Raw genomic sequence first — 126,029 nt, 5'->3', positions numbered from 1 at the left:
CAATTGGGGTAACAGGAAAAATACAACATTACCCACTGACGAAACCAGCGGAGGTTACAATTGGGCCTCTGCATACCAAACACTCTTTTCTGTTGGCTGCAGCGGCCCCGACTAACCTCCTGGGTAGAGATTTACTTTGCAAAATGGGATGTGTCATCTATTGCACCCCCGATGGAGTATTTCTGGACACTCCTAGAAATCTTACACAAGAAGTGCAAGACATGCTGGATAGTCCTCAGAGGCTAATGTTGTGTTCCACTGTTGTAGAATCAAATCCATCTAGGGTAGCTGAAATTACAGCACAAATACCGAGTTCCCTTTGGACTAAAGATGGACAGGATGCTGGGCTGATGGCAAATGTAGCTCCAGTAGAAATCCGCTTAAAAGAAGGCAGGATAGCCCCAAAAATACCGCAATACCCTTTAAAACCTGAAGTTGAGCTGGGAATATTTCCAGTGATCCAACGATTGCTCCAGCAGGAAATCCTAGTTAGAACTTCCAGCACGGCCAATAGTCCCATTTTTCCTGTGAAAAAGAGCGGGGGGAGGGGCTACAGACTAGTGCAGGATTTGAGAGGGGTAAACAAGGTAGTTGAGAGCCAATTCCCCGTAGTGCCAAACCCAGCTGTCATCCTCATGCAAATCCCACCTCACTGTACCCATTTCACAGTCATTGACTTGTGTTCAGCATTTTTCTCCGTCCCTTTGCATCCTGACAGCCAGTATCTGTTCGCCTTTACTTACAGAGGAGTACAGTATACCTGGACACGACTCCCCCAAGGGTTCATAGACAGCCCCAGCATCTTCTCCCAGGCCTTGCATGATTGTCTGCAATCCTTTCAACCCATGAGCGGTTCGATACTGATACAATATGTCGACGACTTATTGTTGTGTTCTGAGTCACTGGAGTCATCAGTGGATGACACTAGACAGCTACTGATGCATCTCTCAGAGACAGGACATAAAGTATCAAAGGATAAGCTGCAATTATGCCAGACCAGGGTTAAGTATCTGGGTCACTGCCTTACCCAAGGGCTGAGACACCTCACCGACGACAGAATCCAAGCGATTCAGAACATGGTACTGCCACAGACCCAACATCAGATCCGTACGTTCTTAGGCATGTGTGGATACTGTCGCAATTGGATCCCAGGATTCTCTATTCTGGCATTACCACTGCAAGAGATGGTTTCCTCAACTAAGCCTGAGCGGGTCTCTCATACTGAGGAATCTGAGCTGGCTTTCGAGGAACTAAAGGTGAGCCTAACAAAGGCCCCAGCACTGGGAATGCCAGATTATGGGAAACCCTTTGAACTGTACGGAACTGAATCAGGTGGGTGTGCGGCAGGAGTGCTTGTACAAAAACATGGTGATGCCAACCGACCAATAGCGTACTACAGTGGCCAGCTGGACACAGTAGCACGCTCACTCCCAACTTGCTTACGAAGTGTGGCTGCAATAGCACAACTAGTAAGTAAGAGTGAGGACGTAGTGCTGGGACACGATTTAACTGTTCATGCTCCCCATGCTGTCTCTGCTCTCCTAAATTCTGCCCAAACACGTCATGTGTCCTCAGCACGGTTCACTAAGTGGGAACTGGCGCTGATGGCCCCAGTAAATATTACCATCAAAAGATGCAACACATTAAACCCAGCCACATTTCTTCCTCATGTGCCCTCCAAGGCACAAAGGGTGGAGGGTGATGGAAATGTTGCTGAATATGGTAAAGCAGAGTTTAGTGAGAGTGAGGACAAACATGATTGCATGACCTACCTGAATCAGACCTTCACAGCACGTCCTGACATAAGCGACAGCCCATTAAGTGAGGTAGACATAACCTTATTCACAGATGGTAGCTGTCATAGACAGACGGAGACGGGAGAGCTTTGCACAGGCTACGCGGTAGTAGATGGAGAAGGTATTGTGGAAGCTGAACCCTTAGGACCACCTCACTCAGCGCAAGTAGCGGAACTGGTGGCACTGACCAGAGCATGTGAACTGGCTAAAGGGAAATCAGTGAACATATATACCGACTCCAGATATGCTTTCGGAGTAGTCCATGATTTTGGAGCCCTATGGCGCCTCCGAAATTTCATGACGGCGGCTGGCACACCAGTGGCGCATGCGACGTACATTAGGAGACTTCTGGGAGCTATCCAGCTTCCAGACAGAGTGGCTGTTATCAAGTGCAAAGCTCACACATCAGAGAAAGACCCGGTGTCACTTGGTAACAGCCGCGCTGATGAGGCAGCGAAAAGGGCCGCATGCCCTGTAAATATTTTTACCCATCCCACCAACCTTTGTACACTGAACATGGTATCCACATCCAAACTGATAGACATGCAGAATTTGTGTTCCCCACAGGAAAGAGCAGTATGGAAGTCGAAGGGATGTGGCCAAGAGTCCACCGGACTTTGGAGAGATGGACACGGGAAACCAGTGGCCCCCAGAGCATACCTTCCTAGTCTAGCCGAGGCGGCCCATGGGCTGACACATCTTGGGAAGGAAGGTATGTGCAAGCTGGTAAAGGCCTACTGGTGTGCACCAGGGTTCGCTTCTCAAGCAGGTAGAGTGGCAATGTCATGCCTCACCTGTTTGAGGAAGAACGTTGGAAAAGCCATCCCAACAGAGCCATCCCACATCCCTCCTACAGAAGGCCCTTTCCAGGTAATACAAATCGACTTCATACAGTTACCACCCTGTAGAAATTTGAAATATGTATTGGTTTGTGTTGACATGTTTTCCAGCTGGGTGGAGGCTTTCCCCGCTGCCTCCAACACCGCTACCTTTACAGCAAAGAAAATATGTCAGGAGTTTGTCTGTAGATATGGTATCCCAAAGGTCATTGAGAGTGACAGAGGCACTCATTTCACAGGAGAGGTCTTCCAAATCATGTGTAAACTCCTGGGGATTAATAGTAAACTTCATACTCCATATCGTCCCCAGGCGAGCGCCAAAGTTGAGAGAATGAATGGTACTATTAAGAACAAATTGGGTAAAGTTATGGCTGAAACAGGGTTGTTATGGCCAGAGGCACTGCCTATTGTGTTGTATAGCATTAGGACCACTCCCAGGACTCCGCTCAACCTGTCCCCCTTCGAGATACTGTTTGGTCGGCAGCCACACATCATGATAGACCCACAGGATGATCTAAAATGTAATAATGAGCTAACTGTACAGTATATCCTAAAGCTAAACAAACAGCTAAGGGAGCAACAAAAGCAGCTGAATTTTCTGAACCCTGATATGCCTACCGAGAATTGTCATAATCTTAAACCAGGAGACTTTGTTATGATCCGAAATTTCTTACGCTCAGGTTGTTTGATAGACCGTTGGGAAGGACCGTACCAAGTTTTGTTGACCAGCACTACATCGATTAAAGTCGCAGAGAGAGAGACTTGGATACATTCGTCCCACTGCAAGAAAGCCAGTAACCCAGAATCCCAGTGTGCAGAGAGCGAGAGAGAAGAAGTGTCGCTAGAAGCATTGTTTCGGGAACACTGAGAAGCAGCCAAGGTCGAGCAACCTGAGCGAACAAAGGTCTAAGAGCAGAGCAAAATAAAAGTCTCCTGGGTAGAGATGATGGAAGGACTCCAAGCAAAAGGTTCACAGTTATGCATATATGTCTTTGTTTTCTTTCTGTGTTCTTTCTTTCATCCAAAAATACTTGGTGGCTGCCACATTCTAGAGCGATCGGAGCGGAGTCCTGACAGTGTAATAATGGACCCAGATATGGGTGAGGTAGAATCCCTAAACCAGCTTGACACTTTGCCCATGACAGGAGAAGGTAAAAGGTATGAGGAAAACGTAGTTCAAGGACTATGTGATGATTTATTGTCTGGTGAGTACTGTGTCTGTAGGTATTGTCAACCTAAAATGGAAGAAGGATGCATCCAGCGATGTCAGTCGACCAGTAAGGCAACTACCGGCCAACATCCTTTGAGTGATTACCACTCATTAGTGGGTAAGGTTTTAAACCAAACAGAATGCTGGGTGTGTTCTCAAGTATTACATAAAAGGAGTAGTGTAGGCCTAGTCCCATACCCGCTTAATATTTCAGAGATAAGCGTATTAAATAAGGGGAGGCCATTGGATAAGAGATACCTGTATACCAGGTCCCCTAGTCTTAGATTACACCCATACCAAGTGGATAAATCCCTGGTATGTATGAACTTCTCAAGTTCCAGAACAAATTGGTACTTGGGAAGTGACATGGCAAAACCAGACAATAACTTACTCCCAGCGTCCAGATGGAGAGCCCATAGATAAAGAATTATTATTAAAAATCCGAACCAGTGGAAGACACTATAAATATGTTTACACGGTGAAGAAAAGTAAAATGATGGCCGGCAGAGTATCAGCCGGCTACTGTAATATGACCCTACAGCCAGAAACATGTGAGGAACGAGTCAGGGAGCAGGGGACGGGGATGTTCTTATGGATAATGTGTGACAAGATAATGAAATACTCTGTCCCTTATTTTCTCCCTGACGATGTTTATTATATTTGTGGTAGAAGGGCGTACAAATGGCTCTCCATGAACTACGTTGGTATTTGTTATCTAGGCAGAGTGTTACCGGAAGTGATGACCCTCACACACGATGAGATGATGAACGTACACAGAGGTATTTCTCCTCCTTACACTCATACCCATTATGACCAAATCCATAAAAGGGATTTAACAATAAGAAAAGAACCCCTAGCTTCTGAAATGATACACGAGTCGTTCGGTATCCAATTCCTCATTGCATTAGATATCACCCATACCGCCAGAGGAGTTATCAATTTTAAGTATATACAAGCATTAGCAAGCTTGGTAGATAACATCACTGAGATTTATGATGACACCTTTAGATACACTGGGAAGGAGTTACAAGCGTATAAAAGAGAGCTAGTTCAACATCGAATGGTGTTGAACTATCTGACAGCTATGACAGGAGGATATTGTGTCACCCTCTCTACACAGTTTGGGGTGAAATGTTGTACATATATCACCAACAATACTGAAGACCCAGAAGAAATCATCGATCACCGGATGGATGAGATTCTTCAGCTTAAATGGGAATTTAGAAGGGAACATAATATCAGCCTGGCAGAAATAGGTAACAAAGTTAGCGAATGGACCTCCTGGTTGAATCCAATGCACTGGTTCTCTGGTCTAGGAGAATGGGCGCAGGGGATCATAGCTAGCATAGGAAAACTCCTTCTCTGTATCGGTGGTGCCATCATAGTCTTTGTGCTATTGTTCAAATGTTTAAAGGTGGTGACCCGGGGAAAGGCAAAACGTACCGAAATCATGAGTGTAAGAACGAGAGATACAGAGGAAGACCAGGGTTTGGTATATGACCCTAAAATCGAAACCACCTCCCTTTAAAGAAACCATATTTGTGAACGTGTATATGTTGTAACCGCCCCTGTTTTTATTTTTATCCCAAAATTGTACATTATCCTTCGTGACCCTGAGTAGATTGTTCGATAAATGCGGCCCATCGTTTATCCATGATCCTGGATCGGCCGAGAGCAGATGGTTTACTCCCCTTATATGTTTATTTCATGTATCCCAATTTCTCTGTTTGGATTATGAATTTCTGTATTGTCGTGTGAAATGTTTTGTAATGTAACAGTTTTATATTTACTGTTAAAGGGTGGACTGTGGAAGTCTAGGTACACACACGCCATTTTGTGATAGTATGGCCGCCATTTTGGTTCGCAGAGTTGCGCAAATAAAGTTTCCATACCCGAGTATGTGTGACAATGTGGACCAGAAGGGTAGACATACTATCACATATAAATTCATAATAACACACTTACACGAAATGAAATATAGTTAAAAGGTTTAGAACGCCACACATAGCTTAGTTAGCCCTGCACACACCTGTCTATATCGTGTTTAGTACCGTTCCGTTCAGCTCATTATGCGGAGTATTCCAATCATTGCGAATATTTCGCAATGTACACTGTCCGATAGTTATGGATTAAATCCATATCCCAGAGACAGTTTCTGTTGTAAGTAGTTAACAAAGGAAACTAGATAAAACCGGTTCTTATCCTTGCTGACGCCGAAACCACCGAACAAAGGACTCTTAAAGTTCACTCCCCTGCACCTGGTCAGACCAGGTACAGCGTCTAACCTCCAATCACAGTGGACCGGACATATGATCTCTGACCAATGAGAATGGCCTTTGACCTCCCCTTTCTGACCCTATAAGATAGGCGACCCGGAGCAGGCTCGGTCACTTCGGCACAACTACCTTCCCTGGACCTTCCTACCGGACTATCGCTCATTCCTGAACGATAGTGAGCTCTGACCGGACTGCGCTTCGCATACTAGAGTGAGACGGGTAACGGTTGCATTTTTCACGGTATTTATCCTTGTAGTATTGTTGGCTGATTGTGTCTTGTATTATTGTATTCTTTCCCCTTAGCAGAGTTTGTTAGTATTCATTGTTAGTATATTGTATCACTTGTTATACCTGTTTATTTCTTATTTCTGTAACCCCCCTTTTGTCCATTAGGGACTTTAATACAACCTTTTTATGGAGTTCTAACCTCCTTACTTCTATTCAGTGGTCGTGTCTGGTTATTCGCATAATAGCGATACGGTATATTGCGGACTCTGTCCTTTAAAGTATATTCGCAGAATTAGAGACAAAGTCCTGCGAAGAGATCTCTTATCAAGGTATTGGTTCTTAACTGTATAACATACAATTAATAGGTACGCTACGCTGCGCTACGTTTTGTTCGCACGTAGTTAGGTATAAAGGGTAAGCCAGTTGCGGACACATTACGTAACCTGCGCTTTTCACATATTGTATCTCTGGTCATAGTTTAATCACCATTAACACTATGTATTTAATAAACGGCACACTGAGAATCAGCAGAGATCAGCCTAATCTCCAAGAAAATGGCCGCAAGCAAAAAAAGAATTCAGAGACTCGCTCACAAGAGCTGCATACTGAAGCCCCGTCTGACCATCTCCGGCCGACGCATGCGCAGTAACATAGAAGGTCGCCTCCTCTCCTCTCTGAAGCTCCTGCAGCCGGGCATGCGCAGTAGCGCGAAACGGATGCCGGAAACGTGGCGGAAGTGCCGCGTTTTGTATATATAAATGTTTTTAAAGCATTTTGAGAACTCTATTTTTGTTTTAAATATAGCGTTTATGCTCTCAGTCCCTATATGTGTTTAAGTAAACTCTAGATGTATCCCCAGGTTAGGTTAAAACAGTAATAGCCTGTTTAGATTAGTTAATTACAGGAAGTGATGTCACCAAGTATCTGAGCAGGTACATAGGTATAAATATCAGCCCGGTCTCACTTGTCTCCTACCCCTTGAAGAAATCACATAAGACGAAACGCGTTGGGCAATCCTTCCTACTCCAAAGATAAGCACCTTTCTCTATTTTATTTTAGAATCCTGTCTTTTTACTAAAAAAAATTTTTATACCAAAAAGTTTTTTTTTTTTTTATTGTTTTTTCTTTTAGCGATCATTGTTTACTTGTTTCTCTTTTATATCGAATTTGTCAACTATTAAAAAAATTTTTATATCTATAAACCCGCCTTTTTATATATATATATATCCTAGCTCTTTTACAATAATTAGTCGCCGATATCTTTATACATTACTTTTAATTTCATTTTTGAGTAACATACCCTTACTTTTATTTAAAGAGTGGCAGACACCCTATATAACCAAAGGGAATATTATTGTTTTTTATACGCAAATAGCACAAGTGGCGCCTTTTATCCATAGCATATATATATATATATATATATGTGTGTGGTGCACCTGCAGCGCTATCACTTGCTAAGTGTTTTACCAGTAATTTTCAGTATTCACAATGCACACCGTACAATGGTGGTTGTAATAAAAAAACTTAAATATAAAGTGAAAAAACACTCCAGAACATGTGACTGTGTCGTCGGAGGCCATCAGGTTGTCCTAATTTCCGTAGGACCAAGAAAGTACGTATGGAAAAGTGGAATGACCTCTGCGCCTTCAGTGTTTTAAACAATACGTGATACAACAATCCTTCTTAGATATTTGTATATGCGTACCAGCAAGTAAGTGAATGCTCACATATAGTGATGTCTTTCAATCAGACGATGTCCCTCCTTCACTTTCTCTCCTGTCGGCACGTCTCGAAGGAACATTCCGGACATGGGGAAAGTGGCAGGAAGGGTGTATTATTACAGGTGATTATTTCGTGACAGAAAATAATCACCTGTAATAATACACCCTTCCTGCCACTTTCCCCATGTCCGGAATGTTCCATTGAGATGTGCCGACAGGAGAGAAAGTGAAGGATGGACATCGTCTGATTGAAAGACATCACTATATGTGAGCATTCACTTACTTGCTGGTACGCATATACAAATATCTAAGAAGGATTGTTGTATCACGTATTGTTTAAAACACTGAAGGCGCAGAGGTCATACCACTATATATATATATATATATATATATATATATATATATATATATATATATATATATATACACACATACATACATATATATATATATATACACATATATACACATATATATATAATTTTTTTTTTATTTTTTTTATTGCCCCTGGAATATATAAATAGTGCCCCTTAATACGAGCATGTAACCCCATGGAAATGGGCATCTAACCCACTGGTAAAAAAGCAAAAAAAAACCACTGGCTATGAATAAGAAATACCTGAAAATGAGCAGGAAACCCCTGGCTATGAGCATGTAACCTCTGGCAATGAGCACAAAACCCCTAGCAACAAACATGTAACCCCTGGCAACAAGAAAGTAACTTCTCTCAATGAGCATGAAACCCCTGGCAACAAGCAAGTAACTCCTGTCAATGAGAATGAAACCCCTTGCAACAAACAGGTAACTCCTGTCTATAGGTAAAAAAAAAAAATGTATGCCACAGGGCAGTAATCATCCATACCAAGTGGGCTAGAATTCTTTGGTATCGGAATAATGGCCATATGTTTAAAACATTCCGGCAGAACCGCCTCGGACAGAAATAAGTTGAAAATACCTGGAAAAAAAACAAACTGCTAACTGTTTAGCACATGATCTAAGTCAGTGGTTCCCAACCCTGGTCCTCAAGTACCCCCAACAGTGTACGTTTTCCAAGCCACCCAGCAGGTGCACTCATTATTCAGACACATTTTAAAAGATCCACAGGTGGAGCTAATTATGTCACTTGTGATTCTGTGTGGAGACCTGGAAAACATGCACTGCTGGGGGTAATTGAGGACCAGGGACTGGAACCACTGCTCTAAGTACATGCCCCGAGATACCATCGGGTCCAGCAGCTTTACTTGCATCAATTTGACGCAATACCTCACACACCTCTACAGATGTAAGAGACAAGGGTTGACTATACAAAGGCAATCTAGTAACATTCGTATAATTCCCTCTATAAAAACATGCATAGAAATGATTTAAAAAATAAATAAATTTAAGGCTAACAAGTTTTTTTTGTTTAATTTATAGTCACTGATGACCTGAATGCCCTGCCACATGCGCTGGGTTTCAGATCTTAAAAAATGCTCCTCGATCTTTAATTTATAACAACACTTTGCTCTCATAATACCCCTTCTCAGATTTGCCCTGGACTCCCTATATGCCTGGGCATCCCCTTTCCTGAAGGCGATCTTACCGCCCTCAGAAGGAGCCGAACCTCCTGATTCATCCACGACTTCTGACTAAGGTACACCCAGTGCCAGATTAAGGTCTAAATGGACCTGGAGCTGAAAATTATCAAGGATTATGCGCAATAATAGGGGTTGTGGCCAACACATAAAATGTGGGGGTGTGACCAGTGTTCTGGTTGGGTGGTCTGCTCATGGGTGTGTCTATTTGTGTAAATACTTTCAACTAATTATATATGCCTGGAAAAGGCAGGGGGCTGGTATAGGAAAAATGCAGGGAGATATATTGGCGGGTGCCCTCCAAAGTTGCACCCGCAGGATGCTGATGTCCTAAGATACTTGCGGGGTGAGGCAGCATTCCAGTCATAAAAAAATACTGAAAGCTGAAACTTGGTAGACAACATTTCAGCACCGAAAAACACGTGGTGCAGATGCACACTCTATATTATTAATCAATCAATCAATAACATAGGTTCTTGGTATATCAATTGGCCAAGAAATATTTGCCCACCAACCAGCTTCACGGTAACCTCATTTCTGGTGGGTCCCTAATACTAAGTTTGGATCTGGGGCACGGAACCCCAAAAAGGCCAGCATAAGCAAGTCGCCCCAGGGCAGCACACAAGTAAAAAAAACTAAGCTAGAAGTGTGTTAAGAAAGTAGCAGAAGCTAGAGGTTAAAATGTGTAGTGCTAGAGAAAGTATAATATTATTGAAAAATAAATAGTGCTAAATAAATGTTATGGTGTACCACCCCGAAAGCAACTCGGTTACACCAACCCAAGGGGAGCCGCGCTCCAAATCCATCCCCAAGACTAGCAATAAGTGTCAATTTTTAGGTCTTACCTTCATTGTGCCTACAGTTTGCAGTCTGTGGCTACCAGGGACCAAGCTGGTGAAATAATATTCAGATCAGGTGGGCGGGGTGCTACTCTAAGTTGAAGGAGTCCCAACCTTCAGGTGTACAGAATTTTAACTTATGGGGGGGGGGGGGGGGATCTAAAGGTGCGTACACACAGGGGCGATTTTGTGCAAAATCGCAGGAAATATGGTCGCTGAGCTCAGCAATATATGGCCTGCAATATATCTCCCCCGTGTGTACACAGCATTAGAATGCACACCCAATATACATGAGGTGCTATCATGCTGGGACTTGTAGTTCTGCAAAGAAAGACACGTGGTGCAGATGCACACTCCATATTATTAATCAATCAATCAATAACAGAGGTTCTTGGTATATGCTTCCAGTGTCGGACTGGGGCACGAAGGGCCCACCAGGGAAATACACTCACAGGGGCGTGGTCTTTTTGAAGGGGTGTGGCCATCTGACCAGAGAGGAGTGGCTATACACTATAGAATTTTGGGCCAATTTCATCCGATTTCTGCACTTTGGGCCGATAATCGGGCAAAATTGGCCCAAAATCACAGGTGCCTGACATTTGATCCATAAATCCCCCACGTTGATAATAAAGCACATAGGTCCCATAGATAATACAGCAAATACCACCCCCCCAGATATTACAACACATAGGTCCTCCACACACAGATAATAGTACAGCACGTATGTCCCCCCACATATAATACAGCACATAGGTCCCCCACTCAGATAATAGTACAGCACATAGGGGCGCACGCCCCCCCCCCCCCAATAGGTGAATGTAAAAATATGGTAATGGCTGTTCCCAAATCCAAACTGACAAGCAAGGGGGACCTTTGCGCGGGGTAGCCGCGCGGCCTCATGGGACGGAGGCGTGGCATCACAAAATTGTGCGTGGTATTACACTTTAGACCACAACGTAATGCCCATTGGGGGAGGGAATTGCTCATTGCCAAGGTGGGGAGGAAATTGCTAATTGCCAAGGAGGATGTCATACTACTGGATGCACCTAAAGAAATGACAGCCGGGCAGAGAGCCGGCTGTTTAGTCTAAGGAATTGCTTGTTGCCAAGGGGGATGTCTCACACCGCTGGACTCACCTAATTGAAATAAATGACAGCCGGGCAGAGAGCGCTGTGCGCTGCCCGGCTGTAGTCTAAGCAGTAACATCGATATTTTCAGTTCTCGCACTGAGGTCCGGCAGCCAATCAGGAGCAGCTACCAATACCACCAATGCTGCTCCTGATTGGCTGCTGGCAGTCCAGAGGGAAAACTGAAGATATCGATGCCACTGCTTAGACTACAGCCGGACAGTGCACAGCGCTCTCTGCCCGGCTGTCATTTATTTCAATTAGGTGCGTTCAGCGGCGTGAGACATCCTCCTTGGCAACAAGCAATTCCTTATGGTGTGTACACACGGGGGCGATATGGATTCTGATGTTCCCGATTTAGTGAACATCGGAAGCCATATCGCATGTTGATTGGTGGCTTTTTAGGGCTAATGAGCCCAAAGCGCTGCCGATGCGCGCTACCAAGGGAGCACAAATCTGCAGCGATATAGCGAGGGCAGGCAGATCTGCACTATATAGTCTAAATTGTGCCCCTGCCGCATGCCGTGTGATGCGAGTCCGGATACCAGCTGATCGTATCGGGACTCGCATAGCACGGCATATCTGCCGTCTGTACACACCTTAAGACTAGGTGGTCTGGTGCACCCCTTAGATTCGCCTTTGCCCTCCCATATAATACATTACATAGGTCCCCCACTCAGATAATAGTACAGCACATAGGCCCCCAATAAAAACACATTACATAGGTCCCACCAACTCAAATAATACAGCACATAGGCCCCCCCATATAATACATTACATAGGCCCCCAATAACATACATTACATAGGTCCCCCCAACTCAAATAGTGCAGCACATAGGCCCCCAATAACATACATTACATAGGTCCCCCCAACTCAAATAGTGCAGCACATAGGCCCCCAATAACATACATAGGTCCCCCCACTCAAATAGTACAGCACATAGGCCCCCCAATAACATACATTACATAGGTCCCCCCACTCAAATAGTGCAGCACATAGGCCCCCAATATAGTACTTTACATAGATCCTCCCTACACAGATAATATGGCGCACACACACATACACACACACACACACACACACACACACACTACAGCGCATACCCCTAAAAAAAAAAACACAGAATATAAAAAAGTTAATACTGCAAATGGTTAGGCTAGTTACCTACCAGTTTGCAGACGGGGAACAAAAGCAGTTTTCTCTCTACCCCCGCAGCTCTTATCGTGCTGGGGGGGGGGGGGATCTGTGCTGCTGTTTGGGGCCCCGGCGGTGGCTGCTCCCATCCTGTGCAGACCCGCCTGAATTAGGTGGCCTGATGTGCTGCGCCGGCGGGAGTTGGGACAACTGTCACTGTGGCGTCTGACGTCATGACGCAGCGCGACAGGGTTCCAGTTTCTCAGCCCTGCTTGCAGCCGCCGTGCCTTTGCTATTGCGGCGAGGGGGGATAAAGAGTGATAGCCCCGCCCCCCTAAACAAGTGGGCGGGGTCCAAAATCACCGGGCCCCACCGGGGGATTCCCCGGTTCCCCCCCCAGGCCAGTCCGAGCCTGTATGCTACTATATACTATACTATATAGCGTCTGCTACATTCTTATTAACACACTTCTAGCTTAGTTTTTTTGCTTGTGTGCTGCCCTGGGGTGACTTGCTTATGCTGGCCTTTTTGGGGTTCCGCGCCCCAGATCCAAACTTAGTATTAGGGACCCACCAGAAATGAGGTTACCGTGAAGCTGGTTGGTGGGCAAATATTTCTTGGCCAAATGATATACCAAGAACCTCTGTTATTGAATAATAATATGGAGTGTGCATCTGCACCACGTGTTTTTCTTTGCAGAACTACAAGTCCCAGCATGATAGCACCTCATGTATATTGGGTGTGCATTCTAAGATTCCCCCCCCCACCCCCATAAACATTTTAGCACCTTTTATGTGGTCATCTAAGTTTACCACACCATATATCCCTTATACAAATCATGCAACACAATAGTAACCCCCTTATACTGTACTTGCCTCTTACACATTATGCCACATGGAATGAGCCAAAATTCACACCGACTAAGCCAAAATTCACACTATGGCACACTAATCGAGTAAAAATTCACATTATGCCACACAGATTAAGACAAAATTCACATTTTGCCACATTGGTTTAGCCAAAATACACACTGTACCAAACAGATTGAGCAATAATGCACAATATGCTTCATAAACAGGGGCATTGTGCACCAAAGGAGCGCATTAAACATTTACACCATAATGTCCATTACATGTTAAGCCACACACCATAATGTCCATTACGTATTATGCCAAACACCATAATGCCTATTAAAAATTATGCTACATAAGTGCTGCTTAGCTACATGCTCATTGCCAGGGGTTCCATGCTTATTGCCATGTGAGATTACATGCTCATTGCCAGGGGGAATACATGCTCCCAGTAACTTGGGGACAGCCGCCGCCGGGCAGCAATGACAGCCATTGACACCCGGGCATAGAGCATACTCAGATCCTATACGCCGCACTACAGTATATCGTTACACTTCACCCCCCTATATGCTGCCCTACAACAATACACTACACACCCCCTGATATGCTGGAAGGAGGTGTAGAGGTGTCTTGGTGTAACAGCTGGAGGGAGATAAGCAGGCAAATAGCTAGGGGTGAAGAGATCTGTGGGGAAGGGGGAGTGCAGCTGCCAGATTGTACCCCCGGCTGTATGTACATAGCCAGTGAGTACAGTGCTGGCTCTAATGGAGGTGGAGGGGGGATATGCGATGTCAGCCCGGCACTTCATCACTAACCCATGAATCGGCAACTGCACAGGCAGGGAGACGATGACAGGGCACCCTGCGATGCCAGCGCTGATGGCAGGACACCCTCAGGACCCGATGCTGCCTGCAGGACATTCTGGGACCCGGCACTGCCTGCAGGACACCCTCAAGACCCAGCACACCCCGGGAACCGGCGCTGATGGCAGGATACCCTGGGACCAGCGCTGCCTGCAGGAAACCTTCAGAACCCAGCGCTGCCTGCAGGACACCCTCAGGACCTGTCACTGCCTGCAGGACACCCTGGGACCAGCGCTGATGACAGGGGACCCCGGGACCGGGGGCTGATTACTGGTAACTACCACTGCACATGTTGGTTATTACTCTCTACCAGTGCAGATGTCAACTATGCTACAGTCAGCACTAAAAGGTGACTGCGAGTGACAAGAGCAGGGGGACACTGCTGGTCAGCGTCCACATACTTATTGGGCAGTTGGGAGACAGTTTCCCATACATCAGGACGATCAGCTGGGAATAATCAAACAGGTTTGATTTTTCCCAGCTAGTTGGAACGACCATTTTGCGCTGTTTATTAGCGTTTTTGCCCGTGTGGCTGATAATCATTTGCTCCAACACACTAGAAAGATTATCATTCCAACCAGCCAAAAGTTGGCAGGTTGGAACGATATCTTTCTGATATGTGGCCGGCATAAGGGATGCCAGGATGGTGACCTTCTTAGCCTCTCCCTTAGCCCTCCTCGTCTCCCTCTTCTCTGCTTTCCATCTTGATGCAGCCTGTGTCATCTGTGCAGCCCTTGCTGATTTCCGCCTGTCCAGGCTGAATTCCTGTCCCCCGGAAAAACGGCCAGCTCCGGAGTGTCCCACCACAGCCCAGCAGTCACAGCCGCCTTGACTCTCCAGGCTTTGCCTGGCTTCCAGGAGCTCCCCCTGGAAGTACACAATTTGTCCGCGGCAGCTCTCCGCAATTATCCCACCAGATAAATAGCTGCCATCTTGCAGCCGCTATCTTCTACTTGGCACACAAAGTGCCTAATTGCATGTGACACCTCCCGGGGAGCTACCGGGACAATCAGGTCTGACGTCCTTAGGACAAGTCGGACTAATGTATGGGGGCCTTTACTGTCACATGTTGCTGTGTAAAGCAGAGATGGGGCTGAAACTGTCACACAGTGCTTTGTATAGGAAAAGGGTCTGTTAATGTCACACAGCGTGGCGTACAGCAGAGAAGGGACTGTAATGCTGCCTATACATGTGTGAGATATTGCATGCAATCATTCAATTTCGGCCACATCTGGCTGATAAATCTAATGATTGCATGCATTTTGAAGGGGACATTCAACGCGATGCGCAGGCACGCCGTGGAATGTCGCATCAATAGATATTATGTGCTGCACATAATATTTATCGAATTGCATGAGCAATCGCATGTGGTTTTTAACCACATGCAATTGCAATCAGCGTGGGGACTGGAGCGGGGACCAGAGCTGGCAGCGGCGGCGGAGCGGGACAGGAGCGCTGGCGGGGAGCGGGGTACATACCTGGCTGAGGACCGGAGCTGTCAGGCGGCGGGACTCAGCAGTGGCAGCATATGACTTTGAAACACTGGATGGCCCTCTAATTGGCTGAGGCCGCTGAGAAAGAGCTCTCTCAGCCAATCAGTGGCCGCTTGAATGTGAGGCAGCTGATTGGCTGAGAAAGCTCTCAGTCTCAGCGGCCTTGGCCAATTAGAGGGCCGTCCAGTGTTTCAAAGTCCTGCTGAGTCCCGCCGCCTGACAGCTCCACCACTCTGGTCCCCAGCCAGGTACGCACCCCGCCAGCGCTCCACACAGCCACTTCCAGTACCCGATGTCTGGCATGTGTCATCGGGTGCTGCACTGGACACCACTTGATGCGGTCAGATGCGATGGGACATCGCATCTGATCGCATAAGTGTATGGGCAGCATTTATTTTACACAGTGATGTGTATAGGAGGAACTTTTATTGTAACACAGTGATGTGTACAGTAATGGCTGTTACTGTCATAGAGTGCTGTTCACTGTGAAGAAGGGGCTGTTACTGTGACACGGAGCTGTTTGCAATGGAGGAGGTGCTGTTATTGTCAATCGGGTACCACTTTCCCCTATCTTCACTGCCTCTGGTTGCTCACCTTCAACCAACCCCCTCAGAAGAGAAGCCTCTGGGGGAATCAGTCACGATGGTCATGATGTTCTGATAATTGGTGTTCTGATATTTCTCTCACTGATGTTTGGAAAACAATGTTAATAAATAATTGTAGATAAGTTTTAAATAGATGTTCTTGACCGAATTCAATCATAAAAAGTGTCAATTTCTGAGAGGTTTTTGGAAAACTATTTGCCAGTTAAGTTGTTTATAATTATTTGTGACTCAGTAGGAACAGAAAAAATCTCAAATGGAATTTTTCTTCTTTTTATTATTTGAAAATTAATCTTTACATAAGTTTTGAAGTTTAACATTCCTTGTGGTACTTGTTTCCTAGCATGGCGCCCACGATATTCAGTCATACGGCATCGCATGCCATATGCGATTTTAAATTGTATAAGCACCCTAATGGGTGCTTACAATGTTAAATGCACCCCCACTATCAGCGTGGCGAGCGCAGTGAGCCCGCGAGGGGCGGCGGTACGCGTCCTCCAACCTTTTCATACCCCCAATATCCACGTCAGCGTGGAGTTGGTTTTATATAGTGTGGCGAGTGCAGCGAGCCACCGAGCCCGAAGCGTGACGAGCGCACGCGTATTAGTTTACATGTATTCCGCGTGTGCTCGCCACGCTTCGGGCTCAGTGGCTCGCCACACTATATAAAATCAACTCCACGCCGACGTGGATAGTGGGGGTATGAAAAGGTCGGAGGACGCGTACCGCCGCCCCTTGCGGGCTCATTACGCTCGCCATGCTTCGGGTTGATAGTACGGGTGGCGTGGGGGTGCTCTTTACATTGTAAGCACCCATTACGGTGCTTATACAATTATTAATCTTATAGGGGGCACATTTAACATTGAAAACACCCATTAGGGTGCTTATACAATTTGAAATCGTATACCATTGTATATGGCATACAATGCGATGGTATACATTTTAAAATTGTATAACATCATGTTACGGATGCTGCCTAGGCACTGGACGTAACTACCAGAGGCTGGAAGCTGGAGATCAGGCGTGAGCCCGTAGCCGGGACCGCTGGTTAGAACGGCCACAGTGAAACCTACACTGACCCCGGGCAGATGTCAAACCCCTGCAGGAACTAGGCTTCACCTGTGGCCGCCGCGTTCGAAGGAGCGAGTTAGGCCCGCTCCAACCCCGATGCAGCTAGGTCTTATGTAAGGACAAAGAGTCAGTTATCGTCAAGGTGTACTCAAGAGGATACTCTACTTAACAGGCCTAACTGAAAGATGCCCCTATCTGCCGGCACCAGGCCAATGACGGGAATGCGACCCAGTCACAAGCACAAGAGACGGAGCACGGGGAATCTCCACACAAAAAGGAGACAAGGCTAAGAGGTGAATCCCCAAAACAAAATCAGGACTGAACAGGGAAGGCCCTGCCTATTAAATGCATAGAAAGGGCAAGCAAAAAGGAAACTAAGGTAAATAACTGGTAACTACCAGAGGGAGGAAATGGGCTTGGCCCACGGCGGGGCGCAATCCTGAACCCTAACAAACTAGACAACGGGCTGAACGGCCCAATAACTAAAAGAGCTTGGCAGCTCTCCAAAAGAACAAATGAAAAATAACCAGGCTCCACAGGAGCACTTACGTGAACAGAGATGGGAATAACCAGTGAGACTGGACCGGGCACAGGAACTGAAAACTGTGACGGCACACCAACCAAAGGCCAGACACTGATGCCAGGACTGAGACAGGATGAGTCCGGGGACTGGGTACAGACATGCAAGCAGGGACCGGGATTAGCTTGCAGGAAGCTATCACTGGCAGAGTATTGCAGGAGAGCCTGCCCTATAAAGGGCTCAGGTGATTAATTACACCTGAAGATCCAGGGAGCTTCCAGGCTTGTGCTTAACAAGCTAATAACCTCACAGATTTGTGAATAATTGCTCACAGAATATTGAGCTGATGTGGCACAGACCTGCCACTGGAGGCCACCAGTGAGTCAAATGCTGAACACAAAACCAAAGCAGATGGAATCATAAATCCAGATTTCCAACACATCGGCTGCCATCGTGTAACATCGCATCGCATACCATCGTATGCCTTATGGTATGCGATGTGATGGGCGCCGTGCTAGGAAACAAGTTCCTTCCTTGTTTATAATATATGGTAAAGTAGCCATTTGAATGCTGGTATCCTATTTAATTTATGTCAAGATGAAAGAAAATGCTTATAGACTTTTTTTTAATTGATTGTACTTTGTACCAATTGAAATACATAGAAACTTCCCAACTACTCCTGACATCTGTCCAGTGGTGTGATTTTTATGAGGGTGCTTTAATACGTAATACACGCCTCTCACATGTAATCTTCTCTATTTCATTCTAATCTTCCCCAAGGCTAGAACAGTTGTAGACCACTGCTTCCCCTCACAGTCATCAGGCTGCACCTTGGGCCTAATTCTGGTTGGCTCCATAAGCAGCAAAATTTGCTGCTTACCTAGCCATGAAACGCCACTCATGCCGCCGAATCCCCTCGGTACCATGCGAGGGGATGTGTTCGCTAACAAGTCCCCTTGCATGCGCCCGCTAGCAGGAGAAATCATACGATGGTTGCCGACCATTGAATGATTTTCTTGGACGGCCTTCAAATTAAAAGTCAGTCAGTAATTAATTTTATTTCCTTCGGTGTCTCCTAAAGTAAGGTCAACAAAAAAATTTGAGTATTGTGACTGAGCTGATGAAAGTCCATACGGTACCGTATTTTTGGTGAAACAGCTGGATTTTTCAAGCTCTAATTGTGCAGATCTAGTGTCCTTATTCTTGGTTATCCTCACTGGTATTGTCGTGACTGGGACATAAGCAATAGAGCCCCGCTGGCAGTTCCGTGTTGGAGATCCAAGTCCCTCCTAAGTTTATCCGCCAGGAGAATATTGGGGGTTGCCTCTGGGTGATGGTATCGGCCCAGGATGGTTTCCACAATGATGGAAATCTTCAGAGGTTCAAGATAGGAGCAATCTGCTGTGTTTCAGGACTTTCTTTAGGTTCAGTCAGTTAAACCACCTACAGCTGCAGCATCAGGTAATCACTGGAGAGACTGAGGAATATGTGCTGTGATCTGCACACAACCCATCCTGAGGATATCCAGACTTAGAGCACAGTGACAGTCTGGAGAGCCTGGATCGTGACAGATGTCGAAATGAGGAAACATATATAAGCTGACCGTAATGGACTAGCTTCATTTGGCTTAAGTAGCTGGTAGCTATACCAGCAAATATATTATTCAGAAACAATATGGCACATGTATTATGCCTTGAAAAGTGATAAACTCCCAACCATCCGTCTGTGGTCTTTGGGTAGTGACAGATCTTACTTTAGGAACTTGAAATACCGCTGGCATTATATATATATATATATATATATATATATATATATATATATATATATGTATAGAAAAGAGAATAGGGGTGCGCTAAATATACCACTTTGTGGCTAAACATACAATAAATAAACAATAGTTGTCATAAAAACAGATAAACGTTTATTGGTGGTTCATCCAGCAGTAAAAAGATTTCATGTGTTCAGGTTTTTTTCAGAAATATGCCACATAAATTGTAGATCCGCGGCCCAGCGCGGCCCAGCGCGGCCCAGCAATTTATGTGGCATATTTCTGAAAAAAAACCTGAACACATGAAATCTTTTTACTGCTGGATAATCCACCAATAAACGTTTATCTGTTTTTATGACAACTATTGTTTATTTATTGTATGTTTAGCCACAAAGTGGTATATTTAGCACACCCCTATTCTCTTTTCTATCTCTTTTTTCACTGTACCTTCACTAACAGCAGGGTACTATAGAGGTGCTGCTCCTTTCAGCGCATTATTGGGGCCACTATCCTTTCCTTTATATATATATGTGTATATATATATATATATATATATATATATATATGGATCCAATCCTGCCGGCACTCTGGAAATAAACAGCTTGCCCCGGTGCCATAAACAAATCTTCATACAGCAAATCCAATGAAAGAAGGCACTCAGGAAACAACAAAGTAGGTAAATACAAAGAACGTGTATTGATTGAGCTTTCGGGGTTTGACCCCCTTCCTCAGAACACGACTACAGCACAGAAGCACAGTACAACACTGACATAAATACCTTAGAGTAGCAGATCTCCCTCCCCGTGGCGTCCATTCACCAGGTGCACGCTGCAGATGCCGGGACACAGGCTGATGACGTCATGTATCCAGCCGCTTGCGTTTCACTCCGGACTCCACAGCTCACAGCCTGCTTCTCAGGACACTGTTGCCGCCCTGATAGCCGCCCATCTTGGAGGAGACAAAATCAATGACAGTTAATACAAAAATGCATAATACTGGCAATAGTCAAATACATATAAAATACAACAAATTACAATCACAGAATAGGGACAAACAAGACAAACATACGAATAACACACAGCAGAAAGATTAAGTAAGCGCATTCCAGCTAATCTTATCATTCAGCCCTTTGGGGGCAATGGTATTTAATCTGAAGATCCAGCGAGCCTCGGTGGTCAACAGGCGTTTTGCCCTATCACCGCCACGCATGGAATCCTTAATGTGATCAATCATGTAATACTTGAGTGAGGAGAGCGGGTGCCCCAAAGATTTAAAATGGCGTGCCACAGGCTGATCCACCGACCTGCCAGCCAGGGCAAGATCGATGGCCGATCTGTGTAACGCCATTCTAGTGCGGAAGGACTGAGTGGTCTGGCCCACATAATACAGGCCACATGGGCACACTAAAATATACACAACGTACTCTGTTCTACAGGTCAGCACATGACGGATCTCGAACTGTTTGTCCATATGGGGATGCTTAAAGTTTTTACATGGCATCAAATATTTGCAAGTAACGCAATTATAGCAACTATAACAGCCTGGTGGCTTGGTGTAGACATTTGGGGGCCTGGGTATATTCAGACCCGTAATGTCAGTACGCACCAGCCTATCGCGTAAATTGCGACCTCGTTTAAAGGCTGCCAGTGGACGTGTAGTTTTAAACCCAGGCAGGTCGGGGTCATGCTTGACCATAGGCCACAGGGCCTTAGACGCATATTGCAGTATCGGACTTGCCACTGAATACGTACTTGTCCATGGCAGTACATTACTAGAATCAGGTTTCCTGGGCTTCAACAATTCGGAACGCGGGATTGACATCACCTGCAATTTTTGCTGGTTCAATATAACAGGATCATAACCCCTGGCAATAAATTTACCAATGAGGTTATCCAATCTATTAGACAACAGAGATGGATCACTGATGAGCCTCGCTAACCTCATCATCTGGGAGCGGGGCAATCCCTTTTTAAGGGCAGGGGGATGATGGCTAGATGCCAATAAGAAGGTATTTCTACCCACATCCTTATAGTAAACATCAGTGGTGATTTTGTTGTCAATCAATGAAACAGATACATCTAAGAATTGAGCACAGCTATCATTACAAGAAAATGTGAACTTGATTGCTGAATCACTGTTGTTAACCTCAGCAATCAGAGACTCAAACAACTCCTGTCCACCCGTCCATAGGACAAAAATGTCATCTATGTAACGGGTGTACAGGAGCAGATGTTTGTTCACATCAGGTCTAAGCAAGAACAAACGGTCCTCTTCACAGTATACAAAACAGGGGGGTATGAGATAATCTGCGCCCACAGACCGCGGCACTGTAAAACGCCAGGGATTACCAATCCCAAAGAACAATCCAAAAAGTACACAGAGGCGAATACACTTGCGCTGTCTGAAATCAATACTCTGCTGCTTGCCAAATAAGTAGTTCTTCACCAAAAATTGGAAAAGCAGAAGCGGGGCATGGGCAAAGGGTCAAGATGATAATATCTGGGGGTATCGCCCCCTGCAACTGACCTCTCTGCTGTGCCCTATGGGCATGTAAAGGTATCTTTAATCCACACGGTATTCAATCCCTTTTTTTCAATTGGATCAGAGCTCACCTTGTACTGGTGCCCTATGGGCATGGAAAGGTTTCTTTTCCCGTCCCTTCAGTTCGGAATGGTCCAAATCATCACCAGTCTCAGGTCAATGAAAAAAAGTGCTTTTATTCCAATCACGAACACACAATAATAAAAATGAATATTTAAAAAAGGAGTGTAAAATAGGCACTGGATGGGATCCAACGGAACTAGGTCCGATCACCTCCACCTCACCCGGGTTTGGAGAAGAAGGTAAGTGTCAGCAGATGGAAAAAATGACACTAGGATTCCAAACAAGTGCCTAGGCTCTGTTCCTCCAGCCAACGCGTTTCGGGCCTCACCTAGGGCCCTTTTTCAAGGTCCTCTTCACAGAACAGAACATATAGATGTTAGCATACGAGGGTGCCACCGCCGATCCCATGGCGCACCCTCGCAGCTGCAGGTAGTAACTACCATCAAATAAGAAGAAGTTCATCTCCAGAGTAAGTTGCAATAGCCTGAGAAACAACTGGTGGTCAAAGATCGCAGTATCCAAATGTTGATTCAGGAATAATTGTACTGCTTCCAAACCCCCGGCATGGGGTATGGATGTATACAGGGAAGATACATCTAAACAACACATCAGGGTGCCAGGCGGAACTTCAGGAATGTCCAGTAACAGATTTAAAAAGCTTGTAGTATCCTTTAGGAACGATGGTTTAGAGCATAATAGTGGCTGGAGAATATAATCAAGCAGCTGTGATACTGGCTGATAGAGGGAATTTCGAGCAGCAATGATAGGACGGCCCGGTGGATTCCTGACGTCCTTATGTAATTTTGGCAATGTATACAATACAGGAACCACCGGAACCGCCCGCAGAATCCGATCACGGACTTTGGCAGGCAATAAGCCCTCAGATACTGCAGTAGAGAGAATCATAGAGAGTTCTTTCTGGTATTTCTGGGTGGGATTACCAGGGAGCTTCTGGTATACAGCAGAATCTGATAATTGAGAGTAGACTTCTTTACGGTAGTCTTCGATGTTTTGTACCACGATGGCCCCGCCTTTGTCGGCGGGCCTAATGGTGATATCCTCATAACTACATAATTGTTTGAGGGCCGAAGACTCCTCTACAGACAGATTCTTAGTCACCTTACCCGGAGCTGCCACAAAACGATGGATGGAATCGTCCAATAATCTCCCAAACGTTTTGATTGATGAATTGGTCGATATCGGATCAAATTTAGATCCAGAGTTACTTCGTAGAAACTCATCAAAAACACCAGTAGAATTTTGTGGGGGTTTAGACTGAAAGAACTCTTTTAGACGTAATTTCCTCATCAGCTTATGATGATCACAGCGCCAGTCGAATTCATCCAAGAAATTAGTTGGTACAAAAGAGAGTCCCATAGAGAGAACAGATATTTCAGTTGTTGTTAAGGTGCGGTCTGAAAGGTTAAAAATCAGGGTTTCTTGTTCAATACCTGGCGAGGCGGATTTCTTCTTACCTCGCCGGTTTTGGCCGCCCCTGCGGGTGGCCTGCCTCTTGGACGTCGGCTTGAAGATGTCTCTTGGCCTAAAGGGCCACCTTGCTGATCAGAGGCATCATCGGATTCCGATATGGCGAATTCACTATCGCTGGCTGTATTCACCTTAGCCTGTCGGTTCCGATATTCTTGCTGCCAAGGCTTGCGTCGACGGTAGCCACCATCGGAGCGGCTGGGTTGTTGCTCCCCTGTTAACCATCCATACACTTTGTTTTCATCGTAATCGGCATCAACTGTGTGCCGCTTGTTTCTCTTAAATTTAAGTAACTCTCTTCTGTAATTTTCACACTGCTCCTCTAATTTGCTCAAGCTCGCTGCATTATTCGGATTGGTCAGAATGTCCTGATGACTTGTCTGAAAAGCAGCAATTTTAGTTTTGGAGATCTGGAGCTCTCGGCCTGACTCCTCGATGACTAAGACCATAAGGTCCAAGGAGGCCCTATTCAGAATCCCGACCCATTTGCGGACGAAATCCGGGTTGTGCCGGCCAATAGTGGGGATATTCCGAATCCGGAATCCCCTAGGGATTTTGTGTGCACGGAAATAATCGGACAGGGATGCCCCATGAAGATGAAAGTCAATTTCCCTTCTCCGTAGCTTAAACAGATGATGTTGTAATTCATCAATGTTTTCCTCCGCATGAATAAGGGCAGGGTCCTCCTCAAAAAGTATCTCATTAATCTCTGCCGGTGTGTAGGAGAATAACACTCCTGGAGGGATAGACAGGTTTTGGCATCCTGTCATATCCTGGGATGACGATGTCCCTGCTGAATCCATGATGAAATAAGATGCCAGACTAGGGAATAAATGCAGTGGTGGCTGAGGGTTTAAGAAATAGCAGCTTCAACAATGTCCAGAGATAGGTGCCCTGCAACACACGCTGCGGTGACACAGATCACCACAACAGAAATACATGGATCCAATCCTGCCGGCACTCTGGAAATAAACAGCTTGCCCCGGTGCCATAAACAAATCTTCATACAGCAAGGGCTGAATGATAAGATTAGCTGGAATGCGCTTACTTAATCTTTCTGCTGTGTGTTATTCGTATGTTTGTCTTGTTTGTCCCTATTCTGTGATTGTAATTTGTTGTATTTTATATGTATTTGACTATTGCCAGTATTATGCATTTTTGTATTAACTGTCATTGATTTTGTCTCCTCCAAGATGGGCGGCTATCAGGGCGGCAACAGTGTCCTGAGAAGCAGGCTGTGAGCTGTGGAGTCCGGAGTGAAACGCAAGCGGCTGGCGTTGCTAGGCAGCGGCACCGCTTCCTGTACCTGGATACATGACGTCATCAGCCTGTGTCCCGGCATCTGCAGCGTGCACCTGGTGAATGGACGCCACGGGGAGGGAGATCTGCTACTCTAAGGTATTTATGTCAGTGTTGTACTGTGCTTCTGTGCTGTAGTCGTGTTCTGAGGAAGGGGGTCAAACCCCGAAAGCTCAATCAATACACGTTCTTTGTATTTACCTACTTTGTTGTTTCCTGAGTGCCTTCTTTCATTGGATTTGCTGTATGAAGATTTGTTTATGGCACCGGGGCAAGCTGTTTATTTCCAGAGTGCCGGCAGGATTGGATCCATGTATTTCTGTTGTGGTGATCTGTGTCACCGCAGCGTGTGTTGCAGGGCACCTATCTCTGGACATTGTTGAAGCTGCTATTTCTTAAACCCTCAGCCACCACTGCATTTATTCCCTAGTCTGGCATCTTATTTCATCATGGATTCAGCAGGGACATCGTCATCCCAGGATATGACAGGATGCCAAAACCTGTCTATCCCTCCAGGAGTGTTATTCTCCTACACACCGGCAGAGATTAATGAGATACTTTTTGAGGAGGACCCTGCCCTTATTCATGCGGAGGAAAACATTGATGAATTACAACATCATCTGTTTAAGCTACGGAGAAGGGAAATTGACTTTCATCTTCATGGGGCATCCCTGTCCGATTATTTCCGTGCACACAAAATCCCTAGGGGATTCCGGATTCGGAATATCCCCACTATTGGCCGGCACAACCCGGATTTCGTCCGCAAATGGGTCGGGATTCTGAATAGGGCCTCCTTGGACCTTATGGTCTTAGTCATCGAGGAGTCAGGCCGAGAGCTCCAGATCTCCAAAGCTAAAATTGCTGCTTTTCAGACAAGTCATCAGGACATTCTGACCAATCCGAATAATGCAGCGAGCTTGAGCAAATTAGAGGAGCAGTGTGAAAATTACAGAAGAGAGTTACTTAAATTTAAGAGAAACAAGCGGCACACAGTTGATGCCGATTACGATGAAAACAAAGTGTATGGATGGTTAACAGGGGAGCAACAACCCAGCCGCTCCGATGGTGGCTACCGTCGACGCAAGCCTTGGCAGCAAAAATATCGGAACCGACAGGCTAAGGTGAATACAGCCAGCGATAGTGAATTCGCCATATCGGAATCCGATGATGCCTCTGATCAGCAAGGTGGCCCTTTAGGCCAAGAGACATCTTCAAGCCGACGTCCAAGAGGCAGGCCACCCGCAGGGGCGGCCAAAACCGGCGAGGTAAGAAGAAATCCGCCTCGCCAGGTATTGAACAAGAAACCCTGATTTTTAACCTTTCAGACCGCACCTTAACAACAACTGAAATATCTGTTCTCTCTATGGGACTCTCTTTTGTACCAACTAATTTCTTGGATGAATTCGACTGGCGCTGTGATCATCATAAGCTGATGAGGAAATTACGTCTAAAAGAGTTCTTTCAGTCTAAACCCCCACAAAATTCTACTGGTGTTTTTGATGAGTTTCTACGAAGTAACTCTGGATCTAAATTTGATCCGATATCGACCAATTCATCAATCAAAACGTTTGGGAGATTATTGGACGATTCCATCCATCGTTTTGTGGCAGCTCCGGGTAAGGTGACTAAGAATCTGTCTGTAGAGGAGTCTTCGGCCCTCAAACAATTATGTAGTTATGAGGATATCACCATTAGGCCCGCCGACAAAGGCGGGGCCATCGTGGTACAAAACATCGAAGACTACCGTAAAGAAGTCTACTCTCAATTATCAGATTCTGCTGTATACCAGAAGCTCCCTGGTAATCCCACCCAGAAATACCAGAAAGAACTCTCTATGATTCTCTCTACTGCAGTATCTGAGGGCTTATTGCCTGCCAAAGTCCGTGATCGGATTCTGCGGGCGGTTCCGGTGGTTCCTGTATTGTATACATTGCCAAAATTACATAAGGACGTCAGGAATCCACCGGGCCGTCCTATCATTGCTGCTCGAAATTCCCTCTATCAGCCAGTATCACAGCTGCTTGATTATATTCTCCAGCCACTATTATGCTCTAAACCATCGTTCCTAAAGGATACTACAAGCTTTTTAAATCTGTTACTGGACATTCCTGAAGTTCCGCCTGGCACCCTGATGTGTTGTTTAGATGTATCTTCCCTGTATACATCCATACCCCATGCCGGGGGTTTGGAAGCAGTACAATTATTCCTGAATCAACATTTGGATACTGCGATCTTTGACCACCAGTTGTTTCTCAGGCTATTGCAACTTACTCTGGAGAGGAACTTCTTCTTATTTGATGGTAGTTACTACCTGCAGCTGCGAGGGTGCGCCATGGGATCGGCGGTGGCACCCTCGTATGCTAACATCTATATGTTCTGTGAAGAGGACCGTTTGTTCTTGCTTAGACCTGATGTGAACAAACATCTGCTCCTGTACACCCGTTACATAGATGACATTTTTGTCCTATGGACGGGTGGACAGGAGTTGTTTGAGTCTCTGATTGCTGAGGTTAACAACAGTGATTCAGCAATCAAGTTCACATTTTCTTGTAATGATAGCTGTGCTCAATTCTTAGATGTATCTGTTTCATTGATTGACAACAAAATCACCACTGATGTTTACTATAAGGATGTGGGTAGAAATACCTTCTTATTGGCATCTAGCCATCATCCCCCTGCCCTTAAAAAGGGATTGCCCCGCTCCCAGATGATGAGGTTAGCGAGGCTCATCAGTGATCCATCTCTGTTGTCTAATAGATTGGATAACCTCATTGGTAAATTTATTGCCAGGGGTTATGATCCTGTTATATTGAACCAGCAAAAATTGCAGGTGATGTCAATCCCGCGTTCCGAATTGTTGAAGCCCAGGAAACCTGATTCTAGTAATGTACTGCCATGGACAAGTACGTATTCAGTGGCAAGTCCGATACTGCAATATGCGTCTAAGGCCCTGTGGCCTATGGTCAAGCATGACCCCGACCTGCCTGGGTTTAAAACTACACGTCCACTGGCAGCCTTTAAACGAGGTCGCAATTTACGCGATAGGCTGGTGCGTACTGACATTACGGGTCTGAATATACCTAGGCCCCCAAATGTCTACACCAAGCCACCAGGCTGTTATAGTTGCTATAATTGCGTTACTTGCAAATATTTGATGCCATGTAAAAACTTTAAGCATCCCCATATGGACAAACAGTTCGAGATCCGTCATGTGCTGACCTGTAGAACAGAGTACGTTGTGTATATTTTAGTGTGCCCATGTGGCCTGTATTATGTGGGCCAGACCACTCAGTCCTTCCGCACTAGAATGGCGTTACACAGATCGGCCATCGATCTTGCCCTGGCTGGCAGGTCGGTGGATCAGCCTGTGGCACGCCATTTTAAATCTTTGGGGCACCCGCTCTCCTCACTCAAGTATTACATGATTGATCACATTAAGGATTCCATGCGTGGCGGTGATAGGGCAAAACGCCTGTTGACCACCGAGGCTCGCTGGATCTTCAGATTAAATACCATTGCCCCCAAAGGGCTGAATGATAAGATTAGCTGGAATGCGCTTACTTAATCTTTCTGCTGTGTGTTATTCGTATGTTTGTCTTGTTTGTCCCTATTCTGTGATTGTAATTTGTTGTATTTTATATGTATTTGACTATTGCCAGTATTATGCATTTTTGTATTAACTGTCATTGATTTTGTCTCCTCCAAGATGGGCGGCTATCAGGGCGGCAACAGTGTCCTGAGAAGCAGGCTGTGAGCTGTGGAGTCCGGAGTGAAACGCAAGCGGCTGGCGTTGCTAGGCAGCGGCACCGCTTCCTGTACCTGGATACATGACGTCATCAGCCTGTGTCCCGGCATCTGCAGCGTGCACCTGGTGAATGGACGCCACGGGGAGGGAGATCTGCTACTCTAAGGTATTTATGTCAGTGTTGTACTGTGCTTCTGTGCTGTAGTCGTGTTCTGAGGAAGGGGGTCAAACCCCGAAAGCTCAATCAATACACGTTCTTTGTATTTACCTACTTTGTTGTTTCCTGAGTGCCTTCTTTCATTGGATTTGCTATATATATATATATATATATATATATATATGTACAAAAAGAAACACAGGAGGAGCGCTCCATAGTGTAAAACCAGATATGATTTAATAGATATAAAATATCCACGGTACAGTCAATAAGTACTCGTACCGTTTTAAAAACAGCAGTGGGCTGGTTACCACATGATGTATATATAACAAGCCAGGCAAGCCTCCTACCACCATCCGGGGCAACTGCAGCACGACACGGAACCTCACCGAACACTCTGTGAGGGAAGCGGTGTACCGACAGGCTGGAGAGGATCAGATGCGGCAGGGGATTCCCGACAGACACAGAGCTCGCCGTCACCACGCCTTGGTGACGGCGAGCTCTGTGTCTGTCGGGAATCCCCTGTCGGGAAAACCAATGAGACTACCAGTTGGACTAGACCTGAAGAAAACGGACCAGGCTAGGCTGTGAAGACTGCGATGGGATCAGAGGCCAGCAAAGGATAACTGACAGGTTGAGCTGGAAGCAGCAGGCGCTAGAAAAGCCAGGAGTCTTCCCAAACGATCTGAACGGCTTAGAAGACTTTTTGCACTGACCCAGATGAGCCTAGGCATTTAAAATGGTTTTGGTTACAAACTACACATCCCAAAATTGGGAAATAAAGAAAATCCTTATAAAACACTGGAACCTTATAAAAAAGGATTCAGTGATAGGAAAAAATATCCAAGCTACACCCAATGTTATATTTAGAAAAAGACTGAATTTAAAAAATAAACTGGTTCACAGTTTTTCCCCAATTTCGCTGAGGAAATTGATAAATACATTGGTCGGTTTCTTTACGTGTGGCCAATGCACAGGGTGCAAAAATGTTCCCAATTAGTAATAGATCTGACCATTAATGGAAAACCATATAAAATAAGGGATTTTGTCACCTGCCACCCTTCTAATGTTATTTACACTATCGAATGTGACTGTGGGAAAATCTATATAGGAAAACAATATTGTATACAATATCGCATCTCATCGCATCTCGGTTTTGCGATGAGATAAGATGAGGAGATCTAGTACAAAAAGTATGTGCAGCATACGACTAGATCTCATCTCATCACAAAACCGAGATGTGATGAGATGCGATATTGTATACAATATTGTATGCAATAATTGTAACGTGTATGGGCACCTTTATAAACACACGCCCTATTGTCTCATTTTAAAGCACATCATAAGTGCAATACTAATGGTATTAACATTTTTTATATTTTATATAAGGTTGTTCCGCACCTAAGAGGCAGTGATTTAGCAAAAAAATTGTCTAAGGGGGGTATTCAATCTGGGCCACTATTTACAACGGGGGAAATAGTGGTGAACACCTATTCAATGCTGTCTTTCCCGACAGCATTGAAGAGGCAGATCGACAGAATGAGCCCGACTTTAAAAGCAGTCCCTGAATCGGTCTCCAATGCGGACCTCGAGCAATATGCTACGGACTTATTCATGAAACTGTTACCAGAGGTCACTATAACAGACTTCCTGCTGGACCGGATTCACCGTTTACCCAAAGCTGAATAGTTGCTATGGGCAACTTCTCCCTTTTCACTGATTCATACCAAGGGTCCATGTAATAGGATGTGAGTATCAGTGAGTGAGAGATTTTGGGAGAGTTTTCCATTTTTTTTAAAGCGACTATCAATTACATGCCAAAATCAATCTGGTTTTGCAGTGTAAAATGATTGCCGCTTTAAAAAATTGGGTAAACTCTCTCGAAACCGCTCACCGACTCACACACCCTATTACATTTGGCCCTCAGTGTGCTAGGGAAGAACAAAATGTAGGGAAACCTTGCCTTTAAGAGCATTAACCCTTTGAGTGCTAACATCTGTGTAAAAGATATTCAAAATATCCACTAAAAATGCCAGCGTCCCTCACAAATTTTACATAAATTCAGTTAAAATATTTTGTGTATATAAAAAATTATATTTTTTATACAGTATAAGGTAAATATTACAGGTCATTATGATAAATGTACATGTTTGCATGGCAATTTTCACACCTATTTTGACAAATTCACTTAGCCCTCATAGGGTTAATGGAAACCTACAGTATATGGGGCCCATTTACAATAATATATTTACGGCTAAATGGGTGTTTATGGGGATTAGCCGCAAATATTAAGTATTCCCCGGAATGTATGTAGGAGGGACCTCAGCAGTGATTAGAGATCCCTCCTGTTCTGCTCACAGCTACATCTCCCATAGGTTTCTAAACCAGTGGGGCAGTGTGGTCAGCAGGGTAGGTGAGGGGTCAGCACTAACTGTGCATGTGCAGACCCCCGGCCACCCTGCGAAGCAGAGTGCAGGGACAGGCTCGCAGAGGTATGAGTAAAAACCGGAATGGACAGGACCCCAGAACGGTGTGTCCTGTCCGGGCGAGGGTCTGTCTGTGATACCTGTTACCAGTGAAAGAATAAAGCAGTGGTAGCCAACTACGGTCCTCGACAGCTACCAACAGTTCACATTTTCGAGACAACCTAGCTGCTGCAAAGGTGCACACTCATTACTAGCTGAAACATTTTCAAAGATCCACAGGTGGAGCTAATTACTTCACTTGTGATTCTGTGAGGAGATCTGGAAAACATTAACTGTTGGTAGATCTCGAGGACTGGAGTTGGCTACCCCAGGAATAAAGCCTACCTGTAATGGTCCGGGCATGTAGCAAAAACCGGAACAGTCTGGACCACACGGTGAGGCTGTAATCTCCCCTGGTAAAACAGCGATTGATCACAGGCACTGCCCCAGACAAGACAACCCCAGGAAAGGACACCGGTCGTAGGGTGACCAACTCATCCCTTTAATCCGGGACACATATTAATTACACAGGTTCTGTGGCTGGCTTTCACCTGGTTTTAAACTGCCACCCCTCAAGACTCCATTTCACCTGGTTTTAAACTGCCACAGAACCTGTGTATTTAATATGTGTCCCGGGTTAAAGGGATAAATTGGTCACCCGGTCCAGACTAAGTGAAAACTGGAACATGACAAGACCCCGGTCTTGTCCTGTCTGTTTTTACTTAGTCCTGGCTCGCAGGGACATAACATCCTGCTGAAAGGAAGGCATATTGCAATGCGCTCCTCTGCTGTAAATAAATTGCATTGCATATGTGATCCATTATATGGGTCCCTCCTTATATGTATAAAATAATGTGTATACCCAGCAGCACCTTCTACAATCACTAGCAACGTGGTTTGGTGCCCTCTAACCAGACTTGACGGTCAACACTCACAGATAGCCAACATTTTAGTTTATGAAATAACTCTTGTCAAGGTTATAAAACTCCTACAAGAGAACTTTGTATCACGTCTCTACAGTATGTGTCCGTGTATGTGGCAGCGCTGCTCCGCCTATACAGTACATTGAGCCACCGCAGAGAGATCATCCGATATCACACACTCTCCACCCCACCGGGGTGACAGGGTTCAGTTACAGTGCACTGCACACACGCACAGCTCGTCGCAGCAGCACGGTTATAAACATCGGTGACGTCACCGGCCTGACAACAGGGACGCGCCCTTCGTAACGTAACTTCCGTCGGGACCGGCCGAGGTGGCCCCGCCAGCGCCAACAGAACAACGCCGGGATGGTGAACAACTGGAGCTCCGAGCACGGCGATGAGGGGGAGACGGAGAGCCCTCCTCGGTGAGCGGGGGACGCAGTGAGGGCTGGCCTTGTAGGTCAGGGAAGGGGATGTCGGCCATGGGGGTGTGCGCTCTCCCCAGCAGCTGTCACAGTGTGTGGGAGGCGTATTAGACTGTCAGGGCTGCTGTTGTGCTGTGCCAGGGACATGTTGCTGCCAGTGCCCCTGTGCCCACCCCGCTTACGCTGGTTTCGTGATTATTATGCTTTATCGCCTACATGTAATGCCTTTGCTTCAGTAATTTATGTAACGTGCTATTGTGTTGCCCAGGTGTGGTATTGGATATCTGTGATCGCTCAGAGGTGGAACTACCATTCGGGCCCCATGAGGACAAAAGGGCCCACTGCTGCCTTGTTGCTCTCTTTCTGTCACCCACAGTTTTTCCCTGTAACACACTGCCGTGTTGCATATTGTGAACTTGGGTTGGGTGAAATTTTTGCACCTGGGCCCACAATCCTCAAATTCCGTTACTGTAATCGCTGTACAGCCTGCTGTTGTGTACGTGACTGTCACTTGTGTATAGTATATGTAATTAGTCATAGGATTAGTGTACTGCTGTTACAGAATGAGACTGTACAGATTAGTGGGGCAGGTGCTCACCTACACTGGCCTAGTCCAAAAATGTGTCACATTAGAATGTGTACACAATTAGCAGCACTGCTTCATTCCCTGCCGACAGAGAGGCTTTGGGCTTCATCAGATTTGAGTGCTATTTATTGCTCCTATTATTTGGTGGGGATACTTGGGCCTGAGTTCTCTAACTCTTCTCTTCTATAGCTGTGCTTTGCAACAGGTAAAATTACCCCGGATCAGCAGCTTTTCTTATTCAGTTATACCCCTTTCAGACATAACATCATAACATTACTGGTTGAAGCAGTACTACCCGGTATTTTGTGTAGTGTAAAAGGGTCTGCCGACCTTGGTTTTTTCCAGGGTTGTCGACCTGTGAATTGTGACCCAGGGAGACCCTTTTATACTACACAAATAACTAATGTTTTCAGTAAAAATTACCAGGTTCACAGTGTTTAAACCGGTAATTTGTTGCTATGTGTGAAAGAGGGTCAGACTGCACCTGGCAAAATGACCCGGCACTCAAAAAGCTGGGTAATTGCCAGATTGCATGTCTGAAAGGGGAAGACAATACGTGTAATTGACGTGGGCAACAGTCTTTTAGTAGCCAATTTAGTAAAAGTTTTATCATATGCCATGAGTTATAAATCTTGTTGCGTTCGATTAGACATTTTGATAAATCGGCCTCATTATTTTCTGTCCCTGTGTAAAACGTTATTGTAGTAAAAAAGTCATGACATGGTGCAGATATTCTGGCACACCCCCACCCATTGAATAATTATGTGGCTCAATAGATTGTAAGCTTGCAAGCAGGGCCCTCATATCTTTGACTGTCTGTAAATACCCAGTTTGTTTCATCTCTGTCATTTTGTAAAGCGCAACGGAATATGCTGCGCTATATAAGAAACTGTAAATAAATAAAATAAACTTCAGAACATGGGACCCCTTGGTTTTCAGTTCCCATCTAAAGAGAATAGCAACTTTTGTCAAGCAGAGCAGCGCTAAGCATCCCAACTCTCTTTGGCATACTTCCGTTCTGGATTCTGACAGTCGGAATTCCGGTACTAGCATTGCAGGAAATGTAGGGAACCCAGCGCCGGTCTTATGACTAGTGTCAGGATTCTGGCACCTGTAGTCGGACTGTAGTCGCCATTATGCTAACGAGATCCTGTGTAAACTGTGGTCCATTTCTGCCAAATGTTCTCTTTAACGCTTGTGTGCAATAGTTACAAATGAAGACATTGGCCAGTTCTGACACTCATGACCATTGTAGGGTATTGTGACTTTGGATGGATCAGCACAGACGTGTCAGCTGGCTGCAAAGCACTGTATGTTCCGGCTCCCTTATATCATAGCATGCATTCACTTTTTTTTTTTTTTACATACATAACAATAAAAATTACTATTTTCCTATAATTCTTTTCTATATTTAGGGACCTACTCAGTCCCTCCAAGTAGCAGCTTCACTTGACCTACATCCCACGGCAGCGCCCTCTGACCACCCTAGGGTAGTCTTTTTTTTCTAGATCATGATGTTTTCTGCTTCCAACACATCAACTTTTTTTTTTTATAAACGTTTTATTGTAGTTTTTTTGAAAATAGAGAAAACAAAACAAATAATAATAAAATACAAATACAGGTAAACTGTTACATCAGAAGAGGTCTCCGGCATGCATTGTACACAGTCTCCGGTCTGCTTATCTCGCAAACTATGAATATAAATTACTAAAGCATAACTTGTCGGTAGTAGACAAAGCCACCGTATAAAGTTTTGAGACTAATACAGGTCCAGCTAGGAGGGAGAGATGGAGAAGTAACTCAGGGGTGACCACATATGTGGCACCCTACCGTGTAACGGTGGTTCATTTCCCGCCATTATTTCAAATTGGACTTTTCCTCCAACATAACATAACGTTGGCCATAAACCGCCAACTGAACATTTAAACACATACGAACAAAGAGGGGAGGAAGGGGAAAAAGGGGGGTGGGAGGACAAGGAAGGGAAGATGACAAATAAATGAGACAATACAGCATTCACTATGAGATAAAGAAAAAGGGGGGGTGGGGGTTCAGAGTACGATCAATACTATGTAATCTGGCGTAGCATGATCCAAGTGGTATTTTCAAAAATCTTCTGAATAGAAGACTGTATTTCTGGGTCTAATGATTGAATAAAGAAGTCCCACTTAGCATAGAAACGAATCACACCTTTCTCAATGTCATGTAGGGATGCCTGACGTTCATAATACATGATTTTCAGTAATGAGTGTTTCAACTCCGTAAGCGACGGGGTAACCCTGTGGATCCAGTGGGTCAGGATCAGTTTTTTAGACTGGACCAGTATCAAGCTAAGAAGTGGTATTATCCTTTTTTTATGCGGTCCAAGTGTCCAATTTTTAAAGTTAAGGAAAAGGATGGGGATGGGATCATATGTGAGTTGCAGGTTAAATAAGGTATTCAGGAAACCCAGGACTTTCCTCCAGAAAATTCTAATCTTGCCGCATTCCCAAAAATTATGGAAAAGGGTGGCACCTACTATCTTGCATTTATGACAGAGACCCAGATCTCCCGGAACAAAGTGACTCCTTTGCCGCTGTGATACATAGGCCCTGTTAAGGAATTTCAAGTGGGTTTCCTGAAGAGAAGCAGACTGCAAGTGTTTGAGAGTGGTGGGGAGATTTTTTAGTAATGATTGGGTCAGTGGGAGTGAGGGGATATCAGTTTTCCACTTAATTTCCAACACTTGGAGGAGCTTGTCTCTTGGGAGTATAATGAGTGACTGGTATAGATTTCTTATTCTATAGCCCAGGACGTTGTGTGGGGCTAGTAGACTAAGGATAGGATCTGTGGTGACTGGGGATGTAAAAGGTGGGGGTAAAGACTGGGCATAGTGACGGGCTTGCAGATACATAAAGAATTGGGATCGCGGGAGATGGAATTTGTCGGCCAGTTCTGTGAAAGAGAGAATCTTTCCACCTGGGTCAAAAACGTTGCAGATAGCTGCGATGCCCTTCTGACGCCACTCCAGAAATAAGTGATTATTTAGACCTGGGGCAAAGGACGGGTTGCCCCAGAACGTAGCGTGGGGGCTACTAGTTGGGTTCCTAGCAAATCTTTTATGGATGGTGATCCACATTGTGTATGTTTCTTTGAAAAGGAGGTTGTCTTTTATAACGCTTGGAAGCTTGGTGCGTGGGGTATGGAGCAAGGCTGCTGGAGCAAAAGGGTGGAAGAGGGCACGTTCCAGGTTTTCATTGGTGTATGACGACTTGTTCAGAAGCCAATCTGTGGCGTATCTGAAGTGGGCGGCTTGGGAGAAGTTTTGCGCTTGGGGTAAGGCAAATCCCCCCTCAGCTTTAGGAAGGAACAGCCTGGTAAGGGGCATTCTTGGTTTTTTCCCCATCCAAATAAATTTATTGGCCATAGTATTATAACGGGAAAGATCTGCTTTAGTGAGGGCGAGGGGGAGCATTTGCAGCAGGTAAGACAATTTAGGGAAAATTACACTTTTGATCACCGTGATTCGGCCATAGAGGGATAAAGGGAGAGTGTGCCATCTTTCTAATAGTTTTGCAATGGCCTGCAATACAGGTTTAAAATTGGAAGTGTATAGTGCATTAAGGTGCAATGGTATCATAATGCCTAAATATTTCATAGGGGCCGTGCAAATGCTAAACTGACTCAATGCTGGGAAGGAATCGGGGTATGATGGGGGCCAGGCTAGGGGTAGAATACGGGATTTCTCATAGTTAACCTTGAGTCCCGAGAAGGATCCAAAATGGTCTATGATTGCCATGGCTTCCGGGATGGATTTGGGGGGGTTCGATAGGAAAAGAAGCATGTCGTCTGCGAACAGACTTAGCTTCACCTCTCTGGCTCCAACCTTAATTCCTGTTACCGCGGAGGAGGCTCTTAGTTTAATAGCCAGGGGCTCTAGGGCCAGAGCGAAAAGGAGTGGGGAGAGAGGGCAGCCCTGTCGAGTGCCTCGCTTCAGATTAAACGGGGGAGACAAGTAATTATTGGTCAGAATCTGGGATGTAGATTGGGAGTAGAGATTCATAATTGCGGTTATAAATGGTTCTGGGAACTGAAAGTTTTGCAGTGTGGTGATAAGATGGTCCCAGGAGACCATGTCAAAGGCCTTTTCGGCGTCTAGGGAGAGGATGGCCTGAGGTGATGGGGATTTCAATGACTGGTGGTATTGCATGACTGTGAGGAGCTTCCTAATGTTTAAGACCGAATGTCTGCCCCATATGAAGCCCGTTTGGTCCTTGTGAACGATCTCAGGGAGTAGAATTTTTAGCCTATCAGCTAGAATTTTCGTGTAGATCTTGTAATCAGTGTTTAGAAGTGATATTGGTCGGTAGGATGAGGGGAGGGTGGGGTCTCGGCCTGGTTTTAAAATAAGCTTGAGGAGTGCCGAATTAAAGTATGGGGGTTGAGGAGTGCCTTTGAGGAAAGAGTTGAAGAGGGTTGTTAATGGGGTAACCAGTTTGGGAGCTAATAATTTGTAGTACTCACTTGTCAGGCCATCAGGGCCCGGTGCCTTTCCTGGCTTAAGGAGACCAATTGCCCTAGATACCTCTTCCTCCGAAATATCTGCCAACAAACTGGTGGCACGGTCAGTCCCTAGGGTCGGGATTGAGGTGGAGGCCCAAAAGGCCGTTTTACCAGCCTGGTCTACAGGTGAGGCGGTGTATAGCTGCGAGTAGAGTTTATGTAGGACCGCTGAGATGTCGCTTCCTTTATGATGAAGGGTGCCCATATCATCCTTTAGGGCGGTGATAGTGGTAGGGGGGTGTTGGCCCTGTAGCAGATTAGTCATAAGCCGATTGGATTTACCTCCAAATCTATGGTATTTGCTTTGGGTCTGGAAGGAGATCCTAGTCTCGAGCTTAGTCAGAAGGGCATCAAATATCGCTTTGGCCTGGGTAAACGCTATTTTGTTTGCATTGGTTGGTGACGTTTTAAAAATCTGATAGGCTGCCGTTAAAGATGCCTGCGCCTCTAAATAGTGCGCAGTTTTTTCTTTACGCAAGTGGGAGGTGTAGGAGATTACTGCACCCCGCAGTACAGGTTTAGATGCCTGCCAGTACATGAGGGGGGAGGCAATGGACGTGGATTCATTATTTTGTTTGTAGTCCATCCATGTGGATTCAAGTAGGGATTTAAATTTAGTAGAGTTAGCTAGGTGGCTAGGGAATCTCCAGTTTATGTATGTGCCCCTGTCTTGGGAAGAGTGTAAGGTAAGCCAGCATGCAGCGTGATCCGATATGGTGATCGTTTCAATTTTAGTATCTTGAACCCGGGGAAAGGCCTGTGTGGATAATAACATGTAATCTATTCGAGACAGTGTTCTGTGTGCTGCAGACAGACATGTGAATTCACGTTCTACTGGGTTGTAAGCCCTCCAGACATCCGTCAGGTGAAGACTAGACATCAGATATTGGATCCCATGGCTGGGGGGGGGGACGTCTGGTTTTGGCTACTGAGTCCCTATCTAGCACATTGGAGGCCACAACATTGAAATCACCTGCCAATACAATAGTAGTATCCATATATGGTGTTAACAGGGTAACCAAGTTCCTAAAAAACAGTTTGGAAAAGGTATTAGGAGCATATACATTACACATCGTGATCCTAGTTGAGTGTACGGTGGCGTCCACGAGTACCCATCTACCTTCCGGGTCAGTAACAGTGCAGTGCACCTGAGTTGGGGCGCTCTTGTTAGTTAAAATGACAACCCCTCTAGATTTTGAGTTGTATGGGGATGCTGCCAAAAGTGACCAACCCATTGTGTTCAATTTTAAAGTTTCCTGGGGGGTTAGGTGCGTCTCCTGGAGAAACACCACATCCGCCTGTAGCTTATGAAGGTAAAGCAATGTCTTCTTACGCTTAGAAGGGACGTGGAAGCCACCTACATTCAATGTTACCACCTTCAAATTAGCCATTATCATCTAATGAGTGGGAAAAGCTGACCGAATTTCCATACAGTGCAACCGCCCAATATCCGAGCCACACAACACTGTGTATTAAAATGAATCTGATCATCTCTAGACATATTATCAAAAAGACATGGGGAGAAGACAGAAGGGAAGAACACGAGGAAAGGAGGGGGAATAGGAGCAACCAGGGGGTAGGAGGCGGAACCCACAAGTTTAACATAGTAAGAATGGGTAGATCTTGCGTGGGCAAGGTGGTTTCCCCTCCGCACCCTAGCTCCTCAAGGAAAACAAACAATGCAAAACATACAAAAAGACTTCTGGAGTCCCAGCGGCAGAGACGGCCACTGGGTACCATGCCCCCTGGGGGGGAAGCGAAACAGATACATGAGCCACAAGGCTCGCCCCGGCCATAAAAGATATAATTTTTCAGGGCCAGCTTGAGGTCGGGACCAACGTGGTCTCCAGGCCCCACAACTGGCGCCAAAACAAAACCGCTAAATATAACATACTTATCAATATACGTTAAGAAAGACAAACAGTATAAAGCTGGTGGAAATCAGATGCAAAAATAAATTCGCACAAAAAAGAAAACCTGGAACTTTTGCAATAGAACTTAAGTAAGTTCTGTGATCGGGGAAGCTGCCGTCCACATGGATAAGTCTCGTAGAGCCAAAGAGTCCAGTGACTCACGGGGAGAGGGGGGGGGGGGACGAATCCAGGTTAGGGCCAGTAAGTAACGATCCCACGTCCAGCGTGGGAGTGACTAAGATGTGTGTCCCCTGATGAATGAGATGGGGGTGGACAATAAGGCAGTTGTAGATTGGACGTCAGGTAGTGGGTTTCAGATGAAGTCACTGGCCACAATCAGTTTCGGTGTCGTCAGGGCCCGCCGGTGAAAAGGAGGCTTGGGCTTGCTCCAATAGGTAGGCCTCTGCGTCTTGTACTGTACTGAACTCCTTAAAAGAATTTCCTGAAAACAGACGCAGCTTAGCAGGATATAGTAGCGCAAATTTCACTCTGTCTTTTACCAGTCTGGTACATAACGGGGAGAACTCCTTTCTCGCTCTCGTGACTTCTGCGGAGAAGTCCTGGAAAATCAGAAGCTTATTCCCATTCCACTGAAGGGATCGGTTTTGCCTAAATGCCATCCATAGGGCTTCTTTGTGTTGGAAGTTGAGGCATTTAAAGATCACCGGGCGGGGTCTGTTGGTGCGGTCATCGCGAGGTGGGCCTAGCCTATGCGCCCTCTCAATGATTATGCCCGTGCAGGCCTCTGTAACATTCAGTAGATCAGGGAGGGTGGATAAGAGAAAGGCATATAGGTCAGGGCCCTTTAAGGTTTCAGGGAGTACTATAATACGGAGGTTATTCCTTCTGGAACGATTTTCCAGATCGTCCAGTTTATTTTGCATGGAATAGGAGGATTTCTGCAGATATTCCGTGGTGGTTTTTAAAGCTGAGATGTCCTGGAAAGCTTCTCCCAGGTGAGTCTCATTTGCAGTAACCCTTTTGGAGACCTGCTTAAGTTGTGACTTAATGTCCTGTACAGATTGCTGCAGCTTAGCAGCGTGTGCATCCAGAATGGGGTTTATAGTGTCCTGTATGGCTCTGACCACATCTGCATAAGATAATGCTGAACCCAGGGGTGGTGTTGGGGAGGGAGCAAACATATCTATCTGGGTGGAGGGTATAAAGGGGGCCTCTCCAGCACTTACTTGGGGCTGGGCAAACATTTCCTCTGCCTCAGCCTGTGCTCTCTGTGCCTGCTGCCTTGTGAGCTGTGTGTCGGCGGCCATCTTGGATGTGGCACCCTGTGCTGTAGCTGGCTGGCGCTGCTGCTGTGGCTTCCCCTGGGGCAGGGATTTTGATATTGGTAGGCTTGGGGTGCTGGTGGGACCTTGTAGGGGCTGGGCAGACATCTCACCCTTCTCAGTCTGCGCTGTTTGTGGCTGCTGCCTCGAGTGTTGTGTGGCGGCGGCCATCTTGGATGTGGCGTCCAGCGTAGCAGCAGTCTGGCAGTGCTGCTGTAGTCTCCCCTGGGCAAATAATTTCTGCATCGGCAGGGTTGGGGTGCCGGCAGGGTTGGGGTGCCGGCAGGGGCTTCCTGCAGGTTTCTGGTGCGTTTTGAGGGGTCCTGTGCGGCGAAGTGTGGCTGGCTGGCCGGGGCGGTCAGGGAGCTCAGCACTCTGCTGCTGGTCCCATGGAAGCAGGAACCGGAAGTCCCAACACATCAACTTTAAGAACATATTGTTAATTTGCCAACTATATCCCACCCAATGACAGCTACCATTGTAACAAGAAAATGTTAATGACTTCACCTGTCACTGGCTTTAATATTATGGCTACTCAATGTATTAATAACTTGTACCTGCTGCTATATATGGACCTCTCCCAGTGCTTAACAAGTCATTTGGTATTTAGTAATAACGTGAATGCAGATTCCATTCCCTGTACTCCTGTGAAGCATTTATTTCTAGTCTAAGCCAACAATGTTTGAGGTCAATTTATTTAGAAGTGAGGATGGGGAGTTGCCATTGTAATAGCAGGGAAATGCCACCACTGGGCCTGTAACTCACTCTATGATGTTGGCCAGGACTTGTGTAGTTTTTGTACAAAGTCTTATGGGGTATGTGAACAAATATCTGCAAGTCCGGTAATACCATAATTGTGACCTATCACTACGCTTACTCATGTGTGTTGTAAGCCAGCTTGAAGCTAATGCTTCGAAAGATAGTAGATTTAGTTTCACTTGCTGCCAACAGATGGCTGTGTTTCGGATACACATGGACACTAGAATATATATCTCGGTACTCTTTACCTAGCACGGCGCCCATCGCGGGCATTGAATGCACTTAAAAATCGGGTGCGATGCGACCGACGCGATGCCCGCGATTTCCCATAGGGAACAATGTTAAATTTCTCAATTGACCCGATTTTTCTGTTCAATGCCTCAATTGACCCGATTTTTCCATAGGAAACAATGTTAAATGTCCCACAGAGGCCAAATAGGCACCCTAAAGTGTGAAATGGCCCCCACAATTGTTAACGCCACCCCACGATCAACGTCAACCCGAAGCGTTGTTTCCTATGGAAAAATCGGGTCCATTGAGGCATTGAACAGTAAAATCGGGTCCATTGAGAAATTTAACATTGATCCCTATGGGAAATCGCGGGCATCGCGTCGGTCGCGTTGCACCCGATTTTTAGTGCATTCAATGGCCGCGATGCCCGCAATTTTTTTTACCTGCGATGCCCACGATCAAAATTGTGGGCGCCGTGCTAGGTAAAGAGTACCTATATCTCTATATGAGGGAGAGGCCCCCTCTCCCCCTCTCTCTTTAGATTGCAACACACAGTAGTACCTCGTTCTACATGTCATGCTACACCGGTGATGGCTAACCTTGACAATCCAGCTGTTGTTGAACTACACATCCCAGCATGCCCTGCATCAGCTTTTCAGTTTTAGCATGGCCAAATAGTAAAACTGTAAAACCGTTCCCCTCACATGTCTACAGGAGGTATGGGAGGCTGGAGCTACCTGCACCGCTGCCTTTTACATACAGCTCGATGGGAGGAGCATGACACGGGGAGCCACACTTCACATTGCTAGTACCGCTGCCTGTCACAGATTGGTGGGTGGAGCCACAACAGTGTAGCAGAGCCCCTCTTCGGTCTTGCACCTCTCTGCTTTGCATGTTCTGCTGAGTGTGTTGCACCAGCCCTGAATGTGCCTGCTCAGAAGATCATGAGCTACAAGTTGTCTCTGTATACACTGATCTTCCGTAGACACATTAATAAGACCAATCTTTGAGCTCAATCACATCTTTATACACCCTGATGAAAAATGTTACAATACATTTGAAATGTTGGTATATGCTGTTTACATCATTAGTGGAGTGCCGGCCAATCCCCACAACCATTATATCTGTACTGGAAGTGTTTGAAAGACGATTTGGATGTACACCCTTAGGGGGGATTCAGCTGTATAATGAACGCCTACTGGTGAAATTCAATTGTTCCCCCTCCTTGGGCTTGCATGCCATGTGTGTGCAGCCATTAATACAGAGTTTAACGGCAGTTAAAAGCCTAAATCACTCTAAACTTCAGGTTAGACTGCTCAAACCACTGAGAAACCGACCTATCAGCTCGCTCCTCAGGATGCTGCTAGCTGAAATGTGTCTCCACACCCCCCCCCCCCCCCCTCCTCCTGCTGGAGCAACAATTGAAGTGTTTAATCAGGTGCAATCTAGTGTGGCAGCTGTGGAGACCATTTTTTTGTTTGGCTATAGATACAATATTTTGTCTATAATCTACCTAGCACTTGCCTCATTTAGGTAATCATGAATTAGTGGATCTTGGCACTGGGTTTATTACATGTCCTTTTTGTGTGAGAATTTTTTTCCCCAACAGCAGAACACCTTCAGAATGCTCCTGTGTGTAGGCTAAGTAAAGGTGGCCATACATTAGGGCAATTTCTCAGATAAGAGAAGTTGCCCGCTATCCCACCTTGAGGGACCACATACAATACAATAGTCATTCTGTATGCGATTCCAGCCAAGCCTGCCTAAAGGCTTGGTGATCTGACTTATCTATTCTGCAGACCCTAAAGGGGCATACACGCGGAGCACATTTGTGCTATTTTCTAAGCAATCTGACTAGATTGCTTAGAAAGTAAGCACAGATTTCTCCGTGTGTATGCACCAAGAGATTAAATATCTCCTGCTACCTAAGTCAGTGCATGCCACGGGCAAACGCAGGATTTTCAGAAGGGGGTTTCCAGAGAGGGGCGGAGCAAAGCACGGAGATGGACACTTAGGCGACCCAGTATATGCCGGGTCAGTTAAAGTATTATAGATAGACCAAATGTATATAAAAAATTATAGTGGGGTTTCAGAGGGCGCTGAGATAGTGAAACGACTTCAATTCACATATATCATTTAATACATAAAATGAAAGAAAAAGGTATAAACACGTGAAAAAACACCTTTCATGGTGCGATAATGTACATAAGTAATTACAATAGTATCTCTGGTGGGTTGGTAAGTTCGGTCTGAAGAGAAAACCCAACGTGCTTCGTCATGACAATGACTTAATCAGGGGCAACAATATAACCGATACAACTATGTGTATATCCAATTATGATATTCAGACATGTATTTCCAATATGATCCAGAAATGTGGCATCCAAAAAGGCACAACCGTGATTTTCTTCAAATAAAATCTTGTATAGGCTCAGCAGTGGGATGCCCTCCAAATTTAGAGTTCAGAGGGAAGGTGCTTACTGCATGACTCCACAACAGAGACCCTATACATATATACAGGTTGAGTATCCGGTATCCCAGGGCTGGGCAACACCGGCCCTCCAGATGTTAATGAACTACACATCCCAGAAGGCTTTGCATTAGTTTTGCTATGTGGCCATGCTGAAACTGATGCAAGGCATGCTGGGATGTGTAGTTCATCAACATCTGGAGGGCCGGTGTTGCCCAGCCCTGTGGTATCCGGATATCCATTATCCGAATTATTCCAAAAACCGTATTTTTATTTTTTAAATAGTAACCCCCCCCCCCCCGACCCTTTTTTTATACTTACCTAGTCCTCCGGCATCCACGGCAGGCCTTCAGCTTTATCTCCGCCGGCTCCAGCGGTCCCAGGAGTGCATTGCGCGAGTTCCCAGGTGCGCCGGTGACGTCCTTTAGGGCCTGGATCAGTAATTTCCACTAAACACCTCATTACTGCACATATGGTGGGAGAAGCAGGCATTGGGCTGACTGCAGATATCTCCAGTTCCCGAAACTACATTTCTTAGCTTTTAATGGAATTAAAAACTAGATAATCCCGACTGCCAAATGGTATTGGGGACTAGGGGATCAGGAGTTCAGGAGGCAGAGCAATCTGCCAACCAGTATATAAAACTACATACCAGGTGTGTGAAGCTGGAGCAGTAACCAGCTGCTGGTATCTCTGGTTCTGGGCACAGTAGAGACGAGCTACTAGTGTCCATCAAAGGGGGAAAAGTCCCAGCTTTTGGAATATACCCTCAGAAAAACTCTGTCAGAACCTGAAATATATGACTGGGAAGAGCAATTAACAAGCTTGGATGGGGACCACTGTTTTGAAGTCCGATATCTCCTGTTCCTCAGGGACGATTTTTAAAATTTTTGTACCCATGGAAAGAGGGGACCCTCAGCTTTCAGTCTACGACCCTTAGATTCCTAGGGGAGTTTCTGGGTACTCAGAACCCCCCCCTGCGTGCGCCACTGCATGCAGTCAAAATCTAGTCAGTTTGCTTAGCAAATGACTGAAAATCTCTCTGTGTGTACAGAATGAGAGATACTGATCTCTCATTCTGAACCACTACCTGGTCTTTTTTTGCTTAAGCAAAATTGCTTAGCACAAATCTCTGCATGTGTGTGTGTGTGTGCGCTCTCCATGGGAGATCTTGACACTAGCAAAATTGCTTAGCACAGATCTCTACGTGTGTATGCCCCTTAAGGTTCTGATGTGCTGTGCACTGGGCCACGCATTGCATCGGACCACTTGTCAACAACATGTGCTGCCTCCTTTAATTTTTTTCAGAGACCTTTTACCAGCTGAGGAGTTCAGGTACTTTTCTGGAAAGGAAAAAGCTTTGTACCAGTAATTGGAGAAGCTCTTCCCTCACACTGCAGATGAGTGTATTTTAAGCTGCCAAAGAAGATTTATATCCTAAGATCAGTGAGTACTGGCGGGTTTGAGAAGTTGAGAGGAAGATAGTATCTGTGTCTTTTGGTGCTACAAAGTAGTTTGATTTTAGTTCTTTTAGGAAATCCTAATTGCTTATTGGCTCACTTGTAGGCCCCCATACACTAGCCGATTTTGGTCAGATTTCAGCCATATCAGTCGGACCAAAATCGGCTAGTTTTGATGTCCCCTCAGATCCGATGCGCGGTCCCGTGCGCATCGGATCTGCGTCGGGTGGTCGGACCTGCTGCACGTCCGACCACCCGACTTGGGACCTAGTGGGGCGGCGCGGCGGTAGAGGGAGCAGGGGGGGCTGGGGACGCTGCGGGGGACACAGGCGGCATAGAGCCGGGCAGGGGGAGCCGGCGGGAGCTGTCAGTACGGAATAAAAAAAAAAGCCCATACAATGAATGGGCGGCCTGTGATTGGCTGAGCGCTCTCTCAGCCAGTCAGCAATTGGCTGAGAGAGCGCTCAGCCAATCACAGGCTGCCCATTCATTGTATAGGCTTTTTTTTTCTAGCACTGACAGCTCCCGGCTCTATGCCGCCTGTGTCTCCCGCAGCGTCCCCAGCCCCACTGCTCCCACCAGCAGCCCTGCTCTGTAGGCCCCCCCCCCTGCTCCCCGGGTTTTTTACATGTGATAAATCGAGACGATTTATCACATGTAAAAAATGGCACATCAAGTGCCAATCTAATCAAGCTCCCCCGGGGAAGCTCAGGGGGAAGTTGGGGGCGACTTGTCCTAAGGACAAGTCGCCCTAGTGTATGGGGGCCTTAACAGTACTAAGCATCAGATAGCTGTACAATTTAATGACTGTAAAAAATTAGCTTTCACTTATTCTAGAAAGTACATAAACCTTTTAATACAGGTTGAGTATCCCTTATCCAAAATGGTCGAAACCAGAAGAAGTTTGGATAACGGATTATTCCATATTTTGGAATATTTTTATATTTGAATCGGGTATATTGCATTTATGTTGTATAAGCACATGAAATGCACACATATATTTTATTTGGGCATGGAACAAGGTTTGTATACAGTTAAATGTTATTTCCCCAGTAGTGCCAGTTACAGATGTCCTCAGTAGGTTTTTTAGCAAAAAAGAAAAGTACATATTGGAGACTGGTTTTCAGAATAATTTGGATAAGGGATACTCAACCTGTATTACAAATCATATGTCGCATTTACTACCTCTGTTTTTTATTGTGGTAGACCACTACACTGTGGGTCTTATTCTGCTTGGTGCAGTCCGTTCCGATTTCTTTCGGAGGGCGCATTTTAGCCGTCTGCTCACACGTAGGCAACGCAATGCGCATGTGCAATGTAGTGTCTCGGCACTCGTTCTCGCCAAGACCGTCCAGAAATGTGCACCGAATTGGCTCTGGAAATATGGGCGTAATATGGGCGTCATGTGGGCGTACACAGGGGCTCGGTTTCAAAGTGGGCAAAACTTGCCGTAAATCTGGGCGTACACATGGGAGTGCACGAACTGTGGTAGGCGTGCATTTGGACAGGACACCGACTGCAAGCAAACTAACACGCATGAAATATGCGGTGTCCATAAGCAAGTTTCACTTTGCGGAGAGCACTTGTTCATGCGCTAGGCATTCGGTTCGCCCAATTAGTACGCCCGCACCTGAAGCACTCTCAGCTGACCACAGTACAATCCACTTCTCTACTTATTAGTGATTAATTACACTCTTTACACAGGTTCAATTGGAACCACTAAGACCGGTAAAGGGGCAATCATGAAGTAATACCACTTAACATGATGTAAGGGTTAATCTAAAGTGCTAGTAATGTGTTTAAGTATCAATTAGGAATTAATTACTTAAATGTAAAAATAAATAATTTGTAATGAGGTTAGCTAATTGCACAAGTGTGTCATGTTGCAGAAGCATGAGTTCCGAATAGAGTAGTGAGGTTTGCGGAAATACACCAAATCGGTGCGTACGGCCAGCTTCCCGTCCGTTCGGACGTGGTAAGACCGTGCAGAATCTTTGTGTTCCCACCGCACACGCACGTTTGGATGAAGTCCGAAGACACTCCCTCTTAGTGAGTCCGTCCGAAGGGATGCGGACGAACTGTGGGCATGTGTTCTTAGAATGTCCGCACGGCGTGGCGTTCGGTCAGTTCCGAAATAATTCGGAACGGACCGCACCAAGCAGAATAAGGCCCTGTGTGTCCGATCAAATTGTTCAAGTGGAATAAGTGCCAAAATTAGTTTTTTTGCAGTTTGACGGACAGGAAGCCAATGTTTGGGGACAGTAACCGGTCATTTTTAGGCTGTGGTGGACAAAAGCCCAGGCGTTTTTGAGGATTGTTTGTGATGTCAGCAATTAACCTTTCCACTCTGTCACAGATTAGTGGAAACCTCAGACCTAGGCCCTTATTCTAGTTTACAAATGCAAATTCCTTCTCAAATGGACAAACCATGTGCACTGCAGGGGGCAGATGTAATTTGTGCAGAGAGAAATAGATTTGGGTGGGTTATTACTTCAAACTGATATCTATATTGCAGTATAAAAATAAAGCAGTCAGTATTTTCCCTGCACAGAAACAAAATAACTCACCCAAATCTAACTCTATGCACATGTTACATCTGTCTCTCCAGGGATTGGGATTGTGAGATTTGGGTTTGTTTAAAAAGCATTTGCTAGATTATAAGGTTGTGAGCAGGGTCCTCCTACCATTTTGAATGTCTGTAACTACCTAGTTTGTTTTCTCTTTATTTCTGATTGTAGAGCGGAACAGAACCTGCTGCGCTGTATAAGAATCTGTTAATGAATAAATAAATGAGGCCTGCTTCAAAAAGGCATTCACTTTGCATACTCAAAGCAAGAAACGGATCTTCTGATCCTGCCCCTGCCTCTTATGCACAAAATGATGTTTGCATTAGGAAATTAAAACCTGGAAGTATAAATATCACTATACTTTATCTCTTTGCAAGGACTACATGCTATACGACAGGGCTGGACAAATTTCTTCAAAATCTAGGAGCCAGGATGAAAATGTAGGAGCCAGACAAACCAATAATAGGGACCGAAGCCACGCCCCAAAAATGTACACATGCCATAATGCCAGTTACATATACCACACGCTGTAATGTCCATTACATCAAACATCATAATGCTCATTACATATAATACCACATGCCGTAATTACAGATTATGCCACATAATTTCCTCTTACCTACACGATCGTTGCAATGGGTTTCATGCTTGATGCCAGAGGTTAACATGCTCATTGCCAATGGGGTAAATATGCTCTTCCACGGGTGGTTATGCTCTGTTACAATGGGGTTACCATGGTCTGCCAGGGGTTAATATGCACTTCCAGGGGTAAATATTTGTTGCTATGGGGTTACCATGGTGCACGAGGTGCAGGGTTACCTAGCAAACTGCCGCACTGAGGGGGGTGGTACTTGTGCACTAGCACGGCACCCCGATTATTAGTCTCCCGTTTTTTTTGTTGTTGTTTTTTTTTTATCGCATGCCATACACCCGTTGGCATGCGATGCGACGCGATTTTAACTCATATTCGATATTAAATTGTATAAGCACCCTTATGGGTGCTTTTAAGCACCCTAATGGGTGCTTACAATGGTTAAATGCACCCCCACGCCACGCCCCAAGTATAAATGTGAACCCGAAGCGTGGCGAGCGCAGCGGTACGTGTCCTACAACCTTTTCATACCCCCACTATCCACGTCGGCGTGGAGTTGAGAATAGAAAGTGTGGCGAGCGTACGCGAATACCTGTGAAGCCCGCGAGGGGACGCGGATATCTGTGAAGATATCCGCTGGGTTCGCTGAGCTCGCCACGCTTCGGGCTCGGTGGCTCGCTGCGCTCGCCACACTTTCTATTCTCAACTCTACACCGACGTGGATAGTTGGGGTATGAAAAGGTCGTAGGACACGGGCTCGCTGTGCTTGCCACACTTCGGGTTCACGTTTATACTTGGGGGGTGGTGTGGGGGTGCATTTAACCATTGTAAGCACCCATTAGGGTGCTTATGCAATTTATAATCGCATCGCATTGTATGCCATATACAATGGCATACAATTTTAAAATTGTATGCCATTGTACAACATCGGCCAATATCGCGTCGCATCGCATGCGATATGGTCTGCGATGCGATGGGCGCCATGCTAGTACACAAGTACCAGGGGGGTAGACAGGGGCAGGAGGTATAGAGCTAAGGGGCAGGGGAGCAGATTTAAAATAGCTTGCCACCGCAATATAGGCCCATACACACTTGACGATTTTCACCTGAATATCGCCTAGTGTGTATGGGCCAGAGATCCCCGACTAGCGATGATGCGCGCTCCCGCATCATCGCTAGCGAGGTGGGAAGTCTGCTGGTTTTACCAGCACATCTAGCGATGATGGCTGTTTTTTTAGCCATCATCGCTAAATGTGTACGGCAGCCGGGCTGAAAGATCACAGACTTTCAGCCCAGCTGAACGCTCGCTCCCACGCTGTCCGGTCACAGGCTGCAGATATGCACGCAGTGCAGCCTCCTCTCCCCCTCCTCCCGGCTACACAGCAGCACGTCGGAGCGCCCCGCCCCCCCAGCCGAAAGCCCCAGCCCACTGGCCGCATCCTCCCAGCTCCAGAGAGTGTGTATAGTTTACACACGCAGCCGCTGACCACCAATGTTAAAGGCAGTAATATATACATTGCTGGCACATGCCAGCAATGTATATATTTCTGCCACCACTGTCTACCAATGATATTTATAATGCAGTAATATATACATTGCTGGCACAGGTCAGCAATGTATATATTACTGGCACCAATGTTATTAATAAGCCAGTAATATATACATTGCTGGCACAGGTCAGCAATGTATATATTACTGGCACCACTGGGCACCAATGTTATTAATAATCCATTAATATATACATTGCTGGCACATGCCAGCAATGTGTATATTGATGGCACCACTGGCCACCAATAATGTTTATAATGCAGTAATATATACATTGCTGGCACATGCCAGCATTGTATATATTACTGGCACCACTGGGCACCAATATTATTAATAAGCCAGTAATATATACATTGCTGGCACAGGCCAGTAATATATACATTGCTGGCACAGACCAGCAATGTATATATTATTGGTGCCACAGGGCACCAATGATTACGTATTAGCAAGTAATATATACATTGCTGGCACAGGCCAGCAATGTATATATTCAGGGACATCTTAATGCAAGGGCTTGATGGGCAGTTGCCCTAGGGCCCCATTATCCTAGGAGCCCAAGTTCCAGTAGCGGACTGTGTCGGGTGGCAGGATGGAATTTGCCCCCCCCCCCCCCAGCCAGTACACTATCCGTCACCATCACCGGCCACCCTTACGCTGCCGTCACCCACAATCTGTCACCATCACCCACTGCCCATCACCCTCACGCTGCTGTCACCCACTGCCCGTCACCCTCATCCACCACCCTTATGCTGCTGTCACCCACTATCCATTACTATCACTCACTGCTCGTCACCCTCACACCGATGTCGCCCTTATGCTGCCGTCACCCACTATCCATCGCTATCACCCACTGGCCATCACCCTCATGCTGCTGTCACCCACTATCTGTCACTATCACCCACTGCCCGTCACCCTCATCCACCACCCTTACACTGCTGTCACCCGCTATCCATCACTATCACCCACTTCCCATCACCCAATGGTGTGTGGCATATTGTGTAATGGGCGTTCTAGTATGTGGTATAATGTGTAATGGACATGATGGTGTGAATAAATTTCTCCCTACGTGCACGGCTACAAATAAAATGTTTGCCGTGCACACGGGCGGGATTTTGCCAGCAATCAGTTCTGAATCAGGCACCAAGAACAGGAATGCACTGATTAAAATGGACCCTGCTCCCACCCTTGGAATTCAAACCCAGCCCATTATGTAAATAGCCTTGTATATGAAAGATTTTCAGCAAAGTCTTTCGCCTCCTGAAAATCTCTCGCTCTTTGAGGAAAATAGTCTAGTGTGTACGCACTACTTTGGTGAAAGATATATCTATCAAAGATTTTGGCAAAGTCTTGTGAAATGAAAGTCTACTAGTGTGTATGGGCCTTTACATTTAGCAGGTGCCACTCACCGACTGCCAGGGACAATGGACAGGGCTGCAGGAGGGTGGCTGGAGCCGCGCTGCTGCTACCTGTTACTGAGGACGTGCAGAGCTATAGGGCAGGGGAGCGGGTTTCAAATAGCCGGCCACCGCACACAGTAACTGTGACTTACATTTAGGAGGACGATGGCTGCAAGAGAGCGACTGGAGCTGTGCTGACATCCACTGCTTCTTGTAGCAAAGGATAGAGCTGAACGCCGCTCAGCTTTCTGGGGGTAGGCCTGGAGGGGGTCCGGATCTCCTAGATATTCTGTGAGTGGGGGGGGGGTTTCATGCTGATATCCGCGGCAGGGGAGTGGGTTGAAATTAGCCGGCCAGGATAGGATGCAGGAGGCGGGATCTCCTCTATATGCTGAGAGTAGGTGTCACACACACTGCTATCCGCGGTTAGTTATGTGGTAGGCAGGAGCTGGGACACACTGCCGCTGCCTCCTCATCAAGCGGCAGGCCACATCTCTTGCAGGATCTAGTCGTCAGACAGGAAAATCTGGTCGCCGTGGCGACCTGACGCCCGGGGTTTGTTGAGCCCTGCTATATGATGTTCTGTGCTGCAAGACTCTTGATTAATTGCTCCAAAATTTATTAAAATTAAAAAAATATGAGTCTTCTTAACTACATTATGGTATGTTTTACCTCCTGTTTTTGTTTCTTTCCAACAAATATGAGCTAATAACATGTCATTGCAAAGCACTGTGGAAAATAAATGCTTTGTCATAGTAATTTACTACTGATGATTTGCAGCATATTATGTAGTCTTTGACTTCCAGTCACAGCCTTAACTGCACTGAAAGAGAAGAAAACACTTGCGGTGAAAATGAGCTTGCAGTGCCATGAAAAGCCATTTATAGTGTATTAAATGTTCTTTTTATTTGCTTAGAAATGCTTTGAGAACAAAGTGTATTCTTTGCTAAATGTCAAACTCCACTTTGAAATATGGTCAACATTGGTAAATTGCGAAATGACTAGCCATTAAGTACGTATTTGGAGAGAAAACCCCACTTGATCGCTTAAAATTCAAATAAGGCTTTATAGTCCCAATGAGATGAACAGCACAGTACAAGCATAACAATTGTAACTAGTATGAATTCCCTTTTACTATATACAATAGCAAATCTGTGCTGCTACTTTTCTAGTGGCCAAAGTATCCTAAATGACACTAATGCTCCCCGCATTATAGGTAGCTGTCATTGAAATAAACCCCAGTAGGACAAGCTCTTTCCTCTGTTCCTTGTCCTTTTTGAGTATGTGGTAATTCCTTCCCCATAATGATGATTTATGACATCCTTCTGAAAATGCTTTCTTAAAGCCTATTAAACTCCCTTTTTGGGCTGATGGGTCAAAAAAAAAAAAAAAAAAGAATGTAAAATGACCTATGTTTGCACAGTGTGTCAATTTATATGATACTTACAGAGTTTAGAAGTGTTCATGCTCAGTAAATACAATTGAGTTCTACAGGAACATGCTCAAAGTATATTGTGAGCTAGTCTTCATGAAGGCTTTCAAATGCGCTGATGAATGTGCCTTTAACTGCCTGATAAAATATAAGGACAAAAGATTTGTCTGACTTTCACTAGCACCTTTTTTATTTTTTTAACCTGAGTTCAAGGTCCTAGTTTCATATTAGCAATTACTATACCAAGAGCATTAAAGTCATGATGAATACACCTCTAATTCATATTTTTAGTACTTCTCATTCAATTTCCTCTCTAATTAGGTTGTAATTAATAGTACTTAGTTAAATTTATATTGATGGTAGTGGCTGTATTAGATTTATGAAATCACAGAAAACAAGGTGTATAATAAAATAACTTTAACAATGGCTTTATTTTATAGTTCTATAGTGAAACAAGTCTTCATTAGTCCCTATATGCACATAAAGGTATCTTTATGTGGTTCCAAGGACAGTCTCCCTTCCAATCCTCCTTTGACCTCACGTTTTTTTGGTAAGCCCAATATAGATGTTACTGACCTGGTAAAGAGGCCCTATTTTCATATAAAGGTATCTTTAAATGAGGGTCCTAATCCTCAAGTATATCCCTCGACACTTTGGATCCAGTCACCAATAACTCATCAAAACGCCTGATGAACAGACACTCAACATATTTCATTGTCGACCATAGCCATGTCAGTGTTTTGCATGTGCCATTTAATCCTGGGGCTGCTGTGAATTGCGGGGGGGGGGAAGGGGGGGAAGCCGCGAATCGCGCAAGGGGGGGTCGCGGGGGGGGGTTCTTTTTGCTACGAATCGAGGGAGGGGGGTCGCGGGGGATGTTTTTGCCGCCAATCGCGGGAGGGGGGGGGGGAGGAGCTCACCTGGTGGCTGTGGAGTATTAGTGCTGGGCAACATGGGGAGGCAGAGGGTGTCTGGCACTGTCTGTGGGCTCATTGGGCTGGTTCTCTGTCATGTGAGTCAGAGGCTCCACCCAGCGTTATACACACACTCACACACTTTGAGTGACAGATATATAAGAGATGATGAGAAACCGGGGTCATTTTGAATGATGGGCCAGCATTTTTTGGCTTTTCTGTTAAGTACAGTACTAGCCGTGGAGTAGGAATTAACCCATACCACAGGTTGTTGGCATTTCACTTTCACAGCCTTCTGTGTAATTTTAGGAGTAGCGAGTGCTTTCTCCATGGCTTGGGTAAGTAATTGGTTGGTGTACCCTCTTTGTAGGAACTTACGCTTCATTTTGCGCATCTGTTCCAATTCATCTATGGGGTCATTACATATTCTATGCACTCTCAGAAACTGAGAGTACGGCAAGCCTTTTTTTTTGAGAGGGGCTGGATGGAAACTATTTGCTGCCAACAGCGTGTTGCAATCCGTGGGTTTTGTATACAAGGTTGTTTGTAATTTTTTGTCCACTTTCCTGATTGATACATCTAAGAAGTGTATGATGTTGTTATCGATTTTCAATGGTAAATTTAATATTTGGGTCAAGTAAATTGATCGCCTCCATCATTTCAAGGAACTGTTCTCGGGAGCCCAACCAGAGGATGAAAATATCATCTATATAGCGTGTTAACATATGTATCTTACTGGTGTATGCATCATTTGAGAAGAACAGACATTTTTCCACAGTGAACATAAAAGAGTTTGCATACGCCGGAGCTACACATTCCCATAGCACACCCCTGTATTTGTTTGTAAAACCTGCCAGCAAAGATAAAGTCATTGTTATCCAATGCCAGGCGAAACAGTCTTTTAAAGAATGGAATCGGGGGGGCCTATATATTTATCAGAAGATTCAAGTAAAGTACATACCGAGTCTATGCATCTTGTTGTGGGAATGTTCGTGTACAGGCTCGTCACATCGGCCGTGCAAAGGAAGCCGTCATCTGGTATAACCCCCAGGTTATCAAGTTTAGTCAAGAATGTAGTTGTATCCTTCAACTAGGTACTTTGCATCGGTACCACTGGCTGTAAGTAGTAGTCCAAATATTTAGCAACATCATAGAATCGGCCTTCCAGGGGGGTTGTGATAGTCTTTATGCAATTTGGGGATAGTATAAAATACTGGGACTTTGGGATTAGGTTTAAGCAGTGCCAAGGCTGTGTACTTAGTAATCCACTTCTCAGAAACCGCCTCCTTCAATAGGTCATCCAGCTGTTTTGCGAACTCCAATGTGGGATCTTTTAGAAGTTGAGTGTATACATTGGTATCCCCAAGTTGTCTCATCACTTCGTTTCTGTAGTCAGATATATGTGTGTGTGTGTGTGTGTGTGGATATATGTGTAGATATATGCAAACAAGACCTGCACTCTCACCCTTGTGTCTAGGTAGCCGCTGGGGTGCCGTATAAATAGCCGTGTAAATAGAGAACAGTGCTATGTAGATACAGTAACTCCCATAAGGGAAAACAGCACTCACCAGACTTCATACAGTAAGGTCATCAGGGTTTGGGTGTCCTGTGTTTAATCAGGTAAAGAAATGGAGCCTGCCGACGTTTCGGTCCTATTGGACCATTCTCAAGGCAGTAATTATCCAGAGCCACACAGAACAGCATAGGTAGGGTAGATATATATAGATATATATAGATATATCGATATAGACAGGAGACATATCATATATTCTTTTTGGTGTAATAATTGTTCACCGACATCGCATCTCCTAATCCTTTCAATAAGAAATTTATTATTCGGACTGTACTCAATCCCCTGATGAAGTCTTAGGACGAAACGCGTTGGGATTCTGTTGTACGGCCAGACGGGCAATCAAACTTTGAAGATTTTAATAAATTGTTATCTTGGAGAAATGACATATGGACTATCAATTGAGTAAAGGGCGCTGAACCACATTTGGTAAGTGTGTGTGTGTGTGTGTGTATATATATATATATATATATATATATATATATATATATATATATATATATATATATATATATATATATATATATATATATATTTTTTCTTATTTATCATTAAATATGGCGGTGCGCTCCATCCACTGTTTAGTGGAACGCACAAAGGGAGCCCTCTGAGTTCCGCTTTTCACAGAAGCGATGCACTCAGAAACTTCATCCGCTTTAAAATGGCGGTGCGTTCCACCTATTATAAGGTGGAACGCAGGGGGAAATTTCTTCCGCGCACCGCTCTTAACAAGCGGTGCACTCAGCACCATCATCGTCATCGCCTAGTTAACCTTTAGAAATTTCATAGTAATGGCTGTGCGTTCCACCATTGGGCAGGTGGAATGCAAACCATATAATTAAGACATTTAAGGTGCCTTTATAGGGATATTAATCCCATTTTTAAGGCGAAAAGCCTTGATACATTTAGGATTAGAGATACCAATAAAAATGAACACCACTTAAAGATTATTAATTGTATATAGTTTTAAAAAATTCTGAAACAGTAGTTCATCACACAGTTAACACGCATTAACATAGATTAGTAATAAAACTAGCACTTTTTATCTTTATTCAAATAAATAAACTTAAAAACCATAAATTGGTAAAACATATCCAACAGGAAGTGATGTCACCAGTCACTACCTATATATATACCCTGGCTAGGACAGCTAATAGTTCACTTGGTGTTTGGACACAGAAGAGCACACACCTCTAGGAGCCAGAAAGGTAATATACTCTTACTCACTTTAACTATTTTATTATAACACCCAAATGGAAGCACTAAGAAATATTTATATCATTGGGTAGGTCTTTTGTTGGACCACATCTTCACTCCTGTGTTCCATAAGGAGATCGCATATTGAAATTTGGAGGTATGATAGTTTATTAATGACCACTATTTAATTAATTCACACTAATTAGAATTAATTTCTATCACTATTTCACAGTTTAATCCCGAGTATTCTATAAGGGGACTACACTTCAAAGATTATATTCTAAAACTTTTTAAAATTGTAATCTTAACTACGAGTTAAGAACACTATAATTCTATTAATGGTATGTATATAAAGCTACATCTAATTTAATTTAATGGATAATTATAATATGGAAGTCAATAAAAGTTCTCTATGTCTTTTGGTCATACATTATTAGGTACCTAAATATCAGAATAAATTTAACAGAAGTTCTTCAAGTTTCAAATACGGGCAACCGCCCATTGCCTAGAGATCTTTTACATAATAGAAAGATTCAGGATCACATTCCTTTATCCACTACAGGTAACTATTAATTACCATTCAACTAGATTGGAGACTATAAGTAGACCTATGTGTTTACATTTATGTCTATATCCATTCTAGCAAAAAGCTTGAGCCTGTAACCGGACCTTATATTACTACAAATTAACAAAGTTATTGTTAATTAAAGACCTATTAAGGTATAGTACTACAGGTAATTATTAATTACCATTAAACTAGATTGGGGACTATAAGTAGACCCATGTATTTACATTTATGTTTATATCCATTTCTAGCAAAAAGCTTGAGCTTGTAACCGGACCTTATAATACTACAAATTAACAAAGGTTTTGATGATAAAAGACCTATTAATATTCTATGATGTGACAAAACACAGTCTGTCAAACGAAATGTATTTATATCCTTTGTCCTCTTCTGTTCTCCTCCTTCCCCTTCAAATTCAAATCTAAATTCGAATCTGATATATAATTATATATATATACTTGTATTTGTCTTTCCTATGTTATGTTATTTTAGAATTTTAAAATTATGTTCTACTTTTGTAGATCTATTACAAAACTGTTCACCCCTGATGAAGTCTCATAAAGAGACGAAACGCGTTGGGTAACCATTGACAACCATTGTGATCCATAATCCAAAGAACACACCTGTATTAGAAAAACCTTCCATAAGATTTGTTATGAGGTTTCTGTTTTAAATGTTTTAAATAAATGTTTTCTAATTCAAATTGTTTATGGTGAATTTGGTATTATAAAGGAAAGACAGGAAGTATCCTGATAATTATACAGGGCGCTATATAACACTTTTGGTTTGGATATATATATATATATATTTTACTTACTTACGGTGCCTTCCACAGAGATGGACGAATAGGAGCAAAATGGCAGCATCACTCCAAAGGACTTTTGCAAAGAAATTTATTCATTCATTCTGAATAAATGTCTTTGCAAAAGTCCTTTGTAGTAACGCTGCCATTTTGCATCTCTATATATCTCTATATATCCCCAAAAAGAGTACTTTTTTCTTTTTTCTAACAGAATTGGACAGTCCTCTACAGCTCGTCTTACAGCTCTTGTATCTGGGGTTCGATTCTGGTTTGGCAACCTCTACCTTGAAAGTACAAATCTCAGCTCTCTGTATTCTACTGAATAGAAAATTGGCGGAAGATCTTCTTAAAAGATTTTGCAATGGTCAAAAGAGTTTGTCCAACAGTTAGATCACTGGTAGCTCCTTGGGACCTGAACCTGATATTGAACGCCTTAACAAAAGACCCTTTTGAACCTCTGAAAGAAGTTTCTTTGAAGTATATGAAGTACTTTTTTCTGTTGACCATCACCTCTGCAAGGAGGTTCATTGAGCTACAAGCACTATACATAGAGGAGCCATACTTGAAAATATTTTCAGACAGAGTGGTATTGCGAACTCATCCTGACTTCCTACCGAAAGTAGTTTGTACATTCCATCTCAATCAAGAGATCCCGCTTCCTGCGTTCTATCCTGACCCTAAGGATGAGATGGAAGAAGAATGGCATACACTAGATTTAGTGAGAGGTATCACTGTCTACATGGATAGGCTTAAAGAAATAAGAAGGTTTAAGAACCTTTTCGTAATCGCAGACGGTGCAAGGAGAGGGGTGTCAAGCAAACCACGGCCAGATGGATTCATGAACTCATCTTTTTTGTCTATAGACAAGAAGGGCAAGAGTCCAAGTATCGTAAAGGCACACTCCTCTAGGGCCATGGTGACCTAATGGACAAGGAAGGCTCAAGCATCGATTTAAGGATATCTGCAATGCAGCTACCTAGAAATTGATGCACACATTTTCCAGACATTATGCACTTAATGTATTGAAGTCATGTTTTGGAGAACAAGTCCTCCACAGTGCTCTGGTTGATTAAATACTTTTTTGGCATTATTGTGTCCCTCCCTCTTTCTGCTTTGGTATTTGTCCCAAGGTCTTGGCTGCCATGGGGATCGTAGAAGAAAGGTTAGAATTATACTCACCGATAATTCCTTTTCTTCCTAGAGATCCCATGGCAGCCATTAGTTTTTGCCCTCCCCTTGTGAGAAAGGGAAGGAGAATACATTTATACAGGAAGAGGGGGGGGTCCTAATAAAAACAGCCTGTCAATCTGAAGGGAGAGGGATGAAATCCCAAGGTCTTGGCTGCCATGGGATCTCTAGGAAGAAAAGGAATTATTGGTGAGTATAATTCTAACCTTTTGTTACACATGACGTCAGCAGGGGGAGCCGCTCATTACATATTCACTGCACACTGGTCCCGCTCATTACATCTGCACGAGCGGGACCAGTGCAGCGGCTCCCTCCACCTCATCCCCTGCTATCTCCCCCGGGGGGCAGCTTCTGCCTGCGTCCCTGGGAGCCCTCCTTCTCCCCCACATGTCCGGTGCAGGCAGGCTTCAGTCTCCCTGCCTTGTGCCAGCTCCCTGCGGCATTTGCGCGGGGGAGGGGAGGGCGTTAAAAATCGCAGTAAGGGGCAGCGAGCCCCTGAGGTGTTGAATAGGGGGAGAGGGAGGGCTGGCAGCGAATGCTCCAGCGCTCCGGAAAGCAGCAAATGTGCAGCGAATCCTAAACAGGATTCGCTGCACATAGCGATTAATCTCATTGAATACCGCCCTCCGTATTGTCGACCTAACTACTTCCTAATGTAAGGCATCTAACACGACCGCGATTTGGACAGATTTCACGCGTTCCCGATGGATTGGGCCATGAAATTTGCCCAAATCTGATACTTTTTTTTTATGTCCACTTGGGTCCAATGCACATCAGACCTGATTTGGAGGTCGGACCTCGGACCCTCCTCCCGGGAACAGGGATCGCATGAGATCCTGCTTTGCGGGATCGGCTGGCCATACATTGGTGCGATATATCGCAGTAATATATGGTCAGCTTAAGCCATTGAGTAATGGGCAGTATAGTCAGTGTCTCCCCAAGTCTATCATGAATAATGGCTGTATTAAAATCTGATCAATGGTTAATAAATTGGCTTTGGCAACCCTATACAAATATGACAATTGAGGCTGTTCACTTATAGTAAAGACACTTAATTTTTTTTTTTTTTTTAAATTAACATCAGGAGATATAAACACATTTAAAAAATAAAAACACTTTTTTTAAAATTACTGCACACTGATAGTAAAATTGTTATGTGTGTTTGAAGCAATTATTTTTGGACTTCTGATCAAATAAACTCTGCCTGCAGATTACAATTTTTAACTGCAAAAGTGATGATTTAGCATTCTGAAACTTGGACCCGGTATCCAAATCTTGAGGTGATGCTAGTCCATAGGAGCCTATGTAATACTACAGTGTGATGTTTGTTTGTTTTTTCCACAATTGTGCATTATGCTGGCGAAGGAATGTCGTAAACTCAGATTTCCACTTTCTCATCACATCCTCATTAACAATGCAGATTATGATATATAAGCTTGAAAATCACTTAGAATATTTGACCACCATGTGTGGTCTGTGTTCTTTTATTTACCCCTTTCCCACTGCAGGTCTTAAACGATATATTGCAGTTTTTTTCCCCACTATTTACCATTTAAGACTGCAGTGGGAAAGTGCCAGAGTTGATTTACCGGTTAAAGATAACCGGTATTTCAACACGTTTAAAAAGCAGAGTCCTACATGTTTCAGACACGGCAGTGGGAACGGGTCTGAAACGGTATTTAGGACCCCAACACCAGTCAACCCTGGTACCTGGCTTACACCCCCCCCCCCTTCCTCTGGTACTTGCCAGCTCGCCGGATCATTCAGCGGGGTCCGTTCATTGAATTTCTGTGGGTGACAGCTCCTGACTGACCTATGCTTGCAGTCAGGGCCGTCTTGGGCACCTGGGCAACCCCCCCCCAGTGACTCAAGTATGAGTATGCCCAGGCAGCACGCACATGGCGATAGCGGTAGCAGGGATGAGGGCTGGCCGTAGCCGCCGCAATACCCGGCACCCCCTGCTGTGTGGAGCCCGGCACCCCCTGCTGTGTGGGCGCTACAGCCGGAGCCTCTACAGCGTCTAAAGCACTGCCTCCAGCCAGTGGGTGTCACCACGTGGGCTCCCCTGATGCCAGTCACCCCCTGAGCCTGCTCCGGGCAACGCGATCACTCTCCGGTTACAAGGAAGCTGCGGGACGCGGTGCCCGTGCGGTGTCCTCCATGTCCCCAACACCATTTACTGTGTGTAGGCTTCGGCCGGTGACCGGGCTTCGCTGCTGCACTGGGGGGGGGGGCTTGCAAGACAGGTACGGTGGGTTTGTAGGCCAGATACCGGGGGGGGGGGGGTGCAGGACAGATCCGGGGGTTTGCAGGCCAGGTACCAGGGGAGGGTGGGGCAGGACAGGTAATGGGTGTTTATATTACTGGATTACCGTTTTGTACCTTTCACAATGGGTTCAATGTGAAAGGTACAAAAAAACGGTAATCAACCAGTAATATACCGTTTACAACAGGCAGTGTGAAAGGGTCTTTATGGCTCAGAGCCGTTTACAAATACCAGGTCATTACACGTCAGGCAGTGGGAAAGCAGCATTAGTTTCTTATATAGCGCAGCAAATTCTGTTATGCTTGACAATTGTAGATCGTGATAGAACAAACTGGGTAACAGACACACATGGAGGTAGGAGGGCCCTGCTCCAAGATTACAATCTATAGGCACATAGGAGGGAAACACAAGAACATGCACCAGTAATAGTGTTGCAGTCCCACTAATTTGCAGGTCCAGAAGAAAAGCTATATAATACATAAGTGCCTCTAAGGGTTATGTGGGCGTAACCTAAATATGATGGGTTTTCCTGAAGAGGTGAGATTTCAGGGATCGTTTAAAAGTTTGGAGGCTAGTGAAGTCTTATTGTGCGTGGAAGGGCATTCCATAGATTGAGGGCACCCAGGTGAAAGTCCAGAAGAGAGACGCAGATCTTGTGCAGAGCGGAGTAGTTGAGTGGTAGATATTTGGGATAAGTGAAGAGATGTATACTGGTGCAGTATGGTTAAAAGCTTTATATGTGAAGAAGTATTTTATATTGAATATGGTAAAATACAGGCAACCAATGGAGGGACTGGCATAGAGGATCAGCAGATGATGGAACGTCTTGCTAGAAAGATCAACCTAGCAGCAGCATTCAAAATAGATTGGAGTAGTGAGAGTCTGTTATTGGGAAGACCGATAAGTAGACTATTGCAATAATCAAAGCGCAATTTGAGTTCATAGATTAGAGATTTAGCAGTGTCTTGTGTAAGAGAGGATTTATCTTTGAAGTTTTTTATATTCATGTAACATGATCTAGAGACAGATTGAATGTGGGGTGCAAAGTTCAGTTTAGAGTCGAGGATTACCCATAGGCAGCGAGCTTGTGGGGTAGGGTAGATTGTCGAGTTAGCAACAGAAATGGAAATCTAAGGATGGTAACTGCTCCTGGCTGATGGGAAAATAATTAAGTTTTGGAAGTTTGAGGTGGCGAGAAGACATCCAAGATGAGATGGCAGAGAGGTATTCAGAGACACTGCCCAAAACCATTGGTGACAACTCAGATGGTGTTTAGATTTGAGTATCGTCCGTATACAAGTGGACAAGTTATAAATAAACGTACTACTACAAGTGATACTGAAATCCGAGCTGATTAGATTGCCAAAAGATGCATTATAGTTGAGAAAAACAGAAGACCTAAATCTGAGCCTTGCGGAACTACGACTGACAGAGGTAGTGAAGAGGAGGTTGAATTGTAGAAGCGAGCACTGAAAGAGCGATCAGATAGGTAAGATGAGAACCAGATAAGGGCTGTATCATTAAGACCTAGGTAGTGTAGTGTTTGTATGAGAAGATTGATCAAACGTGTCAAAAGCAGCAGAAAGAGCTAGAAGAATAAATAGTGAGTAATGGCCTTTAGCTTTAGCAGTCGATGGTTGGTTGCGATTGATGGCAAAAATGCAACTGACCATCGATGGTGTATAAGTATGCAATGCCTGACCATCGTTGTCTTTACACATCGATGGTCATCCAGGGATGGCGACATCGATGGTGGGTTCTCCCCCTTCGATGTCAAAACTATTCGACATTTGGCCATAAACCATCAATGTTTTGTAAACATCGATGGTCGAGGGCCATCCCTAAGCGCTGGGACTGTCATGGCGGACCCACGGAGAGCATATCCACGTCATACCCCCACTATCCACGTGGACGTGGAGTTAATTTTATAAAGTGTGGTGAGCGCACACGTATACGTCCGCGAGGGGAAACGCGTCCCCTCACGGGGCTCGCTTCGCTTGCCACGCTTTGGGCTCAGTGGCTTTATAAAATTAACTCCACGCCGCTGTGGATAGTGGAGGTATGACGTGGATAGTGGGGATATGAAACCTTATGCATGAACATAGCTCCAAATACGTAACTTACGTAGTTTACGTAAGTTACGTAGTTACTTAACTAGCATAGTGGTGTATTGGTATTCTCAATACCCTACTACGCAAACTACGTAATGGGCACCCAACTAACATATAAGTACCGGCCTTTTTAAATGTGTTTTTAAAAAGTCTCTCTTAGTGTTGGTAGCATGAGAGGAGAGGAGAGATTAGAAGTGTTTGTTTGGCAGTTTCCAAAGCATGATGTGAAGGAGCTGGTGGTAGAACTGTGTATGTGAAGGATTGGGACAGTAATATTCCTACCCCACCTCCTTTACTGTTACCAGGCCTGGAGGTGTTATTGAATTGGAGACACCATGTGACAGTGCTGCAAGAGAGGCTGTGTCTGATTGTGTGAGCCAGGTTTCTGTAATTGCCAGCAGGTTGAAGTTGTCAGAGATAAAGAGGTCATGGATTAACCCCTTCAGTGGTGTGTTTTTTATTTTTTTTATTTTTTAGGGAGCACTCCTTAGTGGGTGAGTTTTTCCTGGGGAGCACTGCCTAAAAAAAAAAAAAACAAGAAACAAAACACTACTGTCTCCCGGGTCCGGGCAGCGCCGCTGAACTGTGTATCTGCCGCTGCCTTCCCTGCCCCGGCAACCCGGCTTGATGCGTAGGGTCACACAGCCGGGGAAGGGAGAGACTGGGGAAGGGAACGCACCGCCAATCAGCTGGAGCCGGGCAGTGCTGAAGCTGATTTCAGCCTTCAGCTCAGCGGCGCTGCCTGGCTCTAAGCAGTGGTAATCCCAAGAATTTTCCGGGCTTGCCGGTCTGGGCACTGAAGCACAGCCCACAAAATTCTCAGGATTACCACTGAAGAGGTTAATTTATTGCAAACAGAGTGTGCATTCAATAGGGCAAATTTTTGTTGCTTGGTGGGAGGCATTTGATATTAATGAGGTTGGCTGAATTTCTATATGGTTTTGATCCGGCTAAATCTGTGTGGGACAGGTGGTTGGGGCCTGGGTTTGGTGATGTGTCACCAGCTAATAAGATTAGAAATGAGAGATAGATATAGACAATGTCCGGCGGCACTCAGGAACTTGAAAGAAGGACACAGCCTCAGGCGCTCTTAAGCCAACGTTTCAATAAGTTTATCTTATTTTCATCAGGGCATACCTATGCCCTGATGAAAATAAGATAAACTTATTGAAACGTTGGCTTAAGAGCGCCTGAGGCTGTGTCCTTCTTTCAAGTTCCTGAGTGCCGCCGGACATTGTGTATGTGTGTGTGTATGTATGTATATATATGTATGTGGATTGATGTGAAAGTACATGTAGAGAAGGAAGTAAAAAGCTCATGAGTGTTTAGAAGATTGGAGTGAATAATAGAAGAGGCAATCAGGGCAATGTGTATTGAGTGGTGAGTGTCAGGGAGATTATAGAATTGATGAAGTGTGGTAAGAATTCCATATAATGAAATGAGATCTAGTAGATTGGTGAGCATGCTGTGATTGTGTGTCAAAGACAGGGTTAGGTACAAAGGGTATGTATAGTAATGAAGTGTAATAAGTATTGTAAATACCTTTTTTTATGTTATTAAATGTTTTCCAACTGTTTTGAACTGTTCTTTAAAAAAGTAATTTCTCACTTTGTATACCCAGACAACTTTCCCCTTTTAACTGAATACAAAGATAAAGAAGTCTGTCTGAAGGTCTGTACACAAGTTTGCTGAGCGAATTTACCTTTTTCATCAGCGACCATCAATTTCTAGTCCTAATCAAAGGAGCATGCTCATGTAATTAGCGACCAGTACAGGGCCGGTTGTGGGGAGCGCACTCTTAGCGTTAGCGCCCTGTACACACTCGAAAACATAGGCGATGTGATCGCTCAGCAAATCTGGCTAATATCCCTCCATGTGTACAGGGCTTAAGGGAGGCTACAGCTGAGGTCACATGACCACCTAATGAAAGGGCCTAAATCACCCTGTGTTATGTAAACATTAGGCCAAATATATAGGGTTAAAAAGCAGTGTGTGATTTTTATTTTTATTTTTCCAAGGGCGCCCTTCCCAGCAGCCATTGTCCAGAACCACCTAACTGGTTCAATCAGCCAGAAAAGAATACAATAATGGTGCAAATGGAATCAGGAGTCTGGAATAATAGGCGTTCAGGTGGATGTCAAATAATGGAACAAAAGTCCCTTTCTTATTGATAAAAAAATGCGCAAACACTTCATTTAATAAAGTATTTGCACATTTTTTTTTTTTCAATTCGAAAGGAACTTTTGTTCCATTATTTGACATCCACCTGAGTGCCTATTATTCCAGACTCCTGATTCCCTTTGCACTAGGACAAATATACTTCATAAATTATACCTCACTGAACAACATCTTCAAACCGGTAATAAAACCAATAAGAAGTAATTGTGAAGGAGGAGTGCAGCACCATCCACAATAAAGTAATTCAACTGAATTATCTGTTGTGAATGTACCATAAAGACGTCAATGAATTCATATCCAATGAAATGGAAAGCCAAGAGATTTGGGTATTAAACCAATTGTTGGTGACTCAAGAACCTACTTTCATCACAAAATTAATGCAGCCATACAGGTTGAATATGAGTAAAAGTAATATTGTTTAGCACTACAGTTTAGAAACCTAGAATTTGACGATTAAGAACCATTTGGCCCTTCTAGTCTGCCCCTTTTTTTTATCCTTCAATCGCTTAAACATCTCCTCATTTTTGCAAGTCAGCCTTCCTAAAATCCAACACCTTAGTTTTTGAATGACTGGAGTTGGACCCTGCCTTGATATTAAACCATACTGCTTGATGATCACTGGTTCCTAGGTTCTCACCCCCATATGTCTGATATCCTGTCACCATTTGTGAGTATTACAGTCAATCTAATATTGAGTCTTTGCGAGTAGGCTCCCTCACCAATTGCTTGAGAGATGCTCCCTGTAGGGAATTTAGAAATGTGCCACTTGTAGTTGTAGTTGATCTTGCAAAAAGACTCCTCCCAATTCAGGTAGATTAAAGTCTCCCATGATTATGACTTCTCCCTTTTAAAGCCATTTTAGTAACATCAAGCAATAGGCTCCTGTCCAAATCCTGCCCCTGGCCTGGTGGCCTATAGATTACCCCAATGCGACTCGTGTCCTTCTCCCCCATTTCTATGGTCCCCCAAACGTTGCCTATGCTAAGGCTACAACCACACATAGCGGTGCAGCGTGCAGGCTCCTATGCAGCTGGCCACACATTAGCAGCCGTCTGATCCTACCACAGCATTCGGAGCGGACAGTGGGGCAACTGCATTTCATTGTGAACACATACATTTCAATGTATGTTTTTACACTGTGCCGCACTGCTTTACACATAAAATGTGGTCAGGAGTGGCCCAATCCTGTTCTGCAGTAAACATTCCTAGATTGGCTGCTTGGTAGTCCACCGTTGTGTTGGTCAGGTATGTATCCCGCTTTGGCTTTGAAAAATGTTCTTGACCAACTGTTGATATTTCATGCTGACATCACTGTTTCTTATAAATTATTGCTAGTAAGTTTAGGTCCATTAAGCTCTAGCAAACATACCCCCCAACTTTTAACCTTGTTCGGTGTGATCCATTTTTCCAGGTTTAATTTTATGTCCCCCTACCTGTATATTGATGTAACTATACAGAAATCATTCTTTCAGTTTTGCCATGTTAAGGGAGCGATTAATTAATGGGCACCTGATAGAGCACGGGTTCTAAAAGTTGGTCCTCAGGACCCCACACAGTGCATGTTTTGCAGGTCTCCTCACAGGGCAGTATTCAATGAGAAAAATTTGCTGTTTTTTATGGCGAGTTTGTGCTATTTTCGCGTGGGAAGGAGCATTTTGCTCTCCAAAAGTGAACCACCCTATTCAATGTGATATTTTCGCCGTCTTTCTAAGTGATTTTCGCCGTGTCTCTCAGTGTAGTAATTATCAATCTTTTCATGGAGAACTGGAATGTGAACTTTTAAACTAAAAGGTGTTTTTTTTTTTTTTTTAATTTTGGTGTCAAAAAATCAGGAATTTTTTTTCTGTGAAGGGGCAAGCTATTTTTATTCATATAGCACATGAATATATATTTAATTAAAAAAAAAAAATATATATATATATATTTTTTTTTACACCGAGCAGCCAGCAGGGGGCCGGAGCTCTCGAGCCGCTCATTAGATATTCATATATTCACTGCACCCGATCATTACATATGCACGATCGGGTGCGGTGAATACTGGGTCCCCCGCTGGCTATAGGGGGGGGGCAGCTTGTGCTGCCTGGGTCCCGGGGAGCCCACCTCCCCTCCACATAGGTTCTGGAGCAGCCAGGGAAACTTTAATCTCCCTGGCTGCCACCGTCCCCCAGCTCCCTGCCGCGGACGCTCCTCCGCTGCAGGGGTTAAGACTTGCGGCGAGTCTAAACCACATTGAATAGTGGGAGCAGGAGTGGCAGCGAGCCCTCCGGAACAGGGCGAGTGCATGGCGAGAGAAAAAATCTCTCACCATGCACGGAGAATAATTCTCATTGAATACAGCCCACATAATCAAGGGTGGTCCCAAGGACCGAGTTTGAGAACCACTGTGATAGAGCAATTTTAATTGTTTTGTGTCCCCATTGAGCTTGTCGCCCACAAAAGTTAGTCGGTGAGAAGAAATGTGTAAACTTGCAATTCAGAACAATTTCTGTTTTATTTCTGTGTTTAAAATCAATGTTTAAGGATGTTGGAATGGATTTTCCACAAAATTAGTCGGTTAGCAGCTTCTGGGTAATTTTCTGCTCTTACCCAGAATTGTTCTTGCATTAATGGAAAGTTAATTGACTTCTTCACTAATCGTTTGTATTCTATTATTTAATTCCACTTTTAAAAGGATTCTGCATGTTATCTGAAGTCAGGATTTAGCTAGACTGGGATTGGTGTTTCACAGGATTATTGCCTAGCTTTTATATTTTTTAAGTTGCTGCTTTTTTCATTCTGCTTTACAGTTGTGAAGAATAGTCCCTGTTTAGAGCAGCTTTCCTCCTAAAAGCACAAGGGTTGGGAATAATTTGGGAACCTTAATTGGGCTGGTTTTACCATCATTTGACTGAGTAAGTGAGCTGGATTGGCTTGTATGAATTGGTGTGGTTTGCTGAATCCGAAGCTGAGCTTTTGTATGGCTAAATGCAACGTATGTTGTATGGAGGAGAATTGTTTTTGAGAATTGTTTACTTCAAAAATGTGTTTAATCAACGTGTGTAGTCTTCCTTCATCTACATTATTTTATAAGTGGTATATACAGGGCCGGTGCTAGTCGGTGCCCTAGGCGCTGCTCACCTGCTGGGGAAGGGGCACCCCGCCACCACTCTGACGCTGGGGGGGGTTCATGCGCCGCCGGGTCAGTGCTGCCTGGTCACTCCACCGGGGGGGTGGGGCGTGAGGGGAGACCGCCGTCGGCCGGATGATCATGGCACCATCATAGCATCATATGATGCAGTGCATTGCGCCGCCGGGGGGGGGGGGGGGGGGGGGGGGCTGGGTGACAGTCTATCCAGCGTCGTAAGGAGAGACCGCCGCCGGGTCACTCTACTGGGGTGTGGGTTCGGGCACTGCTGCAGCTCACCTCACCTGGCTCCAGGTGCACCTGCTCCGTCCAAGTGCCGCTCTCCAGTGGCCGGCGCCCTAGGCAAATGCCTAGAGCTGCCTAGTGGTGGCGCCGGCCCTGGGTATATAAGGTATTATTTTGAATTGCAGCTCGAAACACAAAATGGGTGCTGCTTGAGATGGTGTACACAACACGGGGCAGTCCAATGGCCCTCTGGACAGTGCCGTATGTTAGCAATTCAGTTGTCCTGTCATTGGAGCGTGATAATCCCTGGCACTCCAGAAGTGGCAAGCAGAAATTTGTGCACAAATGGGACTTTCACTTTGCTGACACTTGATTTTAGTTTGATTTAGCTGCTTTGTGAGTCTGGACCCAATATTTGTTGGCACTTAAAGTAAGGAACTCACGATCAGATCAACAATTGAATTGATTCGATGGTTGGCCCTTACTTTAAGCACCCAAAAAAGTTTGAAGTGCCTCCTAAATTCAGGATAGTGTATGTTTTATTGTTCTTTGTGCCTTTTATAAATATCAGAATAATGTTGAAATGTATACATTTTCCACACAGAAAGGTGCTTGTTAAATATGGCTATTTTAATAGCACGGTGTGTAGTAGGTTGCCTGGGAGTATGATTATGCAACTTGATGTAGACAAGGGCAGAAGCACTATGCACTCTAAACATAAGATAGCAATTCATTGTATTTAACCCCAAAAACTTACTTTTTTTTAATTTTATTTAAATTGCACTTGATCAGTTAACGACCATAACATTTCCATAATGTTTATTAAAGCATAGTAGTCTCGCTCTATGTGGAAAAAGTTTGAGATTGTGGGCAAATGCCAATATTAATGTGTCATACAGTATGTACTGTACATACCTCACAACTTTTGAAACGGCAAATGCGGGACCCTGGGGACGTGGTCTGTGCTTGCAATGCTTTTTATTTTTTTTACCCTAATTTGGGGGCCAAGTAATGAAATATACATATTGAGGCAGAAACAAAGAAAAACTCACGTTGTCAATTTTCACATGTACCTTTTTGTTACTGATGACTTTGTGCATGTCGACCATTTGGCGTCAGCCTGTTGGTTGTCTTCCATTTACACTGTAACCATTACTGGGCGCCAGCATAAGTGTTTGTGAAATAATATAAATTAGCTTTTCTTCTCATTTGAATCTGTATATACAGAGGATTCTGGGTGCCTAGAATTTTCCACCTGTGCTTTTAGATACAGTATGTGATGTTTTTTGTGTATGTGATACTGGTAACTACTGATCTAAAGCTTGTTTGCTGTGTAGTTTCCTTATGTCCTTTAATCTTTTTCTCCATATTTCTAGGGCTGTTTGTATAGGCCCGTTTGCAAATGACCCTCCTTTTTAAAACAAAAATAACAGGCCATCATTTTTGTATAATTTGCTATATAAATTACCTAGCTCATTCTTCATGTCCTTCTCTTCTTTTTTTTTTTTATTAATCAGGTTAATTGAAGATTGCCTCTCCCCTTTGCCAAGCTCTCCATCTAAGAAGACCTCTTCCACTAAACGCAAGCAATACTATATAAATCGTGCCATCCGCAATTCTGACCTGACACCAAGAGCCAAAGGACGCAAGAGTCTACGCCGACTGGAAAACAGTGAGAAAAGACACGGGGAGGGGTTACTCCCAGCGCAGAGCTGCACTGTGGAGTCTCCTCCCTCTAGCTGCTATCTGCCAATTATGCCAGGAGAATTTTTACATAGTGTTGTTGGTTGTTTTTTTTTTGACCTATGGATGACCTCCGAGCGGACAGACACTAATGCTGGCCACACATCAGACCAACTTTCCTCCAACCATCCAACTAGTTGGTTGGTTGGACCGAAAATCTGGTACTGTATTAGGGCAAATGCCAATAAGCAATTTGCTCACAAACTCAGGAGGAATGGACAAAAACATTCAGTGAAATTGTTTAAATAAAATAGGTCCAACTACAGTACATTGTCTGAGTGACAATTGTTGTCCATTTTCAGATTTGAGAAACAAATGACTTAATTACAAATGACATTTGCTTCTATCCAGTTCCAGGTTTTTATTCCATCCAACCAACTAGTTGAATGGTTGGAGGAAAGTTGGTCTGATGTGTGGCCAGCATTACTTTCATCGAAGTTGGGGGTAGTTGTTTATAAAAATAAAAAAAGATCGAAGTAGATAACGTTGCATTAAATAACTAAACTTTACTTCAAAAATAATTGAATTTTAAATATATGTATGCTGTGTATAAATTGCAGAAAGACATTTTATATTGTCAGTCTGTTAATACTAAAGAAACAGGGCTCGACAAATTTGTTTTAAATCTAGTACCCAGGATGAAAGAGTCAGACAAACTACAAATAGGGCCAATGCGCACTGAAGGCGCACACAAAAAATTTAAACCGAAATGCCTATTACACGTCACACACCCATTACATATTATGCCACATGTCATAATGCTCATTACACGTTATGCCACACACCGTAATACCTATTACATATTATACCACACGCCATAATGCCCATACCAAACATCAGGGGTCCTTTCAGAAGCAGCCTCTTGTCCCCCCCCCCCCCCCCCCCCTCCAAACAGCATCCTAACTGTACCCACCTAACCAAGCAGCAGCATCCTAACTGTGCACCCTCACCCAGTAGCAGTATCCCAACACCCCCCCCCTCATTCACCCAGAAGTAGCATCCCAACCCCCCTCCCTCATTCACCCAGAAGCAGCATCCTAACCCCCCCCCTTCCCCCTCATTCACTGGCCAGCAGCAACATCCTAACCCCCCCCCCTCTCCCTCATTTACCCAGCAGTCTGGAAGTCTTAGCAGTGTAGTGGCTGGAGCGCATTTATAACTCAGCTGAGCAGCGGCAGTCAGGACACAGAGGCAGGTAAACGGCCCCTGTCCCTCACCCACAGCTCGGCAGCATCGAATTCCTGACAGACAGGTCCCGCCCTGTGGCCAGTCTGGAGCTCAGCAGCGTTCGTGCGGCTCCAATGTACCGCGCTCCTGACTGTTAAAGATGACAGGGGGGGACACGGGTCGTGCTGTATCAGGTCCGCGGCACGCTATTTCAAAACCTGAGGAAGCTCACGATCCAACAGACAATCAGGAGCCATCACTGCACCTACTCCTGATTGGCTGCCGAACTGCTCCGATCAGCTCATGAGCAGCAGCAGCCTCGAGTTTTAAAATAGCCACGCGGCGGCCCAGATAGAGCCGGAGCTGGGTGGGTTGTCTTGTCCACCGCTCTGCCCAGCATTAACGGAAGCCACCACTGTCTCTGCCTGGCGCGATCCTGTTCCTGGCAAATCTAGTCGCCAGGAAGCAGAATCTGGTCGCCGTGGCGACCTGGCGTCTGAGTTTTGTCGAGCCCTGATCTAAGATAATGTTTATTGCAGGATTGCCAACCCTCCCGGAATGGCCGGGAGGATCCCGAAAATCGGGTCCCCCTCCCAGCCCCCCGGAAAGGTGGGCCACCCTCCCGGATTCCGCCAGACCCCCTTCCGCGCCCTAACGTACCTGTGGGTAGAAGCTATAAATTGCCGCGATTCGCGGCTTTTCGGCGGAAGGGGTGAGGCTAAATATGCTAATCATGCATATTTAGCCCCACCCCCTCACCGGAGACCCGCATATTGCGGTATTTGCCTCACTGGGGGCAGGGACTGATGATTTCTCCATCAGGCCCTGCCCCCAGAAGTAATGCTGACATTCTCCCGGAGAGGAGACTGTGAAAGTCGGCAACCCTGGTTTATTACCCTATGTGACTTGCTTTCTGAAGGAGCTTCCCCAGTCTTCCTCATAGGATCAGTCATGTAGTGAAGAGAGTGAGGAGATTACTGCATGTGATGTGATTTTATGTTTTCCTTTTTTTCCCCTTGTTGTAGATCGCTATCTGCTGAGCTTGCTGGAGAGGGATGAGTGTGTATCTGAGGAGGGGGAAGCCTATCTATGTGCTTCACCCAGCATTTTTACTGAAGCCTGTAATAATGAGACCTACATTGAGGTAAGATATTGGTGGGCACATGGCATTTGTTTGTGAAAATGATTTATTTCTATATGGTATTTCAGCAATTTGTGTGTTCCCAGTTAAGGTGTGTACACACGGGAGCAATATTGTGTGAAATCGCTGGAAATATGGTCGCTGAGCAACCATATTGCCAGTGATTTGGAGCGCAAGTGGCGATAAATCGCCAGCTGCGCGCTCCCGTGTGCACTGCCTAATGGTCGCAGGAGCATGCTCCTGCGACCAGCGGCTTTCCCCGCGATCGCTGTGCCTGGAGGTCAGCGCCGGGGAGATCAGCATTGATCTCCCCAGCCCCGTGCGGCTGCTCCCTCCCTCCTCCCATCAAAGGCCAGTATTCAATGCCTCAGATTCGCCGTTTTTTTCAGTGAATCTGGCAATTCCCTGGTTGAATGGCGAATTTTCTGTTAGAAAAAACAATTCGCCATATTCTATGGAGGCAATTCGCCATAAATGAACCACGAATGTCTGCCGATTCGCCGAAAATGATTCTCCACAATTCGCCTGTGATTTTCAATGGGGTTTTCAGTGGAATTCGCCGACAGTGTATTCAATACTCAATTCGAGTGCTGCATTCTCCATTGAAATTCGCCATGAGTCTCCGTTTAGCATTCGTCATCTTTTTTAGGTGAACTGTAATGTGTTCTTTGAAATTAAAGCGTTTTTATTTTTTTTTTTTGGTGTTAAAAAATCAGAATATTTTTTCTATGAAAGGGCATGCTATTTTTATTCATATACTTGCAGCACATGAATATATTTTCAATATTTTTTTTTTTTTTTTAAACAATATTTTTTTTTTTTTTTTTTACACATTCGCCAGCAGGGGGCCGGGAGCCGGAGCCGCTCATTAATATTCATATATTCACTGCACACTGATCCCGATGATCGGGACCAGTGAGTGCAGCGGCTCCGACCCCAGCAGCACCCTGCAGCCCTGGGCGTGAGGTGAGGGGAGGGAGGTGAGGGGACAGGACGGGAGGGGGGAGAGATATGCGGGGGACAAGGACCAATCTTTTGCAGATAGCAGCCACTGCTGCTTTCATTGAGCAGAGGCGGGGGAGCAGTTCTGTAGTGCTCTCCCTCCGCCATTGCACATTCGCCTGCCCCCTCCGCAATGACACTTTCCCCTGCTGATTGAGATTAGCGGGGGGGGGGGCTCACTGATGTCGCAGGGACGCAGCAGCAGCAGACCTTTGCCTCCGGCAGCCACAGCACGGTGATGTCAGCGCTGGGGCTGCCGGAGCCGGAGGACTGCTGCTGCGGGCTGTGTGGGGGGGGACGGACACGGGGATTCGCCACTGCAGCTGATTGGCTGGCCAGAGGCGGGGGAGCTGTGCGCGGGCTCCCTCCGCCATGCCATATTCGCCTGCCGCCTGCTGCTTGCCCCCCTCACTCATATGCAGGGAGCCCCCACAGAACAGGGACGCAGCAGCAGGACTTTAAGCTCCGGCAGCCACAGCACGGTGATGTCAGCGCTGGGGCTGCCGGAGCTGGAGGACTGCTGCTGCGGGCTGTGCGCGCTGGGGGGGTGGGGTGGGGGGGGGTAGGAATCGCCACTACCATTCCCCACTACCATTCGCCTGTATTCGAAGTCAGGGGCAGCGAGCCCCTGACGCATTGAATAGTGTGGGCTGGGGGAGCCACACGAATTCAAAATCAGCGATATTTGCTGGCGAGCGCACAGCGAATCCAAAACAGGATTCGCTACCTTGCGCTCGCCAGAGCATTGAATACCCCTAAAAGTGACAGCAGCAGCGTCTGCTGCTGCTGCGCTCCCCCTCCGCCCCGTAGCAGTGTCACCTTTTCATCGCTGATGAAAAGGAGACACTGAGCAATATGATTGCTGGGGATATATTGCTAGCAATATATCCCCTGCAATCATATTTCCCCGTGTGTACACAGCTTTAGTCTCTTATAATGACCTAAAGTGTGAAAGCAGCTTGGCTGTCTATGGTATACATACTCAATAGTAAATTGTTTGGGTGGGTTTGCTATCACTGGTACCAACTACCCAAAAGGGGAGGAGATACTGCACTAATAATAAAAAAAAATGTGTTGTAATACACCATGAATGAATGCACATACACAATGATCAGATTGGGATGGTTTCAATAAAAAGTAACAAACCATTTTTAGTTTTACAAATGGAAATTTAAACTAGGCGGCCACCTATACAAATTATGAAAAATCAATCATGTTATTGATATAATAAACCATATATACTAGTATAATTATCTATAATTAAAGCATGTATAAAAAACTTTTCAGCAAACAACTGCACTTTGTCCAGCTTCCAAAATGGACCATAAGGTTTCAATCAAATTGATTTATATATGCCATATAAAGTAATTTTCCGTGAGAGGAGTATGATTGCACCACTCTTATAGAAAATGAAATTCCCTGGTGAAGCAGTTCCACCCGAGAATTTCATGAAATACACAGGTCATTTTTCTGTGTGGAAGGGTCAATCGGGATCTTAAATTCCAGGTCTTCGACCCTGCAAATGACCAGGGTCGGAGACCTGGAGTTTAAGATCTGGGTTGACCCTTTCACACAGGTGAAAAACCTGTGTATTAAAACAAATGTCCAGGTCTAAATTTTAGACCAGGAGATTTGCTCTTCTGTGTGAAGGGGGTCTGACCGCGCACAGCTGAGTAACCCGGCGCTTCAGACGCTGGATAATTGCTTGGTTATATGGCCACCGATGTGTGAAAGCTGTGTTAGTGTTCCTAAAGATTCTCGGAGTGGCTGTACGCATTACAGCAGTGGTAGCCAACTCCAGTCATCAAGAGCAACCAACAGTTCACCTTTTCCAGACAACCTAGCTGCTGCACACGGGCACTCATTACTCACTTACACATTTTAAAAGAGCCACAGGTGAAGCTAATTACTTCACTTGTGATTCTGTGAGGAGATCTGGAAAACATTAACTGTTGGTAGCTCTCGAGGACTGGATTTGGCTACCCCAGACCTACAGGTTGCATGGATTCGATGTAGCAGTGTCCGCATTGTGCCAATCCAAACCCTGCTATTCTGATGCAAGGTTAGCAAGTGTGCTGCCCCATGATATTCCCCCTTGTATAACTGCACCACCAACCTTACAACCCTGGTCACACCAGTCCCACATTTTGTTATTTGTGTTAATGGGTCACTCTGTTTAATTAGAAAAGTACTAACCTAGATGGATCAGAAAATGTACATGTTTTGCATAATAAGGATTTTAATAATAATATTTTTTTGCAATAGCTATCACTTCACATGTAAACCGACATGATGGTGTAAATTTTCATCAATAAATTCAGCACCAAAAGGAATGTAGCTAGATCCAGAGGGTATTATACATTTAGGAAAATGTGGTCTTGCAGTAGAGTGCAAGAAAAGACTGATTTAGTCTTACTTTGGGGCACACTTTAATATAGTATATGTTAAATTATTTTTATTATGTTTGTGAGATGCAGGTCTTTAATAAAAATTTACAAACGTTACACACAGATATCTGTCTTATTCAAATGTGAATATATATATATATATATATATATATATATATATATATATATATATATATATATATATATATATATATATATATATATATATATATATATATATATATATAAAATATATATATATATATAAAATATATATATATATATATATATATATATATAATATATATATATAGTACTTGTTTCCTAGCACGGCCACACCGATTAAGATCGGGGTGGTCGTGCTGAAAAAAATCGGGTCCATCGCATGCGATTTGGTCGCATGCGACGCGACCGACCGATTTTTGAGCCGATTTTTTCATTAAATCCAATGTAAATTGGGTCCCTGGGACCCAATTTTACATTGGATTGAATGAAAAAAATTCCAAACCCCCCCAAATTGAAGCGCGTACACAGCGCCCCACGATAGACGGCAACCCGAAGCGTGGCGAGCGCAGCGAGCCCGCGAGGGGCGGCGGTACGCGTCCTCCGACCTTTTCATGCCCTACTATCCACTAGGGCGTGGAGTGAGAATAGAATAGTGTGGCGAGCGCAGCGAGCCACCGAGCCCGAAGCGTGGCGAGCCCCGCGAGGGGACGCGGATACCTTCACAGGTAATCGCGTCCCTTCGCGGGCTTCACAGGTGTCCGCGTCGCCACGGACACCTGTGAAGCCCGCGAAGGGACGCGTTTACCTGTGAAGGTATCCGCGTCCCCTCGCGGGGCTCGCTGCGCTCGCCACGCTTCGGGCTCGGTGGCTCGCTGCGCTCGCCACACTATTCTATTCTCACTCCACGCCCTAGTGGATAGTAGGGCATGAAAAGGTCGGAGGACGCGTACCGCCGCCCCTCGCGGGCTCGCTGCGCTCGCCACGCTTCGGGTTGCCGTCTATCGTGGGGCGACGACGGGGACATTTATAATGTGAAATGGGTCATATTGACCCATTTCACATTTTTTTACATTTTTACACCATTTCAATGTTAAAAATTTTTTTAACATTGAATCCTATGTAAAAATCGGGTGCATCGCGTCGCATCGCGTCGGGACCAATGTTAATGGTCCCGACCGACGCGATGCCCCCGATATTTTACCGTTCCCGACAAGATTTCAATGTTAAAATTTTTTTTAACATTGAAGTCAATGCAAATATCGGGGGCATCGCGTCGGTCGCGTCGGGACCAATGTTAATGGTCCCGACCGACGCGATGCCCCCGATTTTTGTTTCCTAGCCGGCAAAATGGACCTGATTTCAAAAGAAATCGGGTCCATCGGGGTAATCGTGTCCCTTAATTAAGGGACACAATTACTTAAGATTGTGGCCGTGCTAGGAAACAAGTACTAACTATATATATATAGATAGATAGATAGATAGATAGATAGATAGATAGATAGATAGATAGATAGATAGATAGATAGATAGATAGATAGATAGATAGATAGATAGATAGATAGATATAGATAGATAGATATATATTCAGATATTTTAATCCTTCATTAGACACAGAAGACATTTTTCTCCATTAGCGAGATTTCTTTTAAGTAAACATGTTACCGATGTCTTCAGGAAAATTGCCTCAAAGGGTTTGTATCAATATCACAACAACCCCCTTGCTATTATTTAAATTTTTTATGTAGCATCTATATTTGGCAATTCCTGTTTGCTTCCCACCTTTAATTGGACCTTGAACTTCTATTTACTGATACACATCTGATTTATGAGATTTTTTTAGAGAAGGATACATTTAAAGCTGAAATCATGTGTTTTTGTTTCACCGCCCTCCTCTTCTGCTTTCCAGCATCTTAAACAAGTATCAAATGCTGGATGAGAGAGAGACAGGGTGGTGTTTCCATACACTATTTAGGAGTAATAGCACAGGGTTGGCTTCTGCTTGTCTAAAATGATTGCTCAGAGCGACCCTGTTGCTTATTTCAGCAGTGCAGGGATTCGTTCGGCTATCAGACTGAGAGTGCCTTGCTGTGGAGATGAAGAAGGCAGGGATTGCCTATATCCCTGTCTGTTCAGAAGAATTTCTGGGATATTTGTCAAGCGTGACTGCTCTGCTGTCAGATATCAGCCTGTATTGCTTCAAATATCTGATGAGAGACAGTCTCTTATGACAATCTCAGAAAGAAAGGATAGATACAGATGGCTGTTTCTGCTGTTCGGAAATTCGGTATTATACATTTGTAAGCATTTTTTTTCCCCTGTGTTTTTTATTTTATTTTTATATATAACATTGTTTGTGTTGTATTCTGAATCTGCACACAAGTGAGCAGAAAGTGGCAGCTTTCATCCATGTTACTAAAAGCTTGTTGTCTAGTGTAATTAGTAACAGTGTAAAGCATAATGTAATACAATATCAAAGGTGTTTGGCAACAGACATTTTAATTAAAGAAAATCTATACCAAAACCTTATCAATGAATACCTAATGAAGTTGTCAGGAGCTGTATTATGATTAGAGTTAACTTGTTAGGTGTTGCAGTGCTCACAGGCACCAGACGGTGGAGAAAACAGGGACACAGAAGGTAGACAAAATAAGTCGACAGTCAATCGGGTAATAGTAGGGAGGTGAGTATTAGTGTGATCCTGTGGCACACTGAAAAAAACAGTACTATATATTGTCCACAATTTGTTAATAAAATATGTCCTTTTTATAGGATTTGACAAAATTCTTTCAAACCTCAAGGTCTTTCCTCATATGGTGTGGATGTGTCCAAATTCAGTGATGATCCTTTTGGTGGGAAATTTGTAGTAGGTGTTTTTTAATCGTAATATACATAAACAGAAAATGAAAAAATGTGTAAATAAAATAATTTTGGGTACTTGTTTAGTTTCACGGCGGCAGCTCTATGCTACGCTGACAGCGTAGCTTAGGCTACATTCTCAGCGTAGCAGGCGCCGCCGTGAAACTACACTGGGACCAGGCTGGTGGGTGGCAGAGGGAGCAGGGTGGGTTTTATACTTGCCGATCCACACGGGCGACTGGTGGCAGCTTTCAGTCCCCCTCCTCCGGCAGTCACTCCCCGGCGCAAGCAATGTACGTAATTCAGAGCATTGTCGCTGGGGGAGCATCACATGGTTTCCCTGCTCCCCCAGCGGCACTACCCTAATTGCGTACATTGTACGCTGGCAGTGCCTAATTGCGTACATTGTACGCTGGCAGTTCCGGAGGAGATGGACTGAACAATGGCGCCGGGCAGTGACTGTCGGAGGAGGGGGACCCAACGATGGATCGCGGGGACCCAGCGGACGCTGTGGCCGGGCCGGAGGAGGGTAAGTATAACGCACAACACACACATTTCCCCCACTATCCACATCATACCCCCAGTATCCACGTCGGCGTGGAGTTGATTTTATAAAGTGTGGCAAGCCACCGAGCCCGAAAGAGTGGCGAGCGCCGCGAGGGGACACGGATTTGCGGGGCTCGCTGCGCTCGCCACACAACTCCACGCCGACGTGGATACTGCGGGTATGACGTGGATAGTGGGGATATTAACCATTGTTTTAGTTTCAGGGCTACAGAAGCAGTAGTGCTGTATTGGTATTCTCAATACAGCACTACGTAAACTACATAACTGCCGCCGTGAAACTAAACAAGTACCAAATTTTGTTATTAACCCCTTCCGTGGCAGTCCCGGAAATTTTCCGGGCCAAGCTGCGGTGCCGCAGCGAGCAGTCCTGGAAAATTTCCGGGCATGCCACAAATCTACAGGTGTGCACCACTAGCGCATCACCTCAGCAGTGACCCCCACTAGGCCGCTCCCTCCCCACCTCCACTGTTGTGCCCCCCCCCCCCATACCTTCGCTCCGGCGATCGCTCCCATGCTGCCGCCATTACTTTGGGAGAGATGGCGGCAGGCTCAGGGATGTTCGGCACAGCTCGGGGGACTCCGATCGATCGGTGTTCAGGAGTCCGAGTCCTCCCGAGCCTGCTGCCGGCTAGTGTGCTGCTATGATTGGCAGCGGCTGCAGCGGCAGGGGAGCTCTGCTGAAGACCGCTGGAGCGGAGGGGCTGGGGGGGGGGGGGGGGTCACAGGAGGGGAGCGCTGGGACTCCTCTAACCCATCAGTGGATGGTTTTTCTGGGACAGGAAGAACCTGTCCTATTTAGGTACTCCTGCCCCAGAGAAACCCACCACTGAAGGGGTTAAAGAGTAAAAAATAAAAATGTGGTATGTGGAATTGTCTGATTCTTTTCTTTTATAAATGTATATCTATATCTCTCATACCTCATTCATCGCACATTGAGGGTCAAGGAAAACTATAAAGGTATCTTTTCTATTTCTACTGTGTAAGAATATGTTGATACTTAAATCAACGTAAGAGGGCATTCCCCACTCACGGTAATTGATGTTTTCTCCAAACACATAGCATAGTTACATACAGTAGTAGGTGAGGCTGAATAAAGACTTGCGTCCATCTAGTTCAACCTATGTTTATAATAGTTTATACCTTGTTGTATAGTATGTTCCGATATTTTAAAGACAGATTATGTTACTTATTCATACCCGTGGATGTTTTTAACCAATAAATGTTTATCCAACCTTATTTTAAACGTATTTATAGTGTCTGCCGACACCACTTCTTCAGGAAGCGAGTTCCAAAGTTTAACTATTCTGACTAAAGAAATTTTTTCTTCTAAACTAAACTCGTGCCCTCTCATCCTAGATTCCTGTCTAGCAGAAAAAAGGGTGTTTGACCGTGCCTTAGAGGGGACATGCTCATATGTATAAATACATTAGGGGCCAAGGTACTTGTGTAATTTCACGGCGCCGCTGCGCGCACACTCTGTCTCTGAAACTTGGCAGCCTGCCAGAGGCTCGCGTGCAGCTCTAGCTATAATGTAATGTAAAGTAGCGCTGCGCGTGCCACTCTAGCTGTAATGTAATGAAATGTACCGTGTAAACAGGACACAAACGGGGCTTCTAAACCTTACTTATCTTACTTACTTACTAATCTTACTGTCTCAGGTGTATGAGTGTGCAGGTGTGAATGTGTTCCTGAAACAGCACCACTATCCACGCCAACCCGAAGTGTGGCGAGCGGCGGCGGTACGCGTCCTACGACCTTTTCATACCCCCACTATTCACGTCGGCGTGGAGTTGAGAATAGAAAGTGTGGCGAGCGCAGCAAGCGGACACCTGTGAAGACCGCGAGGGGACGCGGATACCTGTGAAGGTATCCGCGTTCCCTCGCGGGGCTCGCCACGCTTCGGGCTCGCTGCGCTCGCCACACTTTCTATTCTCAACTCCTTGGATAGTGGGGGTATGAAAAGGTCGTAGGACGCGTACCGCAGGCACTTGCCACGCTTCGGGTTGGCGTGGATAGTGGGATTTACAAGGTCGACAGCTGTTGCGTTGACTAGTGGCATTGTGGACAGGTTTTAATAGTGTACCCCTAGACCCACCTAAATTTAGATGCTTTAGCGTCTAAATTTAGATGTACCCCTAGACCCAACTAAATTCAGGTGCTTTAGCGTCTGAATTTAGATGCCCCACCACCTTAGCATCTAGCAGGTAGTCGGGTTTCAGACACTTTAGCGTCTAAGTCCAGAAACCCCGGGTTCTTAGCGGCTAGCAGGTAGTCCGGGTTTCAGACGCTAAAGCGTCTACGTTTTAGCGTCTGCATGGGGGACACGACCCCTTCGTAGTGGCTAGCAGGTAGTCTGGTTTCAGACGCTTTATCGTCTGAATCCTGACTCCCCCTTCTTAGCGGCTTGCAGGTAGCCCGGTTTTCAGACGCTTTTGCGTCTAAATTTAGCGTCTGCATGGGGGACTCTACCTTTGGTAGCAATGTGCCGGGTGTGGGCCCCCGTTGTCAGCGGTGCGCAGGGCTGCCTATTTCACTGTGGAACTACAAGTACCACAGTGACCTGTCAGCGCCTGGGCAGCGCACTGCTGCTGCCCGGCGCTACGCTGATAACGTAGCTGACACCGCTAGAGCGGCACGCACACAGTTAAACAGAGCCTCTGGCAGGCTGCCAAGTTTCAGAGACAGAGTGTGCGCGCGGTGGCGCCGTGAAACTACACAAGTACTGGGGCCAATGCCCCTAATGTATTTATACATATTGTGCATGTCCCCCCTTAAATGTCTCTTCTCTAGTGTAAATAGTCCCAGATTTCTTAATCTCTCCTCATAGCTTAAATTCTCCATCCCTCTAATAAGCTTTGTTGCTCTTCTTTGGATTTTTTCTAATTCTATGATGTCCTTTTTATAGTGTGGGGCCCAGAATTGTACTCCGTATTCGAGGTGCGGTCTAACCAATGATTTGTACGGAGGCATAATTACTTTTGAATCCCTAGTTTCCATGCCCCTTTTAATACACGCTACAGTTTTTATTTGGCCTTTTTTGTTGCTATAGAAAATTGAGCACTACACCCTAGTTCAGGGCTGGGCAACACCGGCCCTCCAGATGTTGATGAACTACACATCCCAGCATGTCTTGCATCAGTTTCAGCATGACCACATAGCAAAACTAATGCAAACAATCCTGGGATGTGTAGTTCATTAACATCTGGAGGGCCGGTGTTGCCCAGCGCTGCCCTAGTTTGTTGTCTATTTGGACTCCTAGATCCTTTTCGAGTACTGAATTACCCAATTCATCCCCGCTTAGGTTATAACTAGCACACTGGTTATGTCTCCCAAGGTGCAAGACCTTGCATTTGTCCACATTGAACCTCATCTTCCACTTTTTTGCCCACTCCTCTAGATTGTCAAGATCATTTTGAAGCGTGGTGACAACTTCTGATGATTTAATAACTCTGCTCAGTTCTGTATCGTCCACAAAGATGGATAAATTGCTGAGTAACCCCATCCCAATATCGTTAATAAAATGTTAAATAAAATGGGCCCTAGAAACGAACCCTGTGGCACTCCACTTAGTACTGGTATCATATTTGAAATGGCACTGTTCACGACCACTCTTTGTTCTTTATTACACAGCCAGTTCCCTACCCATCTACAGATATGTGCCCCTAATCCCAGGTCCTCCATTTTATTTATCAACCTCTTGTGTCGAAGGCTTTAGCAAAATCTAGGAAAATCACATCTACAGCGTTTCCATTGTCAGGGTTGTTGCTAACCTCTTCATAGAAACCAAGTAGATTAGTTTGGCATGAATGATTTTTCACGAACCCATGCTGGTTATTACTGAGTAAACTATAAAGGTCTAAATATTGCTGGATACCATCTCTTAAAAATCCTTCAAATAGTTTACCCACTATTGATGTTAAACGAACAGGTCTGTAATTAGCGAGAACCTCCTTTTTTCCTTTTTTGAATAATGGCACTACCTCTGCTATTCTCCAGTCTTTTGGTGTTCGGTATAACATGTGGTGGCCTCTTTTTGAGTTTTTGTATTCTTGGTCTGCATTGTGCCTATAGAAGTTGATATAACCACATTATATTACTTTTAATAGTAGGGCGGTTCCTTCTCTACTGATTGAAAAAGTGTAAAAATGAGACGTAGGATCATCTACTCAGAGTAGAGGAGTAGTGAGGGTGATTTATATGATTAAATGGTATAGATAATAGAATGTAGTAGAAAGCTTGGGTTTTCAGAGTGGTTAACATTTGTTGTTGGTGGTCACAGGCTGATCTAAAGCGATTGCGGAGGAGAGTATTTTCAGATGAGTCTCAGATTGTATGATAGGATTGTGGTGTTAAAGGCTTTGTGATGGGGAATAATTTGGATTGGATTCTGGAGTACATGGAGATGTGCTGTTAGATTTGCAGAATGGCGGTTATGAAGAAGCAAGTGTATATCGGTCACTCCTCGCTGTGTTTGTGATGAATGAAGCCGTGATAGCACTAGATAGGACTAGGTAAGCAGTAGCTGTCAGGTAGGTGTAACATGGTAAGAGGAGAGCTGTCGTCTTTAAATGAGAAAACTGAAGACTAAATCATTCTGTTCAGTGTATGTAAGCTGATACATTGCATGTCTTGATAAAGCTCCTTAAGGGGCACTGCTATTTTGGCTCAACTTTTCTTATGATTTCGACTGGGCTCAGATGTGGTCTTTGTCTGATATCTATTACTATCTGTACTAGTCCTTTTCGACCATTGTTGGCTGTATCTGGCTAATTGCATTATATATATATATATATATATATATATATATATATATATATATATATATATATATATATATATATATATATATATATATATATATATATATATATATATATACTTTTAATCAAGATGGCAAGCTAGTTACCCATGTAATTGTGACTTCATTTATTATAACATATTCTTGTTCAGGACAAATGGTGCAGATTATTAATGATTTTACGAAAAAAAAAAAAAATCTATTTCCATGTGTATCTTAATGTGTTTTTAGGCCCTTCAACACCTATTGTAATCCATTTTGTACCTACTGTTTCAGCACTTTAGATCAACAATGTTTTCTCAAATGGTTTTTAAAGTTTGCCTGATCTATATGAATCTGTTTTGTAAGCCGGAACATTATTCAATTTATCACCTCTCCTGCTGGTTTGCAGAGTGTTCAAGGAGACGTTTCAGATGTAGTCGTCCTTGATGTTCCAAATCTAAACCACCATGTCTTGCATTGTACTACAAGCACTTATCTCTTGATGCTGATTTCCACCCATCATAGAGTTCTTCAAATGTTCTTTTATTCTTTGTGCTCCATTGCAGTACTAATGGAACATCCGGTCACATTTTGTTCTTGAGATAATGTTCTTCAATTTTTCAGATATGGAATGACTTTATGAATCGTACTGGAGAGGAACAGGAGAAGGTTCTTATTTATCTGGAGCAAGAAGTGAGGGGACCCAGAGAAAGGGGAAGTAAGGGCAAAGATAAGAGGACAGGTACCTGAGTGCATTTATTGTTTTATAGCACAATCCACCTGACAGACCTTTTCTAGCCTAATGTGCATCTTTTATCTTCCTCTCAAATTTTTGTGTTATGCCACTTTGTGTTGTTTTTTTAAAGTGTATATAATACCCATATGAATGAAAGAACCTCTAAACCTAGTTATTTGCTCCTAACATTCACAGAAATTTGTACATTTGCAATAGCATTAGCAGAACATGTTTGTGTGTTTTTTGTTTTTTTTTTACAATTCACTGAGTGCTGACTATTCTTATTAGTCTACTAGTTAAAAGCATGTCAAAATGACGGCTTAGTTTCTATCTGCTCCTGCCTCCAATCTTGCAGTTTGGTTCTTGAGGAGCACACAGGCACAGGTCTAGCAAGGAGTGGTCTCCTACATATTTTGCCTTAGACACTCTCCTGAAAAAGTGGGATTGTATACCAACTATCTAAGGAACTATTGAGGGTGGTATCCTTTATTCAATGTTATATATACACCTCTAAAATATGATTATTTACAGGAGTGAATAACAATTGCATATTGTGAATATAACCTTCTATAATAGGTACATTCCTGATAGTAATCAATGAAAAATGGACATTTAAGGATTTACGTCTAAAGACAGTGAGTCAAAGAGCTCCTAACAGACAAAAACAAATTAATAAAAAAATCTTCTGGAATACCACAATAAAGTGTGCAGGCTTATTCAGTCTATACCACCATAAAGTCAATCTAAGATTGTAACAATATTATCGGCATTCCCATGATGAAGTCTCTTGACGAGACGAAACGCGTAGGGTACTAGATATCATCTATAATCAAAGAATAACATTACCAAAGACAAGAATAACTGTGAAAAGTTTGTTTTATTGTTTTTTATGCTTGTAAAATTAAATGTTTTATGTATAATGGAAAATTTCTATTTGTGTATAAATTGGTCAAGGGAAAGACAGGAATAACCCTATTTCTAAAGTAGTTAAGGGTGCCATATAACACTTTTGTGGGGAGATATAAATAAATAAGTAAATTCCTCTTTCTTCAACTATTGCTGAGTGCCGGTCTGGATTCTTCACTGTGTGGAAGGGGGGGGGGGGGGGGGGGGTGTAACTGTGATAACACTTGGGTTGAGCTCTCAGCCAATCAGCGGTCGGCCAGTCTTTTGAAAAGGATTTTTCCTATTCTCTGGCCGCTTCCCCGGACTCTGCTCTCCGCTGCCAGCCTGCCTCTAGTCAGGACCCTGCCGCTATCCCGCCTGCAGCTCCCCTGGATGTGCAGACCGTCCGATGTGATCGGATGTCATACACCCCGCAATTTGGGCTATTTCAACCAATTTCTCGACCCAATCCTCCAGAATCGGGTGAAATCGGGCCCAAAATCGCGTAGTGTATTAATGGTACTTCTTTACTTTCACGGCGCCAGGCGTACTTCCGGGTTACGCTCGCCACTAAGTAAAATTAGCTAAGTTAACGCCATGCCAACATGGATAGTTCATACCTCCACTAACCATGTTGGCATGGAGTTGATTTTAATTAGCGTGGCGAGCGTAGCGAGCCACCGAGCCCGCAGCGTGGGCGAGCGAAGCGAGCCCCGCAAGGGGACTCTGACGCGCGGCGCCATGCTGGCGCCGTGAAAGTACAGAAGTACCGTATTAATACCTCTCCCGCAGCTCCCTGCCTGCCTCAACCACGGACCCTGCTCTCCTGCCTCTGCCCCGCCTGCAGCTCCCCCAGGATTACATGTGATAAATGGCATCTGATTTATCACATGTAAAGATGTGCAGACCGTCCGATGTGATCGGATGTCATACACCCCGCAATTTGGGCTATTTCACCAAATTTCTCGACCCAATCCTCCAGAATCGGGTGAAATCGGGCCCAAAATCGCATAGTGTATTAATACCTCTCCCGCAGCTCCCTACCTGCCTCTACCATGGACCCTGCTCTCCTGCCTCTGCCCCGCCTGCAGCTCCCCCAGGATTACATGTGATAAATCGCATCTGATTTATCACATGTAAAAAATGGCACATTAAGTGCCAAATCTTATCAAGCTGTCCCAGGGAGCTCAGGGGAAGTCGGGGCCGACTTGTCCTTAGGGGAAGTCTGCCTAATTTAGGGGGACCCTTAGTGCTGCTGAGATTGGTTTGTGCTATATGATGTTAGCAAAGCTGTAGCAGTACAAATTCATATGAAGCACAGTCACTACTAATATCTGATTATCTCTTATGCTCCTCTCCCATTTGGACGGAGGAACGAATGGACCTTGCTTCCACATGCTGTATGCAGTGGTGGGCAGCCGTATGTAGAGAATTGCTGCTCAGAAAGAAATGTCTGTTTGTATAGCTGACAGGCAGGCTCACAGGGGTGGCAGCGGAGCATAGAGCTTCAAGAAGGTGACAGACCAGAACACCAGGGACCAGGATATCAGATGGAAGGCTGGAAGTGTGCGGTGGGCAGAAGTGTGGCTACTTATTTTTTTTTTACCTTTTTTGTAAGGTCTATTAAAACAAATACTCCCCCTCTGCATCGTTAGAAGGAGGTTTTAAAGGTACTACTAGTAGGAAGGTTTCTGAGTTGCACACCCTTGCAGTCATCATAAACTATTTTCAGAGATCAGTTACATGTGCCTTGCTTCTCACCCTCCTCATAAGCACACTTCCAGACATTTTTTTTTTTCCAGTGTACATTTTTTGCATAACCAGTTCCATTGTATTAAGTGTTGTATCTATTATAACATTGGGGTAGATAATATCTGGTTAGATATAAGCCAGATTTGTGAGCAATACTCACATGTGGTGGCCATTATTTTAAACCTGTTATTTAGGGGTAGATTTATTCAGCTCTGTGAAGTGTAAAGTGTCTGGTCTTTATCACTGGCCAATCAGCTCCTACCTCTCAATTTTCAAACCAAGCATGTAACTTCACAGTTAGGAGCCGATTGGTCGGTGATAAAAACCAGACACTTTATCACTTCACCGAGCTTAATAAATCTACCCCTCAGCACTGTCTGTAGCTTGATCTATCAAACTGAATGGTTTGTTTTATTGTAATGTATGTGGTTTTATCCAGAAGAAGGCGTGTGCGTTGTTTTTCGTTCGTCTACCCACCTCCTTAGTCTGTTAACTCTTATGAGTAGGGCCCTCATTCCTCACGTACTCACCCTACCTCTTTACCTCGCCAGTGCTCCTGCCCTGTTCTTCCCTTCCTCTACTTCATCTTCAGTCTCCTCAACGATTTTGACACCTACTTCAGAACTGATGCGGATTTTAGTTCTACCAGCTATACCCCTATTTATGCTGTATTTTATCAACCGACCCTGTACATTACCTTGTAATTAGTTTTTTTGATTGCTATGTACGGCACTGCGGGCACTTTGTGGCGCCATAGAAAAAAACAAACTACCACTACTACTAAACCTTTAAGTTTTTTTTCTTCATTTTGCAGGGACGCCTAAAACTATTTCCTTGTGCTACTCCCCCCCCCCCCCCCATTTGCTATCAATCTCGCACCCACTGCCCAAGGTGATGGGAGATGGCTTTGGGCTTCAGCTCAATCCTGGGGTACCCCATAGAGGCGGTATCCCCCACCTCCCCAAGAAACCCTGGCCTGGGTAGAGCAATGCTTTGGACACAGGACTCTGTGTATGCCCTGGCTGTGGCATTATCTCCCTAGCTAGTGAAGTTCGGTGCTATTTTAAGAATAAGGGACCACTCTTAGGTTGTGTTCACGCTTGATTTCTAATGATATTATACACACAACTTGGTGTGCGTTGTGATGCACAAATATATTCAGCCACCCAAGACACACTTTTATATCTGTGTGTGACCAGACACCCATGAGTGCTATATCTCATAGAAAGGCACCTGTTTTGTCAAAATAGTTCTATGTGAAGATGATGTAGCGTAAAACCGATACAGAGAGACTGTATTGTTTACGCTTATGGAGTGATACTGCTGTGGTCGTGTTATGTTTTTGTCCGTGTATGTGGTTTCACCTTTTTTTTTTTTTTTATAAATCCTATTAACTTTGTACATTTTCTCTCCCTTAGAGCATCCCGCTTACACCCCTGAGGAGTGTTACCAGAGGATCAGCCGCAGCCTGCGTTGTACTCTTAAAAGACGTCAAATTCCAATGGTAAAGGAGTAATTCCCCACAATAGATAGATAGATAATAAGAAAAGGTCTAGCATTACTTTGCGTGCTATTATTATTAAGTGTGGATCGTATTGTCGGCCCGACTTAGGTCGAGCCCGTTTTGGGTCGACAGGATTCTAGGTCGACATGGGTTTAGGTCGACAAATGCGTTAGATCGCAAGGTCGACATGGGTTTTTTGTTTACCCGAATGTCGACAGTTGGAAGTCAACTGCAGCCCCTCGCATAGCTCGCTTCCCTCGCAATGTTTTGGGCACACAATATTATTCTCCCACCATGCCCTAGTGTAGTAGGGCATGAAATACTGCCTGTCGCCTTGAAAAACCCCATGTCGACCTAGAACCCTGTCGACCCAACGGTGTCAACCTAATGACTGTCGACCTAAGTCGGGTTGACAATACAACCGTGTTCCAATAGTTTAGGGGTGTACACACAGTAATCTTTTACGGCGATTTAGACAGCCATGTTTGTACTAAAGACGGCTACCTGAATCCTGCCCGCCCCAAGAGCTGCGGCCAAATACACTGTGCAGGTGGCATCTAGTCAAAATTTTCGGTACTTGTGTAGTTTCACGGCGCCACCGTGCGCACAGTCTGTTTCAGAAACTTGGCAATACGGTTGTATTGTCAACCCGACTTAGGTCGATAGTCATTAGGTTGACAGAGTCTCTGTTTAACTGTGCGCGTGCCGCTCTAGCTGTTATCCTAGCTGTTCTCAGCGCTACGTTACCAGTGTAGCGTGTGCCACTCTAGCTGTTCTCATTGCAGCGCTACGCTATCAGCGTAGCGTAATGTACACGCTACAATTGAGACGCTTTAGCGTCTGAATCCTGAGTCCTTGCAAGCCGCTAAGAAGGCGGTTATCTGGATTCAGACGGTAATGCGTCTGAATTTGGTAGGGTACACTGTTCAAAACACTCCTAAACCTGTTCACAATGACACTAGTCGACATAACAGCTGTCGACCTTGTTAATTCCACTATCCACGTCAACCCGAAGCGTGGCGAGCGGCGGCGGTACGTGGATAGTGGGGGTATGAAAAGGTCGTAGGACGCGTACTGCCACCCCTCGCGGGGCTCGCCACGCTTCGGGTTGACGTGGATAGTGGAATTAACAAGGTCGACAGCTGTTATGTCGACTAGTGTCATTGTGAACAGGTTTAGGAGTGTTTTGCACAGTGCACCCCTATGTACCCCTACACCCTACCAAATTCAGACGCATTAGCATCTGAATCCAGATAACCCCCTTCTTAGCGGCTTGCAAGGACTCGGAATTCAGACGCTAAAGCGTCTCAATTGTATAGCGTATCGCTGCAATGAGAACAGCTAGAGGGGTACGCGCACACGCTTCGCTGGTAACGTAGCGCTGAGAACAGCTAGGATAACAGCTAGAGCGGCACGCACACAGAGTCTGGCAAGCTGCCAAGTTTCTAACAGACTGTGCGCGCGGTGGCGCCGTGAAACTACACAAGTACCAAATTTTCTTTCCTGTACAGCCTGATTGGCCGGGATTTAGCAATGCTGCGGAGCTGCACATCGCTGTTGCCCGCTGTGTACACCCGTGGCGATTTATGGCTAACCACCTAGGTGATTTTGACTAGTGTACACTGCTTAAGGCAGATATACCCCACGATGTATTCCAGGATATCACTGGTGATATCCAGGTGACACCGTACACTTTGGCCCTTATTCTGGTTCACTCGCAAAGGCAAATTCCTTCTCGAAATGTACAAAACCATGTGCACTGCAGGTGGGGCAGATGTAACTTGTGCAGAGAGAATTACATTTTGGTGGGATTTTACTTCAAAGTGAGATCTATATTGCAGTGTAAAAATAAAGCAGTCCGTATTTTCCCTGCACAGAAATAAAATAACCCGCCTAAATCTCTCTGCACGTTGCATCTGCAGTGCACATGTTTTTGTCCATTTGAGAAGGAATTTGCCTTTACAAGAATAAGGTCCTTTTTATTTCTTTTTTTTAAATTTTAATTTTATTTGCTCTTTTCACAAATGTAATTTAAAGGTGTTTGTGGTACTCTGCTTATCCAGGTTTCACACCTCACTACTTTTTTTGGTACTTGTTTCCTAGCACGGCCACAACGATCATGATCGTGGGCATCGTGAGGAAAAATCGGGGGCATCGCGGCCATCGCAAGCACTAAAAAAATCGGGTGCGATGGTCGCGACGCGATGCCCGCGATTTCCCCATAGGGAACAATGTTAAATGCCTCAATTTAGACGCGATGCCCCCGATTTTCCATAGGAAACAATGTTAAATGGGTCAATTTACCCAAATCATCATAGGAAACAATGTTAAATGGGCCATAAACCCCCCAAAACACACCTGAACAGTGAAATGTCCCCCCAAAAGTATTTGACGCCACCCCACGATCAACGCGAACCCAAAGCGTGGCGACGCGTGGCAACGCGAGCCCGCGAGGGGCGGCGGTACGCGTCCTCCGACCTTTTCATACCCCCACTATCCACTAGGGCGTGGAGTTGAGAATAGAATAGTGTGGCGAGCGCAGCGAGCCACCGAGCCCGAAGCGTGGCGAGCGGACACGGATACCTGTGAAGCCCGCGAAGGGACGCGTTTACCTGTGAAGGTATCCGCGTCCCCTCGCGGGGCTCGCCACGCTTCGGGCTCGGTGGCTCGCTACGCTCGCCACACTATTCTATTCTCAACTCCACGCCCTAGTGGATAGTGGGGGGTATGAAAAGGTCGGAGGACGCGTACCGCCGCCCCTCGTGGGCTCGCTGCGCTCGCCACGCTTCGGGTTCGCGTTGATCGTGGGGTGGCGTCAAATACTTTTGGGGGGACATTTCACTGTTCTGGGGTGTTTTTGGGGCTTTCTGGCCCATTTACCATTGTTCCCTATGATGATTTGGTGAAATTGAGGTATTTAACATTGTTCCCTATGAGAAATCGGGGGCATCGCGGGTACATTGAGCCATTTAACATTGTTTCCTATGGGGAAATCGTGGGCATCGCGTTAAGGTTTTTTTTTTCCGCATCCGACGCGATTTTGACTATTTACAATGCATTTCAATGGGAAAATCGGGGGCATCGCGTCGGTCGCGTCGTATACCACTAAAAATGACACACGATGGCCGCGATTGTGGCCGTGCTAGGAAACAAGTACCCTTTTTTTTTTTTTTTTTATATACATTAAATAAACTCTGTGTTTTTATGATGGGATGCGGCCATTTGGTCTACAGCATGATGGTCGACAGTCATTAGGTCGGCATGGTTATAGGTCGAAAGGTCATCATTAGTTTGACAGTGTCTAGGTCGACAGTCAAAAGGTCGACATGTGCCAACAGGCGGTATTTCATGCCCTACCATCCACTAGGGCGTGGTGGGAGAATAAAATAGTGTGCCAAACGTAGCGAGGCAGCGTGCCCGACGCATGGCGAGCGATGCAAGGGGATGCGGGACACTAAACTGTGTCAGTCGACTGTTGACATTCAGGTAAAGAAACAGTGAAAAAACCCCTGTCGACCTAGACCCATGTTGACCTAATGGTGTCGACTTAATGACTGTCGATCATCATGCTGTAGACCAAATTAACCCAACCCGGTACTTCTTTACTTTCACGGCGCCAGCATGGCGCCGCGCGTCAGAGTCCCCTTGCGGGCTCGGTGGCTCGCTACGCTCGCCACGCTAATTAAAATCAACTCCATGCCAACATGGATAGTGGAGGTATGAACTATCCATGTTGGCATGGCGTTAACTTCGTTTATTTTACTTAGTTTGTGGCGAGCGTAACCCGGAAGTAGCGCGGCGCCATGCTGGCGCCGTGAAATTAAAGAAGTACCCCAACCCTTTATGATCTTGTTAAATTCTTTTGTGGAACAGTTACTAGGTCAATGGTAAAGTCACTGAGGGAAGACTTATTTAAGCCTCTAAAAGAGAGAACATTCCAACCAATCAGCGTGTCTGAAAAACATGAGTTGAATAGTTCTTTCTCCAAGCTTTGATACATCTCCCTCTGACAAATACATCTCTTGAGGTCGGTATTTAACAATGCTGCAATTTGTTAGTCAAAAATGTGACTTTAAACTTCCAGGAGCTTTTACAGATAGTGGATATTCTAAGTAAAATGTTATTAAGCTTTTTGCACAATTGATATTTGTGTTGAAAAGTGTAAGGCGGGGTTCAGTTTTTTATTTTATTTTATTTTTATTTTTTTTATTCATTAGAAAATATTTTGGGGATTAAGAGAACTAGTATGAATGCCTATTATTGCTATGAATGATTTGTCTTCTGCTTCATTATTACATAAAACGCGGTCAATAATTTTTTTTAACTTCAAATACTGCCAACCGTATAATGTAATGTTCTCTATTGCATCAATACCTAGTGTTCTATAGGCCCATACACACTGGGAAATTTTGAGCTGAAAGCAGCTCCGTTTTGTAATTTTGAGCTGCTTTCAGCTCAAAAGCCGACCATGCACTTATGTATAATATAGCTCCCCTTCTGGACTTGCAACTTGGGACTGCTATGCTATTACTGGTGCCTGTCCTTGGGTTTCCCTCCTATATTCCTATAGATTGTAAGCTTGCAGCAGGGCCCTCCTACCTCCAAGTCTGTCTGTTCTTACCCAGTTTGTTTTATCACTGTCTACTATTATAAAGCGCTATATAAGAAACTGTAAATAAATAAATCCTCCTTACCAGCGGCCATCTTGTGGCACTAGAGACAGTAGTGTTGTCAATGTGAATATTAAAATGACCTACTGAAAGAGCGTGCAGGTTAAAAAATAGGACTATGCCAGACAAAGTTGTCAATTTTAATTTGAAAACGCAACCTGTGGATGATCAATGAACTCAATGGATAGTGTAGGAATGGTAGCCGGTGCATTGCTGCTGCATCGTGGGCAATACGGACAGTGCTGTGATGCAGTAAAGCTAACCATTACACCGAGGTCATGGGTTTGATTCCCACCATAACCCTAACTGTACGGAGTTTGTATATTCTCCCTGTGCTTGCGTTGGTTTCCTCCAGGTACTCCAGTTTCCTCCCACATTCCGAAAATATACTGGTAGGTTAAATGGCTTCCAACAAATTAACCCTGGAATGTCTGTGTAAATGTACATGTGGTAGGGATTGTAAGCTCCACTAGGGCAGGACCTAATGTTAATTCTCAAACTTTCTCTGTACAGTGCTGCGGAATTTGTGTGCGCTATATAAATAAGTTACGGTATGGACAAACTAGGTTTCCTATTAAACCACCTTCTCTGTGTCCATAACTCTGAGTGTATCCTGTTCAGAAGAGCAGGAGATACTTCATCAGATGAAGTTAGCCAGATTTCTGTAATGGCAGGGAGGTTGAGAGATTTGAAAATGTGTAATGGATGGATGTGATATCCCACAGATCTGGTAATTGGGAGGGATGGTAGTGAAAAGATGTGTGGCTAAGGTTGGTGGTATTGGTAGATGATAAATGAATGTATTGATGTGGAACAAAGAACATATAGCAAGGTTTACCAAAGGTCGGTAGTGGTTTTTTTTTTTTTTTTTTTTTTTTTTTTTTTTTAGAACAACAATCTTTATTTGAGTTTTCAAATATTAAAAAGGGGGGTACAGCCGCGTCCCCCTGACCTGTTCATACCCCCATTATCCACGTTGGCATATATTCGGTGTTCCCTCGCGGGGCTCGCCCCGCTGCGGGCTTGGTGGTTCGCTGCATTCGCCACACTTTATAAAATCAACTCCACGCTGACGTGGATAGTGGGGGTATGAACAGGTTGGGGGGTGGGCGCATAAAGCATCCCCTCGGGGGCTCGCTGCGCTTGCCACGCTTCAGGCTGGCGTGGATAGTGGGGGTGTTTAAGGAACACATATCCGACCGGGACGCTGACTAAGCTGGACGAGGGAACACTACACTACTTCTGACTGACTACGCTGGCCGCGCGAACACTACGCTGATTCTGACAGGGATGCTACGCTATTACACAGGTAGCAAATAGGGAGATATTGGGAATATTGAAAATCAAAGGGATACGAGGCCTGGTTTTAAATGATATGGCCAAACAGAGGTGGTGTTATATACATTTCTGTACTCCACCCATTTGATTTTCATGTAGAAGTATAGCTGGTAGGGAGGTAATCCTTCGTGCACCCTGTAATTTTGGGGCCGTTTGAGATATAACCGCTTCCGTCAGTGGGTGTTTGCCAATTTGTGAGTGATCCACGCCGCTCATTTTGATGCGGGAAGGTTGGTGGACAGTGCATAGGCTGAGCCTTCTGTTTCACTGGAAGTGGCTTTGAACAGCCGCCACGATAGTTAGGATCGTTGGGACCAGGGGAGTGCACCAGTGTCTTGCTAGGGTACTTGTTTCCTAGCATGGCGCCCACTAAGCTTTTTGCTTAGTGGGCTATTCTGCTTAGTGAATTTGCATCGCATGCAATTTGTCTGTGCAATGCAATTTTTCATTGTAAAGTACCCATACCATGAGATGTGATGGTACTTCATTTTAAATGCACACCCTCACTATAATGTCCCCCCGAAGCGTGGCGAGCGCACAGTTAGGCGTCCTCCCGACCTTTTCATACCCCCACTCTCCACATTGGCGTGGAGTTGATTTTATAAAGTGTGGCGAGCGGACGCGTAATACATGTAAAGTAATCCGCGTCCCCTCGCCACGCTTCGGGCTCGCTGCGCTCGCCACACTTTACAAAATCAACTCCACACTGATGTGGATAGTGGGGGTATGAAAAGGTCGGGAGGACGCTTAACCGCTTTCTCTCGCGGGGCTCGCCACGCTTCAGGGTGACGTGGATAGTGGGGGTGTGCGTGGGTGCTTTTAAAATGAAGTACCATCACATCTCATAGTATGGGTACTTATACAATGAAAAATCGCATTGCACAGAAAAATTCCATGCAATGCCATCACATCTCATGGTATGGGTGCTTATACATTGAAAAATCGCATCGCATGCAAAAAAAAAAGCACATGCGATTCCCCTACATACGTAGAAAATCTGGGTGCCAAGCTAGGAACAGCTTGTTTGAGATCAATACATGGCCCAGAACATAGTGAATATCCTTGGGGATATTGTCTGGGAATAGATGGAATAATGCTTTTTTCGGGTGGGGAGGAATATGAGTCCCTGAAATTTCAGAGAGTAGGGTAAATGCTCTGGACCACATTCTGGCCAGTTTAGGGCATGGATACAGATAGTGGTAGATGCTCAAATTAGTTCTATTGCTAAACGAACATTAACGGGGACAGGGAACACCCTTGTCGGGTGCAATTAGAGATCCCAAAAGTAGACGAGAGCATACAGTTTACGAAAACTCTGGCTGTCGGGTTAGAGTAAAGGGCCGTAATAGAAGATAGGGCCCTATCCTTTTATACCAATTTTCTGCAAGACAGCCCGTAAATAATCCCAATGTAATCTATCGAATGCCTTCTCTGCATCGAGCGACAGTAGTAATAAAGGCTCCGATGACGCAGAGAAGGCATCAATGACACTGATAATCCTCCTGGTATTGTCCGTTGCTTGTCTCCCCATGACAAAGCCCACTTGGTCTTGGTTTACTAGATGTGGGAGGAGAGGGTTGAGTCTGTTTGCTATCAGCTTAGCGTAGATTTTGATATGTGTTTAGCAGAGCTATCGGGCGGTAGTTAGTTAAAATCTTAGGGTTTTTACCTGGTTTGAGGAATGCGACTATTCGGGTTTCTAACATTTTGGTTGGGAACGATCCACATGTCGTTGCCTCATTGAAAAGGGGGACTAAGAGAGGGTTTAGTAGGTCTCTAAATACTTTATAGAATCTATTGGTATAACCATCTGGTCCTGGGGCCTTCTCAGCTGGTAGATTATCGATTACTTTTTGGATCTCATCAGTTGACCATGGGCGCTCAAGGGTTTGTAGGGTTGACTGGTCTAGTAAAGGAAGGTTGAGGTGTTGCAAGAAAGACTCTATAGTTTCAGTTGTGGGTTGGGGAGTATGATGGTCTTGTTGGAGGTTATATAGGGAGGAATAATATTCGGCAAAGGTGTTGGCTATATCGAGTGGGTCTGTGACTGTTCCCTTTAGGTTTGTGATGTGTTTTGTGCGTTCCTTTGCTTGTTTCCCTCTTAACTTCCTGGCTAGAAGTCTGCCTGCTATATCGCCTTGGGTGTAGGACCTTTTTGTTTTAGCTTAAATAAGTTTTTATGTACTTCAGTCATGGATAGGTGTTCCATTCTTCGGTACTTATGTATTATCTGGGCTCCCATGTTAAATGCACCCCATTTTTTCATACCCCTACTATCCAACTACGCATGGAGTTGATTTTATATAGTGTGGCGAGCCACCGTGCCCGAAGCGTGGCGAGCGCAGAGAGCCCCGCAAGGGGACGCGGTCTCATAAGAAAAACGGGAGCCCAGATATTACATAAGTACCCATTCTTCTCTCGTCTTAAGGAGTTCCCTATATACAGTTCTATTGGAAGGGGCTAATTTGAGTTTATGTTCTAAATCAATCAGTCTAGATTCAATTGCCTCACGTTTCTTAGACAGTTTCTTATGGTGTTCTGCTGCTGCTTGGATAAAGGATCCCCTGACCACTGCTTTTAGGGTGCACCAGTGTGTGGACAGGGATGTCTCAGTCAGCGAGTTCGTGTCTAGGTACAGTGAGAGGGATTTGTCTATAAAGGATCTAGCGTCCGAGTCGGATAGGAGATACTCACCGAGTCGCCATTGTCTAGGGGGCATTCTACAAAAATTAAGGTCCCATTTAAGTAAAAGGGCCGAGTGGTCTGACCAGGGGACCGAGATAATATCGGCCGCCCTGATCTGCTGGAGGGTTCTCCCATCCGACAGACAGATCTATCCTAGAAAATGTTCTGTGGTGAGTTAGGATTTCTCGCCCTTCAAATGTCATATAGTCCAAACTCATAGAGTGTGCGTTGGAAAGCTTAACATTGGTTTTTCGGTGAGGGAGCTGTAATGAGAGGGTGTGGGGTCGATTCGTCCATGTTTGGGTCGAGAACTAAATTGAAATCGCCTAACAATGAGCCTTTGTGACATGATTGGAGGGTTAAGCAGAATTTCCTTATAAATGGGACTTGCTTTGTATTGGGGGCATATACGAGTTGTTTTCTGAATCAAGGTAGGAGTGTGGGTGTATATATAGGGGACAGACAGAGACAGAAGTAGTAATAGAAATTTAGAGATGCGCACCATAGAGGTGTTGAAGGAGGCCACCAAACTTGGTGGCACATTTCGGTATGGTGCCTCAGCCAGGGTCAAGACCGGGGCCTCCATTAGCGAACAGTTAAAGGGAACTATACCTAGTGTTGTTACATGAAAAACAATAAAATATTGGAACGACAGTTCAACATTAGAACACACATAGATATTTAAACCAGTAGTGAAAATATATAAAAATTGGACTATATCAAAATTAGAGTACTAGACCGCATCAGTTTTCAAAATGGACACACGATCTAAATATGGCTAATAGAATGGGTGAACTCACCTTCGCTTAGAATTCGTTTATCCGAGTGAGGTGCGCAAGGGTCTTTGTGAATTGGGCAGACCCTAAGTCTGAACAATGAAAGACATGTGGTGCAGATGCACACTCCACTCCACACATCCAAAAGATTTTGATTAATAATATGGAGTGTGCATCTGCACCACATGTCTTTCTTTGCAGAACTACAAGTCCCAGCATGATAGCACCTCATGTAAATCGGGTGTGCATTCTAAGATCTCCATCCCCCCCCCCCATAAACTAAGTCTGAACAATGCAAGAGTCGCGCGTCCTACCAAACGGAGCACAAAAGAGACAACAGGCAAAGATGCATAACTTCTTAAGTAAGAGTGTTAAATTTAACAGTAATTTATAATACTGAACATGTATATTCTAGATACGTTACGTTCACGATGTGTGGTTAGACGTGGACCATTCCTGTGCAACCTTGTTGATAGGGGTCGGTAGTGTGACTATGTTCCAGTCCACTTATATCTTTACTCCAGCCTCCGGAGAGGAGATGATGGTAGTGGGCTCATTTCGTCTGACCATCAATTTGGTTGGGAAGCCCCATCGGTATGGAATGTCCACGTTTGAGTGATTGGAGCAAAGGATCTTCTCAGGGCCAGAGTGGAAGCAGAGAGGTCCCCAAAGATCTGGAGATCTCCCAGGATAGTATCGGTAACATCTGAGGGCCCTTTATATGGAAATGGTGGAACCTCATCAGTGTGACCCGTGGGGCCTCTTTTGGCGCATTTTTGGCTTTCGCTACGCAGTGTATACGGTCCAGCAGAAAGTCTGAGATATGAACCGTCGGTAGAAGTTTTGAGAACAGGTCCGTAACATATTCCACAAGGACATCATTGGGGACAGATTCCGGTATGCCTCTAATCTTAATATTGTTTCTTCCCGCTCTGTCTTCAAGGTCGCAAAGTTTGCTACGAAGAGTTGTGTTCTGTTAGAGTTTTTCATGCAGGACGATCAGTTCATTGTGGGACCTCACCACCTCCTCCATTTTCGTTTCCAGGTGATCGACACATTGACCTACTGCGTCTATAGATTGTTGGCAGGATTAGATGGCCGCCTTGAGTTCCTGGGAAAAGTCTGCATTTAAAAGAGTTTTAGCAATTGTTTCATAACTCCAATTGTTATGGGGTCATTGTCTTCCATATTTGATATAGATGTAGAGGACATGGAGGTAGGTTCAAATGAAGCACTAAGTGCAGACCGAGGTTGGGGGGGGGGGGGGGATGTGGTCGGGGTCTTACCCTTTATCCCCTTCACTGCAGGGATAAGGCACCAGTATCCTCCAGCTCTGGTTTCTAAGATGGCTGTCGCGTTGGTGGGGCAGGGGGTCCTGATGCAGCAAACTTCTCCCAAGGCAGAATTAAGTGTTTAGGGACCGCTGGGGTCTACCTTGTTGTGTCGGCCGTGTGGGTGGTTTTATTTGTGCCTGGGTGGTTGTAGGATATGTGTGCTACTTCCTTTGCTGGTCAGGCCACACCCCCTCCAAAGGCCTATAGTTTGAGATTTTCACCAGTAGCCAAGACAAGGATCAGGTCAGGAGAGATTTTTAAATGTATTTTTATTTGCTTGTATAGGTGTGGTGGGTGCACAGAAGTGAGGAAGGAAATAGGTAGAATGGGATGCTGGTAAGTGAAAAGAAACTTGGAAAGGTTTGCTATGAAAGTGAGTATCCGATAGCAAAGGTAACTTGCGTAGTAGCTTGGTGAATCGAGCAAAGTGTAGTGGCACAGTTGGTCTCTTTGTTGCCTCACAGCACTGCTGTCATGGATTTGATCCAAGCCTGGGACCTATCTGTGTAGTTTATGTTTTCCCCACATTTGAGTTGTTTCAGTCTTTGTGCTCCAGTGTCATCATATTTATGAGAAAAATCAAGACTAGTAGACTTGGGACAAAAAAGTAAGTTTTCTCTGCAAAGTTCTGTTGACTCTTTGCTCTTTATGCATAACGGTTAGTAATGTGGGTTAGATAGAGTTATGTAATTTAGTAGTTGTGCAGGATAGTGGAGGCTTCTTTTGCTGCTCCCTGACTGGAGTAGTATGAATAGGCAGCCTCTCTGCTGCTTGGACACATGGTCCAAGGTGATAGACATTGGCTCTACAGTCCAACAGATTTTTAGAAGCCCTGGTTAATGAAAACGATGTCTGTTAATTTAAATAGTTGTTAAGCAGAATCCATCAGGTAGTAATTGAATACGCATTCTACCAAGAAGTTTTTTAGGGGGGTATTCAATGTGAGGGTCACGGCAGTCGAGCGAGAACATGCAGGCGGGATTCAATGTCCCGCCTGCAGCGGGACGAGAAGGGGGCGTGGCCGCGAGTTGCGGCCGGGAAGAGGCGAGCTGCAGCCGGCAACTCGTCACTTCTCGGCAGAACGAGCCCGACAGCTTGTGATGTCGGGCTTGTTCTGCCGAGATACCCTGCTCAATGCTGTCTGGTAAGACAGCATTGAATAGGGCCCGGCGGGCATCTCCCCGACGATTGATTACCCCCCTATGATTCTCAGCAGTGACATTTATGTATTTATTTATTTAATTTATTTACAGTTTCTTCTATAGCGTATAAGAATGTTAATATCTAAAACAAAGTATGTAAGTTTACATTTGATATTGAAAAGAACAAAAATAAAGACTATTTAAAAAAAAAAAAAAACACCTTGGTCCTCAGGACACCCCCAACAGTGCACATTTTCCAGGTCACCCGGCAGGTGCACTCATTATTCACTGACACATTTAACCCCTTCCCGACATTTGACGTACATTTACGTCATGGTCGGGATGTACTTCCCGACACATGGCATAAATGTACGTCATGCCATTTAACTGTCACCGCGTCTAGAGACGCGGTGACAGAGGGACGATGTCTGCTGTCCCTGACAGCAGACATCTTCCCTCATTGCCCAGGGGGGGCAGCGATGCCCTCGCCCATCGGCGATCGCTGTGATTGGCTGTTCAATGTGAACAGCCAATTACAGCGTTTTTCTGTGTACCGGCGAATAACGTTCGCCGGTGACACAGGGATCGGTGGTGATTGGTGCTGTAAAGTACAGCACCAATCACCACCGGGTGTAAGGGTGACACTGGTGGTCACCCCACCTGCCCCCAAAGGCTGTGATTGGTCCGTCGGACCGACGGACCAATCACAGCCATTTCACCTCAGATGAAATAACGGAGACAGCCCTGCAGCCGCCATTCCGGTCAGGAACAGCGTGCAGAGCGGTCTCCGTGCCCATCTGTGCCCTATTACTGACCTGATCAGCGTTGGTGCCAGCTCCTGGTGTGACTTCCTTGTGTGACTTCCTTGTGCTGCTGCTGCTGCTGCAGCAGCGTCATTGTGTCAGAGATTTAAATTGTGTGCTTTAATTTTGTATCTGCTGCCCCCCTTTTGTGCTGATCACTATAAACTAAGAAAAAGAAACTTGGAAAGGTTTGCTATGAAAGTGAGTATCCGATAGCAAAGGTAACTTGCGTAGTAGCTTGGTGAATCGAGCAAAGTGTAGTGGCACAGTTGGTCTCTTTGTTGCCTCACAGCACTGCTGTCATGGATTTGATCCAAGCCTGGGACCTATCTGTGTAGTTTATGTTTTCCCCACATTTGAGTTGTTTCAGTCTTTGTGCTCCAGTGTCATCATATTTATGAGAAAAATCAAGACTAGTAGACTTGGGACAAAAAAGTAAGTTTTCTCTGCAAAGTTCTGTTGACTCTTTGCTCTTTATGCATAACGGTTAGTAATGTGGGTTAGATAGAGTTATGTAATTTAGTAGTTGTGCAGGATAGTGGAGGCTTCTTTTGCTGCTCCCTGACTGGAGTAGTATGAATAGGCAGCCTCTCTGCTGCTTGGACACATGGTCCAAGGTGATAGACATTGGCTCTACAGTCCAACAGATTTTTAGAAGCCCTGGTTAATGAAAACGATGTCTGTTAATTTAAATAGTTGTTAAGCAGAATCCATCAGGTAGTAATTGAATACGCATTCTACCAAGAAGTTTTTTAGGGGGGTATTCAATGTGAGGGTCACGGCAGTCGAGCGAGAACATGCAGGCGGGATTCAATGTCCCGCCTGCAGCGGGACGAGAAGGGGGCGTGGCCGCGAGTTGCGGCCGGGAAGAGGCGAGCTGCAGCCGGCAACTCGTCACTTCTCGGCAGAACGAGCCCGACAGCTTGTGATGTCGGGCTTGTTCTGCCGAGATACCCTGCTCAATGCTGTCTGGTAAGACAGCATTGAATAGGGCCCGGCGGGCATCTCCCCGACGATTGATTACCCCCCTATGATTCTCAGCAGTGACATTTATGTATTTATTTATTTAATTTATTTACAGTTTCTTCTATAGCGCAGCAGATTCCGTTGCGATTTACAATAGTAGACCGTGATAAACTGGGTAACAGAAAGACTTGGAGGTAGGAGGGCCCTGCTGCAAGCTTACAATCCACCGCAGAATGCTGGTGGCACTATCCTGACACAGTATAAATGCTGCTTATAGTATTTTCACCAAGCAGGCAATAGAACATTATATATGCTGTTTTTAAATCCTGTTTAAAATGATAATGTGGTTCTATTCCGGTAACAGGGTACCCTGGAGTGCTTGGAAGAGGAGATGCTGTCCTTTTTCTCAGTCAGCCCCGAGTCTGTGTACATTGCAATGATGGATAACAGGTACCTTATATGTCTCTGACCAATTCACATGAATGTGTATTTATCTAGATCATTAACCCTGATCATCCGATGAGAAGAGTACCATAAACTGGGTGGGAATGGGTGTTGAGTATAACTGGATGGGAGGGACTGGAGTGATTTTGTTTACGTGTGTTAACGTGTGTGAACGTGTGTGCATAGCAAGCAAATGTATGTGGAGTGTGGAGAATGTGTACTTATCCCCTAGTATGTATGGTACATTAGGTCGACACAAGCAAAATGTCAACAAGAGGTCTACATCACTTTTGATCATGTTTTTTTTTTCCTCATTGTTGACAACTTCACCTTGTCCACTATATGCATATGGACCTATTGACTATAAGCTATCCGGATTCCATAGAAAAAACACAGCACTCTGCAGACATTAAATGGTGAAAGGTATCTAGTTTTAAACAGTCTTTTCTGTCTTTTGAAACTTTTTGGTCCTTTGAAGAAATAACTGAAACATCTGGCTAAGACTAGATCATTTGTAACATCTAACGTTTGGAGAGTGCTTGTTTTCATATTTATATTATAATAGAATTATGCGGATATCCTATTACCCGCAATCGCTGTAAAGTCGTCCGTGCCACAGCTTATCGGGTATATTGTTTCGCTTGCCACAGTAGCTGCGCTGGCTGAAAACACACAGGTTTCGCTGAATCTATGTGGTTTCAGGAGAGCTCATGCTTTTTATCGAGCGATCCATATAGTTTAGCCTGATATATCATTATGAAATAGATCAGTGGCTCTCAACCTGTAAGCGCCGATTTAAGATGTGCGCAAAAGAAAATGATTTTATATGTGTGTGTATAAGAATGTTAATATCTGAAACAAAGTATGTAAGTTTACATTTGATATTGAGAAGAACAAAAATAAAGACTATTTAAAAAAAAAAAAAAAAAAAAAACACCTTGGTCCTCAGGACACCCCCAACAGTGCACATTTTCCAGGTCACCCGGCAGGTGCACTCATTATTCACTGACACATTTAACCCCTTCCCGACATTTGACGTACATTTACGTCATGGTCGGGATGTACTTCCCGACACATGGCATAAATGTACGTCATGCCATTTAACTGTCACCGCGTCTAGAGACGCGGTGACAGAGGGACGATGTCTGCTGTCCCTGACAGCAGACATCTTCCCTCATTGCCCAGGGGGGGCAGCGATGCCCTCGCCCATCGGCGATCGCTGTGATTGGCTGTTCAATGTGAACAGCCAATTACAGCGTTTTTCTGTGTACCGGCGAATAACGTTCGCCGGTGACACAGGGATCGGTGGTGATTGGTGCTGTAAAGTACAGCACCAATCACCACCGGGTGTAAGGGTGACACTGGTGGTCACCCCACCTGCCCCCAAAGGCTGTGATTGGTCCGTCGGTCCGACGGACCAATCACAGCCATTTCACCTCAGATGAAATAACGGAGACAGCCCTGCAGCCGCCATTCCGGTCAGGAACAGCGTGCAGAGCGGTCTCCGTGCCCATCTGTGCCCTATTACTGACCTTAACAGCGTTGGTGCCAGCTCCTGGTGTGACTTCCTTGTGTGACTTCCTTGTGCTGCTGCTGCTGCTGCTGCAGCAGCGTCATTGTGTCAGAGATTTAAATTGTGTGCTTTAATTTTGTATCTGCTGCCCCCCTTTTGTGCTGATCACTATAAACTAAGAAAAAGAAACTTGGAAAGGTTTGCTATGAAAGTGAGTATCCGATAGCAAAGGTAACTTGCGTAGTAGCTTGGTGAATCGAGCAAAGTGTAGTGGCACAGTTGGTCTCTTTGTTGCCTCACAGCACTGCTGTCATGGATTTGATCCAAGCCTGGGACCTATCTGTGTAGTTTATGTTTTCCCCACATTTGAGTTGTTCTAGTCTTTGTGCTCCAGTGTCATCATATTTATGAGAAAAATCAAGACTAGTAGACTTGGGACAAAAAAGTAAGTTTTCTCTGCAAAGTTCTGTTGACTCTTTGCTCTTTATGCATAACGGTTAGTAATGTGGGTTAGATAGAGTTATGTAATTTAGTAGTTGTGCAGGATAGTGGAGGCTTCTTTTGCTGCTCCCTGACTGGAGTAGTATGAATAGGCAGCCTCTCTGCTGCTTGGACACATGGTCCAAGGTGATAGACATTGGCTCTACAGTCCAACAGATTTTTAGAAGCCCTGGTTAATGAAAACGATGTCTGTTAATTTAAATAGTTGTTAAGCAGAATCCATCAGGTAGTAATTGAATACGCATTCTACCAAGAAGTTTTTTAGGGGGGTATTCAATGTGAGGGTCACGGCAGTCGAGCGAGAACATGCAGGCGGGATTCAATGTCCCGCCTGCAGCGGGACGAGAAGGGGGCGTGGCCGCGAGTTGCGGCCGGGAAGAGGCGAGCTGCAGCCGGCAACTCGTCACTTCTCGGCAGAACGAGCCCGACAGCTTGTGATGTCGGGCTTGTTCTGCCGAGATACCCTGCTCAATGCTGTCTGGTAAGACAGCATTGAATAGGGCCCGGCGGGCATCTCCCCGACGATTGATTACCCCCCTATGATTCTCAGCAGTGACATTTATGTATTTATTTATTTAATTTATTTACAGTTTCTTCTATAGCGTATAAGAATGTTAATATCTGAAACAAAGTATGTAAGTTTACATTTGATATTGAAAAGAACAAAAATAAAGACTATTTAAAAAAAAAAAAAAAAACACCTTGGTCCTCAGGACACCCCCAACAGTGCACATTTTCCAGGTCACCCGGCAGGTGCACTCATTATTCACTGACACATTTAACCCCTTCCCGACATTTGACGTACATTTACGTCATGGTCGGGATGTACTTCCCGACACATGGCATAAATGTACGTCATGCCATTTAACTGTCACCGCGTCTAGAGACGCGGTGACAGAGGGACGATGTCTGCTGTCCCTGACAGCAGACATCTTCCCTCATTGCCCAGGGGGGGCAGCGATGCCCTCGCCCATCGGCGATCGCTGTGATTGGCTGTTCAATGTGAACAGCCAATTACAGCGTTTTTCTGTGTACCGGCGAATAACGTTCGCCGGTGACACAGGGATCGGTGGTGATTGGTGCTGTAAAGTACAGCACCAATCACCACCGGGTGTAAGGGTGACACTGGTGGTCACCCCACCTGCCCCCAAAGGCTGTGATTGGTCCGTCGGACCGACGGACCAATCACAGCCATTTCACCTCAGATGAAATAACGGAGACAGCCCTGCAGCCGCCATTCCGGTCAGGAACAGCGTGCAGAGCGGTCTCCGTGCCCATCTGTGCCCTATTACTGACCTGATCAGCGTTGGTGCCAGCTCCTGGTGTGACTTCCTTGTGTGACTTCCTTGTGCTGCTGCTGCTGCTGCTGCTGCTGCAGCAGCGTCATTGTGTCAGAGATTTAAATTGTGTGCTTTAATTTTGTATCTGCTGCCCCCCTTTTGTGCTGATCACTATAAACTAAGAAAAAGAAACTTGGAAAGGTTTGCTATGAAAGTGAGTATCCGATAGCAAAGGTAACTTGCGTAGTAGCTTGGTGAATCGAGCAAAGTGTAGTGGCACAGTTGGTCTCTTTGTTGCCTCACAGCACTGCTGTCATGGATTTGATCCAAGCCTGGGACCTATCTGTGTAGTTTATGTTTTCCCCACATTTGAGTTGTTTCAGTCTTTGTGCTCCAGTGTCATCATATTTATGAGAAAAATCAAGACTAGTAGACTTGGGACAAAAAAGTAAGTTTTCTCTGCAAAGTTCTGTTGACTCTTTGCTCTTTATGCATAACGGTTAGTAATGTGGGTTAGATAGAGTTATGTAATTTAGTAGTTGTGCAGGATAGTGGAGGCTTCTTTTGCTGCTCCCTGACTGGAGTAGTATGAATAGGCAGCCTCTCTGCTGCTTGGACACATGGTCCAAGGTGATAGACATTGGCTCTACAGTCCAACAGATTTTTAGAAGCCCTGGTTAATGAAAACGATGTCTGTTAATTTAAATAGTTGTTAAGCAGAATCCATCAGGTAGTAATTGAATACGCATTCTACCAAGAAGTTTTTTAGGGGGGTATTCAATGTGAGGGTCACGGCAGTCGAGCGAGAACATGCAGGCGGGATTCAATGTCCCGCCTGCAGCGGGACGAGAAGGGGGCGTGGCCGCGAGTTGCGGCCGGGAAGAGGCGAGCTGCAGCCGGCAACTCGTCACTTCTCGGCAGAACGAGCCCGACAGCTTGTGATGTCGGGCTTGTTCTGCCGAGATACCCTGCTCAATGCTGTCTGGTAAGACAGCATTGAATAGGGCCCGGCGGGCATCTCCCCGACGATTGATTACCCCCCTATGATTCTCAGCAGTGACATTTATGTATTTATTTATTTAATTTATTTACAGTTTCTTCTATAGCGTATAAGAATGTTAATATCTAAAACAAAGTATGTAAGTTTACATTTGATATTGAAAAGAACAAAAATAAAGACTATTTAAAAAAAAAAAAAAACACCTTGGTCCTCAGGACACCCCCAACAGTGCACATTTTCCAGGTCACCCGGCAGGTGCACTCATTATTCACTGACACATTTAACCCCTTCCCGACATTTGACGTACATTTACGTCATGGTCGGGATGTACTTCCCGACACATGGCATAAATGTACGTCATGCCATTTAACTGTCACCGCGTCTAGAGACGCGGTGACAGAGGGACGATGTCTGCTGTCCCTGACAGCAGACATCTTCCCTCATTGCCCAGGGGGGGCAGCGATGCCCTCGCCCATCGGCGATCGCTGTGATTGGCTGTTCAATGTGAACAGCCAATTACAGCGTTTTTCTGTGTACCGGCGAATAACGTTCGCCGGTGACACAGGGATCGGTGGTGATTGGTGCTGTAAAGTACAGCACCAATCACCACCGGGTGTAAGGGTGACACTGGTGGTCACCCCACCTGCCCCCAAAGGCTGTGATTGGTCCGTCGGACCGACGGACCAATCACAGCCATTTCACCTCAGATGAAATAACGGAGACAGCCCTGCAGCCGCCATTCCGGTCAGGAACAGCGTGCAGAGCGGTCTCCGTGCCCATCTGTGCCCTATTACTGACCTGATCAGCGTTGGTGCCAGCTCCTGGTGTGACTTCCTTGTGTGACTTCCTTGTGCTGCTGCTGCTGCTGCTGCTGCTGCTGCAGCAGCGTCATTGTGTGCTTTAATTTTGTATCTGCTGCCCCCCTTTTGTGCTGATCACTATAAACTAAGTGATCAGCACCTTTTTTGGGGTGCAGGTTTTTTTTTATATATATATATACCCTGTCAGGTTGCACCCACAGTTGTGTGCCTGCTGCCCCTCACTGCTAATCAGTGTTGCATCACTGCTAATCAGTGGTGCATCACTGATCAGCAGTTTGTTTGTTTTTGAGGGTGTTGTGGGGTGTTTTTTTAAAAAAAAATTTTTACACCCACGGTGCTTTTGTGGGTGTCCTGTGGCCGCTGAGCACTGATCAGTGACGTACATCACTGAACAGCATTTTTGGCACAGGGTTGATATAATTTTTTTTCAGCAGTTTTTTTTTATTTTATTTTTTTGGAGAGTGCTGTGGGCTTTTTTTTTAAATTGTTTTTACACCCACGGTGCTTTTGTGGGTGTCCTGTGGCCGCTGAGCGCTGATCAGTGACGTACATCACTGAACAGCATTTTTGGCACAGGGTTGATATAATTTTTTTTCAGCAGTTTTTTTTTATTTTATTTTTTTGGAGAGTGCTGTGGGCTTTTTTTTTTAAATTGTTTTTACACCCACGGTGCTTTTGTGGGTGTCCTGTGCCCGCTGAGCGCTGATCAGTGACGGACGTTACTGACCAACATCTGTGCTCAATTTTTGGCACAGGAGCTTTTTTTTTTTTTCTTTTAAACTTACACGTGTTAAAGCACTACATACACACTACATACCCCCCGTGTTGAAATAAAGTTTGTACCCCCCCTACACTATACACGTGTTGAAACACTACACTTAAAAATAATAAAAATGTCCCAATCATCGCAAAGACTGTTTTCAGCGGAGGAGGCATATGCCCTTCTTGCCTCTGACACTGACACAGCCAGTGAAGTAAGCGATGAATTGGCATTTGTCTTAAGCTCCTCTTCCTCCTCTAGTGATGAGGGACCCCCTCAAAGATGCCCCCGTAGAGCAGCTGAGACGACCCCCCCCCCCCCAATGATTGATCTCGTATGGACCCCACCACCAGACAATTTTGAGCCCCAGGTTCCTGAGTTTTTGGCCAACCCAGGAATCCAATTTGATAGTACAGGCCTCAAAGAAATTGACTTTTTCAAAGTCTTTTTCTCTGATGATTTTATAAATTTAATGGTGGACCAAAGTAATTTATATGCCCAGCAGTTTATTGCCCAAAACCCCACGTCATCATTTGCTAGGTGGACCCCTGTAGATGCAGTAGAGATGATGACGTTTTGGGGTCTGGTGTTACATATGGGCATAGTTAAAAAGCCAGAAATTAGGCAATATTGGAGTACAGATGTTCTGTACAGCACCCCACTTCATCGTATGGCCATGACCCGGACTCGTTTTGAGACGATCCTTAAATTTTTGCATTACAACGATAATGCACAGTGCCCACCCAGAGATGATCCCACCTTTGACCGGCTATTCAAAGTCAGGCCGGTCATTGATCATTTCAGCGCCAAATTTGCTGAGATGTACATCCCCCAAAAATTCATTTGTGTAGACGAGTCACTTCTACATTTTAAAGGAAGGGTTAAATTCCGCCAGTACCTTCCCAATAAGAGGGCAAGGTATGGCATAAAAATGTATAAGCTGTGCGAAAGTACCTCAGGGTACACCCACAGGTTTAGGGTATATGAAGGGAAGGACACAAGAATTGAACCGCCAGAATGCCCCCCCTCCCTCGTAGGTGTTAGTGGAAAGATTGTCTGGGATTTAGTGCACCCCTTCCTGGATAAGGGTTATCACCTCTATGTGGATAACTTTTACACCAGCATCCCCCTGTTTAAGGCCCTTGGTTCAAGAGGTACAGCAGCTTGCGGTACTGTGCGCAAGAACCAAAGAGGCCTCCCAAAAACGCACGTTGCCCAATTACTGAGAGAGGGTGAAAGCAGGGGAATATGCACCGAAAATATGTTGTTGGTCAAATATAAGGACAAGAGGGATGTCCTTATACTGACAACAATTCACGGAGACAGTACCACCTCCGTCCCTGTACGAGGTACCAGTACCCACACCTCAAAACCTATTTGTATCCTAGATTACAATAAGTACATGGGCGGAGTGGATCTTTCAGATCAGGTACTGAAGCCGTACAGTGCCCTGCGGAAAACAAAAATATGGTATAAAAAGCTGGCCGTGTATATCATCCAGATGGCACTGTATAACGCTTACGTACTATTCCGTTCTACCAGCCAGACGGGGACATTTATGCACTTCCAAGAGGAAGTCATAAAGGGCCTAATATTTGGGAACCAGCAGGCAGAGGGCCCCAGTACTTCTAGTACTGGCCCCAGTACTTCTAGTACTGGCCCCCGTATTGTATCAGGGCAGCATTTTCCTAACGAAATCCCCTCCACTGGAAAAAAGGGCAGGACACAAAAAAGGTGCAAAGTTTGCTATAAAAAGGGAATACGAAAGCAAACTATTTTCCACTGTGAAACTTGCCCCGACAAACCCGGCCTATGTATGAAGGAGTGCTTTAAAATATACCACACATCTATGGATTATTAGGTTCATCATTTCACCGTGCTTCGGGGGTCTTGCTAATGCGACATAGCACCCACCATTCATTCCACCAGAATGTGTGCTGCAAAATCCAAATATCACTCCTTCCCTTCTGAGTCCTGCCATGCACCCAAATGGTATTTTTTGGTCACATATGAGGCATTGCCGTACTCGGGAGAAATTGGGGCACAGATTTTGGGGGGCTTTGTCTCCTTCCTTCCTTGTGAAAATGAAAAATTTTGAGCCAGAACTGCATTTTTGTGTAAAAAAATGTAATTTTTCATTTTCACAGCCCAGTTGTACCACAATTGGTGAAACCCCTGGGGGTTTGAAATGTACACTATACCCCTAGATGAATTCCCTGAGGGGTGTAGTTTTCAAAATGGGGTCACTTGTGGGGGGGTTCCACTGTATTGGTGCTTCGGGGGTCTTGCTAATGCGACATAGCACCCACCATTCATTCCACCAGAATCTGTGCTGCAAAATCCAAATATCACTCCTTCCCTTATGAGTCCTGCCATTTTTTGGTCACATATGAGGCATTGCCGTACTCGGGAGAAATTGGGGCACAGATTTTGGGGTGCTTTGTCTCCTTCATTCCTTGTGAAAATGAAAAATTTTGAGCCAGAACTGCATTTTTGTGTAAAAAAATGTAATTTTTCATTTTCACAGCCCAGTTGTACCACAATTGGTGAAACCCCTGGGGGTTTGAAATGTACACTATACCCCTAGATGAATTCCCTGAGGGGTGTAGTTTGCAAAATGGGGTCACTTGTGGGGGGGTTCCACTGTATTGGTGCTTCGGGGGTCTTGCTAATGCGACATAGCACCCACCATTCATTCCACCAGAATCTGTGCGGCAAAATCCAAATATCACTCCTTCCCTTCTGAGTCCTGCCATGCACCCAAATGGTATTTTTTGGTCACATATGAGGCATTGCCGTACTCGGGAGAAATTGGGGCACAGATTTTGGGGTGCTTTGTCTCCTTTTTTCCCTGTGAAAATGAAAAATTTTGAGCCAGAACTGCATTTTTGTGTAAAAAAAATGTAATTTTTCATTTTCACAGCCCAGTTGTACCAAAATTGGTGAAACCCCTGGGGGTTTGAAATGTACACTATACCCCTAGATGAATTCCCTGAGGGGTGTAGTTTGCAAAATGGGGTCAGTTGTGGGGGGGTTCCTAACTTTTAGCATCTTATGGTGCCTAGAAACCTACATGGTGCCTAAAAAATAATCTCATAAAAAGAAGGCTCCAAAATCAAGTAGGTGCTCCTTCTATTATGAAGCCTGTGGTTTGGTCAATGTGCACACTAGGGCCACATATAGGATATTTATGAAAACAAAAGAATTGGGGGAATCAATTTTTAGTCACATTTCTCTAGTAAAATCTACTGTGTTCCTTAGAAAAATGTATTAAAATTGCAAATCTGCAAAAAAAATGAAAATTTGAAATTTCACCTACACTTTGTTTTAATTCCTGTGAAACACCTAAAGGGTTAACAAACTTCCAAAATGCTGTTTTGAATACTGTGAGGGGTGCAGTTTTTGAAATGGCATCATTTATGGGGGTGTCTCACATACAAGTCCCTCAAAGTCACATCAGAACTGAACTGGTCCCTAAAAAAATCAGTGTTTGAAATTTTCTTGAAAATTTGAGAATTTGCTATTCATATTTTAAGCCTCCTCGTGTCCAAAAAAATTAAAAGGAGGTTGAAATAATGATGGAAACATAAAGTATACATATGGTCTATGTTAGTTATTAACTATTTTGAGTGGTATGATTATTTGTCTCACAAGCAGAAAATTTAACATTTTGCAAATTGCAAAATTTTCAATTTTTTTACGACATTTTGATATTTTTCACAAAAAACCACAGACTGTATCGACCAAAATTTACCACTAACTTGAAGTACAATGTGTCACGAGAAAACAATCTCAAAATCACTGGGATAAGTAAAAGCAAAAAAAAGTTATCCCCACTTAAGTGATACCTGTCAGATTTGAAAAAAAGGGCTCTGTCAGGAAGGCAAAAACAGGCTGCGGCGGTAAGGGGTTAAAAAGATCACAGGTGGAGCTAATTATTTCATTTGCGATTCTGTGTGGAGACCTGGAAAACATGCACTGTGTGGGGTCCTGAGGACCAAGGTTGAGAACCACCGAAAAAGGTGATGATGATCTAAAAAATAGATGATTCATAAAATAAATAAAAATAATGTGGCTTATTGGTAGGACGTTTTTTGTTTTTGTGCTTTTCCTTGCTCATTTAATGACAATAACATTTTAATGTTTTTTTATTTGCTGTTATTTTAAAGTAATACCATTTTATGTGTTTATATAAACTGTTTAAACACATGTGGCAGTGCTGCTGTGCAATACACACTTACTGTTTCTCATCTGGTTCTCTCGCAGTTACCAGCGCCTCCTGTTGCACGCTGTGTGCCAGTACATGGATCTGGCCTCTGCCAGTAAGAACTCTGGGATTTGTTTTGGGGTGGTAATGCAGAATATTTATAAAAAAGTACAAATTTATGTCTACTAGGGACAGAAATTTAAAATCTATTGCATATTGTTTTCCAGTGCATGTAGCCTATGTTGATCATGAGGCGTAAAAGTCATTTCTGCCTTTTTTGCAATATAGACCAGTTTGATCAAACAGTGCCACCTACCTGTATCGCAGGGACGAACAGGCACAAAAACACATTTTTGATGCAATTTCACTTCGCTTTGAATTTTCGGTACTTATATGTTAGTTGGGCGCCCACTAAGCTATTTGCTTAGTTTTACGCGTCCCCTCGGTTGCTCGCTGCGCTCGCCACACTATATAAAATCAACTCCATGCCAACATGGATAGTGGAGGTATGAGCGTACTTACTATAGTTGGCGCCCAACTAACATATAAGTACCGAATTTTCCATAATGAGTGTTATTCCGAGGATTTGTGTGCAAATTTAGACAGATTTTATTAACTTGATAGAGTGTAAATGAACACTCAGATGTATTCTGCATATGAAAGCCATTTACAAATTGCATTGTATATGTGGTGGAGGAGGGAGATTCAGCTAACAGCGTCATGCATTTTATGACGACTCTATGTCCGCCCCTTGTGTATATGTAGGGCTTGCTGTATTTATATGCACAATTTTTGTAGTTAAAGACTTTCTCTGTCAAATTGGTTTAATTAATAGTGTTGATTCAGAGAGGGCATGAACCTCAGTATCACTGTGCCGACTTTCTTCCTCTTCTGACGAGGAGTTTTCTGAACATCTAAAATGATGATCTGATAAAACAACTCACTGGCTTAATCACATATTTCATTTTTGTTAATCAAGAATTCATTTTTAAATAGTTATTGTATTTCTCATCACCATATCATTAGATATTATGTAACGGAACCATCTTAAAATAAATTATTTCCTTAAAAAAAAAAAAAAGACAAAGCTTTGTATTGGCCTCTATTTTATCTTTAAGTCACTATTAATACCTTTTTTGGAAATATCTTTTTTTTTTTTTAAACTAGCAAACCAAACTTCTATTTACAATGTAATACTGCAGTTGCCCTTAATAAGCGAGCAGGGCCTTCCTATCATATTAACTGTCTCTAGCTATCCTGTTTAATCCCTGTTTCCAATTGTAAAGTGCAACAGAACTTGCTGCGCTGTATAAGAAACTGTTAATAAATACAGAAGATTGGCCACCTCTGTCTCCTTATAGGTAGTTATCAAAAACTAGAACCCCATTTTTAAGACTGAGTAGTAACTCACACTGCTATAGTACTTTACCTACATCAGGCATTTGTGGCCCTCCAGCTGTTGTGAAACTACACATCCCAGCATGCCTTGCCAAAGTTTTAACGTTCCCTAATAGCAAAACTGTGGCAAGGCATGATGGGACTTGTAGTTTCACAGCAGCTGGAGGGCCATAGTTTGTACATGCCTGGTCTACATCATGTACATTCATGTCCTGTTTAATGTTCAAGAAGCACAATTAATACCACACCAACAGTACAGAACTACATTTTAGTTACGTTAAATTTGCAGTTTCTCTTTTTTTTTTTTTTTTTTCTATAGCAATTTACTATCCCAGGCTGTGCAGATTATAATAGCATACAGTATGTTGGGTACTAAAATATATGGACACCTTGCTTTTTATAGCCAACTAATGATGCCATCCACCTTTTCTTCTTTGACTTCTCTTTAGGTTCCAACTCCCGTGGGAAGCGTCAGATGCGTGTGGTGAACAGGAACAGCGAGTTCTGCCCACCAGAATTGCTCCTCTCCTCTTACCTCCAGATGCGCTGCTGACCCTTCATGAGACTTAAAGCGGGGATTATCCCAACAACATGTTAAGTTTCTATCTGCCAATGTCCTTTCTCTGTTGCTCTAAACATGTTATTGCTCTAATTCTTTTTTTAGTCTTGGCTATGAATGTTTTAAGGTTAATTATGTTTATGCCTTGTCTGCACAAGGGTTGATCTGTTCTATACCAGTTGCAGGGTCCTGGCAGATGTTTTATTTCCCCCATCTGTTCTATTGCATCTGGTAGCTCACAGCGGATCAGAAATGCTTTGTGGAGTGAAAAATGGCAGATGAAATTAAGAGTGTTATGTATAAATGTACATATATGTCAGTATATCCCGCTACACAAGCAGGCCAGCAGTGTATCAAACATAATAGGGATTAGGCATTTGGGGTCAGCGAGACCTTGCCGTTTCCTGGTAGGTTTTAGAGGGTTTCCCATGTTCAGGGTACACTTAAATGGGGGCCCAATCTTGGACGACACCTTCTGTTAAAAAAAAAAAAAAAAAAAAGCTTATTTTCTCTCATTTGTTAGGAACCCTCCTGTAATAGGAGGTCCGGAGCTGTACTGTGCTGCAGCTCTATTCCTCGCCCGGTGTCCTATAACCAAGGGTACATTTTAAGTGATAAGACTTTGTCCATTTTCTATATTGCCTTCTAGTTCTCTATGTGCAAAGTGAATGTTCTGTCACTTGCGCACAAGGAATCATTGGTGCTATTCTGTAAGACATAAACTGGGGCAACAATGTTGTGTATGTCCCTACTATAACCTTACCACATTGTGGTAGCTTAGATCATACTTCTGCTATAATGGTGTCTTATTACAGGGAATAAAATGGTACAAGCGTAAGGATTGTTCTCTTAGGGTGTCTGAGTCACTAAATGACATTGGGATTTTAGTTCCTCTGATGAAATGAAGATTGCATCTGAACAGCTGTGGTGCTCATTAATTTGTACATGTGGAGTGAGAATTAGTGTGTAATGTCACAATAAAAGGATACCTTACAATATGGAGTTTTCATGCCTTGTATTTATTTCTTGTGATACATGTAGAATATGCAATCTTTTCTCTGTCCAATCCAATAAAAACTGATTTTGGGTAGGGATCAGTTGTACCTAGATTCTAAGCTTTTATCTGTCATTAGATGTAGGGCAATATGTAGTAGTCTGCGAGTTGCAGGCTGTTTGGCACTTTGAAAATATGGACTGACAAAGAAATTCATGAACAGGCTGCACCTTGCAGACTACTGCAGATTGCCCCAAGGGAAATGTATTAATCATCAATATGCCAATCAATTAACTAGTATACTTGAGGGTGATGCAGTCAGCATCTGGACAGTCATGATTGCAGTATTCACTACACTAATGCTATCATCCTGACTGCCTTCAGAAGACCGATGTCCAAAAGGGTCAGGATTCCGACCCCGGTATATCGACAGCCATCATCTTGATCAGTAAGTATTCAGGAATCGCTATCTTGCAACCAGAGAAGTAGGGGTTAAGGTCAGGCTGGAGGGGGAGGGTAACTATACTTACCTGGCACCTTACCACAGATCATCCGTATGTATCCCACTTGAGGTTGTCTGGATGGGTTTGTCTCAAATACAGTTTACAATGCTAGATGGGTATATGTATCCTTCCACCTAAATAAAATATAGCAATATACATAATCCCACACATACAACAACGCAAAAGCATTTTTTTTTTCACCTTAAAAACGGGGCTTGTGACCCAGAAACAGCGGTGGTGGATCGTCTATATGGTGAGGTAGTTAGATTGTCTGTCAGTGTTATTTGGACATCGGCGCACTGTGTTGTTTATACTACAAAATTCATCAAGATAAACAGTAGAAATATATATATATTATTATTTTATTTTTTTACACATCGTATCGGATCGCATGCCTTGTGCATGCACTGTAATCTGATACAATGTGTAGCTAGTACAAAAAGTATGTGCAGCACATACTTTTTGTACCGTACTATGTGATGCGCGATAGCGCGCATCGCTAAGTACAGAACGGAGCCGGACACAACGGAGCGTGTATGGGCTCCTTAAGATGGCTGATGTGTAAGTGCAGTATCCAAATTGCACATCAACCAATTTGGATTCAAAACAAATCTGCCTCTATCCTGGGAGACACTGCAGTGACCACCACCCAGCACATAAATGTTCTATGTACCAGGGGGATGTGGCTAATCTTTAGGGGGTTGTGGTGTTGCACATCCCTTCACTAGAACTACCTATGCATTCGGTAAGGCTTGATAAAGTAAAATTATCTACTTTATAATCTTTAAATATTTTAATATATTTTGTCCCATGTTTATTTAAAGACCGTTTGTCCTTTCAAATTCTAATTGCTCTGGAGTCTAAAGCCATGACTGATTTGTCATACCTATGAAAATATTTATAATTTATGCTGAAAAACAAGTATAATCAGAATCCGCTTTATTGGCCTGGTATACTTGCGCATACTAGGGATTTGGATTGCTGTGCAACAGTTAAACAGTGACAGTACAGATATACATAACACATACAGGTATACGCTAGATGTGCCCTGGGGGTTATAGACACAGGGAACATACAGATGGGGCCGGGCTCATCTTTGCAGGGGATGGCGATGGCGACGCCATCGCCATTCCCTGCTCCCGCGCCATCTGTGTGTCGGAAGGGGACGCGCGCGCACGAGGTGCGCGCGCGTCCCCTTCCGACGGTGCTGCCGTCCCCTTCCGACGGTCGCCCGGTGCCCACACCGGGCGCCCGCACCCCCCCACAGCCTCCTCGGGTCCCCCCAGCCCCCCTCGAGCGGGAGGCGGACAGTATTGCGTCCGCCTCGCCGGCCGGCCGCCCGGATACTGAGACGCGCGTGCGTGGGGGACGCACGCGCGTCTCAGTCAGATGGCGCGCCATGCTGCTGGCGATTCGCCAGCAAGCATAAGGCCGGCGCCGTCTGTATATTCACTGAGCTGCACAGCACCTAGGCAGCCGTCGGCGCCGCCACTGGTCATTGCAGCAGCCAGGTGGGTAGCAATGTAGGCAGAGATCGTACAGTTATCACACTGGGTACACTTACCCGCCGAGCAGCACAGCGCCTAGGCAGCCATCGGCGGCGGAGCCACTGGTCACTGTAACAGCCAGGCAGGCAACAATACAGCAGGGACAGTACAGATATACATTGCTGTGCAGTGCACAAGACAGTGGAGACACCGGGTTACATGTGGCTGAGTGCACAATTCCTAGGCAGCCATTTGCAGTGCCATCTTGCTCTTGCTGCTCATAGCAGAAGGGATCACAGGCCATCATCCCTGGAGGCAGAGTGAGAGCCAGCTTTGGTGGTGGTGGAGGGGGAGAGGTCTGTGAGGCCAGGACGAGGTGGTGTAGCCATATCTCCTCCCTTTGGAGTTTACACCTGGAGCTGGTACAGTCTGCTGGGGAGGGGGGGGTCAGCAGGCCGTAATCCCTGTGTTTTCTGCCTGGACCTTCCAGCATCCTCTGCCTGAACCTCCTCGGCCAATGGTGCTGCCGGGGGAAGGGGGTGGGGGGGCGCAAAGAGACTGCCGCACTGCTTGTCTCTGGCCGTCCTGCATCAGGGGTTATCAGCACTTGCTGCTGGGTGTGTGCAGCGCTGCCTCTGCAATCTCCCTCATCTCCTCTGCCATGCTGCTCTGGAGGCCGGGGATGGTGGAGCTCCATGGGTCATCGGAGCTCAACGTGCATGCGACCATCCCTGGCCAGAAGTTCTATACCCAACTAGTGTAGGGCATTTCTTAAATGGAAAGCTTTAATCTTTTGCTATTAGTTTGTCTTTTATCCAACAGATCTTTAATCATCTTATTTATTTTCCTTGTGTAATTGAACAAATAAGTGAGTGCATTGACATGCATGTGTATATTATTCTGCCCAGTGGCCCTGATTCAGATGTGGTCACCTATGCAGTGATAGGACTGCAAGCAACACAAGTGTAGCAGCCACCCAGAAAAGAACAGACACGCCCACTGGAACTGTTGCAACATCTCTGCAACAGAGTATTCCACTCAGATGCAAGGACCATAGACACCCGAGTGTGTCTATGGTCCTGCAGAATAGCAGCAGGAGCTGCAACACTAGTGCCATGTCTCTTGCGTATGAGATTGCAGTCGTTCAGTGACGGGACCCGATTAAGACCTATTCACTATTGCGATCAGGTAGATGCTGTTCTGCTATAATTAGATGCCGCCTTGCGCATTGATGTGTACTGCTAGTGAAGAATTCATAGAGAGAATATGTCCATTTCCCATCGCAAGCCCCTCCCCATCAAATAATTTTTCCACTGGGCTCCAGTCATTAGCTATTAGTAGTCAGGAACTTGCTCAGCGGCAGCAATGAATACAGGCGTAGCCAGTCTGGAGCTGATGTTACACAACCTCCCCTAAAATGCTTGGGCACACCTAGCATTTTCTTGTTCTGGCATGCGTGCTTTTTTCTTAACACTCTGAATAAATGGCTGGTGACCACCCTGGATCCTGACAATCACCTTGGGAACAGCTAGCTAAGGAAAAAAGTTGCAGGATTCCTTCACTAGCAGGTGTCATGCAAGCACATTGCGGCCTCATGCACAGTTCATTGATAATCGAGTTGCTATGCGAATTTGTTTAGCAACAATCAGGTCTGAATATGGCCTATTTTCCACCACTCCCCATTATCTTCCCCAAACAATCACTTCCTGTCAATCATTTTGCAATTAATTTCTAACTGCCAATGACATCCCTTGGCGAATGCATATTGCATCTTACTTATGTGCAGTCTTTCTATAATTGCTCAGCTGTGTAAAATATACACAGCTGTATATCTGAATCAGGCTTTATTAGTATGCATACATGCCCTCATGTCATAATTATGGCTGCTATAAAGTGCTCTGTCAGGCCATATGACCTGTGAGGCTCAAGCCATACCAATCCTCCCTGGCCAACCCTGTGTTGATGGCTTCTGAACCTGTGCAAAAGAAAAATACATGCATAAAAGTTTAGTAAATTATGATCTCTGTGCCTGTATCATTGAACTCTTAACTGCTCACTTGACTGTTCTCAGTCGGAGTCCACGTGGATACTAAATTATTAAAAAAGAAAAGGTAAAAAAACTCATGTTGACATTTTTATGTCAACCATTGTATCATGTCAACTACATGTATGCAATCTTGGGGTAGACAAAATTAAGATGCAATTTTGATTTTTTTTTTCTTGTTCAAAATCTGTAAAAATTACATAATTACCGCAAATCGTACATGTAATAGGTGGGTAGTACAACAGCAAAAAACACACGTTTTTACATTGGTTTATCACCAGACACAAGACAAAGCTATAACATTGCACTAAAAAATAACTTCACAGGAAAATGCAACCTCCACAGGGAACTGTCGGGAGTTGAATAAATCAATATTTTATTATTGCCCCCTCTATTTGCTTCCCATTGTTCTTCCCTGGATTCCAATAGACATTATGGAGTCTATCTCAGAAATGATAATCATCAGTACAAGCAGTACAAACCCCCTGGGTGGTCCCTGGTATTGTAAGGTGATGGTGGGGGGGACACATAAGTGTCCACAAATCAGGTTTGGGTTATTATTCTGAATCTGGATAAGGGGTGACACTGTAAAGAAACCTTGTTGAATCTGCATTTTTTTCCTTTGGGGAATTATTCCTCATTTACCTGTGTGAACTTGTTCAACTCTGTTCCTGGGGATGGATATACAATGCTTCAAAAGTACTAATGTTAGCATGAGAAGGTCAGCATGGTCTTATTGTCAACATTGACCATGTCCACATTCATTAAGTAGACTTGGTTGAAATGTTGATATGTTAGAATCTTATTATCCCTTGTAGCCCTGCGCTAACTTACCTTTTCCTGGCAGTTGGGACCACCACTTCTGGGTCAGACCTCATATCCCCTGTGTTATATCCCCCCCCCCCATCACCACCACCACCACCACCACTTTACACAGCCTAATACCGCATACCACCCAACATTACCCATTCCAGCAGGGACACAATGCTCTGTTCCTGGACTTCCTTGTCAGTGGCAGCTACAGAGATGGAGCTGCAGTGCAGTCCAAAACTCAAATAGGGGAGTCACATCAACTGCGTGATTCCCAGCAAGCAAAGTTTGGGTGGTACAGTAGTTGGTGTGGCTACCCTATTTGAAATTTGGACTGTGCTGCAGCCACTGACAAAGCCCAGGAAAAGAGCATTTTGTCCGTCAGTGTTATCATGTTGGGTGGTATGATAATGTTGACACCATACTGGTGACAGTGATGTTAACATTCTCAGTATCAATGTTGACATTGTTATTGTCGTACTTTCCACTACATCGGTACATCCTCTGCTCCTGGGTTGAAATATTTGTATCGCTTGTGTGGAATTACTGGTGACCTCTGTCTTCTGCAAGGATACCTGATACCTGTTGAGGTTATGTCCCAACGGCCACTGCATCCTGCTGTGTGTTTTTGTGTATTTTTTGTACTGTGCAAAATCTGTGTTTCCAATTATCTACTCAGTGTTGCAAGTAGTTTGTAAACAGACATAAAAAAGGAAGGGATTATCACACTCTTAGTTAAGGCCGAATAAAGACTTGGTTTAATAGCTTGTACCTTGTTAAATGTAGTGTATTCAAATATTTTAAAAGACAGATTATGATTCTTGTTATACCCCTGGATGTTTTTAACCAATAAATGCTTTTCCAACCTTAGTTTAAATACCACCTCACCAGGAAGAGCTTTCCATAGTTTAGCTGCCCTGACCGTAAAAAAATGTTCTCTTCTTAGGTAACAAAATCTTATTTCCTCTAATCGAAACTCATGCCCACGTGTCCTAGAGTCCTTCCTTGCAGTAGAGAGGGTGCTTGACAGTTCCTTATATTGGCCCCTGATATATTTGTACATGTTGAGCATGTCCCCCCCTTAAACGTCTCTTTTCTAGCGTAAACAATCCTCAATGGTTCAATCGATCTTCATAGCTTAAAATCTCCATTCCCTTTATTAGCTTTTTTGCTCTTTGGGTTTTTTCTAATTCTATAATGTCCTTTTTATAGTGTGGGGCCCAGAATTGTACTCCTTATTCAAAGTGTGGTCTAACCAATGCTTTGTAAAGTGGCATAATTACTTTTGAGTCCGTAGTTTCCATGCCCCTTTTGTATACATGCCAGGGTTGCTGACTTTTACAGTCTCCTCTCCGGGAGAACCCCGGAGAGGAGACTGTCAGCATCACTTCTGGGGGCGGGGCCTGATGGAGACATCATCAGTCCCTGCCCCCAGCGATGAAAATATGCGGGTCTCTGATGAGGGGTGGAGCTAAATATGCCGATTTGCATATTTAGCCCCTTCCAACGAAAAGCCGCGAATCGCGGTAATTTCAAGCTTTCAATTCCAGGTACATGAGGGGGGACCGCCGGAATCCGGGAGGGTTGCCCACCTTTCCAGGGGGCCGGGAGGGGGACCCGATTTTCGGGATCCTCCTGGCCATTCCGGGGGGTTGGCAACCCTGATACATTATTATAATTTTATTTATAAGGCGCCACAAGTGTTTCGCAGCGCCGTACAAAGGAACAATACAGGGAGACAAAGCTTGGCATAACATTGAATAAATAACAAAAATACAGTACAAATAAATAGCGCCACAGATCAATACACATTACAGCTTAAATGTAAGTAGTGAAGACTCAATCAACATACAACTAGAGGCTTGATGCCAATGATGGAGAGGAGTATGCGGACAAAGATGGTCACTGAGTGTTGGAGTATAGGAGAGCTGTGAGTGACATGTGAAGAGAAGAGGGCTTTGACAACAGGAGGGAAAAGGGCCCTGCTCAGAGGAGCTTACAATCTAGTAGGAAGGGGAGACAGACAGATTACAAGAGGTGCAAGCGAGTGGGTGGTGGTTAGATAGCAGGATGTAAAAAGGCAAGGGGTCGGAGAACCAGCTGGTTTATGCAGTGGAAGGGTACGCTTTGATAAATAGGTGAGTTTTCAGTGCCCGTTTGAAGCTTTGCAAGGTCGGGGAGAGTCTAATGGAGCGAGGGAGTGCGTTCCACTGAAGGGGTGCAGCACGGGCAAAGTCCTGTACTCTAGCATGGGAAGCAGTGATCAGGGTGGAGGAGAGACGACACTCGTCAGCCGACCGTAGAGGTGTATAAATGGAGATGAGGTTAGAGATATATGGAGCAATGGAATTAGAGATGGCCCTGTATGTGAGTGTGAGGTGTTTGAAGAGGATTCTGTAGGGGAATGGAAGCCAGTGCAGATTTTGTTGAAGGGGAGTGGCAGAATTAGAGCGGCGGGAGAGGAAGATGAGCCTGGCTGCAGCATTGAGGACAGATTGGAGAGGAGCCAGTTGGAATTGAGCGAGGCCGGTGAGGAGAACATTGCAGTAGTCGAGCCGTGAGATGACCAGTGAGTGGATGATCAGCTTAGTTGCACTCTGAGAGAGAAAGGGCCTGATGCGAGCAATGTTGCGTAACTGGAACCGGCAAGAATGGGCCAGGGCTTGGATGTGGGGTGCAAAGGAGAGGAAGGAGTCAAGAATGACACCCAGGCAGCGGAGTTGGGGAACGGGGGAGATGATGGTGGTGTTAACAGTGATAGAGATAGTAGTAGGGGGCATAGCTCTGGGTGGAGGAAAGATAATAAGTTCGGTTTTGTCCATATTCAGCTTCAGAAATCGCTCAGACATCCAGGTGGAGATGGCAGAGAGGCAGTTGGAAACTTGAGAGAAAACAGTGGGGGACAGATCAGGAGAGGAGAGGTAGATTTGGGTGTCATCCGCATAGAGGTGATGTTGGAAGCCAAAGGAGTTAATGAGTGCACCCAGAGAGGAGGTGTACAGAGAGAACAGAAGGGGGCCAAGGACGGAACCCTGAGGGACCCCGACAGGAAGGATAGAAGGTGGTGAGGTAGAGCCAGAGGCAGAGACTGAGAAGGAACGGTTGAAGAGGTAAGAGGAAAACCAGTTGAAGACTGTGCCAGAGAGGCCAATGTTTTGGAGTGTGTGGAGGAGGAGAGGGTGATCCACAGTGTCAAAGGCAGCAGATAGGTCCAAAAGGATACATGCTAGTATTCTGTTTGCCTTATTTGTTGCTATGTGACATTGAGCACTACACCCCAATTTGTTATCAAGTTGGACTCTAGATTCTTTTCAAGTTCTGAAATACCCAATGCCTCCCTGCTTAGGTTATAACTAGCTCATTGGTTATGTCTCCCAAGGTGCATAACCTTGCATTTATCCACATTAAACCTCATTTTCCACTTTCATCTAGTTGATTGTTCTGAAGCGTGGAGACATCCTCAGTTGGTTTAATTAGTCTGCTCGGTTTTGTGTCATCAGCAAAGATGGAAACAATGCTTAGTATTCCC

The 126,029-nt window shown here is 44.8% G+C and overlaps 1 protein-coding gene across 2 annotated transcripts; it reads left to right on the top strand.

The window, feature by feature from the left end:
- Positions 1-32,813: 32,813 nt before the first annotated feature.
- Positions 32,814-117,660, top strand: R3HDM4 (R3H domain containing 4). 2 transcript variants are annotated; one of them, XM_083182163.1, is made up of 8 exons: positions 32,814-33,019; positions 71,457-71,611; positions 73,875-73,993; positions 86,213-86,330; positions 90,380-90,465; positions 104,544-104,629; positions 114,765-114,820; positions 116,553-117,660. In XM_083182163.1, exons 1-8 carry the CDS (start codon positions 32,961-32,963, stop codon positions 116,654-116,656), a joined length of 783 nt encoding a protein of 260 aa, XP_083038289.1. In that variant the 5' UTR covers positions 32,814-32,960; the 3' UTR covers positions 116,657-117,660. The 2 variants fall into 2 exon arrangements, with proteins under 2 accessions (XP_083038289.1, XP_083038296.1); XM_083182170.1 differs by lacking the exon at positions 114,765-114,820 and having other exon boundaries at positions 32,815-33,019.
- The last annotated feature ends 8,369 nt before the right edge of the window (positions 117,661-126,029 follow it).

Source organism: Crinia signifera, chromosome 1, assembly GCF_055691185.1.
Source record: "Crinia signifera chromosome 1, ASM5569118v1, whole genome shotgun sequence".
Classification (NCBI taxonomy): Eukaryota; Metazoa; Chordata; class Amphibia; order Anura; family Myobatrachidae; genus Crinia; species Crinia signifera.
The sequence above is the reverse complement of the archived record's forward strand: the minus strand, read 5'-3'. Positions and strand labels throughout refer to the sequence as shown.

Bases quoted from the DNA above. Each gene is read 5' to 3' on its own strand.
- R3HDM4 (XM_083182163.1), top strand. From the start codon at position 32,961: ATGGTGAACAACTGGAGCTCCGAGCACGGCGATGAGGGGGAGACGGAG. The intron at 86,331-90,379 runs GTACCTGAGTGC...TCTCTCCCTTAG, and splicing joins GGGCAAAGATAAGAGGACAG to AGCATCCCGCTTACACCCCT. The intron at 114,821-116,552 runs GTAAGAACTCTG...ACTTCTCTTTAG, and splicing joins CATGGATCTGGCCTCTGCCA to GTTCCAACTCCCGTGGGAAG.